The sequence below is a fragment of the Petromyzon marinus genome, chromosome 66 (assembly GCF_048934315.1).
Source record: "Petromyzon marinus isolate PM22_M1 ecotype Great Lakes invasive population chromosome 66, UKy_Petmar_22M1.pri1.0, whole genome shotgun sequence".
In the NCBI taxonomy this organism is placed as follows: domain Eukaryota; kingdom Metazoa; phylum Chordata; class Hyperoartia; order Petromyzontiformes; family Petromyzontidae; genus Petromyzon; species Petromyzon marinus.
In genome coordinates, this window is record NC_133732.1 from 2,664,800 (window position 1) to 2,808,978 (window position 144,179).

At 48.9% G+C, this 144,179-nt stretch overlaps 4 protein-coding genes across 7 annotated transcripts; all 4 read left to right on the forward strand.

Moving 5' to 3' along the window:
• The first annotated feature begins 7,937 nt into the window (after nt 1-7,937).
• LOC116956529 (sulfotransferase 1C1-like) lies at nt 7,938-43,577 on the forward strand. Of its 4 annotated transcripts, none has more exons than XM_076054403.1 (8): nt 11,326-11,420; nt 30,314-30,467; nt 32,372-32,506; nt 36,351-36,448; nt 38,686-38,812; nt 39,644-39,738; nt 40,719-40,899; nt 41,603-43,577. In XM_076054403.1, the coding sequence occupies exons 2-8, from the start codon at nt 30,338-30,340 to the stop codon at nt 41,716-41,718; spliced, it is 882 nt and encodes a 293-aa protein (XP_075910518.1). In that variant the 5' UTR covers nt 11,326-11,420; nt 30,314-30,337; the 3' UTR covers nt 41,719-43,577. The 4 variants fall into 4 exon arrangements, with proteins under 4 accessions (XP_075910519.1, XP_075910518.1, XP_032834102.1 ...); XM_032978211.2 differs by lacking the exon at nt 11,326-11,420 and adding an exon at nt 26,928-27,136; XM_076054402.1 differs by lacking the exon at nt 11,326-11,420 and adding an exon at nt 27,200-27,523.
• Nucleotides 17,864-25,196, forward strand: LOC116956530 (sulfotransferase 1C1-like). The gene is made up of 4 exons (XM_076054406.1): nt 17,864-18,581; nt 19,109-19,203; nt 21,121-21,301; nt 21,962-25,196. Exons 1-4 carry the CDS (start codon nt 18,407-18,409, stop codon nt 22,075-22,077), a joined length of 567 nt encoding a protein of 188 aa, XP_075910521.1. The 5' UTR covers nt 17,864-18,406; the 3' UTR covers nt 22,078-25,196.
• Nucleotides 43,578-56,785: 13,208 nt separating the features above from the next.
• Nucleotides 56,786-82,347, forward strand: LOC116956528 (sulfotransferase 1 family member D1-like). The gene is made up of 8 exons (XM_032978210.2): nt 56,786-57,096; nt 63,978-64,131; nt 66,594-66,728; nt 68,209-68,306; nt 74,223-74,349; nt 75,543-75,637; nt 79,982-80,162; nt 80,870-82,347. The coding sequence occupies exons 2-8, from the start codon at nt 64,002-64,004 to the stop codon at nt 80,983-80,985; spliced, it is 882 nt and encodes a 293-aa protein (XP_032834101.1). The 5' UTR covers nt 56,786-57,096; nt 63,978-64,001; the 3' UTR covers nt 80,986-82,347.
• Nucleotides 82,348-93,382: 11,035 nt separating this feature from the next.
• Nucleotides 93,383-109,102, forward strand: LOC116956552 (sulfotransferase 1 family member D1-like). The gene is made up of 8 exons (XM_032978246.2): nt 93,383-93,589; nt 96,425-96,578; nt 97,759-97,893; nt 100,667-100,764; nt 103,658-103,784; nt 105,438-105,532; nt 107,347-107,527; nt 108,213-109,102. Exons 2-8 carry the CDS (start codon nt 96,449-96,451, stop codon nt 108,326-108,328), a joined length of 882 nt encoding a protein of 293 aa, XP_032834137.1. The 5' UTR covers nt 93,383-93,589; nt 96,425-96,448; the 3' UTR covers nt 108,329-109,102.
• Nucleotides 109,103-144,179: the final 35,077 nt, after the last annotated feature.

The window sequence follows — 144,179 nt, forward strand, 5'->3', positions numbered from 1 at the left end:
CCCACAGACTCAACACAGAGACCCATAGACTCAATACAGAGACCCATAGACTCACACAGAGACCCACAGACTCAACACAGAGACCCACAGACTCAACACAGAGACCCACAGACTCAACACAGAGATCCATAGACTCACCACAGAGACCCATAGACTCACCACAGAGACCCATAGACTCAACACAGAGACCCATAGACTCACACAGAGACCCATAGACTCACACAGAGACCCATAGACTCAACACAGAGATCCATAGACTCAACACAGAGACCCACAGACTCAACACAGAGACCCATAGACTCAATACAGAGACCCATAGACTCACACAGAGACCCATAAACTCACACAGAGACCCATAGACTCAACACAGAGACCCACAGACTCAGCACAGAGACCCACAGACTCAACACAGAGACCCATAGACTCACCACAGAGACCCATAGACTCACCACAGAGACCCATAGACTCAACACAGAGACCCATAGACTCAACACAGAGACCCATAGACTCACACAGAGACCCATAGACTCAACACAGAGACCCATAGACTCAACACAGAGACCCATAGACTCAACACAGAGACCCATAGACGCACACAGAGACCCATAGACTCACACAGAGACCGATAGACTCACACACAGACCCATAGACTCACACAGAGACCCATAGACTCACACAGAGACCCATAGACTCAACACAGAGACCCACAGACTCAACACAGAGACCCACAGACTCAACACAGAGACCCATAGACTCAATACAGAGACCCATAGACTCACACAGAGACCCATAGACTCACACAGAGACCCATAGACTCAACACAGAGACCCACAGACTCAACACACAGACCCACAGACTCAACACAGAGACCCATAGACTCACCACAGAGACCCATAGACTCACCACAGAGACCCATAGACTCAACACAGAGACCCATAGACTCACACAGAGACCCATAGACTCAACACAGAGACCCACAGACTCAACACAGAGACCCATAGACTCAACACAGAGACTCATAGACTCACCACAGAGACCCATAGACTCACACAGAGACCCATAGACTCAACACAGTGACCCATAGACTCACCACAGTGACCCATAGACTCACCACAGTGACCCATAGACTCACAAAGAGACCCATAGACTCAACACAGAGACCCATAGACTCAACACAGAGACCCATAGACTCACCACAGTGACCCATAGACTCACACAGAGACCCATAGACTCATACAGAGACCCATAGACTCACGACAGAGACCCATAGACTCACCACAGAGACTCATAGACTCACCACAGAGACCCATAGACTCACACAGAGACCCATAGACTCAACACAGTGACCCATAGACTCACCACAGTGACCCATAGACTCACCACAGTGACCCATAGACTCACACAGAGACCCATAGACTCAACACAGAGACCCATAGACTCACACAGAGACCCATAGACTCGCCACAGAGACCCATAGACTCACCACTGAGACCCATAATCTCACACAGAGACCCATAGACTCACACAGAGACCCATAGACTCACACAGAGACCCATAGACTCGCCACAGAGACCCATAGACTCACCACAGAGACCCATAAACTCACACAGAGACCCATAGACTCACACAGAGACCAATAGACTCACACAGAGACCCATAGACTCAACACAGTGACCCATAGACTCACCACAGAGACCCATAGACTCAACACAGAGACCCATAGACTCACCACAGAGACCCATAAACTCACACAGAGACCCATAGACTCACACAGAGACCCATAGACTCACACAGAGACCCATAGACTCACCACAGAGACCCATAGACTCACACAGAGACCCATAGACTCACCACGGAGACCCATAGACTCAACACAGAGACCCATAGACTCAACACAGAGACCCATAGTTTATTTGCATTCCCCCGCACCTCCGATTAGCACGGTTGGCTACGTACGTACGCACGTACAGTGCAACAAAAGTTCAACATACACGCATAGAAAGTGCGTGAGTGTGTCAGCAGTGACTAGTGGGCACGCAGTGGACTGTGCACTGCACTACGAAGCCGGCGACCCGAATTCAATTCTCGCTCCTCAAGGCCACCGACACCAGTGACGATTATTTGCACCGGTCTTGGGCCTCCCCTTTGGTCCCTAATCGGCCTCCAAATGAGTACCTGGTGTAGTGGTGTGTAGTAAAGATCGCCACTGGGGAAACAAAGGCGGGCGGGCGTGGTTCTGGCCACCCACCCCTTCGTGTGCTACAGTGCCGGCCTTCATGGGTGCTTGCTAACAGCACTTACCCAAACAGTTTCTTAAGGTAATATGGTGGTGCCTTTGTCTTTTATTTTGTTTGTTAGCATCGAGTTTTTGAGATTACGCCAAAAACTATTTTTTATTTTACCAGATCAGGCCGCAAAATTATTCAAATATACACCAGGCATCGTCAGGTTCTGGATAGAACCCACGAAATCATGTATACCAGGTGAGGTAGTTAACATTTCCTCGCTACCGTGGCACCCACTGTGTATAAGTCAGTGCGCTGAGATCCTGTGTTCAAAGTAGGGTGGTTCAAATCGATAACTCCCTCCCCCCACCTCTATCCCCCGAGCAATGGGAATGAGTTCATCACAGTTGAGTCTGTGATCAGCAGACCATCTGGTTGTGGTGGTGTGGTAAAGTGTGGATATGCCCACCTCTTCCAACGTTATTAAATTGTTAAGCCAGCTGGCTGAGATTGGGAAACACTTAGCAAACGATAACCCAGGTTACTGGAGAAGACAGAATTATGTATTTTTTTCGCACAGTACGTAGCCAACCTTGGTCATCGGAGGCGAGGTGGAAGGACGACAAACTGTGAGTCTCTATACGAGTTTACGGGTTTGTGTATGAGGAATCTTAGGGTTTCTGTATGATGAGTATAACAGTATTCTTTGGGTCTTTCGGTAAAGTCTCGTAGATAGGTTCAAAGAAAATAACAAAAAAATACAAAAAACTACGCCGTTTCTATCGCAACACAAGCGTTCGTCATCAGGAAGAGGGGGTTAGCTTTTAAAGGGTTAGCTTCTAAAGGTGAACTGTTTCTAAAGATTTGAAATGAGCGTAGCCCAAATGTCAGCAACCAATGTTAATGTAAGTGGTAGGAAGCGACTGCGACGGTGGTGGGTTTTTCCACAAATCAAAGGGCAGCCCTACAAGTTTGTCCAAGTCTTTCCCGAAGCTCGAAGACATACTGGCAAATAGCTTTTTGGCTATCTTTCAGTATCCTCTTTGGTCCACAGCTCTGTCAGGATTGACAGTGGACCTTGGACCGAATGTCCATAAAGCAGTGTTTCTGTATATACATAAAGAGCAGCTCAGGCTAATACTGTATCTGTACCAGCTACGTGGTTGTTCACTTGTCATTCGTCTCAGCATAGTCGTTTGTGTCCCATTGAATCGCTCTACCAACACGTTAAATTTGGGGTTGTATGGGGTGGTATGGAATTGTTTTATAGACAAAAGTCTGCAAACCTCCGGCATCATATCAGCTGTGAACTGCGATCCCCTGTCACTCAAGATCTCCTTGGGTACACCAACCCGAGAAAAAATATCGACCAGGGCTTCTGGTACTTCCAATGTGTCAATACCTTTACGAGAACGTGTCTCTGGATATCGTGTCGCATAGTCCACTGCAGATAGGATTTATCAGTATATGTTCATAGACATTGGTAAGGGCTCCACCAAATCAACAGCGACCCTCTGCAAAGGTGTGCTAATTAGCGGCATCTGACCCAGAAGCACTTCAGACACCTAACGCTTCACAATCGTGCACTGACATATGTCACACGATGAGCAAAATCCTTACACATCACGATTAACGCCTGCCCAATAAAAGCTTGCCAACACCCTGTGTTGAGTTCGCTTTACTCCCATGTGACCGGTCATCAAGGAATGATGTGCTAAAGACAACACTTGCTCACGCAATTTGTCTGGGGCCATTAATTGTCGGAACTTTCGACCCTTTTCTGCATTGGGATTCTGGAATTCTCTGTGTAGCAAACCCTGGTGAATAATCGTTCTGCCGGTGGTTCCGATGCCAGAATTCCATACCTTGCCTTCCTTGGTGTACCTCCAGAGATCATTTAGATTTGGCTCCTCCCTCTGTAATTTTATCAACCTTTCCCGAGGTGATCTCTGCCTCTATGCCTGTGGGAACCTTAAAGAGTTTGGTCCACGTCTTCTCCCTCTTAGCTTGTCCTCGGGTAACCACTCCTTGAGCAAACTCTCTAGAGGGTGTTACACTTCACTGTTGACCATGGCAGGTGGAATCCGGTGTTTGTGGATCCATCGCCCCTTGGACATTACCAATCACCACCTCAAATAGTGGGTGATCCATACAGGCAGATTTTACCTTCCGTTGTATGTATGGAGTGACCAATTCAATATTGGCTAGTCATGCAGTCTCATCCATTAAGATGTACAGACTTTCCTCACCATGTGCTTATCTACTATAATCCCACTGCAACCTCTATCATGGTAGACTGTTACACGATGTTCTATATCTCTAGATTTTAGGATTCCAGGTTGGATTTGATATAGCCTCCGATCCGCCCATATCCCCAATCATAGTGTATGTGAACCATTATCGAAAACTGTGACCTGTCCCTTCCCTGATGTTACAGTGAGCGGTTTTCCCATTACTCCTGTACGGACCCTAGCGTCTATAGTCGCTGGGACACTCCTTTTCCGCTGGCCACATTCACGAGCTATACGTGCAGACTTGCCACATACATAGCAATTAACTGTCTGCTGAGAATTTGCACGCCCAGGCCCCCACTCTCATTATTCACAGATTTTTGACTCGTGACTACACATGGCTGTGATTCACTACTTATCTGATAATTCTGTCCCTGGTACCACTATGATATGTCCTATTACAGCCTGCAAGGCACTGCTCAGCCAGTGTTACCACTGTCTTAATACTTGCGGGAACATATTCCCGCAGAAACACTGCTAAGTCTATTGGACTTGCACGAAGTGCTTGCTCCCTTAGCAGTAAATCTCGAAGACTTTCAAACGTTTGAGCCACTCCACCAAGTTCAACGCACCGATCAAAATAATGTTGTAGGCGCACAATGAACTGCTCAAAGCTCTCATCCTTTTCGGGTCTACCCAATCGGAATTTGTTTCGAAACCCTTCCCGTTCAACTCATACCGCTTCAGTAGTGCAACTTTGAGCTTATCGCAGTCTGCTGCATCATCATACTATAGGTGATTGAAGTCTGGGACAACCTTCCCAGTTAACAGCACCGTGGCCATTCATAGCATTCGGCGTACCACTCGAAACGCTGTAACAAAAACGCATCCATCTGATCATGGGCCTCATCGAACTTTGGAAGTTTGGGTATCGTTGCTTTTCCCCACACGAGCTCCCAAGGTGGTACTTCCCCAGCTGCTCCCATCTGTTGTAACAAAGCTTCCTCCAATCTTAATTTTTCCAGCTGGAGGACCCAGTTTCTTTCAAACGTCAACCACTCCGAACTCTCTTTCCTTATTGTCCCGTTATAAAGGGTCTTGCCGCTCGAAATGAGCTTCCCTCTCATAATCACGTGTCTCATTCTCTACAGCTAACAGCAGTGGTTCCCTTTCCATTGAAAGTTACCTTCTAGGCGGAGCCTCTCAATCTGCAGTGCTTTCTCTGTTTCTATCTTGGCTGTCTCGACAGCTCGCCTCTCCGCTCTTTGTTCTCTGAGAAAGGTCTCGGTGCTAAGTATACGGTTCTCAATGTGAGGCCATGGGTGTCTGTGTGAGTCTTTGTGTCTCTGCGTGATCAGTATACGGGTCTCTGAGTAAGTCTATGGGTCTTTGTGTGATGAGTCTGAGGGTTGCTGTGTGATCAGTATGCGGGTCTCTGTGTGATGAGTATATGGGCCTCTCTGTGATGAGTCTATGCGTCTCTGTGTGAAAAGTATACGGGTCTGTGTGTGAGTGTATGGGACTCTGTGTGAGTCTATGTATCTCTGTGTGTCTACAAGTCTATGTGTGAGTCTACTTGTCTCCGTGTGATGAGTCTGTGGGTCTCTGCGCGATGAGTGTACGGGTCTCTGTGCGATGAGTATACGGGTCTCTGTTTTGAGTATATGGGTCTCGGTGCTGAGTATATGGTTCTCTGGGTGAGGCTATCGGTCTCTGTGTAAGTATATAGGTCTCAGTGTGATGAGTCTGTGGGTCTTTGTGAGATGAGTCTGTGGGTTTTCATGTCATGAGTCTGCGGGTCTCCGTGTGAGGAGTCTGCGGGTCTCTGTGTGATGAGTGTACTAGTCTCTGTGTGAGTATATGGGTCTATGCGTGATGCATATGTAGTGACATTGCGGGATGTCACTGTGCAGTGCCGGCCCTAGAGAGGCACAGGGTGCGGTGTAACGACATCGCGGATACCACAATGGTGTGGGTGTAGTACCGGCCCTAGAGGTGGCTCGGTGAGCACTGATCGATAGCGCTGGATGGCACCACGCTTGGCGTGCAGTGCCAGCCCCTACAGGACAGGGTGTGGGAGTGCCGTCCGTAGGTAAGGGGTTACTAAAGGCCATGGCTCTCTGGTTGACCCGGGGCCCCAAGTGGGGGATAGGGGTGGTCACGTGGTTAGCATCTAGAGCCTTCCCGAGGATTCTGGAAGGTTGTCGCAGCCAAGGGTGGAGCCAGCCACGCCACAGAGAATATAAGCCAGGTCCACAGAGGGACCGGCGTAGTTGTTTTGTTCATCCTGAAGAAACCTTCGTCTACGTTCTACGTTCTCCGTTCAACGAGTCTCCAACACGTGGACCTGGACCCGAGCTGTGGTCCCGGTTACGTTGTAATCAGTGTAGTAACTAGTGTAGTAACTAGTGTAGTAACTAGTGTAATAACTAGTGTAGTTAGCCTGGTGGTCACCACCATAGGTTGTTATTCTGTTAAGGGTAAGTTACCCCGTGCGTTAGAGCAAAATAAATGAATTGCCTCCAAGCATACGTCTGCGACTCAGTTTAACTCAATACACATATACGGGTCTCTCTGTGATGAGTATATGGGTCTCTGCATGATGAGTATATGGATCACTGTGTGATGATTCTAAGGGTCTCTGTGCGAGTCTACGGGTCTCTGTGCGAGTCTACAGGTCTCTGTGTGAAGAGTCTACATATGTGTACGTCATCGGAACCAGAGATAGTTAATTTGGCTAAATATACGGTGTGGACTGCCAGGCAACAAACGTTTCTCCCACGTGGCCGAGTGGGTGGGAATGTGCTTGCATCTATTATTGGCTTGAAAAAGCGATATTACCCACACTACAAATATAAAGAACCCCCTGCAGCTGCAACAAACTGTTTGGCCCAGTGCGGTTAGCGAGTAGCAGCACCTATGAAGGCCGGAATGGCACGCAAAAGGGTGGGTGCCCAGCACCACGCACGGCCGCTTTTGTCTCCACAGCGGCGATGTTTTTACACACCGCACCAGGTAATCATTTGAGACTGAGTCGACCTAGGGGACAAGGCGCCAGGACTGGTTCAGATGCCCGTCAGTGGTGTTGATCTGAGTGGAAATTTAACTCGGGTCACCGGGTTCGTAGCGCAAAGCATTAACTGCTCCCCCACACACACTCACCTTCACAGAAACACACAAGTATGCGGACAAGCACTCCCAGTTTGCAACTGCGAATTTGCGATTTAAATTAATGTAAAACATATATTGAATGGTTCGCAAGTGCAGGTGTTCGTAAGTTGGGTGTTCATAATTCGAGGCCTGCCTGTAGCACAAGGGGCTTCCATTGGCAGTGTGTAGCTCAGTACGAGATCACCAATGAGCACCAATCTATATGAAACCCTGACTCGAACCCAGGTCTCCTGTGCTTACCAACGAAGTCCTCGGGATCAATACCAGGGCAGACGACTCAACCAACGGCTTTCCTTGGACCTCCCCTGCTCCCAACTCTCCCAGCATCCTACTTGCTGAGCTGCTGGTATGGAGAGGCCCAAACTGGAGCCAGTGCATGGAGTCTCCATGCTGGACTTCATAGCGAGGGACTGCAGCCTGGTGGAGTCGTTTAAAGCCAGGCCCGGAGACCTCCTCATAGCGACTTACCCCAAGGCGGGTGAGTATTAACAGCAGTAGCATCAGCATCATTACCATCATCTTCATTATCACATTCACCACCCTCATAATCATCACCACAATCGCGATGACCATCATAATCATCGTCATCATCATCATCACCAGAATTAGCACGATCATCATTATTACAATCACCACCACCCCCACTATCTCAAAACGGATCTCATTATAATCGCCACCACCTTCATAATCACCACCACTGCCACCGCCACCACAATCACCACCTTCATAATCATCCAGTTCCAGTTCCATTTATTTGGTATAGCCCTGTGAGCCATTCGGCTCTTGAATCGGGTGCAACCGCAACAAACAAAAAACAAAAACATGAACAAGAAAACGTCTTAAAGTGACTATGCGACTGTGCAAACAAAATCCAGGAAAAAACATCAAACTATTCCTGAAAAAGCACCGTACACCAACGCTGGGTGCAAAAATCATCTCCATCATCAAATCATCTCCATCATCTAGCTTAATGCGGTACCGTGTAATAAAAACAAATATTTTTTTTGTTCCTGGGTAGCAAGTGTTATTTTCCAATTGCTTATGCCTCAAAAGTACAGAAAATGGCTATTATTCCCCACAAACTTTGATTTTGTGACCAGGACACTGATATTTTGAAATTTACCTATTTTCAATTAGAAAACGTGTGAATTTGTGTCATTCCTTCACATGCAGTCCTGGTCACAAAAGCAACGTTTGTGGGGAATAATATCCATTTTCTGTACTAATTGAGGCAATTAGAAAATAACACTTACTACCCAGGAACAAAAAACGTGTTACTAGTGAAATATCATCGCCACCACATTCATGATCATCATCACCATTACCATCTTTATAGCCACCATTATCTTCAAGATTATCTTTATCACCACCATTATCATCATAACCACCATCATCACCACCATCACCTTCATCACAACTACCATCTTCATCACGATCACTGCTACCACCATCAACATCACCACCATTTGGGCATTTATAATTATCATAACCACCACCATCACCTTCATCACGACCACTGTTATCACCATCATCACCATCACAAATACCACATTCATAATTATCATCATCATCACCACCACCACCGTCATCACCACCACTGCTACCACATTCAAAATCATCATAACCACCACCATTAACACTACTACCACCTTCACACTACCACCACCACCTTCATCACCACCACATCTATGATCATTAACAACACCAACCGCCATTCGCAACTAAGTGGTGGTGACGTCACCACGGCGCTTGTGGGAGGCTGTGTGCACTTTACGGCCACGTGAAGTGTAGAACGCCCGCTGGCAGGTCACGAGACAGACCGAACAGGTGCCATGGGTTAACTGACTTAGATGAGTGGCCGCTGCACCAACTGTGTCTCCTACTTTGCCAATAACAGGTCCCTGCAGGGTGGGCTGGTAGGAACATTGGAATTTTGCGCAATTTTATTACACCCAACAGCACGAGATTTCACTTCGTTAAAGTATTGAAAGGGGACGGACGGACGGACACATTAATCTATTGCAGGCTGGTACACTCAGTTTACAACTTCGTTCCTACCAGTATAACCGGCTCTCCCTATTCCTCTCCTCCCGTGACCATAACGAGGGGGCATGCCGGTTAATTAGGACAACAATAAGACGAGTTTGAAGGCGATAAATGGATACTCTGCGTTGTGTTCTGCCCTCCTCTTGAGGATCAAGTGACTCCACCACCGAGGTACACCATAGGGTTGTGGAATGGCAACTCTTTATTTTAAAGTGTTCTGAGGAGCATTCGTGCATCTGTAATTATGACCACATGCATGTACGTCAATCGACCCAACGTTACGCAACACTTCACTGCTCAATCCCGGTACAGCATCCATCCAAATCTGAATAAATGCCCTGTACCTTGAATTAATTACTCCAATGGTGGGTGTGATCTACCGTGCAGTCACACGAGTCTATGGTTCCAAAAGATGGTCATCATTAGCTCCATTGATAATTATACGTGTGATGCATTACATTAAGCCCATACCGGCTACACCCCAATTTGCTGTGTTTTATCTGCCCGGTGCCCCACTTGTAGTGAGCGTCGCTCCTCTGCCCTCCGTTGTTGGAGAGCGACTGCCTCCAACTGCCCAGTAGTGTCCTCCACAGAGGTCGGTCTTGACACCACTGGTGCCAGTCACAGTTTTGCCCCCTCTCTCCGGCCGAACAAAAGGTGTTTAGGCATGTGGTGGCTGGGCCTGTGGGCTACATGACCCAGCCAACACAGCCTTCCCTGCCAGAGAAGCTCACCGATGGGACTTTGTCCAGATCTTTCAAGGATTTGTGAGCTCCTGACTGTGGCCAAGAAGACCAAAACCTTCGCGTGAAGCAACAGACCAGGTAGCTTCCATACAGCGTTACGCAGCCAATCAAAATATAATGCCGCTAAACTGATTCAGAGTGAGACCTCTGCTGTCATACCGGAGCTGGTAATCAGCAGACTGGCCAGGTTTGGGAACTGTCCCATCATCAATTTGGTGAGGGGAAGGATTGTTTGATGGCACAAAATACCGAGGTAGGTGCTTAGTTTTGGTGGGGCTAATGGTAAGGCCCCACTTCTTAGTGGCTCATTCCAGGTCAAAGAGCAGAGCCTCCAACTCCTCTTAGTGAGCCACAATCACCAGATTATCAGCTTACATAATATGATTGACCAATAGGGAGCAATCGATTGACCACCACTACTACCATATTCATCATCACCACCATTACCACCTTCATCACGACCACTGCACACCGCCATCATCACCATCACCACTACTACAACATTCATAATTGTCATAACCACCACCATTATCACCAACACCTTCACCACTACCACCATAACCACCTTCATGATCATCACGACCACCTGCTACTACCATCATCACTACCATTATCACCACCACTGCTACCATATTCATAATTATCATAACCACCACCACCATCATCATCACCACCACCACCACCAACACTGCTACCATCATCATCAACAGCACTACCATCACATTCATAATTATTATGACCACCATGTTCATTACCGCCACCTTCATTACCATCACTGCTACCATCATGCTCAACTTCACGACTACCACATTCAAAATCATCACCACCTTCATCTTGGCCACCCCCCCCCCCCCTACCTCTCTAAGGCACCACGTGGACCCAGGAGATCGTGGTACTAATTCAGAGTGGAGTGGACGTGGAGTACTGCAAACGCAGCCCTGTGTATGAGAGGATCATCTTCATGGAGTGGACGGGCAAAAATTACATGACGTCTCGCAAAGGTGACAGCAGCAGTGAACTAAACTCAATTATTTATGTTTTACTTTTACCAGGAATAAGTTTTCAATTGAGCTACGTAGCTCATATTCAGACCTGGTCCACAGACACTCATACCTCAGACACCCACAGAGACCCATACTCATAGAGGCCCACCGAAACCAACTCATAGAGACCCACAGAGACCCACTCATGGAGACCCGTACTAAAACTAAACAATTCTGTTTATTTTATTTTACCAGGTAAGGCCCCACTGAGCGATGTAGCTCTTTTTCACAAGTGGCCTGGCCATCACGAATGATAGCTCAACGAAGTGGCATCAAAAAAACTACTACTACTACATCATCACCACGTGGCATATGATTGCAGCCAAAAGAAAGTAGAATTGCTAATTCATAATAATGGTGCTTTTGGGTTAGATCACGTACATGTGTCGTTATTGCTGATTAATTGTTTTAGGCACAAGGTGGCTAGGAGATGTTAACTTCCTCACCTAGTATACAGGAGGCGGTGGGTTCGATCCCGACCCTGACGAAACCCTGCGATATATTTGGAGGTTTTATGTTCCCACATAAACTACTTTGTTGAGCTATCATTTGCGATGACCAGGTCGCTTTTGAAAAAAAAGAAAAAGCTACTAGATTCGAAGCTCAATACCTGGTAAAATAAAATAAAAGTTTAGTTTAAATATTCTGATTCTGATTGTGATGTTCCTGGTCGCGTGGCTACAGGAGTGGAGGTGCTGAATGATTTGCCGTCTCCTTGTACGCTTAAGACTTATGATGATTGCTTGTGTTGCAATCGACACGTCGTGATTTCATTTATTTTATTTTATACCTACGTGACTTTACCGAAAGAACCAAAGAGTATGTCACTATTGTACTTTTGTTCAGCCAGGTCACACCCGTGTATGTTATGGGCTCGAGCCTATCGAGAGAAATCGAGACCATTCACTTGAGAGCGATACAATAGGGTTGGTCTGGTTTTAATTTTTAGACAAGCCACCCTGCCAGTTTCCAAGCAGTAGTCCATCTCGAGAACATCTCGGTGGTGCACTTACAATGTGTTACAGGATGACCCCTTCGTCAGAACCCTCACACCTAAGCCTTCGTGTTCCAGAACACATTCATACACCCTTAAGGCACTTCAAGCCTTAGATGACCACCCGCTTTGGGCTGCATTCACAAGCAACCTGAATCCAGGGTGAAGCTCGAACCCGCGGGACGAGGGCCACCTCCGGCCGGACACCGTCGCCAGAGCAGAGGAAGCGAGCCAGGTTCCTGCACGCTCCTTCCCACCATAGGGTGGCGGTAGTGGCGGCCTCCTTGTGCTCCTCTCCCCACCCCTTCTGTTGAATGTTCTTGCATGTCTCTGCTCCCCCACTGGGTATTCACTTAAATTCACACAAGGAATGCTAATAAAGACCATGGTACATACAGCCTGAAGCTTGTATGTTTCTTCGGACCGCTCCTGTTTGCTGGAGCCCGAGAGCAGAGATACCTGTGGCTGGGGTCATCCTACATTCACCATGCATCTCTTTGTGTGGTAGGGCCTGGGAGGGGGGGGGGGGTCTCTATTAAAGGGCGCTGGGCTAGGTTGGGTCGCTCAATTGTGATTGACACCTCGATGGAATCTGGTATTCCACCTGTTCCAAACACAATAGCCCAACTTGCTGCACGCCTTTATACTTTTCAATTACTCCGTGCAAGTGGTTCCATCTCTCCTCCTTGCCTCCCAAAAACCTGCTTTTTCACAACCCCCTTCCCCTATACAGTTGGACCACAGCCTCCCTATTGCATTGCCCTTGGGAGTGATTTGTACCACGTGACAACCACCATCATCTCCACCATGAACACCATCATCACCACCAGCATCATCATAACCATGATCACGACCATCATCACCACAATCACCACCACCACTACCATCATCATGACCACCAGCATCACAACCATCACCACCATCACCAACACCATCACCACCATCAGCACCATAATCATCACCAATACCAATATCCTCCATTCGCCACGAAGTGGCGGTGACGTCACCACGCCGTCTGTGCCAGGCCAGGTGCACTGTGTGGCCACGTGAAGTGTCGACGGCTCGCTGACAGGACTAAGATGACTGGCAGAAGCACCACCAGCTGTGTCTCCTACTGTGCCACGACCACCATCACCACCCACATCACCATCGCCACCACCATCACCACCACCATCACCCAGGAGCGTAACGAGTGTGGGGGGGGAGCCTAAGCTACGAGTTTGGAGGGGTCCACCCTTGACAACCACCCACCATGATATTTAGTTTTCAACAACAGCAACCGTGTGTTCAAAAAGAACCCCAACTACTTATTTACAAACTTTCTTTTTTAACGAAAACTCATTTATTTTAAGGTTGCACTTTTTTGTCGTGTTATTTTAATCTTAATTAGAGCAGGAACCACGTAGCGAAGTGGTACTACTATGGACGTGTAGTGGCTGAATTTTGCGACGATGGGAGGAGCGGTCACACCCTCCTTACAGCGTGAAATATTCCAGACCGTGACGAGAGTAACGACGACGTGATTTTCGATTAGGATGATTCCGATGAGCTATGAAAATATTTTCGTCACAGATGTCTAGTTAAGGGCACGGGGTCAGAACGTTACAACAACAACAAACACAATACAAAGTTCAAGAAAGGTAAACAAATCACCCTAAACACATACAAACACAAACTAAACCATTCCCTATATATAATATAGAGTCTCTAGGGTGTGAAGAGACAAATCACAAGATTGGGGTGGACCCTAATCTGAACCGATTAGTGCAACACCTCCTGAGATGATGATCGTTAACTACGTTCGACTGACAATGGGAACGAGATGTTAACTACCTCGCCTAGTATGCACGAGGTCGTGGGTTCGATCCCGACCCTGATGCCTGGATATGTGGAGTTTGCGTGTTTCTCTAGGCTCTCCGGTTTTTCCCTCCACATTTAGAATCAATGTCGCGCGTTCAGAGTATCTGGCTGCTATAAATGTCCTACTTGATTATCCATGTTCGTTTACATATCAATTGTGGATAGATAGTACCTCAGTGGGCCTTAACTGACAAAATAAAAAAAGTTGTTAAGTTCTAGTTTAGTGTCTCCCACATCCCGCCCACCTCTCCCTTCCCTGCGCCATGATGGCTCGGAGATGTTAACGCCTTCACTTTGGATGCAAGAGTTGGTGGGTTTGATCCCGACACTGGCACCTGCTGTGTATTTGGAGTTTGCGTGTCTCTCTCCCCGTTTGCGTGTCTCTCTCTCTGGGTCCTCTGCTTTTCCCCTCCACATTTAAAATTAACATCACGGCGTTTAGAGTATTTGCCTGCTATAAACATGATTATGAGCCACTTCATTGAGCTATTCATTGTGGCCAGGTCGCGTCTGGAAGAAAAAAAAGCTATACCACTAAGTGGGGCCTTGCCTGTTCGTTCGTTTCTCAATCTGCTTGTCCTGCTGAGGGTCATGAAGGATGCATTTTGAGTAGGGCCGTTCAGATCTACCGTTCCCTGGTGACAGACTTTAGCTCTTCGTGGGGAATTCCCAAACGTTCCAAGGCCAGCCAAGGGACATAGTCCAGCCAGGATGTCCTGGGCTGTCCCTGGAGTCGTCCCCCAGAGGGACATTCTCGGTAAATTTCCAGGTAGAATGTACTGGGGAGCATCCTTACCAGGTGCCCGAATCACCTTAGCTATCTCCTCTCGATTTGGAGGAGCAGCAGCTCAACTCTGAGGCTCTTCCGGATTACCGAGCTCCTCGGCCGATCATGGAGAGTAAGCCTGGCAACCCTGTGGAGAAACCTCAATTCAGCCTCTTGTACCCACGATATTATCCTTTCGGTCATTACCCGAAGCTCATGACCATAGGTGAAGGTGGGAATGTAGAACAACCTATAAACTGAGGGTTTTGTTCGAGAACTCAGCACCCGCTTCACGACCACGGAATGGTACAGCACCCCCAACACTGCTGACGCTACACCAATCTCACGCTCCTACTTACATTCACTCATGAAAGAGACCCGAGGTAGTTAAACTCCTCCACTAAGGGCAGTTGTTCCCCCCTCATCTGGAGAGCACAAACTACTGTCTCCCAGAAGTAAACCATGAGCTTATATTTGAGGTGCTGATCCTCATCCCAGCCGCTTAACACTCAGCATCAAACCATTCAAATGCACACTGGAGATCACAGCCATCTGAAAAATCAGCAATGCCACCTCCATGCTCCAGTAATAGATACTCTCCATACCTCGGCTGCACCTTGATATCCTGTCCATGAAAATCGCATACAGGAGTGGAGACAATACACACTCGTGGCAGAGTCCAACACCCACAGCGTCTGACTTTTATTTGAGACCAAAAATACGGACACAGCTCTCACTCCAGGAAACAGAGAGACTGGATAGCACACAAAGCGACACTGGTACATCATACTCTTGCAGCACCTCCCACAAGGCATTGAGAGGAACATGGTCACATGCCTTCTCTAAGGCTAGAAAGCAGAGGTAGACTGGAGAAGTATATTCGTGTGAAGACCGAAACACAACAGATTACTTATCTCACATAGTCTGTATGCTGTGTGTGCAAACACGGGCAGTCAGAAAGTGAAACAAGGCCTTGGATTGGTGCCCCTAATATAGGAGAGACCACGTGGGATGGATGACGGAGAAAGGGGAGGGCATGTCCTCCAGGTTGAGGAGTTCCTCAAAGTGTTCCTTTCACCTCTCGACTATCTCCTTAGTTGAGTTCTATGTTACACACCCTTACTGAGAACAGCCTGGGCCACGTCCCATCGAGCCCTCCTAAGGCATCAGACGGTTTACCAGAACATCTTTGAGGCTGCCCAGTAGTCTCTTTCCATGGCCTGTTCAAACTCCTCATTTCAGCAACTGCTCCTCATTTCAGCAAATGCTGGCATTTGGGCTACGCCCATTTCAGACCCTTCTAAACAATTTGCCTTTAGAAGCTAACCCCCTTTTCCTGATGACGACTGCTTGTGTTGCGATCGAAACGTCGTAGTTTTAGTTTTTTTATTTGTCTTTAAAACCTATCTACGTAACTTTACCGAATGACCCAAAGAATATGTACTCCCCTGAAGTGTAAAAAAGAGTTTTCCCGGAGATGGACGTTGAAATCTTTCTGCACTGGGTCTTACGCCAGACGTTCCCAGAAAAGCTGCACAATTCGTTTGGGCATTCCATGTCTAACTGGTCGGTGCCCCAAGCATCGGATCTAACTTACCAACAGGTGGTTATTAGCTGACAGCGCTGCCCCTCTCTTCACCCGAGTGTCTAGAACTTACGGCCTTACGTCTGATGATAACTATAGATTAAATCAATATCCTTTGGCCCAAGGAGCTCTGGTAGCAAGAACACTTATGAACATCTCTGTGTTCGAACATGGTGTTTGTTATTGATATTCCATGACTAGCACATAATTAAAATAACATCTCACCGTTCGGGTTGAGGCGGGGCCATTCTTCCCAATCATGTCTCTCCAGGTATTCCCATTGTTTCTTACGTGAGCATTGAAGTCGCCCAGTAAGATTATGGAGTCGGTAGGTGGCACTCTGCACCCACCATCTCCAAGAAGGCCGAATACTCTCAAATGCCATTTGGTGCATAAGTTACAGACAAGTCAGAGTTTTCCTTTCTTAGACCCAAAGTCCCATTGAGGCAACCCTCTCATCCACTGGGACAAACTCCAACTGAATAGCACCCTGCTGGGGGCTTGTGAGTATCCCCATACCCGTCCGGGGCCTCTCACCAGAGGTTACTCCAGAAAAGGGTTACATGGGTCACCCAGCTACCAGGCACTTAGTGGTAAGCACCACCCCCAGGCCTGGTTTGAGGGGAATGTTCATGTATACCTTGTCTGGCGAGGTTCTCCAATTTTTATATTTCTGAACCATTCAAAAGGGGTTTTTTTCGGACCGATATTTGTTTGTAACCTCCCCCCAGATCTGTTCGCCAAGGGAAACTCTACCAAGAGTACACGACTCCAGGCGACATCGCTCTGAGGGTCATTGGAACACACAAACGCCACCACCAGTATGAGGTCACGATCCTTCGGTGGGGGCGGGGGGAGGCCTTGGCTGGAAAAAAATAAAATGCAGTTTTAGTTTAGTGTCTCACTGTGCCACTCTCCCCCTACATTTGCTATCTCCTCCCCAGGTGATCTACGTCGCATGTAACGCCAAGGACAACGCTGTATCCGCCTTCCACTTTGAAAATATGAACCAGCACCAGCCAGGGCCTGGCACTTGGGAGGAATACCTGCATCGCTTCATGACCGGCAATGGTGGAGGAACCTGGGTTATTGCAGCCACAGTCGCTATTGGTCCCCCTCCCCCCCACACTACTATACTAGTAGTGGGGAACCGAATTCATTTCACATGGCCCAGAACTTAATTTAATCATGAACACAAACACAGATATAGGTACACAAAGACCCCCTGTTTAGCCTTAATCAACTGTTAGGGCAAGTACTGTTATCAAGCAGCACCTATAAAGGCCGGCACGGCACACCAGGGGCAGGTGGCCAGCAGAACGCCCAATCGCCTTTGTTTCCCTAGTGGGGATGCTTATATGAAGCATCAGGTACTCATTTGAGTCTGAGTCCACCTAGGGGAGGCCCAAAACTGGTTCAAACAATCGTCACTGGTGTTGGCCGTGAGGGGAAATAGAAACATTGCTATCACGATTAATGCGCTTATACTGTAAGTAGAAAAATAAGTAAATAATCACTGAGTCTGCAAGAGAGCTCTTTCCACTTCCAAAACAGAAAACATAATGTAGATGTAATGAGAGAACGCCATATAAGGGACGACGAGGGGTAATTGCATGGTCACTGCTGGGTAACTAATATCCAATGAGAAGGAAGGGTTCCATCTGGGCCAAAGCTAACGGCAGGAGCTCGTGGGAATGTACGGGAACCATCGGGAAGGTTCCACGAGGGGGCGTGGCTAGATGCGGAAGCTTAGCTCCACCGAGGGCAAAATAAAGAGAGGCAATGAGAGGACTGGGTCGGTGTGGGGAGCAATGGAGTCCGGACTGCGTCATCGCCTCCCTCTACTCGCCACCGGCCACGTGGCGGCCTATGCCAACGACGCCTTCTCTCCCTCCAGCGCGCCGCCAGCCAGCGGTGAGCGTGGAGAGAGAGAGACGCGCCGCGATGGTGGTAGAGGAAGTGCGCGCGTTACGGCAACAGAGAGAGAGATAGAGGGAAGCCATCCGGATGGAGAGAGCGGAGCTCTGAAAGCCGTTGTTAACATTCGTCGTGGAAGTGCTTTATTACATAAACAAAGCCCAGTGGAGGTCTAAACTTTTACCGAATAGAACCAAAGAGTATGAGGTCTAAAATCTCATAAATGGGTGTTGTTGTTTGGCTACGCGCATGACTCAGCCCCCACGTACGAGTGCTCAGATGGGCTGAAATTGGCAACCGCTTGCATAACGTAAACACATATACCATTACATCAACATTTTAGCATTAGTTGACACCATAGTGAGTCCTATGGGGGATGAAACGTTAATCTCAAAAACCATTAATGGTAGTCATACCGAAGGACTACTGGACAAGTCACCTGACCTCAAGGGATGCAATTTATTGCATCCTGACGTGAGTTTTTAACGTGCCAACACGGTCGCTCCACATCCTCCTTCCCACAGTGTGCTGGGGCTCGTGGTATGATCATGTGACCGGGTGGTGGAATGTGAGGGAGCGGCACCGGATTCTCTACCTCTTCTTCGAGGACATGAAGGAAGTAAAAGGCCGCAGAACATTCTGGGACATTGCATAGATACACATGTGTCATTAAACTCGCCACCATCTGACGCATCCAATTAATAAGGTTCGTCACTCTGAACAAAACATGACAATTAGTGACTAGTTCAGCACACCGGTGTGCTGGAGAGTAAACCACAACATTTACAATATTGATGTTAGGTAGATTTGGCCCAAGTCAGATAAAAGGTAAAGTGGTCATCTCAGCCAATGCCACCACATCTCACTGTTTTAATTATTATCATCCAACAAACACATTCAGAGGTCTAGGTTCTGTGGGCTGAACTTGGTTGACATCACAAGCATGAGTTGATGCTAGTGTAGGGGACTGTACAGAGAAAGTGCTAGAAGGCATGTTTTGAAATAATTAGGAACAGATGGCCAGAAGGCACTAAACTCCCTATTCAATAAAGATCACACCTATGATAAGAGAGTGGGGAGGGGGGGGCACTGTCCAATAGGGGCGGGGCCAAGCGAGTATATGAGGGGAAGCAAGGCCCGCAGTCGAAGCGCTTGCCCCAGGACTAATGGACGATAAAGGTGGACGACATCGGGGCCAACTTTTTTTGAACAACTTGGTGGAAACTATCAGGACTGAAGAGAGTCGTAGTAATTACAGGTGTGGTGGTTGTTATACTCGGAACTGTAAATACATTATGATAGAAATAAAGTTTCTACTTCTACAAAATGGACTTTTCCAAGAAGCTTCTTTACACCTGTGTAGTGACTAACTCTGGAGACGAATAAGAGTTGTAGGCACTTTCTTTATTAACCAGCACCGTCAGGGTTAACACTTTCTAATAAGTTCATCTGTGATCAGCAACGTTACTTAGTCAGGACAGTTGGTAGGCTGCCTGACTGGTGGCGTTCCGAGATGGTGAAGACGGAGATGACGAGTCGAAGGATGGTGAAGACTTCAGCAGCGCGATGGAGATCCCACTCGAAATGAAAGCCCTGAGGTGCCGCACAGGGGCCCTTCTTATTCTGTCAGCGTGGCCTGACTTTGCCCCCAGCCACGCCCCGTTTCAAGAAACTTGATGTGCCCCCTCTTTGACCTTTCCCGTAGATCTCCCTCTGGTGTAAAACCTGGCCTGCTGGCGTCAGAGCTGCTGTAAGCCACAGATCCCCTTCCCTGCCAGCAGCCAGCGCTATGCTGCTACATTACTGATTCTATCCCACTACATTATCCCCCCCCCCCCCCGTAAAAAAAACCAGCCGTCCCGGCTGACATCAATCACCTATGTAGAGGGGAACTGCAGAAATGTGCTAATGCAACAAGCTAACATGGAAAAATAACGGATTCTAGGCGAAGCCTCTCAACAATGAAGCCGAACCGCAAGGAAGCGAATGATAGAAAAGGGCGGGTTATCTGAACAAAATACTTTTCGAGCGGGTCCTCGCCGCCAGACCTCCAGCTGGGATGAGAATTGGCATGCTAGGGACCCTCGGGGAGACAAAGGCGTCCGGGTGTGATGCTAGCCTTCATAGGTGTTATTCGCTAACAGTCGATTGCCCCAATATTCTGTTAAGACTATATGGGGGATCTTTGTTTTTGTATTGTCAGCAGGCCTGGACTGGCGATAGGGCAGGAGTCCATAGGGCAAACGTCCCTCTAATGTGTACATTTGATTGATTATTTACACTCTCGATTGGCTAAGTCTCCAGTAGTATTAGGAAGCCCCCAATTACTTTTCCTCACCGGCGGCATCACCCATTCGGTTTTTTTTTATCCATTCCCAAATGGTACCAATGAGGATCACCACGGACAATTTGGGGCCGGGTGTGTGTCTTTCTAAAACGACTGGGGACCCGCTTTGTTTAGTCCCACAGCCTCGTTACTTACTGATTGTAAGCATAAAGCTCCCCCACCCCTTCTTCCCCCCTTGTGCGTGCTGAGGACCCCATGCGTGAGGTGTCCCGCATCGCTCGCTTCCTGGAGCGGCCGCTGTCCGAGCAGCAGCTGCGTGAGGTGGTGAAGCTCACCTCCTTTCCCGTGATGCGCGACAACCCCATGACGAATTACAGCACCGTGCCCACGGACTTCATGGACCACTCCGTGTCGCCCTTCATGCGCAAGGGTAAAGATCTCAACGTTTTTGGAGGCTCAGTCGGGACACACGGTGCTAATGATGATGGTGGTGGTAGTAGTGATGGGGATGATCTTAATTCCAGCGGTTTTGAGCAGGAGGCTCGTGAAAGACGCTGCTACTGGGCAGTTGGAGGCAGTCGCCCTCCAGCAACAATGGAGGGCAAAGGACCGACGCTCACAACAATGAGCGGAACACCAGGGAAGCTAAAACACAGAAAGTTGGCAGAGTAGGGGGCACAGGTGGTGCATCTGCCAGTCATTTTAATCAGTCAACCTATGGCACATGGGTCTGTCCCATGACCTCCTGCCAGCGGGCGTTCGACACTTCACGTGGCCTTAAAGTGCACATAGCATCGCACAATCAATGACGATCTCACTTCGTGGAGAATGGCAGTTGTTGATGGTGATGATATTGAGACAACCCCATGAAGAATTACAGCACCGTGCCCCGGCGACCCAAGTTCCATTCCGGCTAACGGCCAACATTGGTGATGATAATCTAAACTGACCCTGGGCCTCCCCTAGGTCGACAAAGGCGGGCGGGCGTGGTGCTTGGCACCCATGTCCTCGTGTGTCTTCATAGGTGCTCGCTAAGAACACTTACCCCAACAGTTTGTTAAGGCTATATGGGGCATCTTTGTCTTTGCAGGGGAGGTGGGTGACTGGAGGAATGACTTCTCTGCTGCTCAGTTGGAGGCTTTTGAGCAGCACTACAAAGATAAAATGGCTGCCACTGACCTGTGCCTGAGAGACTGTCTGCCCTGAAGGCAGGCGTCTTTCCCACTGCTCCTGACTGTATCCATGATCTTATTTGGCTATAAGTAATGATACTTATACTAATTTCACATTATATATAGCGTCATTCATGCTGATTGTATCCCACAACGCTGTACAATAAATATGTACATAATCACATTTAGGGGTGAATCCTATTTAAACCAATTATGAAGTAAAGGGAAACTCTCAGGAAATAAATAAGTAAGGTTGCTATACTCGTGAGTTACGAAAAAATCGGGACACATGAGGAAGAATAAGGCAATCTCACCATTTCAAAAGAGGTAAAAGATTCATGTAAATACCTTCTTTGAGCAGCGTAATATTATTAATTTGAAATTGACTCAATACATTTGATTTTGATTTGAGGAATCCATACTCTTTGGTTCTTTCGGTAAAAGTCACATAGATAGAAAATTAATAAATTACGATGTTTGGATCGCAACACGAGCGACCGTCTTCAGGTGAGAGAGCGAAAGCTACTGAAACAAGGTCTTATATAGGCCTGAGATGGGTGCAGCCTCAGGGTAAGAGTGCGTGGCTAGAGATGGTCTCCCTGAGGCTGTGGAAGTGGCTATTGAATTGTGAGAGATTAGCATGTCAGTGCACGAGCTTAGAATGTCGCAGCATCAATAACTTGCCTAGTATGTCACAGCATCGGTGACTGAGCGAGAAGGATATCCAGCCCGTCAATACAAAGACATCCAACCTAATAATGCAACTCAGAGAGTCAGCTAAAATCGCAGGAAGGATGGGAACATCACAGCAGGTTACGACTTTACCTGGATTATCACGTCCTTGCAATGATTGCTCAATCTGTACCCATCTTCTCGGATGAAGTTGTGTCTGTGTTTCTTTATCTGGATGGCTTCATGAACAAATCTCTGATGATAGCCCGATGGTTTTGCAGAGCACCTTCGTCTCGGAAAAAGCAATATCATGTGTGCCCACAGCGTTAAAACAATGATCAGCAACGGCAGAGATATTGGTCCTACCGTGCTTCAGATCCGCTTTGTGTTCACGAACCCGGTCTGAGACACGTCACTTCATTTAACCCATGTAACTGCTGCCGCAGACACAACTTAGCTTATAGACACCAGGACATTGCATGTCAGGAATCACATCCTTCACCGATGGGATCAAATCACGGATTTTGTGTACTGTATTGAAACGAACTTGGAGCTTGTGTTTGTTCAAGATTTTGGAAGAAAAAAAATCGGTAACTCCTGTTATGTATGGCAAGGTGATGGTTTTTATTGGGTCCTCAGATGGTTGCCTCCCAATAGCTGGGGAGACAGCTTTGCGGATTGTGCGGTCAGAATATCCATTCATCCTGAGAACCTGCATACGTGCTCAAGCTCACGGGCTAGGTAGAGCTGGTCGGAAATGCAATGAGTTTCAGACCGGGTTCGCGGTAGCGGATCATTGTTTCAACGCTGTGGACACACGTGACATTGTTTTTTTCGAGATTAAGGTGCTCTGCAAAACCCTATTTTCAGCCAAGCCAGTTGCGTTAGAACAGACACCTTCCCTCTTGTCACTGGCGGTGACATGTGGAATGATCACACTCGCTTTAGAACTGGTGTGTTTGGTTAAACCACTGGCGTTAGAACTACCCTGTATAGCCAAACCATTGGTGTTAGAACTCCCCCTGTGTAGTCAACGCACTGGTGTTATAACTCCCCTGTGTAGTCAATCCACCAGTGTTAGACATTTCTTTTGTAGTAGATCTATTGGCGTTATAACTCTCCTGTGTAGGCAATTCATCGACTTTAGAATTTCACTTTGTAGCTAATCCACCGGTGTTAGAACTACCCTTTGTAGCCAATCCACCAGTGTTAGAACTCCCCTTCATCGTCAGTCCTTTGGTGGTAAACCTCCACTTTTGCAGGCAATCCTTTGGAGTTATGAATGCCCCCAGTTCTGCGGCTCCGCGCTCTGAATGCTCCTAGTGTTGGAACGAAGAGCAGCAGCAGGAAGAGTTGGAGGAGGAGCTGGTGGAGGTGAGACATGCTCTCTAGAGAGAGAGGGTGGAGAGAGAGAGGGGATAGTAAGATGGTGGAGAACAGGGGAGGGTGGAGAGAGAGGGTGTAGAGAGGGGGAATAGAGAAATGATGGATAGAGGGGGACAGTGGAGAGCGTGGGTGGAGAGAAAGAGATGGTGTAGAGAGGGGGCAGACAGAGAGAGGATGGAGATGGAGGTGGAGAGGAACGAAGAGGGGGAGAGGGGTAGTGGATAAAGAAGGAAAGAGAGAGGGAAGAGAGAGGAGAGAGAGGGAGAAATAGAGGAGGGGAGAGAGAGAGTGGAGAAAGACAGAGTGCAAATAGTGGAGGGGGACAGAGGGGTCGAGATGAAAGGGTGTAGAGATAGAGGGGGATGGAGAGAGAAAAAGGGGGGGTAGAGTGAAGAGAGAAGGAGCGAGAGGGAGAGAGAGGGTGGCATTACTGTCCAGCACCACCGCGGAGATAGGGGGTTGTTTTTGCCAGAAAATAAAAATATACATAGCTGTAATGACAGTAGAATCTACATGCGGTGTGAGTGTACTAGTGGCCACGGGAGGCAATGACAGGGGAATCAGCCTACAGTGCGGATACACTAGTGGCCACGGGAGGTAATGACCAGGGGTGTCAGCTGTGAGTGCGAAGGGACTGGTGGCTCCGGGAATAATCGAGAAGGGAGCGAGGTTCAGGGGATGGAAGAGGACGGTCGAATTTGCTGGTGGAGCGAGGGTCCAGAGTCGGCGAGAAGGTTCGGGGAGGGGAGCCATGGCTTCGGTCCGTGTATAAGGGAGATGTGCGGGAGACTCGAGGCTGTTGCAGTGGGGTCTCCGCCTGTGTAAAGTGAACATGTCTTCAATAAAGTGCCGTCTCAAGAGAAGTGTGTAAAGTCGTCTTTACATACATACACACATACAACAACAACCGCCATTCGCCACTAAGTGGCGGTGACGTCACCAAGACGCTTGTGCCAGGCCATGTGCACCTTGAGGCCACGTGAAGTGTCGAACGCCCGCTGGCAGGAGGCCACAGGGCAGACCCAGGTGCCACGGGTCGACTGACTGAGATGACTGGCTGATGCACCACCTGTGCCCCCTACTGTGCCAGCTGCTGTGCTTTAGCCACCCGGCGCTCCGCTCGTTGGTGTGAGCGTCGCTCCTCCACCCTCCGTTGTTGTTGGAGGGCGACTGCCTCCTCCACAGAGGCCGATCTTGACACCGCTGGTACCAGTCATCGGCAAGTCCACTCAGCTCCACGTCCTCCTGTACCACATCACTCCATCTCTTCTCTAGCCCGTGCCGCGCCCGTTTAGCCCCCTCGATCCGGCCGAACAAAAGCTGTGTCGGCATGCGGTGGCTGGGCATGCGGGCTACGTCACCCAGCCAACGCAGCCTTACCTGCTGGAGGAGCTCACCGATGGGACCCTGCCCAGATCTCTCAAGGATTTGTGAGCTCCTCACACAATCCAGCCTGGTTAAACCCAGGATGGATCGTAGGCAGGCCAGCTTAAATGTTTCCAACCGAGGAAGATGTTCCATTAGGGGGGTCCACACATACACACACATACACACACGCACACACTTCAACCCTCCCTACGTTTTACACAGCTCCCCAGCCCACTCTGATTATTTTAAAGCAATTTAACGGGAGTTCACTATTAACTAAATTATTTTAATTTTAGCAGGTATGGCTCCACTGAGCTCTATAGGAGCTCTTTTTTCAGAAGCTACCTGGCCATCACATGATGATGATAAGCCAACGACGTTGGCTTATCATCATCATCTTATCACGTGGAATTTTAAAGCAGCCAAATCCTCTGAACGCCGTGATGTTCATTCTGAATGTGGAGGGGAAAAAAACGCAGGACCAGAAAAAAATCCACCCGCCCACGTGGAAAGAGAGAGAAAGAGAGAAGCAAACTCCAAATATTCTGCAGACATCGACAGGATTGGGATCGAACTCAGGACTCCCTGTATACCAGGTGAGGGAAGTTAAAGTCTGCTAGCCACTGCGTCGTCAGGGTCAAGATCGAACCCACGACCCCCTGTATACCAGATGTGGTATTTAACATCTCCTAGCCACCGTTGTGTTAGGATTGTGATCGAACCCACGACCTCCTGTATATATCAGGCGAGGTAATTGACATCTCCTAACAACCATGGCACCCACTGTGTAAGTCAGAGTGCTGAGATCATGGGTTCAAAGTACGTTGGTTGAAATCCAGAATTCCCTCTCCCAACCCCTATACCCAAGGCAATGTGAATGGGTTCATCCCAGTTGAGTCTCTGAATAGCAGGTCACGTGACGCTGGTGGCGAAAAGTGTAAAAAAGGGGAATGGTGGTGCAGCGGTTAGCGCTACACTACGCTACAAACCCGGCAACAACCCGAGTTTGATTCCCACTCACGGCCAATAACACCAGTAACAATTATCTCTAACCGGTCCTGGGCCTCCTCCCCCAGGTATACTCAGCCTAAAATGAGTACCTTGCACGTTGTGTAGTAAACATCACCACTGGGGAGACAAAGGTGGCCAGGCGTGGTTGCTGACCACCCACCCCCTCGTGTGCCACAATGCTGACCTTCATAGGTGCTGCTTCTCGTTACTATATGGGAACCTTCGCTTTTGTGTGTCAGTATAGGTGCTCCTCGCTAACAGCACTTACCCCAACGGCCTGTTACAGGCTATACGGGGAATCTTTGCCTTTGTGTGTGAGTGGGTCAGGGTGGGTCAGAGTTGGGGGACGCAGTGGACTCTGCACTGCGCTACAAACCCGGCGATGCCACAGCTCCACCCCCCACCTCCACCCCCTACACTCCCCACTCTGATTCTTAACAGCAACGCAACGGGAGTTCACCCCCACCCCCGCCCAACCCCTTAGCTGTGAGGCACCGTGGCCTGTGTCGCGTAGGCGAGGTCCCCATCCCCTCTGGGCTCTCAGTTTGCCGGCGTCGGTGGGGGGGGGAGTTTGGCATCGCGTCGAGCACCGTTGAGCCGCAAAGTCGGAGGCTGTGGGATCTCAAGCGTCGGCTTGGTTCGTCGTCTGCGTTAAGGTGGTTCATTCTTGTTCAGATGTTTCATCCGTGTCGGGTGTTCATTATTGTTCGTTTGTTCAACCGTGTTCAGGTGGTTCTTCCATGTCAATTGTTCATCCGTGTCAGGTGTTCATCTGTGTGAGGTGTTCATCCGCGTTAAGATTGTTCATCCGCGTTAAGGTGGTTCAGGTGTGTTTAGGTGTTCTTCCGTGTTAGGTGTTCATCTGCGGTCTGGTGTTCATCCGTGTCAGATATTCATCCACGCCCAGCTGTTTATCCACTTCCAGGTTCAACCGCGCCCCGGTGTGTTGAGCAGAACGGGTCACTTGCTTGACATACAGGAGAACAACTTCTCTCTGTGTGTCCGTGTGAGTGCATTTGTTCGTGTGTGTGTGGGTGTATCAGGTGAGTGACACGGTTTGCTATGTACGGTGCTAAAGAAGTTCAAAATAAATGCATAGATAGACTCACACAGAGACCCACAGACTCACATAGAGAACCACAAACTCACACATAGACGCAAAGGCTTCCACAGAGACCCACAGACTAACAGAAATCCGCACACCCACACAGAAACCGACAGACTCACACAGAGACCCCACAGACTCACACAGAGACTCACAGACTCACACAGAGACCCCACAGACTCACACAGAGACTCACAGACTCACACAGAGACCCCACAGACTCACATAGAGACTCACAGTTTGTTGTGCTTCCCCCGCAGCTTTGATCATAAGCACGGTTGGCTACGTACGGTGCGTAAGAAGTTCAAAATGCATGCATGGAATATGCGTGAGTGTGTCAAGAGTGCCTAGTGGGCACGCATTGGACTGTGCACTGCACTACGAACCCGGCTACCCGAGTTAAATTAAATTCCCACTCACGGCCACCGACGCCAGTGACGATTATCTGCACCGGTCTGGGGCCTCTCCCTACGTAGGTCCACTCTGACACAAAACGAGAACCTGGTGCGGTGGTGTGTAGCAAAGATCGCCACTGGGGAAAGAAAGGCGGCCGGGCGTGGTGATGGCCACCCACCCCTTCGTGTGCCACAGTTCCGACCATCACAGGTGCTCGCAAACAGCACTTGCCCCAACAGTTTGTGAAGGCAATATGGCGGTGCGTTTGTCTTTTCTTTTGTTCGTTTTGCATTGAGTTGTTGAGATAAAGTGAGAGCTATTTGTATTTTACCACATCAGACCCCACCGAGATGTATAGCAGCAGCCAAGTAATTCTAAACACGTGCCATTGATTCTAAATGCGGAGGAAAACCGGAGGATCCGGAGGAAAATCAACGCGCTCACGGAGACAGAGACACCTCAAAATAATCCAAATATGCAGAAGGCGTCGTCAGGATCGGGATCAAACTCACGATCTCCTGTATACCAGGCGAGGTATTTAACATCTCCTAGCCACCGCCGTGCCCACTGTGCATACGTTAGAGCGCTGAGATCCTGGGTTCAAAGTAGGGTGGTTAAAATCGATAACTCCCTCCCCCACCCCTATCCCCTGAGCAATGTGAATGGGTTCATCCCATTGAGTCTGTGATCAGCTGATCATCTGGTGGTGGTGGGGTAAAATGTGGATTTGCCGACCTCTTCCAACATTATTGGCTTTAGTCAGCTTAGCAAATGATTCACCTGAGCTACTGGAGAGGATAGACCGATGTTTGTAGGCAACTGTGCTCATCGGAGGTGCTGTGGAAGGATGATAAGCTATGGGTCTCTATGTGAGTCTATGGGTCTCTGTGTGATGAGTCTACAGGTCGGTATGATGAGTCTACGGGTCTCTGCGTGATGAGTCTACGGGTCGGTGTGATGAGTCTATGGGTCTCTGTGTGAGTCTATGGTTCTCTGTCCGAGTCTATATGAACTTAATGTTGAACTTCTTTCACACTGTACGTAGCAAACCGTACTAATCGGAGGTAAGGGGGAAGTACAACAAACTATAGGTGTCTGTGTGAGTCTATGGGTCACTGTGTGATGAGTCTATGGGTCTCTGTGTGATGAGTCTACGGATCTCTGTGTGGTGAGTCTACGGGTCTCTGCGTGATGAGTCTATGGATCTCTGTGCGAGTCTATGATGGGCTCCCGTTCACCGCCGAAACTCGGTATACACGTGGGTGGCTCAGCATTAATTTTATTTACAGAAAGGCGTACTCACAGTTGCGCCGATGATTTTTTATAAAGACGTCGTAAGTCACGGCAGAGAACCGTAGTGACATGACCGCAACAACTGTGCCACAGAAGCATGGCATTGTGGGAGCCTAGGTACTGGGAGATATTTCATTTTAGTTTCGTTTCCCGTTCTGTATGTGGTACACACGTACCACATATGTCATCGCAACGTATGAGCGTCATCAGAATGTACCATGTGCATCGTCGGAACGGAATCAGAAGAAAAACTGATGACGTACACGTAATTGGAACAGGAAGATTTTTAGTTGGCTAATAACAGTTTTGACTGCCAGGTAACAAAGGTTTAGCTCACGTGGCCGAGTGGGTGAGAATGTGCTGCCCCCTATTGTGAGCTTGAAGAAACGATATAACCCACACTTCAAAGATTAAGATCCCCCATATAGCCTTAACAGACTGCTCGGCCAAGTGCTGTTAGCGAGTAGCAGCACCAATGAAGGCGGGAATAGCACGCGAGGGGGTTGGTGGTCAGAACCACGCACGGCCGCTTTTGTCTCCCCAGTTGCAATGTTTTTACACACTGAGCCATTTCATCATTTGAGGCTTAGTGGACCTAGTGGAGCAGGTACCAGGACCAGTTCAGATGACCGTAATTGGTTTTGACAATGAGCGGAAATGTAACCTGGGTTCGTAGCGCCACGCATTAACCGCTATACTACCGCTCTCCCACGCACAAACACACAAGTGTGTGGGCAAGTTTGCAACTGCGAGTTCGCGTTTTAAGTTAATGTAAGAAATATATTTCACAGATGCTGGTTCGTAAGTGCGGGTGTTCATACATTGGATATTCGTAAGTCGAGGACTGTCTGTCGCACAAGGTATTCAATTAGCAGTGTGTAACTCTGCAGAATATCACTGATGAGCTCCAATGTATACGAAACTCTGACTCGAACCCAGGTCTCCTGTGCTTACCAACGAAGTCCTCGGGATCAATAAACTGGGCAGACGACTCAACCAACGGTTTTCTTTCCTCCTCACCTGCTTCCAACTCTCCTAGCATCCTACTTGCTGAGCTGCTGGTATGGAGAGGCCCAAACTGGAGCCGGTGCATGGAGTCCCCATGCTGGACTTCATAGCGAGGGACTGGAGCCTGGTGGAGTCGTTTAAAGCCAGGCCCGGAGACCTCCTCATAGCGACTTACCCCAAGGCGGGTGAGTATTAACAGAAGCAGCAGCATCATCATCAGAATCACCACCACCTTCATTATTATCATCACGACCACTGCTAGAACCATCATCACCATCATCACCACTGCTTCGACACTCAAAATTATGATAACCAACATCATCATCACCGCCACCTCCATCACCAACACCACCACCACCTTCATCACCACTTCTACCATCTTCAACAACACCAACCGCCATTCGCCACAAAGTGGAGGTGACGTCACCACGACGCTCGTGCCAGGCTATGTGCACGTTAAGGCCATGTGAAGTGTCGAATGCCCACTGGCAGGAGGTCACAGGACAGACCCAGCAGGTGTCGTGGGTCTGCTGACTGTGATGACTGGCCAATGCACCACCTGTGCCCCCTACTGTGCCAACTTGCTGGTTTTAGCGGCCCGGCACTCCGCTCGTTGTTGTGAGCATCACTCCTCTGCCCTCCGTTGTTGCTGGAGGACGACTTTCTCCAATTACCCAGTAGCGTCCTTCACGAGCTTCCTCTACAGACGCCGAACTTGACATCGTTGGTACCAATCATTGGCAAGTCCACTCAGATCTACAAACTCTTGTATCACATCACTCCATCTCGTCTCTAGCCCGTGCCATGCCCATTTAGCCCACTTTATCCGGCCGGACAAAATATGTTTAGGCATGCGGTGACTGGGCATGCAGGCTTAATGATCCAGCAAACGCAGCAATGCCTGCCAGAGGAGCTCACTGATAAGACTTTGTCCAGATCTATCAAGGATTTGTGAGCTCTTCACATAATCCAGCCTTGTTACACCCAGGATGGCTCATAGACAAACCAAGCTATAGTAAATGTTTATAACCAGCAAAGATGTCCCAGTAGGGGGGTCCACGTTTCGCAAACGTAGAGAAGGAAGTACATGACCATGGCCTAGAAGACCTAAACCATCACGTGGGTGACAGACCAGGTAGCTTCCACGCAGCATTACACATCCGATGAAAAGATAATCCCACTTGACTGATTCGGAGTGAGACCTCTGCTGTCATCTCGAGCTGGCCATAAGCACACCATCCAGGTATGGAAAATATCTACACTCTCTCCACAACTGCTCCATCACCAAACGGGAGCTGATGGGGTGTAGTGTTTGCTGGCACAAAACACCCAGGTAGGTGCTTACTTTTGTTAGAGCTGATGGTAAGGTCCTACTTCTTAGGGGCACGCTACAATTCGAACAGCAGCATCTTAAACTCCTTCTCTTGGTGAGCCGAAATCACCAGATCATCGGCATACTTAACATGCTTGATCAATAGGGAGCTATTCATTGAACACCACGACTACCACATTCATCATCATAACTACCACCCTCACAACCACCACCTTAAATCACCACCACTGCTACCACCGTCATCAATATCATCACTACTGCTGCGACAATGATAATCATCAAAACCACCACCATCATCACCACCACCACCTTCATCACCAACATTGCGACCATGATCATCAACAGCACTATAACCAAATTCATAATTATTATGACCACCATCTTCATTACCACCATCTTCATTACCATCACGACTCCCACATTCATAACACTATGTAACACAAATTTTTATTTCTGGGTAGTAAGTGTTATTTCGTATTTGCGCCTGTCTAAAAAGTATAGGAAATGGCTATTATTCCCCACAAACTTTTCTTTTGTGACCAGGACATTGATATTTTGGAATTTACTTATTTTCTATGAGAAAACGGGCAAATTTGTGTATTTTCGTTCAAATAAAGTCAGAAAAAATATGAGTCAAAATTTACTTGTATTTATACTAAAGTAATAAAAAAATTACTACAAAATATTTAGACACCAAGGCGCACTACCACAAGCGGGACTGGTCACAGCGGACCCCCACCCCTCTAACTCTCTTAGGCACCACATGGACCCAGGAGATCGTGGATCTGATACTGAGCGGAGTGGACGTGGAGTACTGCAAACGCAGCCCTATGTACGAGAGGATCATCTTCATGGAGTGGACGGGCATAAATTTCGTGATGCATCGCAAAGGTGATGGCAGGAGTGGACTAAAGTCAACTATTGAATTTCGATTTAAAGCTTTCGTGACTGCAGGGATTCATCTTCTTGGTTCTTTTGGTAAAGTCACGTAGAATGGAAATAATAAAATAATAATAAAAATTACATTATAAAATAAAATTCTCACGACGTTTCGCCCACAATGCAAGTAGCCTTCCTCAGGTGAAGAAACATAACTGTCTTTCCGACAGAAACAGAACTGTCTTTCCGACAGTTCTGTTTCTTCACCTGAGGAAGGCTACTTGTGTTGTGGCCGAAACGTCGTGAGAATTTTATCATTTTTTATTTTTATTATTTTATTATTTCCCTTTACGTGACTTTACCAAAAGAACCAAGAAGATCAACTATTGAATGTTTTACTTTTACCCGGTGTAAGTCCCCAATTGAGCTACATAGCTCTTTTTTAGTTGCGACCTGGCCCACAGAGACCCATACTCATAGAGACCCACAGAGACCCATACTCATAGAGACCCACAGAGACCCATACTCATAGAGACCCACAGAGACCCATACTCGTAGAGACCCACAGAGACCCATACTCATAGAGACCCACAGAGACCCATACTCATAGAAAACCCGTACTCGGAGATTCACAGAGGCTCAGAGACTAATCCGCATAGACCCAATCTCATAGAGAGACACTCAGACACCCACAGACCCGTACTGAGAGGCACCCATACTCCGAGACCCATACTCATAGAGACCCACAGCGAACCACAGAAACCCATACTCATAGAGACCCACAGTGACCCATAATCATAGAGACCCACAGAGACCCATACGCATAAAGACCCACAGAGACCCATACGCATAGAGACCCAGAGAGACCCATACTCATAGAGACCCACAGGCACCCATACTCATAGAGACCCACAGAGACCTATACTCATAGAGACCCATACTCATAGAGACCCACAGCGACCCATACTCATATAAAACCGGACTTATAAACTCGCAGGGGCTCAGAGACTCATCCGCAAAGACCCACTGTCAAACCAAAACACTCAGATACCCACAGTCCCATACTGAGAGAACCATACTGCGAGACCCATACTCACAGAGACCCACAGCGACTCACAGAAACCCATACTCATAGAGACCCACAGAGACCCATAATCATAGAGACCCATACTAAAACTAAACTATTTTTTTATTTTACTGGGTAAGGGTCCACTGACCTACGTAGCTATTTTTAATCAATTTCTTCAAAATAAACTACTACTACATCATCACCACGTGAGAATTGATTGCAGCCAAAATAAAGATAATTGCTGATTCATAATAATGGTACTTTTTGGCTAGATTACGTAAATGTGTCATTATTGATAATGCGTGGTCATGGGCGGCGCGGTGGTTAGGGGAAGTTAATTACCTCGCCTGGTATACAGTAGCTGGTGGGTTCGATCCCGACCCTGACAATGCCCTGCTCTATATTTGCAGTTTTTATTTTCCCATATAAAGCACTTCGTTGAGCTAACAATAATGACAGCCGTGTCGCTTTAAAAAAATAACAATATACAGCTCAGTGGGGCTTACCTGGTAATATTAAAAACAAGTTTAGCTTAGAATGACCTATATATATGGGTCTCTGTGCGAGTTTTCGGTAAGATGAAAAAGACTTAGTTTGTATTTGTACAATTTTTAAGTGATTTGTTTAGCTTTCCTAAACATTACGCTCATGTAGTGTTTGTGGATTGTGTTTATTCTTGTGACGTTTTAAACCCGTGCCCATACTCGACATCTGTGAAAAAGAGCTTTAGAACTCATCGGATTCCTCCAGAATGAATAAATATTCCGTGGCGAAGTTCATCGGCAAGTTGGCTAGGAGATTAAACCTTCCTCGACTGGTACAGTGAGGGAAAAAAGTATTTTATCCCCTGCTGATTTTGTACGTTTGCCCACTGACAAAAAAATTATCAGTCTATAATTTTAATGGTAGGTTTATTTGAACAGTGAGAGACAGAATAACAACAACAAAATCCAGAAAAACTCATGTCAAAAATGTTATTTGCATTTTAATGAAGGAAATAAGTATTTGACCCCTCTGCAAAACATGACTTAGTACTTGGTGGCAAAATCCTTGTTGGCAATCACAGAGGTCAGACGTTTCTTGTAGTTGGCCACCAGGTTTGCACACATCTCAGGAGGGTTTTTGTCCCACTCCTCTTTGCAGATCTTCTCCAAGTCATTAAGGTTTCGAGGTTGACGTTTGGCAACTAGAACCTTCAGCTCCCTCCACAGATTTTCAATGGAATTAAGGTCTGGAGACTGGCTAGGCCACTCCAGGACCTTAATGTGCTTCTTCTTGAGCCACTCCTTTGTTGCCTTGGCCATGTGTTTTGGGTCATTGTCATGCTGGAATACCCATCCATGACCCTTTTTCAATGCCCTGGCTGAGGGAAGGAGGTTCTCACCCAAGATTTGACGGTACATGGCCCCGTCCATCGTCCCTTCGATGCGGTGAAGTTGTCCTGTCCCCTTAGCAGAAAGACACCCCAAAAGCATAATCTTTCCACCTCCATATTTGACGGTGGGGATGGTGTTCTTGGGGTCATAGGCAGTATTCCTCTTCCTCCAAACACGGCGAGTTGAGTTGATGCCAAAGAGCTCCATTTTGGTCTCATCTGACCACAACACTTTCACCCAGTTGTCCTCTGAATCATTCAGATGTTCATTGGCAAACTTCAGACGGACATGTATATGTGCTTTCTTGAGCAGGGGGACCTTGCAGGCGCTGCGGGATTTCAGTTCTTCACGGCATAGTGTGTTGCCAATTGTTTTCTTGGTAACTATGGTCTCAGCTGCCTTGAGATCATTGACGAGATCCTCCTGTGTAGTCCTGGGCTGATTCATCACCGTTCTCATGATCATTGCAACTCCGCGAGGTGAGATCTTGCATGGAGCCCCAGGCCGAGGGAGATTGACAGTTCTTTTGTGTTTCTTCCATTTGCGAATAATCGCACCAACTGTTGTCACCTTCTCACCAAGCTGCTTGGCAATGGTCTTGTAGCCCATTCCAGCCTTGTGTAGGTCTACAATCTTGTCCCTGACATCCTTGGAGAGCTCTTTGGTCTTGGCCATGGTGGAGAGTTTGGATCTGATTGATTGATTGCTTCTGTGAACAGGTGCCTTTTATACAGGTAACAAGCTGAGATTAGGAGCACTTCCTTTAAGAGTGCGCTTCTAATCTCAGCTCGTTACCTGTATAAAAGACACCTGGGAGCCAGAAATCTTTCTGATTGAGAGGGGGTTAAATACTTATTTCCCTCATTAAAATGCAAATCAATTTATAACATTTTTGACATGCGTTTTTATGGATTTTTTTGTTGTTATTCAGCCTCTCACTGTTCTAATAAAACTACCATTACAATTATAGACTGATCATTTCTTTGTCAGTGGGCAAACGTACAAAATCAGCAGGGGATCAAATACTTTTTCTTCACTGTATACAGGAAGTCGTAGGTTCGACAGCAGGCCTGATGTCTGCTGTATATTTGAAGTCTGCGTCACTTTCTCTCTCTCCCCGTAGTCGCGTGGATTTCTCTGGGGGTCCTCCGGTTTTTCCCCTATACATTAAGAAGGAACATCACGCGTTTAGAGTTATTTGGCTACTGCTATAAACTTCCACGTGATGATGATGATGATGATAATCCACCATTTTGTTGAGCTATCATTTGTGATGACCAGGTCGCTTTTGCAAAGAAAGTGCCGCTATATCGCAGCTCAGTGGGGGGCCTTATACCTGGTAAAGTAAAAATAAAAGTTTAGTTTAAATATTCTGATTGTGATTGTGATGTCTCTGGTCGCGTGGCTCCAGGAGTGGAGGTGCTGAATGACTTGCCGTCTCCGCGCACGATTAAGACTCACCTGCCCTACCAGCTGGTGCCTTCCTCATTTTGGGACAACGATTGCAAGGTGGACCACCATCATCACCATCACCACCACGCTTAGTCTCTTGCTTGATTTTCCAGGCTCCCCTTCATTGGTGTCACTATAATATTATTTTGCCATGTCACTTCCGTGTATATTGTGTAGGTTCGAGTCTATCGAGAGAAATCGAGATCATTCACGTGAGGCGATACAATAGGGTTGGTCTGGATTTAACGTTTAGACAAGCCACCCTGCCAGTTTCCAAGCAGTAGTGCATCTCGAGAACATCTCGGTGGTGCACTTACAATATGTTACAGGAGGACCCCTTCGTCAGAACACTCACACCTACGCCTACGTGTTCCAGAACACATTCATACACCCTTAAGGCACTTCAAGCCTTAGATGACCACCCGCTTTGGGCTGCATTCACAAGCAACCTGAACTCTTTGGTTCTATTCGGTAAAGTCACGTAGGTAAAAAATAAAACAACAAAAATCACGACATTTCGGCCACAACACGAGTGTGTTGTAGCCCCTGCCTGGGTATTTGGGGGCATCTCTCTATGCATTCATAGAGAGATTCCCCCATAGTTGTTACACAAGGGCATCCATCCAATCCTGCAGAACCTGTCCTGTGGTCTACACAGTTGTGATGGTGTTATGTAGGGCAGTCTGCACAAAAAATGGCACCTTCCCTTAGCATTTTTCTTGGGAGATCATCGCTGCACGACGCGTTTCCTGGTATCAGACTTCGTATGTCCTCTCGCACTTCCTCCACAGATGGCACCTCAGCCAACCATTCAGAAGGGGTGGCTACATCTGCCAAAATTTGAGGCACGGCAACCCTAGCCGGGTCGTCCCCACCTGGCCCAACGATGTTGTCTGGGCTGAGGGGGGAATTACTCTCCACCAAGACCTCACAAAATTTATATGCAAGCCTGCAGACCTGTATATGGGGGTCATAGATGAGATCACAGTTCTTTCCCTTAAACATGGTCATAGATGTTGTGCTGCAAGTTAATTTATTGATGTAATAAAATAGCGATTTGTGATTACGGGCTACTGAGGCAGATTCAATCTCCTCAGCAACCCACACCCACTATTAATATTTGCAATGCTGCACAGCTCTCCAAACCTTCAATCCAAGGCCGTTGTAAGCCTCCTCATTCTCCAATGTTGGATGTTGTAGACGATGGTCAATGAGGTCCTGGTGTCAAGGACATGGGCCTGCATCTGCTGATCTATAATTATATATTCCAGCAGATGTACTTGCTTGGACTTGGCGTGCATTCATAATGTTGCGTGGTTATGCCGATGCCGGAACAGCGTGTTCATAATTACAAGCCCATGGGATGCACAAAAGTCTAGTAGCCTCCTACCGTTATTATTGAGCTGATCTGGCCCATGACTTCCAATCACTTCAACCCAGGTGTCTGCGTCATGACCCACTCGGGCATTAAAGTCGGCAAATAGGATGACTCTATCCCTAGGGGCCAATTTAGCTAGTACCTGGTACAGGAGGTTATAGAAGGCGTTTGACTCATCGGCCTTGTCTGCATCCCTCCACTGAAATCTAATAACATCTCACCATTCGGGTTCAGATCAGGGGGGAGCATTCCTCCCAATCACGCCTCTCCACGTATCTCCATCGTTTCTAACGTGGGGATTGAAGTCGTCCAGTAGGACTATGGAGTCGGTAGGTGTCACTCTGTCGAGCACTGCACTCACCATCTCCAAGAAGGCCGAATACTCTGAACTGCTGTTTGGTGCATAATCACAGACAACAGTCAAAGTTTTCCTTTCTTAGACCCGAAGTCCCATTGAGGCGACCCTCTCATCCACTGGGACAAACTCCAACTGAATAGCACCCAGCCGGGGTTACCCCGGAAAAGGGTTACGTGGGTCACCCAGCCACCAGGCGCTTGCTGGTGAGCACCACCCCCAGGCCTGGTTTTAGGGGAATGTTCATGTATACCTTGTCCGACGAGGTTCTCCAATTTTTATATTTCTGAACCATTCAAAAGAGGTTTTTTTGGACCGATATTTGTCTGAAACCTCCCCCAAGATCTGTTCGCCAAGGGAAACTCTACCAAGAGTACACGACTCCAGGCGACATCGCTCTGAGGGTCATTGGAACACACAAACGCCACCACCAGTATGAGGTCACGATCCTTCGGTGGGGGCGGGGGGAGGCCTTGCCTGGAAAAAAATAAAATGCAGTTTTAGTTTAGTGTCTCCTTGTGCCACTCTCCCCAACCCCTACATCTGCTATCTCCTCCCCAGGTGATCTACGTCGCACGTAATGCCAAGGACAACGCTGTATCCGCCTTTCACTTTAACCGAATGAACAAGTTGCATCCGGAGCCCGGCACCTGGGAGGAATACCTGCATCGTTTCATAACCGGCAATGGTGAAGGCACCTAGGTTATTGCAGCCACTTCTATACCGGTAGTGAGGAACCGAATTAATTTCACGTGGCCCGCAACTTAATTTAAACATGAACACACATACAAAGACAAAGATTCCCTGTTTATCCTTAACAGACCGTTAGGGCAAGTGCTGTTAGTGAGCAGCACCTATAAAGGCCGGCACAACACTGAAATCGGTGGGTGGCCAGCACCATGCCCGACTGCCTTTATTTCCATAGTGACAAAGTTTACACACCGCACCAGGTACTCATTTGAGGCTGAGTTGGCCAAGGAGAGGCACAATGCTGGTTCAGATAATCGTCACTGGTGTTGGCCGTGAGGGGGAGTAGAAACATTTCAATCACGAATAATTTGCTTATAAGTTGAAAACTCAGTAGAAAAGATCACTTAGTCTGCAAGAGAGCTGTTTCCACTGCTAATGCAGAAAACATAATGGAAACAAAGCCCAGTGGAGGTCTAAACGCTCATAAATAGGCATCAATCATTGGCGGCAGGCATGGCTCAGCCCCCACTTACGAGCACTTGGATTGGCCGAAATTGGCGCCCGCTTGCATTACCGCATAACGTAAACACATATACCATTACATCAACATTTTAACGTTGGTAGAAACCATGGGGGGTTCTATTGGAGGGCAAAACATTAATCTCAAAAACCGTTATCCGATGTCACACTGTTAACCCAGGGACTACTGGACAAGTCAAATACTTTAGAGTCCTGACCAGCCACCTGACCTGGGGGGATGCAATTTATTTCACCCTGACGTGAATTTTTAACGTGCCAACATGGTCACTCCACCTCCTCCTACCCACAGTGTGCTGGGGCTCGTGGCATGATCACGTGACCGGGTGGTGGAACGTGAGGGAGCGGCACCGGATTCTCTACCTCTTCTTCGAGGACATGATGGAAGTAAGGTCACAAAGCAGTCTAGGACATAAGTAGCACGGCTCTAAGACCTAAAAACTACTTTTAGAAATATTGATTCTTATCCAAATAAATCATTCAGAGCTCTGAGCGGGAGGGAATTGTTGTGTGGGCTGAACTTGGTTGACATCACAAGCATGAGCTGATGCATGTGTGGGGGACTGTACAGAGAAAGTGCTAGAAGGCACGTGTTATAGTAGAGTTCGGGGGGGGGGGGGGACTATCCGATAAGGGCTGGGCCAAGCGAGTATATGAGGGGGAGCCAGGCCCGCAGTCGGATAGCTTAATCCAAGGACTAATCGACTACCAAGGTGGAAACCATCGGGGCTGAAAATAGCCATTGTAATTACGGGCGTAAGTGGTTGTTACCCTTGAAATTGTAAATACATTATGATAGAAATTAAGTTTCTAATTCTACAAAATGGACTTCTCCAATAAGCTTTTTAACTCTGCCAGGAGAAGTGGGATTCAATTTTGATTTAAAGCTTTCGTGACTGCAGTAATTCATATTCTTAGCTTTTTCGGTAAAGTCACGTTGAAGGGAAACAATAAAATAATAAAATAAAAGCTAAGAATATGAATTACTGCAGTCACGAAAGCTTTAAATCAAAATTGAATCCCACTTCTGGCAGAGTTAAAAAGCTTATTGGAGAAGTCCATTTTTATATATTTTATTATTTTATTGTTTCCCTTCAACGTGACTTTACCGAAAGAGCTAAGAATAAGTGGGATTCAGTTTACGGTATCCCATAAGAAGACCCAGGGAGGAGCTCTATTGGAAGAAAAGGCGTTGTCCCTAAGTGCCCTAGGTCCCCGAGACCCAGAACCCAGCCATGGACAATTTGGGGCCTGTTGTGTTTCTTAATAAAACTCCTGGGGATCTGATTTATTTAGTCCCACAGCTTCGTTACTGATTGTGAGCATGAAGCTCCCCCACCCCTTCTTCCCCCCTTGTGCGTGCTGAGGACCCCATGCGTGAGGTGTCCCGCATCGCCCAATTCCTGGAGCGGCCGCTGTCCGAGCAGCAGCTGCGTGAGGTGGTGAAGCTCACCTCCTTCCCCGTGATGCGCGACAACCCCATGACGAATTACAGCACCTTGCCCACCGACTTCTTGGACCACTCCGTGTCGCCCTTCATGCGCAAGGGTAAAGATCTCAACGTTTTTGGATGCTCAGTTGGGACACACGGTGATTATGATGAAGGTGGTGGTAGGATGGGGATGATCTTCAAACTAGCGGTGTCAAGATTGGCCTCTGTGGAGCAGGAGGATCGTGAAGGCCACTCCTAGGTTGTTGTCGGCAGTCGCCCTCCAGCAACAATGGAGGGGAGAGTAGCAAGGCTCATTGCAAGGAGTGGAGCGCCGGGGGGCTTAAACACAGTAAATTGGCATAGTAGGGGGCACAGGTGGTGCATCTGCCAGTCATTTTAGTCAGTAAACTTACGGCACCTGGGTCTGTCCCGTGACCTCTTCCAAGCTGAGATTCAACACTGCACATAGCCTGACACAACCACCATTTAGGGGCAATGGTGGTTGTTGTTGATGATTGTGATATTAAGACAACCCCCACTAAAAATTACAGCAACATACCTTGGCCAACCGAGTTCGATTCCCACTCACGGCCAACACCGGTGATAATTCTCCGTACCGGCCCAGGGGCTCCCCCAGGTTGACTAAGCCTTGACGTACCGAGTGCGGTGTAAATCGCCACTGGGGAGGTAAAGGCAGTCGAGCATGGTGTTGACCACCCAGGCCCTCGTGCGCCTTCATAGGTGCTCGTTAACAGAACTTTTCCCTGACATTTTATGAAATCTATATGGGGGATCTTTGTTTTTGTTTTGTCTTTGCAGGAGAGGTGGGTGACTGGAGGAATCACTTCTCTGCGGCTCAGCTGGAGGCCTTTGAGCAGCACTACAAAGAGAAAATGGCCACCACTGACCTGTGCCTGAGGGACAGCCTGCCCTGAAGGCCCGCATCTCTCCCTCTGCTCCTGCCTGTATCATTTGTCTTATTTGGCTTTAAGTAATGATAATAATACAAATTTATTGTAATATATAGCATCGTTCATGTTTATTTCATCCCACAACGCTGTAAAATAATAATATTCATAATCGCATTTAGGGCTAAATCCTATTTAAACCAATTATTAAGTAAAGTAAAAAGGCTCATGAAATATATAAGTAAGGTTGCCGATCTCTGAGTCATGAACAAAATCAGGACACGTCATGGGGAAGAAGAAGGCAATCTCACAATTCCAAAAGAGGTGAGAAATGCAAGTAAATACCTTTTTTGAGCAGTGTAATATTATTAATATTCCATTGACTCACAATATATTTGATTACCGATTATCCGGCTTACAACAGCATGTCATGCAAGAATGTGCAAAAATTCGCTATTTTAAATAATGATTAGTAGTGATTATCCGGCTTTTTTTTTATCCGGCGCCCCCTTCCCCCCAAGCTGCCGGATAATTGATGGTTTACTGTACGTGACCTTTAACTTCCCTGGGAAGAATTACAGATTTCCTTGGACAGATACCTCAACAAGAAGACGATCTTGGCAAAGGCAGGACAGGTGGCAACTCTAGTTGTTAAATGGACAATCTGAAATTTGATCCAATTGGGTTATACGTTTACATTTTTATATCGATTTGATTTTCTTTGATTTGGTTCGTACCTGGTTTAATCTGTGATAGTTTCAGCTGGCTTTTTTCATCTACTCTTGATTCATCTGGGTATTATCTAGACTTTGTTCATTTGTATCTGGCATGGTTATGTCTGATACATCTCGGACAACACAGAGATTCAATTAATGTGGCTTCACACCACTCACTGGTCTAGCGTTCATAGTCAGCATAGCACGAGTTCACTATCTGGTGGTGAAGCATAAAAGCTGATTGAGTGAAAAGTCATCGCCTGGTGATGTCAAATTCAGTCACAAAATATGAAAACATCTGATAAGAAGATTTATTAGTAATAATCGGATCACCAGATTGCAACGTACAAATCATATAAATTTGTAAACGTGATAATCGCTATCAAGTAGTGCGTGACTACAAAAAGTTGTGTTTTAAGTTTTAATAAATATGTGCCACTAACCGCGAAATTAGTGATACAAATATTCAAATAAGTAGTGTTTTTATTCAAAAAGACTGAGAGAGACGCAAATCATCGTGATGATGACTACGAGTACTGCCCACAAAGACAAAAATCTCCCATATAACCTTGACAGACTGTTGGGGCAAGAGCTATTAGCGAGTAGCACTTGTGAAGGCCGGAACGGCACACGAGGGGGTGGGTGGTAAGCACCACGCCCGGCCGCTTTTGTCTCCACAGTGGCGATGTTTACACACCGCACCAGGTACTCATTTGAGGCTGAGTCGACATAAGGAAGGCCCAGGACCAGTTCAGATAACGGTCACTGTTGTTGGCCATGAGCTGGAATTGAACTCGGTTCGCCGGGTTCGTAGTGCAGCATACTAACCGCTGCACTTCCGCTTCCCACTACTACTGCTCAAAACCATCATCATCAACACATTGTAACCACTACAACATCACCACCACTCCCACCATCATCATATTTACTATCACTAACATTAACACTACCATCATCAACATACTTTCCATGGATGTACTGGTGGAATTTCCACCTGGTACAGATACAATGGGAGGCTGATGGATCCCTCTGCATGAGTATATGGGTTTCTGTGTGAGTCTATGCGTCTGTGAAAGTTCAACTTTTGTTGCACCGTGCGTATAAACTGTGCTTATCGGAGGTGCGGGGCAAATGACCACAAATTAAAGAAGAAAATAAGTTCTAAAGAAATGAGTTTGTCAATCTAGATCATTTAAAGTGCATAGCTCAAATGGCTTCCTAATATCGGAAGGAATAGGGTTCCAGACGGTCACAGGAGTGCAACTGAAAGCGCGCAGTGCAGTGACCACGTTTGTTCGATAGCCAGCCAAAAGCCGCTGCTCTTTGACGAAATCAGCAAGGTGTTATGGTTTATTTGTGGCAAGTACTTTGTGCGTGTGTGATAAGTGTGACCTTCAACAACAACAATCGCCATTTTCCACTAAGTGCCTGGCTATGTACACGTTAAGGCCACGTGAAGTGCCGACGGCCTGCCAACAGGAGGTCACTGGATAGACCCAGGTTCCATGGATTGACTGAGTGAGATGAAAGGCCGCTGCACCACCTGTGCCCCCCACTGTGCGAACTTAGCTATGTTTTAGCTACCCGGCGCTCCGCTTGTTGTGAGCATCGCTCCTCTGCCCTTCGTTTTTGCTGGAGTGCGACTGCCTCCAACTGCCCATTCGAGGCCTTCCCGAACCTCCCCCACAGAGGCTGATCTTGACACTGCTGGTACCAGTAATCGGGAAGTCCACTCAGCTCAACATCCTCCTGTACCACATCACTCCATCTCTTCTCTAGCCCGTGCTGCGCCCGCTCTATCTGGCCAAACAAAAGCTGTTTCGCCATGCAGTGGCTGGGCATGCGGGATACATGACCCTGCCAACGCAGCCTTCGCTGCCGGAGTTCACCAATGGAACTTTGTCCAGATTTTTCAAGGATTCTTGAGCTCCTCATACAAGCCAGCCTGGTTAAACACAGGATGAATCATAGGCAGGCCAGCGTAAATGTTTCTGACTGGCGAACAGGTAGTTTCCACACAGTGTTACTCAGCGATGAAAAGATTATGTCAACTCTGTTGTTAAACCAGAGCTGGTCATGCCCACACGGCGCAGGTAGAGAAAACTCTCAATCCTCTCCACAACTGCCCCATCACCAATGGGGAGTTGAGCGGGTGGAGTGTGTGATGGCAAAGATTACCCAGAAATGTGCTTAGTTTTGGTGGGTTCAGCAACAACACCTCCAACTTCTCCTCTGATTGAGCATCAATCACCAATTCATTAACATACGTTACATGGTCGATGAATAGGGAGCCATCCCTTGACAAAACATAGGCATCGGTCATCCTCTAATTTTATCTGTACCAGATGGAGATTCCTCCGGTACAGCCAAACAAGGCTTTACGAACTACGTGGTCGCAAAATATGTTAAATAATGCGGGAGCTAGAGGACATCATTGTCGCACCCCAAGGTGAACAGGGAATGGTTCCAACTCCTGACTACGCAGTTTTACCCGAGGCTGCTCACTTTCATAAAGGTCCTTAATGAGCGTGAGCAGAGAGTTAGGGACACCAAAAGCACGAAGAATAACCCAGAGACCAGGCCTACTGATGGTATCATAGACCTTGACCAGGCAAATAAAGCAGAGATAAAGGTCTTGTTGGAATTCCCTACACTACTGCTGTCAGTGAGGGACAGAAAATATGGCGTCTGTGCAGGACCGCCCTGGCCTGAAACCGCATTGGGGCTCTGCAAGCCTCTCCTCAGTGTGCCTGGCAAAGTCGATGTTGATTAAAATAATCCTTGCCAGGACCTTTTACGGCACACTGAGGAGGGAGATGCTCCTGTAGTTGTCACAGTCTGTATACTTCCAATCCTGTGGAACCTGTGAAGTGGTCCAGACTGTTGTTATGATGTCATATATGTCAGTCTGCGCACACACAGCCTACCCTCCCTCACCATTTCGCTTGGGAGATCATCTCTGTCCATCGCTTTTCCTGAATAATGAAACACCTTCCGTACTTCCTCACCAGAATACACTTCAGCCAGCCACTCACAGGCGGTGACAATTTATTCCAATATTTGAATCACCACAGCCTCAGCAGGGTCATCCCCGTTTTACCCCGTGATGTTTTTTTTCTGGCTGAGGGATTTCTCCTCCCCCAAAACTTCATGAAAATGCTCAGCAAATCTGCAACTCTGTTTCTGGGGGTCGGAGATCGAACCACCTTTCTTTCCCCTCATGATGGTGATAGGTGTGGAGCTGCAAGTTACTTTTTTGTATGGAGTTAGAGTAGTTTATGATCGCAGACAGACTATGTCCTCAGCAACCTGCGACCACCACCCATCCTTGCAGCATTGCACGGCTCTCCAAACCTCCCAGCGGAGGCAATGGTAAGCCTCCTCATTCCCTGACGTGGGATGTCGTAGACGGTCGGGGTGGGCCTGCCGCTTTTTCTCAGCCAGCCTGAACACCTCCACTGTCAGCCAGGGTCTCTGGGGAGGTTTGGACTGTGTACCCAAAGTAGCCATTGCAGTTGCATGAGCCACAGTCCTAAACCTCACCCATTTCCCCTAGACATCAGGATAAGTGGGGGACGATGCCAACCCAATTCGCAAACGATGATGAAATTCTCCCGTGTAACTTTCATCAGCTAGCTGAAACCAGGCTTGTTGGTAATTACAATTCCATGGGCTGCTAAGAAGTCTGGCAGCCTCCTACCATTGTTTTTGAACTGATCTCGCCCATGCCATCCATATCACTCTAATCCAGGTGCCAGCATCATGACCCACTCGGGTATGAAAGTCGCCCAACAGGATGACTCTATCACGAGGGACCACTTTAGCTAGCACCTGTGACAGAAGGCAATAAAAGGCACCCGACTCATCTGTCTTGCCTGCATCCCTCCACTGGTACTCATCATTAGTGAGGGCATAAATAACCACCACCACTCCTCGCCTCTGGTTGATGGGAAGGTGAGCCCACAGTAGCCTGGGGATTAAAGCTTCCCACACCTCACCGCCACGCTCCCATGTCCCCGTCATTTTTTTTCATTCACAAGAGTAGCCACTCAACTGCTGTAGAGGACTGTCCACCCCTCACTCATGGTGGCTGGAGCCAGCGCCAGTCCACCGGATCTCCTGAATATCGCAGAGGTCCAGGCGGTAACGGTCCGGCTTCCAACAGAGGAGTGGCAGCCTCTCCTCTGCAGTGTTTGAACATTCCACGTGGCCACCCTCAGTGATTTTTTGTTGTTTCTGGAGGAACCCGAGGGTTAAGGCTTCAGTCTCCACCAACTGGGTTTACATAGGAGACGTCATAGACGCCTTTCCCCACCGGAGCCTCAGCTTAATTAGATATTTTTCACGTGGTTTTGTGGTAATTAAATTTAACATGGAGCGGTTACCAGCCCAATGCACCCGTCCAGGGCCCCAATTTCGCTGCTTTAATGGCTACAAGCGTCATGAGCCGATTTTGGAACTGGCCTTCCCTCCATGGCATTGCTAACATGCACCACAGCGTTACCGTCCATCACCACCGAGGAGGTAGGGGTTTTTATTTTTTTTATTTTTCTGGACACTCTCTCAACCACTCACCCACCTACTCACCCATTAACTCACTCCCCTCTATCCTCCAAGACATTCCCCTTACCATCCTCCACCGCTGGAACGCCAGCACCGGGACCCCGGCCGCCATCCATCACCTGTGTGCTAGAACGGTGTTGTTAACGAGTTCGGGTCGAGCCGTTGATGCTAGAATGGATGTAGAACTGCTCCTCGGAGCTGAGTCGGTGGTGTTAGAGCTGCTCTGTGGAGCAGAGGCATTGGAATTAGAACTCCAATTGACGTTGAGCCAGTGTGATTTCTTACAGCCACCGAGACATGGCGAGTGTTAGAACTTCTCTTGGTAGTCGAGCCAATAGCGCTAGAATGGATGCGTTCCATTATGTCATCGGCGGTAGAATTGCCCAGTGGAGTTTCATCACTGGTGTTAGAACTGCGATGTGGCGTTGCATTATGGGTGTTAGAACTGGTCTGTTTGGGTCACTTGGGTTAGAACGGATGTCTTTCATTTCCACGTGAGTGTTATAACCGGCGTATGTAGTTAAACCACTGGCCTTAAGAATTCGACCATTTATTCAAGTTAATTTCGTTAGAATAAGGGTGTTCTAACACCCTTATTTTATGGGTGTTAGAACTGCCCTGTGTTACGTTGTGATCGTCATAATGGATGCCACTGGCGTTAGAATTCCCACGTGCAGTTACACTGATGGCATTCATATGCAAGCCTTTTATCCCCAGGGCGTTAGAACTTCCCTGCACAACATAATAATTGGCGTTAGAACTCCGCTGTTCAGCGGAGTCGGTGGCGTTAGAACCCAGATCGCTGGTGAGATCGCTTATGGCCACTCAGACAAGGTGAGCGTTAGAACCGCTCTTTTCTGCCGAGTCCATTGCGTTAGAACGGATGCCTTCCATCTTATCACTGGTAGTGACATGTAGAATGATCACACTCGCGTTAGACCTGGTGTGTTTGGTTAAACCACTGGTGTTATAGCTACCCTGTGTAGGCAATTCACCGGCGTTAGAATTTCCCTCTGTAGCCAGTCCACCGGTGTTAGAACTCCCCTTTGTCGTCAGTCCTTTGGCGTTAGAACTCCCCTTTTGCAAGAAATCCTTTGCTATTCTGAATGCCCATCGCTCTGCGGCTACCGCTCCAAGTGGTGGAACGAGGAGCAGCAGAAGGAGGTGGTGGAGGTTGAGAAAGAGAGGGTGGAGACTTTGGCTTTTAAACAACTGTTATTGCCGCCAGCAGCAACAGCACTGGAGGTGATTTCGATACGAAATAGTCACCAGAAACAAATACACAAACGCTGGTACAGAAGGCTTTCCAGACCCTCGGCGTTCGAAGAAGACACGCTTGTCACAAGCGTGTGTGCTATGCGTGCTCCAGCCGGTGCCACGCCTTGAGCAGGCCCCTGAACACTGGAAGCATAGAGCAGCCGTCAGTGTCACCTTGCAGCATCTTTTTCCTCGTCCTGTACACCTCCATCGTTGCTTGAGCGCAGACGAAATTGGCGAGGTCATGGTGCTTGTTAGCCAGGTATGGCACCTCGTATACGTAGCTGTTCTTATAGAAGGGCACCCCCAGATGCTGAAGATGTTCCCCAAAAGCCGGAACATTGGGTTGAGCCGCTGTCAGCGTAAGTACTGATGGGGCAGATCCTCCCTGGCACTGCAGAAAATGCACAAGTCTGTTACACGGCCGATGGCAACGTCCAGTGTGCCAATCTCCACTGGAGGTCACCGCAGCCTTTGACTACGGGAGACTTTGTACATTTCTTTCCACTGGGGGGCGGCCACAATGAGGGGAGAGGAATGGTCTATCCATTTTGTGTCCGGTAGATCGGCCAGGTCCCGGGAATGCAGCTCCTTGACACAGCACGTGTAGAGTGCTGTGTTGGGGGCGCTCTTCAGGGGCACATTCCTGCAGCCTCGGAGCTTCAGTCGCTGTGGTCAGGGGGCTGCGTGCAGGGGAAGCACAACTCCAGGAAGGAGGAGGAGGGGGGAGAGGAGAGAGAGAGAGGGAGGAGAGGGAAAGTGAGGGATAGAGGGGAGAAAGGAGATAGAAAGAGGGAGGAGAGAGGGGGAGAAATAGAGGAAGGGAGAGAGAGGGGGGAGAGATGAGAGGGTGTATATAATTATAATATTACAAATATTACATAGAAAACATAGGGGGAACATAGACATGGCGTAGGGAGAGAGGGGGTAGAGAGAGAGGGGGGGGGGGTAGAGAGAGGGGGTAGAGAGAGAAGAGGGGTAGAGAGAGGGGGTAGAGAGAGGAGGTAGAGAGAGAGAGGGGGGTGGAGAGAGGGGATAGAGAGAGAGAGGGGGGTGGAGAGAGGGGATAGAGAGAGAGGGGGGGTAGAGAGAGGGGGTAGAGAGAGAGGGGGGTAGAGAGAGGGGGTAGAGAGAGAGAGGGGGGTAGAGAGAGGGGGTAGAGAGAGAGGGGGGTAGAGAGAGGGGGTAGAGAGAGAGAGGGGGGGTAGAAAGAGGGGGTAGAGAGAGGGGGGGTAGAGAGAGGGGGGTAGAGAGAGGGGATAGAGAGAGAGGGGGGTAGAGAGAGAGGGTAGAGAGAGAGAGGGGGGTAGAGAGAAAGGGTAGAGAGAAGGGGGTAGAGAGAGAGGGGGGGGGGTAGAGAGAGGGGGTAGAGAGAGAGGGGGTTAGAGAGAGGGGGTAGAGAGAGGGGGGGTAGAGAGAGGGGGTAGAGAGAGAGGGGGGGTAGAGAGAGAGGGGGTAGAGAGAGAGGGAGGGTAGAGAGAGGCGGTAGAGAGAAAGGAAGGGATAAGGAGAGCAGAGCGTGAAGTCCATTGTGAAATCTTTCATTTAAAAGGGGGGGGGGGTTACATAAAACAAAGCAAAAAAACTAAAAAAACTGAAATTATGAACGAAGCAAATTGCCGGCTACACCGAGAATCTTCTTGTTTCCTCTGATCGTAAAAAAAGAGAGAGGGTGGAGAGGGGGAGGGGGGCGGAGAGAGAGAGCGAAGGCGAGGAAGGTAGCCCTGGAGGGGCAACGTCCAGCCAGCAGCCTGGGCATCTTCCGCGCTCTGGTCGGAGCCAGGGTGTGGGCTGGAGTTCCGCCACGCGCGGCTGACCCACGCCGTGCCGGCCTTCAAGGAGCAGTGGGCGCTGGAGGAGGCCGTGTGCTCGGTGGCAGATGACGGTAGAGAGCTCTGCATGCAGATCTAAGCTACCCGTCGGAGGCCGTAGGACTGTGGGAAGGGCTGCGTGCAGATGCAGCACTTGTCGTAGTTATAAAGAAAAAAGAGAGAGAGCGAGAGAGAGCCAAATGGAGTAGGAAGAGAGGGGGCAGAGAGAGAGGGGGGCAGAGAGGGGGTAAAGAGAGAGGAGAGGCAGAGAGGGGGGTAGAGAGAGAGGGAAGGGGAAAGGAGGGGGGGAAAATTGTTGGGTCTTTCATTTAAAGGGGGGGGGGGTTAGATGAAGCAAAGCATTAAAAAAACGAAATGATGAACGGAGCAAAGTGCCGACTACACCGAGCATCTTCTTGTTTCTTCTGATCGTAAAAAAACTAAAAAAAGAGAGAGGGTGGAGAGGGAAGAGAGAGAGAGAAGGGAGAGGGAAGGGAGAGGGAAATGGAATCGGGAAACAGTGACGGAGCAGAAATCACAATATGGAGGAAGCGAAGGTCTAAAAATAAATAAATGAATCGGGGAGGGAAAAGAGACACGTGGAATCTAATTTTTTTTCGGAAAACCTTGCGACAGAAGCGCCGATTTCTCGGTACGCGCGCAGGAAGTTACCCAAGAACCCTGGGGGTGGGGGGGTGAGAGTCGGGTGGGTGAGGGGGAGCGCCGGGCCGCGAGATCGGAGCGACGCGCGAACACGCGGCCCTTTCTTAACGACGCGCTGCGTCGCCAAGGCCAAGAGCGAGGCCCCCCACCCCAACCACCCCACTCGCCAAACGCCCCCACCTCTGCGCACCCCCCCCCCCCCTTCGCCGGAGGGGGGTCACGACACGGGGAGTGAATGCGGCCCCCCGCACATGACAGAAGGAGTGAGATACCGGGTCTGTGCACGGGCTTTTATGTTGCTGTGTATATTGTGTTTTGCAACAGCAACAACAAAGTCAGAGTGAGTCGCTGCTCAAATGAGCATTGAGGGGTGGTGCTCAGCGCATGTTTACAGCCCTGAGTCGGGGGTGGGTCATCCATCGAAAAACTGCTGTCGACTACCTATTTTATCGACCTCACAGGGAGGGATGATGGACTGAGCCAACCTCCCACAGTCAGGATTAAACCCGCGACCTTCCCATTGCGAGGAGACGCTCTGCCACTGAACCATCACCAGGCTGGTTTCTTTTCTACAAAGGCCCCGCTTTGTGCAATGACACAGTTTTTTCTTACATCATGAACTTTTACAAAAGCGATCTCCATAACGTGGTGGGGTTTTTTTTTACTAAATTGGGCAACATTCAAACTTTGATGAATGAAAATTCAATATATTTTTTATTTGAAAAAAAAGTAAGGAAGGGGGAGAGGGAAGGAGCGAGAGGGAGTGAGAGGGTGGAGAGTGAGAGGGGGAGGGGGAGAGAGAAGGAGCGAGAGGGAGAGAGAGAGAGGGTGGCGTTACAGTTCAGCACCACCGAGGGGGTCAAGGGTTGTTTTTGCTGGAAAATGCACACACACATACAACACAACAACAACAACAACCGCCATTCGCCACTAAGTGGCGGTGACGTCACCACGACGCTTGTGCCAGGCTATGTGCACCCTGAGGCCACGTGAAGTGTCGAACGCCCGCTGGCAGGAGGTCACGGGGCAGACCCAGGTGCCACGGGTCGACTGACTGAGATGACTGGCTGATGCACCACCTGTGCCCCCTACTGTGCCAACCTGCTGTGCTTTAGCCACCCGGCGCTCCGCTCGCTGTTGTGAGCGTCGCTCCTCCACCCTCCGTTGTTGTTGGAGGGCGACTGCCTCCAACTGCCCAGTAGCATCCTTCACGAGCCTCCTCCACAGAGGCCGATCTTGACACCGCTGGTACCAGTCATCGGCAAGTCCACTCAGCTCCACGTCCTCCTGTACCACATCACTCCATCTCTTCTCTAGCCCGTGCCGCGCCCGCTTAGCCCCCTCAATCCGGCCAAACAAAAGCTGTTTCGGCATGCGGTGGCTGGGCATGCGGGCTACATGACCCAGCCATCGCAGCCTTGCCTGCCGGAGGAGCTCACCGATGGGACCCTGCCCAGATCTTTCAAGGATTTGTGAGCTCCTCACACAATCCAGTCTGGTTAAACCCAGGATGGATCGTAGGCAGGTCAGCCTAAATGTTTCTAACCGGCGAAGATGTTCCATTAGGGGGGTCCACGTTTCGCAAGCGTAGAGAAGGGAGGGAATGACCGTGGCCGAGAAGACCTGAAGCTTAGTGCGGAGCGACAGACCAGGTAGCTTCCACACAGCGTTACGCAACCGATGAAAAGATATTGCCGCTCGACTGATTCGGAGTGAGACCTCTGCTGTTAAACTGGAGCCAGTCATAAGCACACTGCCCAGGTATGGGAAACTCTCCACTCTCTCCACAACTGCCCCATCACCGATTGGGAGTTGTGGGGGTGTAGTGTCCGACGGTACAAAATACCCAGGCAGGTGCTTAGTTTTGGTGGGGCTGATGGTAAGGCCCCACCTCTTAGTGGCACGCTCCAGTCTCAGCAGCAGCGTCTCCAACTCCTCCTCTGACTGAGCAGCTATTACCAAGTCATCAGCATACATAACGTGGTTGAGCAATAGGGAGCCATCCCTTGACCGCACCCGGGCATCGATTAGCCTCCCATTATATCTGTACCATATGGAGATTCCCCCGGTACAGCTATTGAAGGCTTCACGAACTACGTGGTCAAAATAGATGTTAAATAATGTGGGAGCCAGAGGACATCCCTGTCGCACCCCAAGGTGTACAGGGAATGGCTCTGACTCCCGGCCACGTAGTTTTACCCGGGCCCGCTCACCATCATGAAGGTCCTTAATGATCGTGAGCAGAGGGTCAGGTACTCCAAAAGCACGAAGAACGACCCAGAGCCCAGGCCTACTGATGGTATCATAGGCCTTGACCAGGTCAATAAAGCAGAGATGTAGGTCTTGTTGGAATTCCCTACACCTCTGCTGTAGCAGACGGACAGAAAATATGGCATCTGTGCAGGACCGCCCTTTCCTGAAACCGCATTGGGGCTCCGCAAGCCTCTCCTCAGCGTGCCTGGCAAGGCGATGCTGAATAATCCTTGCCAGGACCTTTCCCGGCACACTGAGGAGTGAGATGCCCCTGTAGTTGTTACAGTCTGTGCGGTCCCCCTTCTTAAAAAGGGGGACCACCAGGGCATCCTTCCAATCCTGCGGAACCCGTCCAGTGGTCCAGACTGTTGTTATGATGTCATATAGGGCAGTCTGTGCACAAACGCCACCCTCCCTCAGCATTTCGCTTGGGAGATCATCTCTGCCCGCTGCCTTTCCTGGTCTCAGACTCCGGATCGCCTTCAATACTTCCTCAGCAGATGGCACCTCAGCCAGCCACTCACAGGGGGTGACTTCATCCAATATTTGAGGCACCGCAGCCTCAGCAGGGTCATCCTCACTTTGTGCCACGATGTTTTCCTGGCTGTGGGATTTTCCCTCCCCCAGGACCTCACAGAAATGCTCAGCAAATCTGCGAACCTGTTCCTGGGGGTCGGAAATTGGATCACCGTTTTTTCCCCTAATGATGGTAATAGGTGTGGCGCTGCAGGTTACTTTTTTGATGGAGTTAAATAGCGATTTGTGATCACGGGCCACTGAGGCAGACTCCATCTCCTCAGCAACCCGCGACCACCACCCATCCTTGCAGCGCCTCACGGCTCTCCGAACCTCCGAGCGAAGGCTGCGGTAAGCCTCCTCATTCTCTGACGTGGGATTCTGTAGCCGATGACAGTGGGCCTGTCGCTTTTTCTCAACCATCCTGAACAACTCCTCTGTCATCCAGGGTGTCTGGGGAGGTCTGGACCGCGTACCCAAAGCAGCCATTGCAGCTGCATGAGTCACAGTCCTAAACCTCGCCCATTTACCCTCGACATCAGGAGGAGTCGGGGACGATGCCAATCCCAGCCGCAAGCGATGATGAAATTCTCGCTTGCAACTTTCATCAGATAACTGAGACCAGGCCACTTTAGGTTGGAATGGGGTCCTGGGTGTACACCCACCACCGGAGTGGAAGAATGGCAGGCGCATCTTACAGATGACTAGTCGATGGTCAGAGGGCAGATCAGCTCCACGGTAGGTCCTGGTGTCAAGGACATGGGCTCGCATTCGCTGGTCCGTCACTATGTAGTCCAGCAGATGTTCTTGCTTGGACCCGGCATGCATCCATGATGTTGTGTGGATGCGCCGATGCCGGAACAGCGTGTTGGTAATTACAAGCCCATGGGCTGCACAAAAATCTAGCAGCCTCCTACCGTTGTTATTGAGCTGATCTGGCCCATGCCCTCCAATCACTCCAGACCAGGTGCCAGTATCATGACCAACTCGGGCATTGAAGTCACCCAACATGATGACTCTATCCCGAGGGGCCACTTTAGCCAGCACCTGTGACAGGAGGTCATAGAAGGCATCTGACTCATCGGCTTTGCCTGCATCCCTCCACGGATGTTCATCTTCGGTGGGGGCATAAGTAACCACGACCACCATTCCTCGCCTCCGGTTGATGGGAAGGCGAGCCCAAAGTAGCCTGGGGCTTACAGCTTCCCACACCTCACCGCCACGCTCCCACGCCCCCTTCATTCTTTTGTTCAAAAGAAGACCCACACCCTGTTGTTTGGCAGTCTGCTGCCCCGAGTAGAGGACTGTCCACCCCTCATGGTGGCAGGAGCCAGAGCCGGTCCACCGGACCTCCTGAATGCCGCATAGATCCAGGCGGTACCGGTCCAGCTCCCGACAGAGGAGTGGCAGCCTCTCCTCTGCAGTGAGCGTTCGAACATTCCACGTGGCCACCCGTAGTGGCTTTTCGTTGTTTCTGGAGTAGCCCCGAGGGTAGGTATTCAATCTCCTGGCTCCGCCAATTGGGGTTTGGCCAGGAGACGTCATAGACGCCTGGCCCCCCGGGGCCTCCGGCACAAGCTTAGTTGTTACATATTTCACTTTAATTCGTGGTTTTGTGGTAATTAATTGAAGGTGGAGGGGTTACCAGCCCCTCGCACCCGTCCAGAGCCCCCGTTTAGCCCCTGTGGTGGACACATATGCCATGAGGGGAGGAGCCAATCAAAATTGGAACTCCCCCCACAGCACTGTCCACGACAGAGTTGCCCGTCCGGCACCGCGAGGAGATACACACATACATACACACATACAAAGACACACACACACATACCTATACATACACACACATAACAGCAACAACAACCGCCATTCGCCAATAAGTGGTGGTGACGTCACCACGACGCTTGTGCCAGGCCATGTGCACCTTGAGGCCACGTGAAGTGTCGAACGCCCGCGGGCAGGAGGTCACGGGGCAGACCCAGGTGCCACGGGTCGACTGACTGAGATGACTGGCTGATGCACCACCTGTGCCCCCTACTGTGCCAAGTTGCTGTGCTTTAGCCACCGTTGTTCTTGGAGGGCGACTGCCTCCAACTGCCCAGTAGCAGCGTCCTTCACGAGCCTCCTCCACAGAGGCCGATCTTGACACCGCTGGTACCAGTCATCGGCAAGTCTACTCAGCTCCACGTCCTCCTGTACCACACATACACACACACATACTTACACACACATACACACACACTTTAACCCTCCTACCTGTACTCAGCTTCTCCACCACACTCTCAATCTTAAAAACAAATTACTAAAATAATTATTTAATTTTTCCAGTGATGTAGTAACTCATTGTTTTCAGAAGTGGCCTGGCCAACGACGTGGGCTTATCGCCGTCGTCGCCTGGAATTTTAAAGCAGCCAAATACTCTAAACGCCGTGATGTTCGTTCTGAATGTGGAGTGAAAAACTGCAGGACCATGAAAAAAAATCCACGGGGAAAGAGAAAGAGAGAGAAACGCAAACTCCAAATATTCAGCAGGTGTCCACATGATCGAGATCGAACTCAAGACTCCCTGTTTAGCAGGCGAGGGTTGTTAACGTCTCCCAGGTACTGCGTCGTCAGGGTCAGGATCGAAGCCACGACCTCCTGCATACCAGGTGAAGTAGTCAACATCTCCTAGCCACCGCGATATCAAGGTCGTGATTGAAACCCACAACTTCCTGTAAACCAGGCGAGGTAGTTAACATCTCCTAGCCACCGGGTCACCGACTGAGGATGTCAAAGCGCTGAGATTCTGGGTTCAATCTAGGGTGGTGAAAATCGATAATTCCTCACCCCCCTCTATACCCCTAGCAATGTGAATGGGTTCATCCAAGTTGAGTCTCTGAATAGCAGGTCACGTGATGGTGGTGTTGAAAAGTGTGGAAATGGGGAGCGGTGGTGCAGCGGTTAGCACTACGAACCCGGCTACTCCCGAGTTCGACTCCCGCTCAGGGCCACTGACACCAGTGACGATTATCTCAAACTGGTCCTGGGCCTCCTCCAATAGGTCTACTTAGCCTCAAATTAGTAACTGGCGTGTTGCGTAGTAAACATCACCACTGGGGAGACAAAGGCGGCCGGGTGTGGTTGCTGACCATCCACCCCCTCGTGTGCCACAGCGCCGACCTTCTTGGGTGCTGCTACTCGTTACTAACATCACTTGCCACAACTGTGTATCAGTAAAGGTGATCCTCGCTAACAGCGCTTACCCCAACGGCCTGTTACAGGCTATACGGGGGATCTTTGCCTTTGTGTGTGAGTGGGTCAGAGTGGGTCTGAGTGGGGACGCAGTGTACTCAGTTAGCACAGCGCGACGAATCCGGCGACGCCAGATCCCCACCCCACACCCCCTCCACCTTCCAATGCGTTTCTTAAACAGCAACGCAACGGGACTTCACCCACAGCCTCGCCCAACCCCTTAGCTGTGAGGCACCGTGGCCTGTGTCGCGTAGGCGAGGTCCACATCCCCTCTGGGCTCTCAGTTTGCCGGCGTTGGGGGGGGGGGAGTTTGGCATCGCGTCGAGCACCGTTGAGCCGCAAAGTCGGAGGCTGTGGGATCTCAAGCGTCGGCTTGGTTCGTCGTCTGCGTTAAGGTGGTTCATTCTTGTTCAGATGTTTCATCCGTGTCGGGTGTTCACCATCGTTCGTTTCTTTAACCGTCTTCAGGTTTGTCCATCCGTGTCAGGTGTTCATCCATGTCAATTGTTCGTCCGCGTTTAGGTGGTTCATGCGTGTCCAGGTGTTCATCCGTATCAGGTGTTCATCCTCGTTCGAATGCTCAACAGTGTTCATGTGTATTCTTAGTTTTTTCGGTAAAGTCACGTTGAAGAGAAACAACAAAATAACAAAATATATATAAAACAATAAAAAATTCTCACGACGTTTCGACCATAACTCAAACGGTCATCATCAGGTGTGTTGAGTTATGGTCGAAACGTCGTGAGAATTTTTTTATTGTTTTATATATATTTTGTTATTTTGTTGTTTCTCTTCAACGTGACTTTACCGAAAAAAACTAAGAATATGAATTACTGCAGTCACGAAAGCTTTAAATCAAAAGTGTTCATGTGTTCATCAATGTCCGGTGGTTCATACGTTTGGACTCACAGAGAGACACATAGACTCACAGAGACCCATAAACTCACCACAGAGACCCACAGATTCGCAACAAGATCCATAGACTCACCACAGAGACGCATCGACTCACCACAGAGACCCATGACTCTCACATAGCCCCATACATTCACACAGAGACCCACCTACTTGCACAGAGACCCACAGAATCGCACAGAGATCCATAGAGTTTTACACGCATGCTTTCATGATCAATATCATGCTTAATAGAGGGTTTTTGGGGGGGGGTTAAAACCCGTCAACATCCCGACAGCCAACTAAGAAGGGTTGTCAAGTAAACAGAACATGCCAATTCGTCACGAGTACACACACCGGTGTGTTTTTAGAGCCAAGCCACAACATTTACAATCTGAGTACGACGTTTCGCCAGTAATTACAACTGGCTTCATCAGGCAACAGCCAGGTTTGTGGAGAAGTCCACCAGATTCGTTCCTTATATAGAGGCGTAGATGTGGTGGCCACGCTTCTGCACTCTTGCACAAAGTGGAGGTGGGGAGGGGGGGGTTAATGAGTCAACGTAAATTATGCAACGTAAATTATGCGAGCACTTTGATCTTGTCCTTCTCGTCTATTGTGTGTATTAAAAGAGCCGTACCAACGGTAATCCCTATTGAAGTATGGTGGCCTGTATAGGCATGCATTTAAACAACGTATTATTTAATGATTAGCTTCCACACAGCTAACCGAACGGTTAAAATTATTTTTATTTCCTTCAATTGCGATAATTTGTCTAATTATTTTGGCCAGTAGAAGCTAGTTTTGCACGGAATTTTAACGTTATCAAAATCAATTGAGTGTCCTTGTTGGTACGCATGTTCTGCTACTGCTGACAGTTGTTTTTGGGAGTATTTAATATTTATCTGATGTTCTTTTAGTGTCGTGCTGATCATTTGTCCTGTTTGCCCAACATAACATTGCAGTTAATCCTGTACGCACCTTCTGTTCATAGCTTCGCTAATACATCTTTTGTACCAGATCTTAATTTCTGCATTTTATGTACCATGCCAAACTTGACTCGGATGTTTTGTTTTTCTGGCTAGTTTATCAGTTATTCCCGCAATGTACGATATTTTGATCGTCATAATTACTTGGGCAGTTTCAATCCTCGTGTTATTTGATTTGGTTTTGACATTCAATGCCCTGTTGATTTGTGCATCATTGTAACCGTTCATTTGCAGTGCTTCTTTAACATGTTTAATTTCATTTCTCAGACTGTCACCATCTAACACTTTCTTAGCTCGATGAAAGAGCGTCTTGATAAGAGCAGATTTCTGTGCGGGGTGATGGTGTGACTGCATTCAGATAGGCGTCAGTATGCGTTTTCTTTCGGGAAACATTGTGTTATTTTACCATTTCGATCCCGTCCGAGCAGAATATCCATACATGGCAGAGTTCTGTCAGCTTCCACTTCCATGGTGAACTGGATGGATGGGTTTTGCGAGTTGAGATGATTTAAAAATTATTTAAGTGTATCTTTGCCATGTGGCCAGACCACCAATGTGTCATCCACATATCTAAACCAACCAGAGGGTTTTAGTGTGCTTGAAGCTATTGCTTTTGTTTCAAAATCTTCCATGTACAAATTTGCTATCACTGGAGACAATGGAGAGCCCATTGCTGCTCCTTCCTTTTGTTTATCGAAGTCACCTTGCCACAAGAAGTCGGTGTTCTTTAGACAGTGTTCAGCTAGTCTTGGGATATCTCTGGCTAAACCTTTGTTCGCTACCAGAGTGTCGAGTAACTTAAGTGACTCGTTGACCGGAACCCTCGAGAACAGAGAAGTCGCATCAATAGTTAAGAGAATATCATTAGGGTTAAGCTTAATATCTGTAATTATATTCAAGAGATGTTTAGAGTTTTTTTTATTAACTTAGAGATCCTATCGATATAGGGCTGTATTTGGTTCGTTACGTATTGTGCTCATTTCTATGTGGCAGAGCCTATTGTGCTAACTATGGGTCTTAATATGACATCAGGTTTGTGAATTTTTGGTAGCCCATAAAAGTCTTGGTGGTTTTGATGCCCTTGTTTTGATCAGGTATTGCTCTTCCTTGGGAATTGATGACTTGGCAATGATTGCCGTTGTTTTACGTTCCAAGGTGCTGGTTGGGTCTCGTTTAATTTAAGGTCGGTACCTTCATCGAGTAAATCTTTGATTTTATTATCGTAGTTCTCACGGGGCATCACTATAGTTGATCTGCCCTTGGCAGCAATAATTTGGATATCTTTATTTGCTCTCAATTATCTTAAGGCTTTTGCTTCACTGAAGTTAATATTTATTTTTGACAATTTGCTGTTCTCAATCATTTTGGCAACCTCATGCCTAGTCATCTCAGCTTGATTATGGGGGAGATGTCTAACTGCTAATTCCACTTGAGCAATTATCTCATCGACAGAGATTGTTCGTGGGCAACAGCAAGGTGAAGACCTTTAGACGGGACTGAAACCATATCGCTGGATAATTCAACATTAGTCATGTTCATATCAGCTGATTGCTGTGTCATTGTGTCAATTATATTCCATTGATCTGTAGACACTGTTACTAGTTTTTACGTGTAAGGACATTAGTGATTTAGAAATGTGACTCAGTTCACCTCTATGGTGCTGTATTCTCTCTTTTAGCAACAATTCACTAGCTTTATGTAGTATTTTATTATCTTTAAGTGACAATGTTATGAGTGACTTTAACTGCGTGTGGTATTACCTTTGAATCTCTGTATCTTTTGAGGAACATCAGTGAAGACAACAGCTTCATACACTTAATTTGGAGTTTCTCCAATTTTCTGGTTTGAAGAAAAGTATCCTCCCAATAGAGGTTAGTCAGTTTAACATACGTAGGCTTTCGCGACCAATATCATAATTGAAATAAATAAAAATAATTTAAACCATTCGGATAGCTACAGACTCAGTGCTATGTAGAAGCGAATCATCAAATAATACATCGTATAAATGCATGCCTATACAGGCCACCATACTTCAATAGGGATTACCGTTGGTACAGCTATTTGAATACACACAATGCACAGCAAGGACAACATTGGCTCATTAATCCCCCCCCCCCCCCAACTTGCTCAAGAGCGCAGAAGTGTGATCACCACATCTACGCCTCTATATAAGGAACGAATCAGGTGGACTTCTTCACAAATCTGGCTGTCGCCTGATGAAGCCAGTTGTAATTACTGGCGAAAAGTTGTACTCAGATTGTAAATGTTGTGGTTTGGCTCTCCAACACACCAGTGTGCTGTACTAGTGTAGTGAATCATTCCAGAGACACTATTAAGAGGCAACAACGTTTAATCTACACTTTACACCACACCGTAGCATTCGCCATACACAACCGAGTCAGGGCCGACAAAAACGCAAACCAATGCCCCGATGGCAGTTCAACACAACCCTGGTCAATTAGTATTTGAAGAGGCATTTTTTTCGAAAAGATGAGTCCCCAACAGACAAGGCACAGGCAGTGACTTTGAAACCAAAACTGGTCCAGTCAACTCAATATCACCAATCCGGATTGTCGCATATATTTAGCCAACAATACCCAAACTCCCGCCATTCACGGCGACACAAGAACTATCAACAGGTCCCAAACAAGATCAGGGTTGCGGATGCGCCGGTACCTATCAGTTCCCGGACTTCACTCTGCATCGTGCCTACAAAAGTGGACCATCCCGCCGCCACAGCCCGATGCGCCAGCGCTGTCCACTGCCCCCGATGCCACGGCCAACCAGCACCCTCAAAACCCCGCATCTCACGCGCCACGACATCATTATCCCCAGCGACTCGCGAACCAAGACATGGTCTGCGATGGAGATACCCGAGGTGACTGTTGGCCGGGTGTGTGTTGCGCCACGACTCGCCTTTTGAAGTCCGCCCAATCACTCCCAGTGGCCATGAACTCCCTCACGAAGGGCAGCCGCTTCCTCAGGGCGGGCACCTCGGAGCGTGACGTTGGCGGGCTGTCAAATTTGGCGGGAGCGTTTTCCCGCCCCCTAGCCGACAAAATGGCGGCCGCCCGCGGAGGGCTGCGGCTCCATCGCTTCCCGCGCTCGTGAATTGGCGGCGGCGTTGTCTTCACGTCTCTCCTGCCCTGGCGCTTCATCAGGCTCCTCCATTTACATTTTGGCCACGAGCGCTGCCACGGCAGACTGCAGGTCCGTGAGGCATGCGCTCCTGATCCGGTGTCCCCCTCTTGGCGGCCGCGGCAGCCGAGGTACAGTTTGCTTCACGCTGCTCAGCAGGGAGCGTCTCCACGAGGATTGTCTCCGGGCTCCCGGTCCCCGGGGCTGTCTGGGGAATCATCTCCCCGCCGTCTTCATCGTCCGACGTCTTCCTCCGCGTTGACATTGACATATCTGTAGTGGCGTATATTGAGTCACTATGGCGTCTAGCACCAGCTACTGAGGAAAGGGTGGAACTGTACGTTGTCGAGTCTCTCTCTCTCTGGTGACGGTCAGAGAGAGGCCAAGTGAGGACGTGACAGTCTGGGTGAACCTGAGAGGGCACGTGACCAGGTGAGGGTAGCGAGGGGGGGGCAAGGGGTGGAGAGAGGGACATGTGACGTGTGGCCCAGAACCTTCTAGAATAATCCAGAAGGGGGCGTGGCCAGGGGCGGAGCCGGGCTATGCTCAGGGGCATATAAGGGAGGTCCCGAGAGCCGATCCGGGCTGTCTTCAGGAATCAACCCGTGGTGCTCCGTCTCCTCACTCTTCAGTCATCACGTTTGGCATCGTGAGTCAGGGAGGTCTGAGTTAACCGTGGCAGTTACCACCTATATCGTTGTGTTCTGCAGTACCCCGTTGAGGTGTAGTAATAAACGTGTTTCCTCTACGTTCAAGTGTGTGCCTCCGTGGAAACCACTATATCTGGCGTCAGAAGTGAAAAACAAAAGCAAGGTGGTGGCCTTAGCGTGGGTAAAATGTTCACGAGACGAAGGCGACTCACCAGGGCACCTTCTGATGGGGGACGACGAAGGGGTGATTCCTCAGACAGCCCCGGAGATTGCAGCCCCAAGATATTTAGTGCAGGGGAGATCGGCCGGCGGAGCAGCGCGAGGAGCCCGACCTCTCGCCACCGCTATCGTCGGAGATAGCTGTGGCGATCGCGTGGCACCCGTCATGCCAACTTGTTTGCCGCCGCGGCAGCACTGGCTGCTGAGATGGAGCTGGGAGAGCCGGTGACAGAGGTCGGCGTGTTACTGGTGGTAGGAAACGCAGTGGACTGGAAGCCCAACCGGGATTAATTCACAGGAGGCAGGGGATTAATTGTTGTGTTTGTCTGTGGATGTCTGTCCACGTGTATCCGGACACCCGGATAAAATGGGAGGGGTGGGGCTGGGTGGAGAGGGGTGGGTGGGGAGGAGCTTGGTGGGGAGGGGAGGGTGGGGAGGGGCTGGGGAGGGTGGGGAGTGGCTTGGTGGGGAGGGTGGGGAGGAGCTGGGTGGGGAGGGTGGGGCTGGGTGGGGGGTGGGGAGGGTGGGGCTGGGTGGGGGGTGGGAGGGGTGGGGGGTTGGAGGGGTTGGGCTGGGTGGGGAGGGGCTGCTCACCCCGTGGTGCCCTTATAAAACTCAACGTTTAACCTACTCACGCCGGCTTGTGCCCGCCCTCACAGTCGGGCATATTTGCGGAACACACCACGTGGTGGTGCCGCCGTTGTTGACCCTGGCCATTGACCGAGCAACCCGACGTTCCTACGAGCTCCCTCCGCAGGAATGTGTTGGAGCCACGAAGAAACGACCCCACAGCTGCTGATTCCCGCGTGCGGCAAATGGCGGGAATAGCACGTGAGGGGGTTTGTGGCCAGCACCACGTACGGCCGCTGTTGTCTCCCCAGTTGAGATGTTTTTTTTTACCCACCACACCATTTAATAATTTGAGGTGGAGGCACCAGGACCGGTTCAGATGACCGTCATTAGTTTTGACCATGAGCATAAATTTAACCTGGGTTCGTAGTGCGACACATTAACCGCTGCACTACCACTCTCCCACACACTCAGCTTCATACGAAAACACACACAAGTGTGCAGTCAAGCACGCCCAGATTGCAACTGCAAGTGCGCGTTTTAAGTGAATGTAAAAAATATAATAAATGAATGCTTGCACATAAGTGCAAGTGTTCGTAAAGTGGGTGTTCGTAAGTTGAGGACTGTGCGCACCACAAGGGGCTTCCATTGGCAGTATGTAGCTTGGCAGGAGATCACTGATGAGCACCAATGTATACGAAACTCTGACTCGAACCCAGGTCTCCTGTGCTTACCAACGAAGTCCTCGGGATCAATAAACTGGGCAGACGACTCAGCCAACAGCTTTCTTTCCTCCTCACCTGCTTCCAACTCTCCCAGCATCCTACTTGCTGAGCTGCTGGTATGGAGAGGCCCAAACTGGAGCCGGTGCATGGAGTCCCCATGCTGGACTTCATAGCGAGGGACTGGAGCCTGGTGGAGTCGTTTAAAGCCAGGCCCGAAGACCTCCTCATAGCGACTTACCCCAAGGCGGGTGAGTATTAACAGAATCATCACCACAATCGCGATGACAATCATAATCATATAATCATCATGATCATCATCTACATCATCAAAATTACCACGATCATCATTATTATAATCACCATAACCACGATCTTAAAACGATACTCATAATCACCACCACCTTCATCATCATCACCACCACCAACACTGCCACCGCCACCACAATCACCACCATCGTAATCATCACCGAGCCATTCACAATCATCATCTTCATCATCATAAAAATAACCATCATCATTTAATAATCAACACCACTACAACCTTAATACGGTCCTCATTCCAATCGCCACCACCTTCATCATCATCATCAGCACCACCACCAACTTCATCACGACCACCACCATCATCATCATCACAAATACCACATTCTTAACACTTTCAAACAAAAAAATGTTTGTTCCTGGGTAGTAAGTGTTATTTCATAATTGTGTATGCCTCAAAAGTACAGAAAATAGCTATTATTCCGCACAAACTTTTCTTTAGTGACCAGGACAGTGATATTTTGCAAATTACATATTTTCAATGAGTAAACGGGCTAATGTGTCTTTTCGGTTCACATAAAGTCAGAAAAAGCAACAAATGCATCAAAATTAACATGTATTTATACTAAAGTAATGCAAAAATTACTACAAAAATTTAGACACCAAGGCGCACTACCACAGGCGGGACTGGTCACAGCAGGCCGAGTTCTCTGTGGGGAGGAACAATCTCGAAATACTACTCACTTCAATAACTGGTCACAAAAGCGAATTTGTGGGGAATAATATCCATTTTCTATACTTTTTAGGCATAAGCAATTACGAAATAACCCTTACTACCCAGGAACAAAAATTGTGTTACATAGTGTAATCATCATCAACACCACCACTTTCATCACCGCGACCACCTTCATCACGACCACTGCTACCACCATTATCACCACTACGACATTCACAATAATCCTAACCACGACCATCACCAACAACAACAACCGCCATTCGCCACTAAGTGGTGGTGACGTCACCACGACGCTTCTGCCAGGCTATGTGCACGTTGAGGCCACGTGAAGTGTCGAGCGCCCGCTGGCAGGAGGTCACGGGGCAGACCCAGCAGGTGCCTCGGTCGACTGACTGAGATGACCGGCTGATGCACCGCCTGTACCCTTTACTGTGCCAACTTGCTGTGCTTTAGCCACCTGGCACTCCGCTCGTTGTTGTGAGCGTCGCTCTTCCGCCCTCCGTTGTTGTTGGAGGGCGACTGCCTCCAACTGCCCAGTAGCGTCCTTCACGAGCCTCCTCCACAGAGGCCGATCTTGACACCGCTGGTACCAATCATCGGCAAGTCCACTCAGCTCCACATCTTCCTGTACCACATCACTCCATCTCTTCAGTAGCCCGTGCCGCGCCCGTTTAGCCCCCTCTATCCGGCTGAAAAAAGGTTGGTTAGGCTTTCGGTGGCTGGGCATGCGGGCTACATGACCCAGCCAACGCAGCCTTGCCTTCCAGAGGAGCTCACAGATGAGACTTTGTCCCAATCTTTCAAGGATTTGTGAGCGCTTCACACTATGCAGCTTAGTTAAACCCAGGATGGATCGTAGACAGGCCATGCTAAATGTTTATAACCAGCAAAGATGTCCCAATAGGGGGTCCACGTTTCATAAGCATAGAGAAAGGAGCACATGACCATGGCCTAGAAGACCAAAACCTTCATGTGGGTGCCAGACCAGGTAACTTCCACGCAGTTTTACGCAGCCGATGAAAAGATGTCGCTCGACTGATTCAGAGTGAGACCTCTGCATGTAAACTGGAGCTTGTCATAAGCTGGAATGGAAAAATCTCCACTCTCTCCACAAGTGCTCCATCAACAAACGGGAGCTGAAGCGGTCGAGTGTTTGATCACACAACATACCCGCGTAGGTGATCAGTTTCGGTGGGGCTGATAGTAAGATCCTACTTCTTAGTGGCATGCTCCAGTTCGAACAGCAACACCTTAACTCCTTAACTTAGTGAGCTGCAATCATCAGGTCATCGGCATATGGAACATGGTTGACTGATTGGGAGCTATTCATAGAATACCACGACTACCACATTCATCATCATAACCACCTCCATCATTATCATCACCAGCATCTTCTTCATCACCACCACTACCACCAACACAACCACCACCTTCATCACCAACACTCGTTCGATCACCAAAGCACTACTACCACATTCATCATCATCACCACCATGATCAAACATTCATCACGATCACTGCTAGTACCATCATCACTACTACATCATCATCACCACTGCTACCACATTCCTAATTATCATGGCCACCATCTTCATCACCACCACCATTGCCACTACAACTATCATCATGATCAACACCACAACTACCACATTCATAATCATCACCACCTTCATCTTGCCCCCCCCCCTCCGCCCACCCCCCTACCTCTCTTAGGCACCACGTGGACCCAGGAGATCGTGGATCTGATTCAGAGTGGAGTGGACGTGGAGTACTGCAAACGCAGCCCCGTGTACGAGAGGATCGTCTTCATGGAGTGGACAGGCTTGAATTTCATGACGCCTCGCAAGGGTGATGGCAGCAGTGAACTAAACTCAACTATTTATGTTTTACTTTAACCAGGAGTAAGTCCCCCATTGAGCTACGTAGCTCTATTTTAGATGTGACCTGGCCCATAGAGGCCTATATTCGTAGAGACCCATAGAGACCCATACTCATAGAAAACCGTACTCATAGACTCACAGAGGCTCAGAGACTCATCCGCAAAGACCCACTTTCATAAAGACAAAGACAAAGATCCCCCGTATAGCCTTAACAGACTGTAGGGGCAAGTGCTGTTAGCGAGCACCTATCAAGGCCGGAACGGTACACGAGGGGGTGGGTGGCCAGCACCACGCCCGACCGCCTTTGTCTCCCTAGTGGCAATGTTTACACACCGCACCAGGTACTCATTTGAGGCTGAGTCGACCTAGGGGAGGCCCGGGACCGGTTCAGATAATCGTCACTGGTGTTGGCCGTGAGCGGGAATCGAACCCGGGTCGCCAGGTTCATAGCGCAGCGCGCTAACCGCTACACTATCGCTCCACACAAGACTAAGAAATACTCAGATACCCACAGTTCCATACTGAGACCCATACCGCGAGGCCCATACTCATAGAGATCCACAGCGACCCACAGAAACCCATAATCAGAGACCCACAAAGACCCATAACCATAGAGACCCGTAATGAAACGAAATTATTTCCTTTTTTTTATTTTACCAGGTAAGGCCCCACTGAGCAATGCAGCTCTTTTTGAAAAGTGACTTCAAAATAAAGTAATAATACTACATCATCACCACGTGACAAATGATTGCAGCCAAGAGAAATTAGAATTACTGATTCATAATAATGGTGCTTTTAAGCTAGATCACGTAAATGTGTCAGTATTAATAATGCATGGTCTTGGGCGGCACGGTGGTTAGGAGATGTTAACTACCTCGCCTGGTGTACAGGAGCTGGTGGGTTCGATCCCGACCCTGACAATGCCCTGCTCTATATTTGGAGTTTTCATTATCCCATATAAACCAATTCGCTGAAACAGAGCTTTAGAACTCATCGGATTCCTCCAGAATGAATAAATATTCCGTGGCGAAGTACATCGGCAAGTTGGCTAGGAGATTTTACCTACCTCGCCTAGTATAGAGGTCGTAGGTTCGACTCCAAGCCAGACGCCTGCTTTATATTTTGAGTATTCGTCTCTTTCTCTCTCTCTCTCCCCTTGGTCGCGAGGATTTTTTTGCGGTTCCTCCAGTTTTTCCTTTCCACATTTAGAATTAAAATCACGCGTTTAGAGTTATTTGCCTGCAGCTATAAATTTCCACGTGATGATGATGATGATAATAATCCGCCATTTTGTTGAGCTATCATTTGTGATGACCAGGTCGCTTTTGAAAATAAAGTGCCACTATATCGCAGCTCAGTGGGGTGCCTTATACCTGGTAAAGTAAAAATAAAAGTTTAGTTTAAATATTCTGATTGTGATTGTGATGTTCCTGGTCGCGTGGCTCCAGGAGTGGAGGTGCTGAATGACTTGCCGTCTCCTCGCACGATTAAGACTCACCTGCCCTACCAGCTGGTGCCTTCCTCATTTTGGGACAACGATTGCAAGGTGGACCACCATCATCACCATCACCACCACGCTTAGTCTCTTGCCTGCTTTTCCAGGCTCACCTTCATTGGTGTCACTATTGTACTTTTTGTTAGCCAGCTCACCTCCGTGTATATTGTGTGGGTTCGAGTCTATCGAGAGAAATCGAGACCTTTCACTTGAGAGCGATACAATGGGGTTGGTCTGGATTTAATGTTTAGACAAGCCACCCTGACAGTTTTCACGTGGTAGCATATCTAGAGAACACCTCGGTGGTGCACTCACAACGTGTTTCAGGAGGACCCCTTAATCCTGACGCTCACACCTAAGCCTACGCATTCCCAAACTCAGAAACCCTTAAGGCACTTCAAGTCTTAGATGGCGTTTACCCACTTTGGGCTGCATTCACAAGCAACCTCGACTCCTGTTAGGGCTGTGGTGCGCATCGAGGGCCACCACAGGCCTGACACCCTCGTCAGAGGAGAGGAAGCCAGGCACCTGCTCCTCCTTCCCACCATAGGGTAGCGCTCGAGGCAGCCTTCCTGCGCTCATCTTCCCTCCCATTCTGATGAATGTCCTTGCCCGTCTCTGCTCCCCAACGAGCGTCCACTGAAATTCACGCAGGGAATGCTAATAGAGACTATGGTGCATTCTAATAAGACATTTATTTTTATATTCTTAGTTTTTTCGGTAAAGTCACGTTGAAGAGAAACAACAAAATAATTTTGTTGTTTCTCTTCAACGTGACTTTACCGAAAAAACTAAGAATATGAATTACTGCAGTCACGAAAGCTTTAAATCAAAATTTAAGACATTTATTCTCATATCAGCGCTCGAACCGCACAGTCCATAGTACTGCCGAGCTGCTACTGACTGCCTGAAGCTTGGCTGTCTCCTTGGACCGCTCCTCTCTCCACTGCTGGCTGGAGCCCGAGAGCAGAGATGCATGCGTCTGGGGTCATCCTGCATTGACTCTGCACCACTATTGTGTGGTAGGGGCTGGGCTGGTTGGGTCGCTCAATCGTGATTAACACCTGGATGGAATCTGGTCTTCCACCTGTTCCAAACACAATAGCCCATATTTCTGCATATCTTTTTACTTTTGATTAAAAGCTTTCGTGACTGCAGGGATTCATATTGTTTTATATTATTATTTTATTATTTTATTGTTTCCCTTCTACGTGACTTTACCAAAAGAACCAAGAATATCTTTCTACTTTTTAATTACTCCGTGAAAGTGGTTCCATCTCTCCTACCCTTTCTCCTAGAAAACGGATTTTCCACAACCCCCTTCCTCTAGACAAGTGGACCACACCATCCCCATTGTATTTCCATTATTTGTACCACGTGACAACCACCATCATCAATACCAACATCATCACCACCATCATCACCACCATCATCACCACCATCATTACCATTACCATCACCAATACCAATACCTGCCAAACGCCACTAAGTGACGGTGACGTCCCCACGGCGACTGTGCCAGACCTGGTGCACTTTGAGACCACGTGACTTGTCGAAGGCTCGCTGACCGGAGGTGATGGGACAGACCCAGTAGGTGCCATGGGTTTACTGACTGAGATGACTGGCAAATGCCTGTGCCCCGTAACGTGCCAACTTGCAGCGTTTAAGCGGCCTGGTGGTCATCGCTCCGCTGACCTCAGTTGTTGTTGGAGGGCGACTGCATCCAACTACCCAGGAGCATCCTTCACGAATCTGCTCCATAGAGACGGATCTTGACACTGCTGGTACCAGTCTTCTGCAAGTCTACTGAGCTCCACATCGTCTGGTACTGCTGCAGTCCATCTCTTCTCCAGCCCTTGTCATGCCCGTTTAGCCCCCTCTATGCATCCAAACAGAAGCGGCTTGGGTATGCGGTAACAGGCCATGTGAACTACATGACCGAGCCAACCCAGCCTTGCCTGCCAGAAGAGCTCACTGATGGGAATGTTTCCAGATCGTTCAAGGATTTGTAAGCCTGAATGGTTTTAACTGGCACAGATGTTCCATTAGACGGGTCCACGTTTCACATGCATAGAGAAGGGAGGGCATTATTGTGGCCGAGAAGACCTGAAGCTTCGTGTGGAATAACAGACCAGGTAGCTTCCACACAGCATTACACAGCCGATGAAAATATAAAGCTGCCCAACTGATTCAGAGGGAGACCTCTGCTGTCGAACCGGAGCTGGCTTTTAGCACACATTCCCAGATATGGGAAACTCTTAACTCTCTCCACAACTGCTCCATCACCAATGGGGAGATGAGGGGGTGGAGTGTTTGATGGCACAAAATACCCAGACAGGTGCTTAGTTTTGGTGGGGCTGATGGTAAGACCCCATCTTTTAGTGGCACATTCCAGGTTCAGCAGGAGAACCTCCAACTCCTCCTCTGAGTGAACAGCAATCACCAGATCATCAGCATACGTAACATCGTTCACCAATAGGGAGCCATCCCTGGACAGCACGCAGGCATCAAGCAACCTCCAATTCTAACTGTGCCAGATGGAAATTCCTCGAGTATAACCATGGAAATCTTCTCGAACTACGTGGTCAAAGATGATGTTAAATAATATGTGAGTCAGAGGACATCCTTATTGCACCCCAAGGTGAACAGGGAATAGCTCCGACTCATGGCCATGTAGCTTCACTCGTGCCTGCCCACCATTATAAAGACAGTTAATAAATTATGGGCAATCATTAACAGTCCAGAGGACTGTCCTGGTGATGGTATAATCGTCCTTGACTAGGTAAATAAAGCAGAGATGTAGGTCTTGTTGGAATTCCCTACACCTTTGCTGCAGCAGACAGACAGAGAATATGGCATCTGTGCAGGACCTCCCTGGTCTGAAACCACATTTGGGCTCCACAAGCCGCTCCTCAGCGTGCCTAGCAAGGTCATGTTGAATAATCCTTGCCAGGATATTTCCTGCCACACTTAGGGGGATGCCCCTGGAGTTGTTACATCTGTAGTGAGTTCAAATGAGTTGCAGCCGTATACTTGGAAGCAACACATTTAACACCAACACACGGGGTAACTGCCCCTTAACAGAATAACAACCTATGGTGGTGACCACCAGGCTAACTACACTAAGTACAACGTAACAAGCTACTATGGACCGGGACCACAGCTCTGGTCCAGGTCTACGTGTTGGAGACTCGTTGAACGGAGAACGTAGAACATAGACGAAGGTTTATTCAGGATGAACAACAACAACAACCCTGGTCCCTCTCTGGACGTGGCTTTTATTCTCTGTGGCGTGGCTGGCTCCACCCTTGGCAGCGACCACCTTCCAGGATCCTCGGGACGGAACTCGATCCCAACCACGTGACCCCCCTAGCCCCCACTTGGGGCCCCTTTGTGGACTTAACTGGTCACGTGTCCTCTCGGGTCAACCAAAGCACCATGGCCTTTAGTAACCCCTTTCCTACGGACGGCACTCCCACACCCTGTCCTGTAGGGGCTGGCACTGCACGCCAAGCATGGTGCCATCCAGCGCTATGAATCAGCGCTCACGGGGCCCCTCTGGTGCCGGTACTACACCCACACCATTGTGGTATCCGCGATGTCGTTACACCGCACCCTGTGCTTCTCTAGGGCCGGCGCTGCACAGTGACATCCCGCGATGTCATTACACATCTGTTCGGTCCCTCCTCCTTAAGAGGAGAACAACCAGGGCATCTTTCGGATCCTGCAGAAGCCATCCTGTGGTCCAGACAGTTGTGATGACGTCATGTAGGGAAGTCTGCATAGAGATGCCAACCTCCCTCAGCATTTTGCTTGGGACGTGGTCTCTGCCCACTGCTTTTCCTGATCTCAGACTTCGGATCACCCCTCTTAGTTCCTCCACAAATGGCACGTCAGCCTACCAGACAGAAGAGGTGGCTAGTTCTGACAATATTTAAGGCACTGCAGTCATGTCAGAGTCTTCCCCACCTTGCCCCATGATGTTATCTGGTTTGAGGGAATTCCCTTCCCCCAACACCTCACAAAATGCTCTACAAACCTGCAGACCTGTTCCTAAGGGTCGGAGATTGGATTACTGTCCTTTCCCTTACGGATGGTAAATGGTGAGGCACTGCAAGTTACTTTTTTATATAATTAAATAGTGATTTGTGATTGCGGGCTATTGAGGCAGATTTCATCTCCTCAGCAACTCGCGCACAGCCCTCATCTCTGCAGTTTCTCACGACTCTCCGAACCTCCGAGCGAAGGCTGCCGTAAGCCTTCATATTCTCCAATGTTGGATGTTGTAAACGACAGGAGTGGGCCTGTCGTTTTCTCTCAACCAGCCGGATCACCTCCTCCTTCAGCCAGGGAATCTGAGGAAGTCTGGGCTGCATACCAAATGCAGCCATTGCAGCTGCTTGAGCCACAGTCCTGAACCTCAACCATTCCCCCTCAGCAACAGAAGGAGGGGGGACAATGCCAACCATCATAATAAACGTTTTTGGGTTAGATCGCGTTATTTATAAATGTGTCGTAACCCTCCACCACCCGACACGGCCAATCAGCAAAAAATGTGTCACGTTGACAAAAGACAAATAGTTCAATACTTTAGCCCACCGGTGTGTTGAAGAGTGAATCCACAAAATTTACAGTTTGAGTACGACGTTTCGCAGGTATTTACATCCAGCATCATCGGGCAATTTGCCAGAATCGTAAAGCCCTCACTTGCTCCCGGTCTTAAATAGAGCAGCAGGGTGACGTCATAACGCGATCTAACCCAAAACCTTTATTATGAATAATATTGGTCGCGAAAGCCTACGTGTTAAAATGCCAACTTCCTCTGCAAGCAATCTGAAAGTCCTGCTTGGAACTATCCTCAGATAAGCTGCGTCCAGGCCATTGTGGTTATAAATGGGGTCTTTGATGGACACCCACCACCGGAGTGGAAGAATGGCAGATGCATCTTACAGATGACAAGTCGATGGTCGGTGGGCAGATCAGCTCCAAGGTAGGTCCTGGTGTCAAGGACATGGGCTGGCATCTGCTTGTCTCTAATTGTATAGTCCAGCAGATGTTCTTGCTCGGACCCAGCGTGCATCTGTGATATTGTGTGGATGCGCCGATGCCGGAACAGCGTGTTGGTAATTACAAGCCCATGGGCTGCACAAAAGTCGAGCAGCCTCCTATCATTATTATTGAGCTGATCTGGCCCATGCCTTCCGATCATTCCAACCCAGGTGTCTGCGTCATGACCCCCTGGGACATTAAAGTCAGCTAACAGGATGCCTCTCCAGGTATTTCTATTGTTTTTACGTGAGCATTGAAGTCGCCCTGTAAGATTATGGAGTCGGTTGGTGGCACTCTATCGACCACTGCACCAACCGTCTCCAAGAAGGGCGAATACTCTGAACTGCTGTTTGGTGTATGAGCACAGACAACAGTCAGGGTTTTTTTTTGTTAGACCCCAAGTCCCATTGAGGCCACCGTCTCATCCACTGAGACAAACTCCAACTGAATAGAACCCAGCCAGGGGCTTGTGAGTATCCCCATACCCTCCCGGGGCCTCTCAATAGGGTTTACTCCGGATAAATGGTTACGTGGGACATCCAGCCACCGTGCACTTGCTGGCGAGCACCACCCCCAGGCCTGGTTCCAGGGGGTTGTCCATGTATACCTTGTCCAGCGAGGTACTCAAGATTTGTATATTTCTGACCGATTCAAAAGGGGTTTTTTTTCAGACAGCTATTTATCTGCAACCTCCCCCCTGACATGTTCGCCAAGTGAGACACAACCAGGAGTACAAGACTCCAGGCGAAGTAGCTATGAGGGTCATTGGAACACGCAAACGCCACCACCACGATGAGGTTACGATTCTTCGGTGGGGGGGGGGGGGGACCTTGGCTGATAAAACATTTTTTGGAGTTTTAGTCTAGTATCTACCAGTGCCACTCTCCCCAACCCCTACATCTGCTAACTTCTCCCCAGGCCATCTACGTGGCACGTAATGCTAAGGACAACGCCCTATCCTCCTTCCACTTCGGACGAATGAACCAGCACCATCCGGAGCCCGGCACCTGGGAGGAATACCTGCATCGTTTCATGATCGGCAATGGTGAAGGCACCTGGGTTACTGCAACCACAGTCCCTGCTGGTCCCCCACGACTGTACCGGTAGTGAGGAACCGAATAAATGTCACGTGGCCTGCAACTTAATTGCACCATGAACACGCACACCTACACATGTAGGTAAAAAAGATTCCAAATTTAGCCTTAACAGACTGTTGGGGCAAGTGCTGTTAGCGAGCAGCACCTATAAAGGTCGGCGCAGCACACGAATGGGTGGGTGGCCAGGACCACGCGCAACCACCATTGTTTCACTAGTAGCAATGTTTACACACCACACCAGTTACTCATTTGAGGCTGAGTCGACCTAGGAGAGGCCCAAGACTGGTGCAGATAACACTGTGTAACATTTATTTATTTAATGTTCCTGGGTAGTAAGTGTTATTTCCTAATTGCTTATGCCTCAAAAGTACAGAAAATGGCTATTATTCCCCAAAAAACTTTGCTTTCGTGACCAGGACATTGATATTTTGAAATGTATCGATTTTCCAGACAATTTCAGATAGATTCAGTGCTGAGTAAACTTGGAGTATCTTTCTTGATTTGAAGCTTTCGTGACTGCAATAATCCATACTTTTTGGTTCTTTCGGTAAAGTCACGTAGGTGGAAAATAAAATAAATCACGACGTTTCGGGCACAACACAAGCGTCCGTCATCAGGTGGGAAAGCATGGTCTGCTGCTGAGGCAAACTGTTTTAAAAGGTTTGAAATGGGTGTAGCCCTAGGGTCATAAAGAAGTGGCTGGGTCTAGTGATGTTAATGTGAGAAATGAGCATGTAACTGTAAGATAGGAGAGCAGCCTCCTTGACCAGGGCACGGAAGTGGCTATGTTAATGTGAGAGATTAGCGTGATGTTAATGTAAAATCGAAGAGTGATGCAATCCAAAGGCATGAATGCAACCCAAAGGGTGAAATCCAAAGGGCATGTGAGTATGAGAGTGCAATCCAAAAGACATGCGAGCATGTCCTTTGGACTGAAAGCCGAAACCATGGGGGTTCTATGGGAGGGCGAAACATTAACCTCAAAAACCGTTATGTCACACTGTTAACCCAGGGACTACTGAACAAGTCAAATACTTTAGAGACCTGACCAGCCAGCTGACCTCGAGGGATGTAATTTAATTCACCCTGACGTGACTTTTTAACGTGCCAACGCGGTCGCTCCACCTCCTCCTACCCGCAGTGTGCTGGGGCTCGTGGTATGATCACGTGACTGGGTGGTGGAACGTGAGGGAGCGGCACCGGATTCTCTACCTCTTCTTCGAGGACATGAAGGAAGTAAGGTCGCAGAGCAGTCTAGCACATAAGTAGCACGGCTCTCTGGCTTCAAAATGACTTTTAAAAAATATTAATCCATTAGTTTTATTTGGGTTAGATCAGGTAGATATAAATGTGTCATTAAACCCGCCACCACCCGACACAATTAGTAAGGTTTGGCACGTAAACAAAACGTGCCAACTAGTTACTAGCTCAGCACGCCGGTGTGTTGGAGAGTAAACCCATAACATTTACAATATTAAATTTTGATTTAAAGCTTTCGTGACTGCAGTAATCATATTCTTATCTCTTTCGGTAAAGTCACGTTGAAGGGAAACAATAAAATAACAAAAATATATAAAACAATAAAAATTCTCACGACGTTTCGACCATAACACAAATGGTCATCATCAACGTGACTTTACCGAAAGAGCTAAGAATATTTACAATATTCATGTTTGGGGGACATGGCCTGAGTCAGAACCAAGTCAAAGTGGTCATCTTAGCCAATGCCACCATATCTCATTGTTTTTATTATTATTATCTAACATAAACATTCAGAGGTCTGGGGGGGAGGGAATTGTTGCCTGGGCTGAACTTGGTTGACGCCACAAGCATGAGTTGATGCATGTGTACGGGACTGTACAGACAAAGTGCTAGAAGGCATGGGTTGAGATAAATAGGAACAGATAGCCAGAAGACACTCGACTCCCTATTCAATAAAGATCACACCTGTGATAGGAGAGTGGGGGGAGGGGGGGGGCACTGTCCAATAGGGGCGGGGCCAAGCGAGTATATGAGGGGAAGTGAGGCGCGCAGTTGAAGCGCTCGCTCCAGGACTAATTGACGACAAAGGTGGACGACATCGGAGCCGACTGGTCGTGAACAACTTTGGTGGAAACCATCGGGACTGAAGAGAGCCGTAGTAATTACGGGTGTGGCAGTGGTTACACTAAGAACTGTAAATAAGTTATGATAGAAATAAAGATTATACTTCTACAAAATTAACTTTTCCAAAAAGAAGCTTCTTTGCACTGTTGGCAGCATTAGGATTCAGTCTACGGTGTCCCGTAAGAAGACCCGGAGAGGAGCTTCATTGGAGGAAGAGGCATCGTCCCTAAGCATCCCAGGTCCCACTAGACCCAGAACCCAGCGGGAGCAGGACCCCGCTGGCTGCTACATTCCCAAAGGAGGTGGAGGCCCCGCCACAGACCGGGGAACCAGAATCGCTGAGACAGGAGAGCTGGAAACAGATAGCTAAGAGACTGGACCGCCTTACCTATGCAATTGATCAGTTGCTTACGGTGATCATCGAGGAGAGAAACGGTGATTCAGCCGATGATGCTGCGCGGCCTGAGCAGCCGCCGATCCTCGATGTTACCGAGCCGGAGCAGCAGCTAATTCCCATAGAGCGCCGAGTCAACATTGTCGTCCTGGAGATTTAGCCACCGCTTCCCCTTGCCATGTGATGAGCTAAAGCTCCAGGGATGCAGCTGTCGCCTTCCCTTGCAGCACAGCGGACTGAGACAACAGACCTGGAGCTGCCGCACCCCACCTCCCCGCCCCCCTTTGCAGCGCAACAGATGGGAGTCGATCAACCTGTCCGGCCGCTGTCACGAGTTGCATCGCGAACCTCTACCACCTCGCCCACGCTGGAGCGACGTCCAGCGGTGATCCTAGCCAAAGATGAGTCACACGAGCTACCACCACGGACCTCCACTGAAACAACCCGAGATCTGGCAGAGCGCCTATGAAGGATGGGATCCTTGAAATAATTTACGGTTACCGGAGGAGACTGGGCAGCATTTGTTAAAAGATTCAAGGTCACCGTCAAAGTCAGCGGATGGAGCGAGGAGGCCCTTCAAGCACTGCCCATGGTGCTCGATGATGGAGCGATGATGGCCTTCTTCATGATTATAGAGAGTCAGCGTGCCATGCTATGACAGGCCGATGGCATAACGTTACACCTTGTTGGCGTTCACAAATGTGGCATTCCCGTGGATGGACAAGTCAGCCTGGCATGCGCTGGTGGTGGAGCGAATGCAAGGCCTCATCCAAGGGAGTGGCCTTGTGCAACCGATTGTTGCCAGAGAGCGACCAGACTTCGATGTGGTTCGTCAAGTGTCTCCGAGAACACGAAGAAGCAAGAGCGCTATTTCAGGTGGCGACACAGGGGACAGAAACGACGGAGAGCGGAGGAGCCAGAGGACCAAGCGAACCGACAGGAGAAGCGACAACAGCGGCCCCTACCAAGTCTAGTGGTGGGTAATGATCTTCAGGCGACCTTGGAGGAGATGGCAGTGGCCATCCGGGAAATGAACAGCCAAAGGCGTGACCAACAGCAGCAGCCATGGCAGACCGACAAAGGGACCCGGGATCACGCGACGATCAACTGCTACCACTGCAGGAGGCCGGGCCACATCGCAAGAGGATGCTGATAGTGAAGTCGACTCGGAACAGCAAAGCCATCTCCGAGCAACATCGTGGGACTTCACAAGAAAGAATCAGGAACGACCCCAATGAAGATCAGCAGGATGGGGGAGGCCGACGGAGTCATCCAAGAAAGCACCGGGGTGGAGCGTCGCTTGTATGGACGTTTCATTCAACCACACACACACATTGATGGATTGCAATGGACATGAGAGTCGCTTTACCGAAAGACCCAAAGAATAACGAGAGTACCTTTGGTTGGGCATTGCCTTGTGTTGAAATGTCTCTTCTTCACAGAGTTGTTAATGTAAAGGTAAGCTTATTGGACCATACCTTCGGTACGCAGTGGTTATTGTTGATCATAATACCTTCCCCCCCCCCCCCCTTGCTTCAAGGACAAATGTTCTGCTATGACCTCGAAGTTAAATATTCAACATTCCATGTTCCCAGGGAAAATTCCTTCGTGAGATCCCATCATCCACTTGTGTCCAGTCCCCCTATCGTCAAAATTGTCGTTGTAGTGTGAATGGGTATGTTTCTCATTGGGCAGGGGTGATGTAAGGGACTGTACAAAGAAAGTACTACAAGGCCCGCGTTGAGATAACTAGAGACAAATGGCCAGAATGCACAGTAGTAATTATTCAATAAAGAACACGTGTAGTATGGTAGAGCGGGGGGAGGCGACTGTCCGATAGGGGGGGGGAGGGGGGGGGCGAGCGGGTAAAGAAGGGGGAGTGAGGCTCACAGTCAAAGCGCTTGCTCGGGGACTAATCGATGACCGAGGTGGACGACATCGGGGCCGACTGTTTGTGAACAACTTGGTGGAAACTATCGGCGCTGACTGGTCATGAAACAACTTGGTGGAAACCATCGGGACTGAAGAGAGTCGTAGTAATCACGGGTGTGGTGGTTGTTACACTCTACAAATACGGTGCGATAGAAATGAAGTTTCTACTTCAACAAAATGGACGTCTCCAAGGACCTTCTTTACACCTGTATTTATGTAGACTTAAAACTTTCGTGACTGCAGGAATTCATATTCTTGGTTCTTTCGGTAAAGTCACGTAGGTAGAAAACAAAAATAAAAATTAAAAGCAAAAACCCCACGACGTTTCGATCGCAACGCAAGCGATCTTCCTTTTTTTCTCTCCACCTCAAGAAGACCGCTTGTGTTGCGATCGAAACGTCGTGGGGTTTTTGCTTTTAATTTTACTCTTTGTTTTCTATCAACGTGACTTTACCGAAAAAACCAAGAATACCTGTAAATATTAATTATCTATTGTGAGTATTAATTCATTATGCACCGTGGAAGCCGTAGGGCAGTGGTTAGCGCGCTGTGCTCCAAACACAATCCAACTTCGATTCCTGCTCACGGCCAACACAGGTGAAGATTGTCTGAACCGGTCCTGGTCCTCCCCTAGGTCGACTCAACCTCAAAATGTGTACCTGGCACAGTGTGCAGTAAATGTCGCCACTCGGGGAGACAAATCTGTCCAGGCGTGGTGCTGGTCACACACCCCCACGTGAGTCGTACTGACTTTCATAGGTGCTACTCGCTAACAGTCAATTGCCCCAACATTATCTTTAGACTATACGGGGGGAGGATCTTTGTCTTTGTATTTTTTTTGTGAGCAGGCCTGGACCAGGGATAGGGCAGCAGTCCATAGGGTAAATGCCACTCTAATGTGTAAGTTTCATTGCTTATTTATGCTCTCAGTTGGCTATTAAGTCCCCTGTAGTATTCGGAAACCCCCACTCATTAGTTATTTTCGACCCATTCCAATGGTAACAATAATGATCGCCATGGACAATTTGGGGCCGTCTGTGTGTCTTTATAAAATGCCTGGGGACCCGATTTATTTAGTCCCACAGCCTCGTTACTGATTGTGAACATAATTCTCCCCACCCCCCTCTTCTCCCACTGTGTGTGCTGAGGACCCCATGCGTGAGGTGTCCCGCATCGCTCGCTTCCTTCAGCGGCCGCTGTCCGAGCAGCAGCTGCGTGAGGTGGTGAAGCTCACCTCCTTCCCCGTGATGCGCGACAACCCCATGACGAATTACAGCACCGTGCCCACGGACTTCATGGACCACTCCGTGTCGCCCTTCATGCGCAAGGGTAAAGATCCCAACGTTTTTGGAGGCTCAGTCGGGAGACACGGTGATAACAATGAAGGTGGTGGAATCAGTGATGGGGATGATACCAGAGGTGTGGAGCAGGAGGCTCGTGAAGGACGCTGCTACTGGGCAGTTGGAGGCAGTCGCCCTCCAGCAACAACGGAGGGCGGAGGAGCGACGCTCACAGCAACGAGCGAAACACCGGGCAGCTAAAACACAGAAAGTTGGCACAGTAGGTTGCACATGTGGTGCATCTGCCAGTCATCTCAATCAATCAACCGATGGCACATGAGTCTGTCCCATGACCTCCTGCCAGCGGGCATTCAACATTTTACGCGGCCTTAAAGTGCACATAGCCTTGCACAATCACTGGTGACTCCACTTAGTGGCGAATGGCGGTTTTTGATGGTGACGACATTGAGACAACCCCATGACGAATGACAGCACCGTGCCTCGGCGACACGAGTTAAGTTCCGGCTCACGGCCAACATCGGTGATGATTATTTGAACTGGCCCTGGGCCTCCCCTAGGTCGACTTAAATGAGTACCTAGTGCGGTGCGTAAACGTCGGCACTCGGGAGACAAAGGCGGTCGGGCGTGGTGCTGGCCACCCATGCCATTGTGTGTCTTCATAGGTGCCTAACAGCACTTTCCTCACAGTTTGTTAAGGCTATACGGGGCATCTGTGTCTTTGTTTTGTCTTTGCAGGGGAGGTGGGTGACTGGAGGAATCACTTCTCTGCTGCTCAGCTAGAGGCCTTTGAGCAGCACTACAAAGAGAAAATGGCCACCACTGACCTGCGCCTGAGAGACAGCCTGCCCTGAAGGGCAGTGTTCCTCCCGCTGCTCCTGCCTGTATCCATTGAGTGATCTGGGTTAAAGTAATGATATAATAAAACCAATTTCATGTAATAAATATAGAGTAATTCATGCTGATTGCATCCCACAACGCTGTACAATAATTATGTCCACAATCGCATTTAGGGCTGAATCGTATTTTAAACAATTATTAGGCGAAGGAAAACCTCCAGGTAATAGGGTTGTCACTCTCTGAGTTACAAAACAATCGAGACATATCATGGGGAAAAAGAAGGCAATCTCACAATTCCAGAAGAGGCGAGAAATTCACGTAAATGCCTTCTTTTGAACTGCGCAATATTAGTAATATGCAATTGACTCGAAAGTACAGTTGATTATCGATTATCCGGCGCGCGATTATCCGGCGCGCGATTATCCAGTTTCAAACATTATTTGGCGGTCGCGGAACAATACGGCGAAACCGGTAAAAAACTGCTCCAAAGGCTGTACCAGTCAGGCGATCGTCAAACACAAGCATGTTTCATCTTCTTTGGTTCTTTCGGTAAAGTCACGTAGAATGAGAATAAAATAATAAATTGATAAAATAAAATAACATAACACAGCGCTGTCCTACCAGACAGTCTCGTCCCTTCACCTGATGAAGGCCGCTTGTGTTGTGGCTGAAACGTCGTGAGAATATTATTGTGTTATGTTATTTTATTTTATCAATTTATTATTTTATTCTCATTCTACGTGACTTTACCGAAAGAACCAAAGAAGATGAATCATTGCAGTCACGAAAGCTTTAAATCGAAACACAAGCATGTTGTTGAAACAAGAGCAGAGTACTACATACATCTCCCCATGCAGTCTTCGAGATTGGAGTGGTAAGGTACAGTAAATACAGTACATTTTACATGCAAAATAACTAAAAACAGTATGTTACGCAAGAATGTGCATAAATTAGCGATTTTAAATAATGATGTGATTATACAGCGTTGGGAAAATCCGGCGCCACCTTCCACCAAAAAGCTGCTGAATTATTGGTGATCTGCCGTATGTGACTTTGAACTTCCCCGGGGAAGAGTTACGGATTTCCTTGGGCAGATACCTCAGCTAGAAGACGATCCTGGCAAAGTCAGGACAGGTGGCAACTCTAGTTTTTACATGGACAATCTGAATTTGATCCAATTGGATTATACGTTTACATTTTTATATCGATTTAATTTTCTTTGATTTGGTTTGTACCTGGTTTAATCTGTGATTAGTCTGAGTTTGCTTTTTTTAATCCACTCTTGATTCATCTGGGTATGATCTGGACTTTGTACATTTGTATCTGCCATGGTTGTATCTGATACATCAGATTGAAATAAATGTGACTTTACTCAACTCAATAGTGCAGGGTTCACAGTCGGACCACATTCACTTTGGTTGGCACGATACACCAATAGCACGAGCTCACTATCTGGCGGTGCACCGTGAAAGTGGTTTCAGTGACAAGTCATCGCATGGTGATGTAAAATTCATACTCTTTGGTTCTATTCGGTAAAGTCACGTAGGTAAAAAACAAATTAAAAAATAAAAGAAACAATTAAAACACGACGTTTCGGAGGCAACACAAGCTTCCGTCTTCAGGTGGGACCAGTCACAGTCAAAATCACTGCACCAAGTGGAAGGTCAGCGGTCTCGATGAGCTGTGACTTCTTGTCTCGTTGTCTGTTAAAAGCTCTAACAGATAGGTGAAAATCTTCCCCGTAGAAGTTGTTAATTCTAGATTTGAAGCTTTATTTTCATTCGTTTTTTACCTACGTGACTTTACTGAATAGAACCAAAGAGTATGAATTATTGCAGTCACGAAAGCTTCAAATCTAGAATTAACAACTTCTTAGGGGAAGATTTTCACCTATCTGTTAGAGCTTTTAACAGTCAACGAGGCAAGAAGTCACAGCTCATCGAGACGCTGACCTTCCACTTGATGCAGTGATTTTGACTGTGACTGGTCCCACCTGAAGACGGAAGCTTGCGTTGCCTCCGAAACGTTGTGTTTTAATTGTTTCCTTTATTTTTTAATTTGTTTTTTACCTACGTGACTTTACCGAATAGAACCAAAGAGTATGAATTCTTGCAGTCACGAAAGCTTCAAATCTAGATGTAAAATTAAGTCACGAAATCTGAATTCATCGGATAAGAAGCTTTTGTTGGTCATAATTGGATCAGCTGATTGGAACGTACAAGTAATGTCTATAAACGTAATGATCTCTATCAAGTAGTGCAGGGATGATGTCGAGAATTTGATCATTAAACCGCTTCTGCGTGGCTACGAAAAGCTGCATTTTAAATGTTAATTAATATGTATCTCTCATCACGAAATTAGTTATACAAATATTCAACGAAATATTGATTTTAGTCAACGAAGACTGAGTGAGATGCAAATAATCAAACGTGATGATGGCTACGAATACTGCCCACAAAGACAAATACAAAAATCCCCCCATATAGCCTTGATAGAATGTTGGGGCAAGTGCTATGAGCGAGTAGCACTTGTGAAGGCCAGAACGGCACACGAGGGGGTGGGTGGCAAGCACCGTGCCGGGTCGCTTTTGTCTCCCCAGTGGTGATGTTTACACACCGCATCAGGTACTCATTTGAGGCTGAGTCGACATAGGGGAGGCCCAGGACCAGTTCAGATATTGGTGATTGTTGTTGGCCATGAGCGGGAATCGACTTTGGTTTTCCGGGATCGTAGCGCAGTATGCTAACCGCTGCACTTCCGCTCCCCACTACTACTTCCCTTCACCACCATCATCATCAACACTCAACATCGTCACCACTACCACCTTCTAGATTTGAAGTTTTCGTGACTGTAAGGATCCATACTCTTTGGTTCTTTCGGTAAAGTCACATAGATGAAAAATAAAAATAATAATAATGAAAATAACTAAATTAAATCACAACGTTTCGGGCGCAACACAAGCGTCCGTCATCAGGTGGGAAAGCATGGTCTGCTGCTGATGCAGACTGTTTTAAAAGGTTTGATATGAGTGTAGCCCTAGGGTTATAAAGAAGTCGCTGGGTCTAGTGATGTTAAAGTGAGAAATTAGCATGTAACTGGGTACAGAAGTGGCTATGTTAATGTGAGAGATTAGCATGAAATAACAGCTGGCTCTTTGGGACATTCTGTCTACAGAAAGGCCACCCACACAGATTCCTATCTGAAGCCTGATTCCCACCACCATCCGGCACAGAATAATTCCCTCATCAAAACACTACACCATAGGGCCCACTGCATTTCTGACCAACACCACCTGGCCAGTGAATTGGAACATGTTCACCGGGCCCTTAAGATGAATGGATATTCGAACCATATTATCCGAAAAGCTGTCTCTCCAACCATGGATAAACAACCCCCTGAGACTCCGATCAAAACCATCACGTTACCATACATAGCAGGCGTTACCAAAAAGATTGCCAAAATCTTAAACAAACACAAGATCCAGGTCCGATTCAGTACAGTACACTAAATCCGTGATCTGATCCCATCCGTAAAGGATGTCATCCTTGACTTACAGTACCCTGGAGTCTACAAACTGAGTTGCACTTGTGGTGACTGTTACATTGGGGAAACGAAACGTGATATGTCAGAACGTATTCGCGAGCACAAGGCAGATTTGAAACACGGCAGGACGAACTCTTCGGCCGTGGCTGACCACTGCTATAACGCTGTGGGCTCTCATGATATTGTTTTCTCCGACACCAAAGTGCTCTGCAAGACGTCTGGATACCACCAAAGATTTGTCCATGAAGCCATCCAGATATAAAAACATGAACACAACTTCAACCGAGATGATGGGTACAATCTGAGCAATCATTGGAAAGACGTTATTAACCAGGTAAAGTCTTAACTGACTGTGATGTTTCCATCCTACCTGCCTATGTCAGTTGTTATTTCATGCTAATCTCTCACATTAACATAGCCACTTCCGTGCCCAGTTACATGATAATTCCTCACATTAACATCACTAGACCCAGTCACTTCTTTATGACCCGTGGGTTACACCATTTCAAACCTTTTAAAAGTCTGCATCAGCAGCAGATCATGCTTTCCCACCTGATGACAGATGCTTGTGTTGTGCCAAAAACGTCGTGATTTAATTTAGTTATTTTCATTTTATTATTTTCAATTTTATTATTTTTATTTTTCATCTACTTGACTTTACCAAAAGAACCACTACTACCATTATTATAATTTTTACTATCACTAACATTAACACTACCATCATCAACATCATTTCCATGGATGTACTGGTGGAATTTACACCTGGTATAGATATAATGAGAGACTGAAGAATCCCTGAGGGAGCTAAAGGTATCGCTCCTTAATATTATTTGGGTTTTTCGGTAAAATCACGTAGAACAATTTTTGTTTTTCACAAAAAAATATGGGCGTTTGAATTGCTCTGTGTTACGTTGTAACCATCATAACCGATGCCACTGACATTTAAATTTCTGCATGCAGTTATACTTTATGGCGTTCATATACAAGCCTTTTAATCCCCAGGGCGTTAGAACTGCCCTGCGCAACAGAATAATTGGTGTTAGAACTCTGCTGTTCAGCGGAGTCCGTGGCTTTAGAGACCAAATCGCTGGCGAGATCTTCTGGCCACCCAGATACAGTGAGCGTTAGAACCTCTCTTTTCAGCCAGGCCAGTTGCGTTTGAACGGGCGCCTTCCCTCTTGTCACTGGCAGTGACATGTGGAATGATCACACTCGCTTTAGAACTGGTGTGTGTGTGGTTAAACCACTGGCATTAGAACTTCCCTGTGTAGACAATCCACCGGCGTTAGAACTCCCCTTTGTAGCCACTCCACACTCACCAAGGGCGAGGACGAAATGGATGAGAATGAGGAGGAAGGTCCCCGTCCCACTGCTGACCCAAAACTAGTGGAAGAGACACTGGGCCATCCACCCGAAGAGCCTGAGCAGGAGACATCCCAGGCTATCCCTGACACTGGGGGAGAAGACCCCGCTAGGCCATGCGCCAGCCTAGCCGCTGCAGCTCTTCCAGCTGAGCCGGATGGCGGGGAGATCGACTCATATCGGGACGACTGCTTCAGCGTGGAGAGCGAGAGCAGCCAGGGGTCGACACTCTTTGACCCTCAGACTCCCCTGGTCTCCCCGGAAGATCTCTGGCACTTCCACGACGAGACCAACCTGAGGCTGGACAGAGATAACATTGCCTTGGCTCGATGGAAGGACATCAAGGCAATAAAGGCCTCTGTGACTCAAGCCGAGAGACTCCTTGCCAAGCAGGGACTCGAGTCCCGGGGCAAGGAGAGGGCAAAGCTGAGATATTTCCGCAAACAAATTACAAGGTTGGAGGCCACCGAGGCAAGGAACAAGCAATGCCTATGTACATCGGCTCCCTAAACGTGAGCGGGTGCAGGGAGGCAGTGCGGATGTTTACCGCAATGTCTCTTGCGAGGAAACTCGCTGCCTCTGTCTTCTTCATTCAGGAGACGCATCTCACGGTCGAGGACGAGGATGACTGGAGGAAGGAGTGGTGAGGGGCCTCCTTTTACAACCACCTTGACAACACCTCCTGTGGAGTCGCGACCCTGTTTGCTAAATGATTTCATCCCGAGCTCATCACTCGAAGTGGTGAAGGGAAAGCTGCTCGTGGTAATGGTCAGGGTGGGCGATGTCACCACCCACCTGCTGAACGTGTACGCGCTGGTGACCAACAATGAGAAGATCCCGTTTTTGCACCTCCTGAGGAGGCACCTGGCCAGGATCCCGGACGACGAGTGCGTGATTGTGGGTGGCGACCACAACTGCACACTCGGCGCCCTGGATCGTTCGCGGAGGCAGCTGGGAGGAGTTGGGCCAAAGAGGGAAATGCAGGGGCTCCTGGAAGACGCCACCTTGGTGGATGTGCGGCGCAGACATCACCCGGGCCCACGCCAGTTCACGTACACGAGGACGAGGCGCGATGGCTCAGTGACGCAGTCCAGGCTCGACAGATTTTACATCTCAAAGAGCTTTGTGACGTGCGCCATAACGTCTGGCATCAGGGCGGCGCCCTTCACGGACCACAACCTCATCGTGCTCCGTGTCAGGCTGGAGAGAGCCCGTGAGGGCACGTCCCACTGCCATTTTAACAACTCGCTGCTGGAGGATGGCACCTTCATAGAAATTTTCGAGGATTTCTGGGAAGCGTGGCGAAAAACCAAAACGCAGTTCGACTCTCTGGCCCAGTGGTGGGATATGGGCAAAGTGCACACCAGGCTGTTGTGCCAACAATATACCTGGGGGAGCACCAGACAGAAGAACGCAGACATCACCGACATGGAAGCCCGAGTCCTCAATTTGGAAGGTCGCCTCGCCGAGGACAGCGACCCCCGCTCTTCTCCAAGAATACGAGGAGAATAGGGAGTGTCTCAAAGGGCTACAGGAAGAGCAGATGAGGGGGGCATTTGTGCGATCACAGGTGAAGCTCATCACCGACCTCGACACGGGATCCCCGCTTTTCTACTCTCTCGGGAGGCGTAACGGGAGGCGCAAATCCATGGAGTGCCTCTTTGATGGTGACGGTGTCCTGGTGCACAAACTCCAGCAGAAGTCGACCATCATCAGAGACTTCTACGGCAGCCTGTTCTCCCCTGAAGAAACATCGGGAGTGGCCCAGGTGGAGGCATAGAGCGGTCTACTCACCCTGGGGGAAGACGGGAGAGAACTCCTGGAGCAAAAGCTCACCAGGAATGACCTTGACGCAGCTGTAAGAGGACTTACCTCAAATAAATCCACAGGGTTAGACGGGCTAACAGGGGAGTTTAACGCTGTTTTTTGGCCGTCCCTACGGGAGGACTACATAGAGGTGCTGGAGGAAGCCTCTGTGACCGGGGTGATGCCTCAGTCTTGGAGGAGGGCGGTGCTCACTCTGCTTCCCAAGAACGGAGACCTGAGGCACCTACAAAACTGGCGTCCGGTGTCCCTCCTGAACACAGACTACAAAATATTGACGAAGGCTCTCTCCCTGCAACTGAAAGGGATGATTGCACAAGTCATAAATAGGGACCAGTCCTACACATCGCCGGACGAACCATCCACGATGGCATCTTCCTGGTCAGGGACCTCATCGCGGTGTCCCAGAGGTTGGGCATCCCCAGGGGTGGAGCCAGGATTTCAGGACGGGGTGACATTCAATAAATTTGAATTTCAAGAATGATTTAGAGAGTCAGGCTGTTGAACTAGACGCCATCGGTTGGCGACACACTCTGACAATGCAGTTGCACGGAGTCCGCCAGACCGAGTGTCGTACACTTATACGCAGAATGTCACCCCTGTCACCCCCCCCTGGCTCCGCCCCTGGGCATCCCAATCGCGTTTATGGCCCTTGACCAGGTTAAAAGCTTTTGATACAGTGGACCACAAATACCTGCTAGGAACTCTCAAGACCTTTTGTTTTGGGGATGGCTTTGTCCGAACGATCCGCCTACTCTCCACCAAGGTGGAGTGTATGATCAAGGACAACGGCACTCTCACTGCCCCGGTCAAATTAGAGCGAGGAGTGAGACAGGGATGCCCATTGTCGGGCCAACTTCATGCCCTGGCTTTAGAGCCTTTCCTGAGTCTCATAAGGCGGAGACTCAGCGTCCTGGTGCTCAGGGAAGCAAGCGTCAAGTTGGTCCTGACGGCATACGCCGACGACGTCCTCCTCATGCTGCGCTCCCTGGATGATGTCATCCTGCTGCACGAGTGCCAGGAGGTCTTTTCAAAGGCCTCCTCATCAAAAATGAACTGGCAAAAGTGCAGCGGGCTGCTGGTTGGAGCGTGGGACATGACCGAGTGTCCTGAGAAGGCAAAAGCCATAAATTGGAGTACAACATCGCTGCACCACTTGGGGGTGTTCCTGGGACCAGAGGAGGAGCCATCACAGAGGAACTGGGTCGGGCTGGAGGAGAAGGTGAAGGAGCGGCTGGCCACCTGGAGTCGCCTGTGCAAGTTCCGCACCTTCAGGACCAAGACGTTGGTGGTGAACCAGCTGGTGACGTCCATGCTGTCGCACCAACTATTCTCCCTGCACCCCCCCATGAGCTTCGTCAACGCGCTTCAGAAGCGAGTCCTCGACTTCTTCTGGTCGGGCGGAGGACACCGGGTCGCGGCTGGGGTCCTGGCCCTGTCACTGGATGAGGGTGGTCACGGGATGGTGTGTGCGGAGTCAGCTGGCCACCTTCTGACTGCAGGCCGTGCAAAAGTTCCTGCACACCGCCCTTGCACCGGCCTGGAGCGTCACGGCCTCCTTCCTCCTGGAACAGCTGGGGGGTCTGCAGTGCTCCAAACAACTACTCTACATGGACCTGCAAGGCCTCCCACTGGAACAACTGACACCTTTCTACAGGAACGTCCTGCAGACATGGAACTCCCTCGCCGTCAGGAGGCTGAACCAGCCGCGAGCGGCCAAGGATAAGGTCTTTGAACCGATCCTCAGGAACCCACAGACAAAGCTGTCATCCACCACAATCACCTCCGGCATGGAGAGGCGCCTCGCCAATGCACGGCTCACCAGGATGGGAGATCTAGTGGAGTCTGGAACATGGGGCCGGTGGCTCGGACCAGCAGACATGCCCGCAAAGGCAGGGGGGCTGCAGTCACTCCGGGTGGCTGCCCAGATCCTGGCCGAAGCCAAGAGGGCCTTCTCAGCGGCAGCGGGGAGAATGCCCCCCATCGGCATTGGGGATGACGAGGCCCCTATCGATTCCCCTCCACCGGAAATCTCAGTCGTGCCACAGCATCGCCAATGCCTACAAACGAAGGCGGATCACAACCTGTGCCAGCTGGAAGACCTACCTGAGGTGGCCTTCGCAAATGTAAAGAGGAAGGTCCTCTACTCCTACATGGTCCGGTTTCACCAACAGGACACCCTCAAGAGCCACAAGGACCATGCCTGGAGGAAAGTCCTGCCCTGCGTCTCTCCGGAGAGGCCTCTCTGGAGGCAACTCTACTCCAGCCCGACGTACAACCGCATCGGCGACCTCAGCTGGAGCATCGCCCATGGCACCATCACCACCAACGCCTCCCTGGCGTGCTTCACCGACACGTCCCCGGAGTGCCGGTTCAGCGGTAAAGTGGAGACGGCAGTGCACCAATACGTGGAGTGCAAGAGCCTGGACTCGCTGTTCAAGGTCCTGAGAAACATTTTACTAAGGTTCAGCCTCCACTTCTCCCCGACGGTCCTCATCTTTGGATACCCGAAGGGCGACGGATCCCAACATCTTCAGGGGCTGGTCAACGTGCTCGTCGGCTACGCCAAGCTCGCCATATACAAGGCGAGGAAGGTGGCCGTGGAGGTGAAATGTCTGGCCAGCAGCCTGGGCATCTTCCGCGCTCTGGTCGGAGCCATGGTGTGGCTGGAGTTCCGCCATGCGCGGCTAACCCACGCCTTGCCGGCCTTCAAGGAGCAGTGGACGCTGGAGGAGGCCGTGTGCTCGGTGACTGACGGAGAGCTCTGCATGCAGATCTGAGCTACTGTCCGAGGCCGTAGGACTGCGAGAAGGGCTGCGTGCAGATGCAGCACTTGTCGTAGTTATAAAGAAAAAAGAGAGCGAGAGAGAGCCAAATGGAGTAGGAAGAGAGGGGGCAGAGAGAGAGGGGAGGCGGAGAGGGGGTAGAGAGAGAGGAGAGGCAGAGACGGGGGTAGAGAGAGAGGGGGGGGGCAGAGAGGGGGGTAGAGAGAGGGAAGGGGAAAGAAAAAAGAAAACAATTTGGGTCTTTCATTTAAAAGGGGGGGGGGGGGGTTACATAAAGCAAAGCATTAAAAAAACGAAATTATGAACGGAGCAAAGTTCCGACTACACCGAGCATCTTCTTGTTTCTTCTGATCGTAAAAAAAAGGGAGAGAGGGGGGTCGAGAGACGGCGTACAGAGAGAGGGAAGGGGTAAGAAGGAGGAGAGCAGAGCGTAAAATCTTTCGTGAATTTTTTCATTTAAAAGGGGGGGAGGGGGCACATGAAGCAAAGCATTGGAGAAAAAAAACGAAATGATGAACGAAGCAAAGTGCCGACTACATCGAGCATCTTCTTGTTTCCTCTAATCGTAAAAAAGAGAGAGGGTGGAGAGGGAGGGAGGAGATGGAGAGAGAGAGGGTGAGAGGGGAAAAAGAAGGGGATAGAAAGAAGGAAGATACGTACGGTGCGACAGAAGTTCAACATGAATACATCATCACCATCATCAACACTTTCATTATTATTCTTGGTTCTTTCGGTAAAGTCACGTAGAAGGGAAACAAGAAAATAATAAAAATATAAAACAATAAAATTATCACGACGTTTCGACTGCAACACAAGCAAGCATCAGGTGTGAAAACCACTTTTTTCAAATGTTTTTGCTGTGGTTTTCACACCTGATGATGATTGCTTGTGTAGCAGTCGAAACTTCGTGAGAATTTTATTGTTTTATATTTTTATTATTTTCTTGTTTCCCTTCTACGTGACTTTACCGAAAGAACCAAGAATATGAATCCCTGCAGTCACGAAAGCTTTAAATCAAAACTTTCATCATCACCACCATCACAACTGCCATCATCATCATGATGCGTGCAAATGTTATTCAATGGAGAGAGATGGGGGGGGGAGATGGTGTAGCCAGGGGGGAGAGAGAGAGTGCAACCAGAGAAGGGAAGGGAGGGGAGAGATGAGAGGGTGTAGAGAGAGGGGGTGTAGAGAAAGGGGGTGGGGAGAGAGGGGGTGGGGAGAGAGGAGGTGGGGAGATAAAGGAAGGGGGGAAAGAGGAGTGAAAGGGTGGCGTTACAGTTCAGCACACACATACAAAGATCCCCCGTATAGCCTTAACAGACTGTAGGGGCAGGTGCTGTTAGCGAGCACCTATGAAGGCCGAAACGGTGCACGAGGGGGTGGGTGGCCAGCACCACGCCCAACCGCCTTTGTCTCCCCAGTGGCGATGTTTACACACAAACGCACATACACACACGCACTTCAACCCTCCCTACCATTTACACAGCTCCCCAGCCCACTCTCAAGAGCACGTGAGTTCACTACGAACTAAACTATTTTTTTATTCTACCAGGTAAGGCCCCACAAAGCTCTAAAGTAGCTCTTTGTTTTCAGAAGTGACCTGGCCATCACGGGTGATAGCTCAACGACGTGGGCTTATCATCATCATCGTCGTCGCGTGGAATTTTAACGCAGCCAATTACTCTAAAGGCCGTGATGTTCATTCTGAATGTGGAGCGAAAAACCGCAGCGCCATAAAAAAAAATCTACGCGACCCCTGGGGGGTGAGAGAGAGAGAGAGAGCGACATGGAGTAGGAAGGGAGGGGGTAGAGAGAGAGAGAGGGGCAGAGATGGGGGTAGAGAGGGGGGTAGAGAGAGAGCGACATGGAGTAGGAAGAGAGGGGGTAGAGAGAGAAAGAGGGGGTAGAGAGGGGGGTAGAGAGAGAGAGGGGCAGAGAGGGGGGTAGAGAGGGGGGTAGAGAGAGAGCGAGAGAGAGCGACATCGAGTAGGAAGGGAGGGGGTAGAGAGAGAGAGGGGGGGGCAGAGAGGGGGGTAGAGAGAGAGAGAGGGGGCAGAGAGGGGGTTAGAGAGAGAGCGAGAGAGAGCGACATGGGGTAGGAAGAGAGGGGGTAGAGAGAGAGAGGGGGGGCATAGAGGGGGGTAGAGAGAGAGGGAAGGGGTAAGGAGAGCAGAGCGAGAAATATTTTGTTAAATCTTTCATTTAAAAAGGTGGAGGGGGGGTTACATAAAGCAAAGCATTAAAAACGAAATGATGAACGAAGCAAAGTAAAGATAGAACCCACGACTTCCTGTATACCAGGCGAGGTAGTTGACATCTCTTAGCCAGAGATCCTGGGATCAAAGTACGTTGGTTAAAATCGATAACTCCCTCCCGCCCACCTCTCTACCCCGAGCAGTCTGAATGGGTTCATCCGAGTCCATGATCAGCAGGTAACGTGATGGTGGTGGTGGTGAAAGTGTGGAAATGGGGAGTGTTGGTGCAGCGGTTAGCGCTACGCTGGGCTACGAACCCCGCTACATCCCGAGTTCGATTCCCGCTCAGGGCCACTAACACCTCCTCCCCTAGGTCTACTCAGCCTCAAATGAGTAACTGGCGTGTCGTGTAGTAAGCATCACCACTGGGGAGACAAAGGCGGCCGGGCGTGGTTGCTGGCCACACACCCACCCACCGTCGTGTGTGCCACAGCGCCGACCTTCATTGGGCGCTAACAGCACTTGCCACAACTCTCTACCGAAGGCTATACGGGGGACCTTCGCTTTTGTGTGCGAGTGGGTCAAATTGGGCCAGGGTGGGGAGGAACGCAGTGTCCTCGGTCAGCACAGCGCGACTCCCCCCGCACCCCACACCCCCCCATGCACCGCCCACTCTGATTCTTAAGCAGCAACGCAACGGGAGTTCACCCCCAGCCCCGCCCAACCCCTTAGCTGTGAGGCACCGTGGCCTGTGTCGCGTAGGCGAGGTCCCCATCCCCTCTGGGCTCTCAGTTTGCCGGCGTCGGTGGGGGGGGAGAGTTTGGCATCGCGTCGAGCAGCGTTGAGCCGCAAAGTCGGAGGCTGTGGGATCTCAAGCGTCGGCTTGGTTCGTCGTCTGCGTTAAGGTGGTTCATTCTTGTTCAGATGTTTCATCCGTGTCGGGTGTTCACCATCGTTCGTTTGTTCAACCATGTTCAGGTGGTTCTTCCGTATCAAATAATCATTGGTGTCAGATGTTCATCTGTGTAAGGTGTTCGTCCGCGTTTAGATTGTTCATCCGCGTTAAGGTGGTTCATCTGCGGTCTGGTATTCATCCGTGTCAGATATTCATCCACGCACAGCAGTTTATTCACATCCATGTTCAACCGCGCCCCGGTGTGTTGAGCAGAACGGGTCACTTACTTGACACACGGAGGAACAACTTCTCTGTGTGTGTCCGTGTGAGCGTTTTTGTTCCAGTGTGTGCGATTGTATCAGGTGAGTGACACGGTTTGGTTTGTACGGTGCGAAAGTAGTTCAACAGAAATGAATATATAGACTCACACGGTGACCCCACAGACTCACACGGTGACCCCCACAGACTAACACAGAGACACACAGACTCACACAGAGACCCCACAGACTCACACAGAGACCCCATAGACTCACACAGAGACCCCACAGACTCACGCAGAGACCCCACAGACTCACATAGAGACCCACAGACTCACACAGAGACTCACAGACTCACACAGAGACCCCACAGACTCACACAGAGACTCACAGACTCACATAGAGACTCACAGACTCACACAGAGACACCAACAGACTCACACAGAGACCCCACAGACTCACACAGAGACTCACAGACTCACACAGAGACCCCACAGACTCACACAGAGACTCACAGACTTACACAGAGACTCACAGACTCACACAGAGACTCACAGACTTACACAGAGACCCCACAGACTCACACAGAGACTCACAGACTTACACAGAGACTCACAGACTTACACAGAGACTCACACAGAGACTCACAGACTTACACAGAGACTCACAGACTCACACAGAGACTCACAGACTTACACAGAGACCCCACAGACTCACACAGAGACTCACAGACTCACACAGAGACTCACAGACTTACACAGAGACTCACACAGAGACTCACAGTTTGTTGTGCTTCCCCCGCAGCTTTGATTATAAGCACGGTTGGCGACGTACGGTGCGTAAGAAGTTCAAAATAAACGCATGGAATGTGCGTGAGTGTGTCAAGAGTGCCTAGTGGGCACTACGAACCCGGCTACCCGAAGTTCAATTCCCACTCACGGCCACCGATGCCAGTGACGATTATCTGCACCGGTCTGGGGCCTCTCGCTACGTAGGTCCACTCTGACACAAAACGAGAACCTGGTGCAGTGTAGTAAACATCGCCACTGGGGAGACAAAGGCGGCCGGGCGTGGTGCTGGCCACCCACCCCTTCGTGTGCCACAGTGCCCGCCTTCACAAGTGCTCGCACTTGCCCCACATTCTTTGGTGCTTTCGGTAAAGTCACATAGATAGAATAAAAATAATAATTATAAATAAAGCGAATACAATGAAACCCACGACCTCCTGTATACCAGGCGAGGTATTTAGCATCTCCTAGCCACCGTGGCGCTCAATGTGTTTTAGTTAGACAGCTGAGAGCCTGGGTTCAAAGTAGGGTGGATAAAATCGATAACTGCCTCCCCCCACCTCTATCCCCCGAGCAGTGTGAATGGGTTCATCCGAGTTGAGTCTGTGATCAGCTGATCATCTGGTGGTGGTGATGGGGTAAAGTATGGATATGCCCACATCCAACGTCATTAAGTGGTTAAGCCAGCCGGCTGAGATTGGGCAACACTTAGCAAACGATTCACCCAGGCTACTGGAGATGACAGACTGATGATGTACGAAGCCAACCGTGCTAATTGGCGGTGCGATGGAAGGATGACAAACTATGGGTCTATGTGAATCGACGGGTCTCTGCGTGGTGAGTCTACGGGTCTATGCGTGGTGAGTCTACGGGTCTCTGTGTGGTGAGTCTATGGGTCTCTGTCTGATGAGTCTATGGGTCTCTGTGTGATGAGTCTATGATGAGGTCCCTTTCACCGCCGAATCTCGGAACCCACGTGGGCGGCTCAGCATTAACTTTATTTACAGAGAGGCGGCATGGGCTAGGGAAGAGATGGTACAAATGTACCACATAGGTCATCAGAACGTATTAACGTCATCAGAACGTACCATGTACATCATCGGAACGGAACCGGAATAAAAAGTGATGACGTACACATATGCATACTTAATCGGAACAGGAACAGTTTAATTTGGCTAAAAAACGGTTTGGACTGCCAGGCAGCAAACGTTTCTCTCAAGTGGCCGAGTAGGTGGGAATGTGTTGCCCCCTGCTGTGAGCTTTAAGAAACGAAATCACCCACACTACAAAGACAAAGATCCCCCGTGTAGCCTTTACAGACTGTTTCGCCAAGTCCTGTTAGAAATAGCAGCACCAATGAAGGTGGAAACAGCATGCAAGGGGGTTGGTGGCCAGCACCACGCACGGCCGCTTTCGTCTCCCCAGTTGCGATGCTTTTACGCACCGCTCCATTTAATAATTTGAGGCTTAGTGGACCTAATGGAGCGGGCACCAGGACCGGTTCAGATGACCATCATTGGTTTTGACCGTGAGCGTAATTTGAACCTGGGTTTGTAGCTCCACGCGTTAACCGCTGCACGACCGCTCCCCCACACACTCACCTTCACACAAACACACAAGGGGCTTCCATTGGCAGTGTGTAGCTCTGCAGAAGATCACTGATGAGCTCCAATGTATACAAAACTCTGACTCGAACCCAGGTCTCCTGTGCTTACCAACGAAGTCCTTGGGATCAATAAACTGGGCAGACGACTCAACCAACAGCTTTCTTTCCTCCTCACCTGCTTCCAACTCTCCCAGCATCCTACTTGCTGAGCTGCTGGTATGGAGAGGCCCAAACTGGAGCCGGTGCATGGAGTCTCAATGCTGGACTTCATAGCGAGGGACTGGGGCCTGGTGGAGTCGTTTAAAGCCAGGCCCGGAGACCTCCTCATAGCGACTTACCCCAAGGCGGGTGAGTATTAACAGAAGCAGCATCAGCATTACCATCATCTTCATTATCACATTCACCACCCTCATAATCATCACCACAATCGCGATGACCATCATAATCATCATCACCATCATCAGAATTAGCACGATCATCATTATTATAATCACCACTACCTTAATACGGTACCCATTATAATTGCCGCCACCTTCACCACCACCATCACCACGACCACATTCATCACAATCACTGCTACCACCATTATCATAATCACCATTATCACCACTACGATATTTATCAACATCCTAACGACCACCATCATCACCGCCACCTTCATCGCCAACACCACCACCACCACCTTCATCACCACTTCTACCATCTTCAAAAACACCAACCGCCATTCGTCAAGAAGTGGTGGCGGTGTCACCACGGCGCTCGTGCCAGGCTATGTGCACGTTAAGGCCACGTGATGTGTTGAATGCCCACTGGCAGGTCACATGACAGACCGAGCAGGTGCCATGGGTTGAATGAATTATACGACTTTCCGGTGCACCACCTGTGCCCCCTGCTGTATCAACTTGCTGTGTTTTAGCAACCCGGCGCTCCGCTCGTTTTTGTGAGCATTGCTGCTCTGCCCTCCGTTGTTGCTGGAGGGCGACTGCCTCCAACTACCCAGTAGCATCCTTCACGAGCCTCCACAGAGGCCGAACTTGACACAGCTGGTACCAATCATCGGCAAGTCCACTCAGCTCCATATCCTCTTGTAACACATCGCTCCATCTCTTCCCTAGCCCATGCCACGCCCGTTTAGCCCCCTCGATTCGGCCGAACAATAGTTGTTTAGGCAATACGGAGCTATTCATTGAACACCACGACTACCACATTCATCATCATAACCACCATCATGACAACCACCACCTTCATCACCGCCACTGCTACCACCATAATCACCATCATCACCACTATCACGACATTCATAATTATCATAACCACCAACACCATCAACATCGCATTCATCACGACCACTGCTACTACCATCATCACCACTACTACCACATTCATCATTTTCATGACCACCATCTTCATCACCACCACCTTCATTACCACCACTGCTACCATCATGATCAACACCACAACTACCACATTCATAATCATCACCACCTTCATCTTGCCCCCCCTCCGCCCACCCCCCTACCTCTCTTAGGCACCACGTGGATCCAGGAGATCGTGGATCTGATTCAGAGTGGAGTGGACGTGGAGTACTGCAAACGCGGCCCCGTGTACGAGAGGATCATCTTCATGGAGTGGACGGGCAAAAATTACATGACGTCTCGCAAAGGTGACAGCAGCAGCGAACTAAACTCAATTATTTATGTTTTACTTTTACCAGGTGTAAGTCCCTCTACCAGGTGTAAGGCCAGATATGACCTGTCCCACAGAGACCCATACTCATAAACACCCACAGAGACCCGTACTCAGAGAGACCCAAACTCATAGAGACCCACAGAGACCCATACTCATAGAGACCCACAGAGACCCATACTCATAAAGACCCACAGAAACCAACTCAAAGAGACCCAGAGAGACCCATACTCATAGAGACCCACAAAGACCCATACTCATAGAGACCCACAGAGACCCATACTCATACAGACCCACAGAAATCAAATCATAGAGACCCACAGAGACCCATACTCATAGAGACCCACAGAGACCCATACTCATAGAGACCCACAGAGACCCATACTCATAGAGACCCACAGAGACCCATACTCATAAAGACCCATAGAAACCAACTCATAGAGACCCACAGAGACCCATACTCAGAGACCCACAGAGACCCATACTCATAGAGGCCCACAGAGACCCATACTCAGAGACTCACAGAGACCCATACTCATAAAGACCCACAGAGAACCATACTCATAAAGACCCACAGAGACCCATACTCATAGAGATCCACAGAGACCCATACTCATAGAGACCCACAGACACCCATACTCATAAGGACCCACAGAAACCAACTCATAGAGACCCACAGAGACCCATACTCATAGAGACCCACAGAGACCCATACTCATAGAGACCCACAGAGACCCATACTCATAGAGACCCACAGAGACCCATACTCATAAAGACCCACAGAAACCAACTCATAGAGACCCACAGAGACCCATACTCACAGACCCACAGAGACCCATACTCATAGAGGCCCACAGAGACCCATACTCAGAGACCCACAGAGACCCATACTCATAAAGACCCACAGAGAACCATACTCATAAAGACCCACAGAGACCCATACTCATAGAGATCCACAGAGACCCATACTCATAGAAACCCACAGACACCCATACTCATAAAGACCCACAGAAACCAACTCATAGAGACCCACAGAGACCCATACTCATAGAGACCCACAGAGACCCATACTCATAGAGACCCACAGAGACCCATACTCATAAAGACCCACAGAAATCAAATCATAGAGACCCACAGAGACCCATACTCATAGAGACCCACAGAGACCCATACTCATAGAGACCCACAGAGACCCATACTCATAGAGACCCACAGAGACCCATACTCATAAAGACCCATAGAAACCAACTCATAGAGACCCACAGAGACCCATACTCAGAGACCCACAGAGACCCATACTCATAGAGGCCCACAGAGACCCATACTCAGAGACCCACAGAGACCCATCCTCATAAAGACCCACAGAGAACCATACTCATAAAGACCCACAGAGATCCATACTCATAGAGATCCACAGAGACCCATACTCATAGAGACCCACGGACACCCATACTCATAAAGACCCACAGAAACCAACTCATAGAGACCCACAGAGACCCATACTCATGGAGACCCACAGAGACCCATACTCATAGAGACCCACAGAGACCCATACTCATAGAGACCCACAGAGACCCATACTCAGGGAACCACAGAAACCAACTCATAGAGACCCACAGAGACCCATACTCATAGAGATCCGTACTAAAACGAAACTATTTTTTTTTACCAGGTAAGGCCCCACTGAGCGATGTAGCTCTTTTTCAAAAGTGGCCTGGCCATCACGAATGATAGCTCAACGAAGTGGCTTTAAAATAAACTACTACTACATCATCACCACGTGGAATATGATTGCAGCCAAAAGAAAGTCGAATTGCTGATTCATAATAATGGTGCTTTTAGGCTAGATCACGTAAATGTGTCATTATTGATAATGCGTGGTCTTGGGCGGCACGGTGGTTATGAGATGTTAATTACCTCGCCTGGTGTACAGGAGCTGGTGGGTTCGATGCCGACCCTGAGAATGCCCTGCTCTATATTTTCAGTTTGTATTTTCCCATATAAGGCACTTCGTTGAGCAAACATTTGTGATAGCCAGGTTGCTTTTCAAAAATAACAATATACAGCTCAGTGTGGCTTTCCTGGTAAAATATAAATAAAATGTTTAGTGTAGAATGACCCCTATATATGTGCGAGTCTATGGTAAGAACAAAAACATCACTTCGTTTGTTTTGTATAATTTTTAAGTGATTTGTTTACCTTTCCTAAACATTACACTCATGTAGTGTTTGTGGATTGTGTTTATTCTTGTGACGTTTTGAACCCCGTGCCCCTACTCGACATCTGTGAAAAAGAGCTTTAGAACTCATCGGATTCCTCCAGAATGAATAAATATTCTGTGGCGAAGTTCATCAGCAAGTTGGCTAGGAGATTTTACCTACCTCGCCTGGTATACAGGAGGTCGTAGGTTCGACACAAGGCCTGACGCCTGCTGTATATTTGGACTCTTGCGTCACTTTCTCTCTCTCCCCGTGGATTTCTCTGGAGGTCCTCCGGTTTCACCCCTCTACATTTAGAAGGAACATCACGCGTTTAGAGTTATTCGGCTGCTGCTATTAATTTCCACGTGATGATGATGATAATCCGCCATTTTGTTGAGCTATCATTTGTGATGACCAGGTCGCTTTTGCAAAAAAAAGTGCCACTATATCGCAGCTCAGTGGGGGGCCTTATACCTTGCAAAGTAAAAATAAAAGTTTAGTTTAAATATTCTGATTCTGATTGAGATGTTCCTGGTCGCGTGGCTCCAGGACTGGAGGTGCTGAATGACTTGCCGTCTCCGCGCACGATTAAGACTCACCTGCCCTACCAGCTGGTGCCTTCCTCATTTTGGGACAACGATTGCAAGGTGGACCACCATCATCACCACGCTTAGTCTCTTGCTTGATTTTCCAGGCTCCCCTATATTGGTGTCACTATCATATTTTGGTCAGCCAGGTCATGTATTGTGTAAGTTCCAGTCTATCGAGAGAAATCGAGATCATTCACTTGAGAGTGATACAATAGGGTTGGTCTCTCTTTAATTTTTAGACAAGCCACCCTGCAGTAGTGCATCTCGAGAACACCACGGTAGTACACTCACAATGTGTTACAGGAGGATCCCTTTAACCCAACACTCACACCTAACTCGTATCTCCTTATGGCACTTCAAGTCTTAGATGGCGTTTACCACCCGCTTTGGGCTGCATTCACAAGCAACCCGAATTCCAGGGTTAATCTCGAACCCGCGGGTCGTGGGCCACCACCGGCCTAACACCGCCGCCAGAGCAGAGGAAGCGAACCAGGCACCTGCTCCTCCTTCCCACCATAGGGTGGCAGTAGAGGCAACCTCCTTGCGCTCCTCTCCCTCACCATCTGCTGTCCTTGCTCGTCTCTGCTCCCCACCGGGCGTCCACTGAAATTTACGCAGGGAATGCTAATAGAGACTATGGTGCATTTTAAACACATTCCTGCGGAGAGGGCTGGTAGGAATGTTTTTCTACCAGTAATGCCCACTAGGAACGCATTTGTTATATATATCCAGGTGTCCGGATGCACGTGGACAGACATCCACAGACATATACAATTAATCCCCTGCCTCCTGTGAATTAATCCCGGTTGGGCTTCCAGTCCATATAAGGGCACCATGGGGTGACCAGCCCCTCCCCACCCAGCCCCACCCTCCCCACCCAGCCCCTCCCCACCCTCCCCTCCCCACCCAGCCCCTCCCCACCCAGCCCCTCCCTACCCTCTCCACCCAGCCCCACCCCTCCCACGTGGACAGACATCCACAGACATACACAATTAATCCCCTGCCTCCTGTGAATTAATCCCGGTTGGGCTTCCAGTCCACTACGTTTCCTACCAGTATAAGACATTTCTTCTCATATCAGCGCTCGAACCGCACAGTCCATAGTACTGCCGAGCTGCTACTGACTGCCTGAAGCTTGGCTGTCTCCTTGGACCGCTCCTCTCTCCACTGCTGGCTGGAGCCCGAGAGCAGAGATGCATGCGTCTGGGGTCATCCTGCATTGACTCTGCACCACTATTGTGTGGTAGGGGCTGGGGGGGGGGGGTCCCTATTGTTTGGGAGCTAGGCTAGGTTGGGTCACTCAATTGTGATTGACACCTGGATGGAATATATTCTTCCACTTGTTCCAAATATAATAGCCCAACTTGCTGCACACTTTTTTTACTTTTTAATTACGCCGTGCAAGTGGTTCCATCTCTCCTACCCTTTCTCCCAGAAAACGGATTTTCCACAACCCCTTCCTCTATACAGGTGGACCACACCATCCCCATTGTATTTCCCTTATTTGTACCACGTGACAACCACCATCCTCAACACCATCACCATCATTACCACCATCATCACGAACATCACCATCATTACCACCATCACCAGCACCATTACCAACATCATCACCATGATCATTACCATCATCATCACCATCGCCAAAACCAATAACCGCCAAACGCAACTAAGTGACGGTGACATCACCACGGCGACTGTGCCAGGCCTGGCGCACTTTGAGACCACGTGACTTGTCGAAGGCTCGCTGACCGGAGGTCATGGAACAGACCCAGTAGGTGCCATGGTTTAACTGACTGAGATGACTGGGAAATGCACCAGCTGTGCTCCCCACTTTGCAGTGCGTTAGCGCTCCGGTGCTCCGCTTTTTGTTGTGAGCGTCACTTCGATGACCTCAGTTGTTGTTGGAGGGCGACTGAATCCATCTGTCCATTAGCGATCCTTCACGAGCTTACTCCATACAGGCGGATCTTGACACTGCTGGTACCAGTCTTCTGCAAGTCCACTCAGCTCCACATCCTCCCGTTCTGCATCAGTCCATCTCTTCCCCAGCCTGTTTATCCCCCTCTATGCATCCAAACAGAAGCAGCTTGGGCATGCAGTAGCTGGGCATGTGGGCTACGTAATCCAGCAGCATTGCCTGCTGGAGGACCTCACTAATGGGAATGTGTCCAGATCTTTCAAGAATGCGTGAGCTTCTCACACAATCCAGCCTGGTTATTCCGAAGATGGATCGTAGGCAGGCCAGCCTGAATGTTTCTAATCGGCTCAGATGTTCCATTAGAGGGGTCCAGGTTTTACATGCATAGAGAAAGGAGGTTATGACTGTGGCCGAGAAGACCCGAAGCTTCGTGTGGAGTGACAGACCAGGTAGCTTCCATTCAGCGTTACGCAGCCGATGAATATATAATGCCGCCCGACTGATTTGGAGGGAGACCTCTGGTGTCAACCTGAGCTGGCTTTAAGCATACGTTCCAGATATGGGAAACTCTCCTCTCTCTCCACAACTGCTCCATCACCAATGGAGAGCTGAGGGGGTGGAGTGTTTGATGGCACAAAATACCAGGGCAGGTGCTTAGTTTTGGTGGGGCTGATGGAAAAACCCGTTCTCTTAGTGGCACATTCCAGGTTCAGCAGGAGCAGCTCCAACTCCTCCTCTGAGTGAACAACAATCACCAAATCATCAGCATATGTAAAATAGTTCACCAATCGGGAGCCATCCCTCGACCATGCCAGGCATCGATGTGCCTCACATTGTATCTGTGGCAGATGGAAATTCCTGGTGTATAGCCATGTAAAGTTTCTGGAACTACTTTGTTAAAGATGTTAAATAATGTAGGAGCCAGAGGACATCCCTGTCACACCCCAAGGTGAACAGGGAATGCAGTTTTAGTTTAGTGCCTCCCTGTGCCACTCTCTCCAACCCCTACATCTGCTATCTCCTCCCCAGGTGATCTATATCGCACGTAATGCCAAGGACAACGCCGTATCCTCCTACTACTTTGAACGAATGAACAAGTTGCAGCCGGAGCCCGGCACCTGGGAGGAATACCTGCATCGTTTCATGACCGGCAATGGTGAAGGCACCTGGGTTATTGCAGCCACTTCTATACCAGTAGTGAGCAACCGAATTCATTTCACGTGGCCTGCAACTTAGTTTCAACATGAACACACACACATATAGGTACAAAGACAAAAATTATCTGTTTAGCCTTAACAGACCGTTGGGGCAAGTGCTGTTAGCCAGCAGCACCTATTAAGGCGGGCACGGCACACGAATGGGTGAGTGGCCAGCACCACGCCCGACCGCTGTTGTTTCCCTAGTAGCGATGTTTCAACGCCGCACCAGGTACTAATTTTAGGCGACCTAGGAGAAGCCCAGACTGGTTCAGATAATCGCCACTGGTGTTGGCCGTGAGCGGCAATATAAAAATTGCAATCACAATAAATTTGCTTCTAAGTTGAAAAACAAGTTAATAATCACTGAGTCTGCAATAGAGCTGTTTCCACTGCCAAAACATAAAACATAATGTAAACAAATCCCAGTGGAGGTCTAAATGCTCATAAACGGGTGTCGCTGATTGGCTGCGGGCATGGCTCAGCCCCACTTACTAGCCGTTTGATTGGCCGAAAATAGCACGTGCATAATGTAAACACATATACCATTCATAATACAGGTTTTTGGGTTCGATCGCGTAAATATATAAATGTGTTCTTAAAACCCGCCACCGCCAGACACAGCTAACTAGTCAGGGTTGTCACGTAAACAGAACATGCCAATTCGTCACCAGTACAGCACTAACCGATGTGTTGGAGAGCCAAGCCACAACATTTACAATCTGAGTACAACGTTTCGCCAGTAATTACAACTGGCTTCATCAGGCGACAGCCTGACTTGTGGAGAAGTCCACCAGATTCGTTCCTTATATAGAGGCGTAGATGTGGTGACAATACCTGTGCGAGGGGCAATTAATGAGTCAACGTACGTTATGCATACGCATTATGTGAGCCCATTGATCTTTTACTTCCTGTCCATTGTGTGTACACTAAAATATCCGTACCAACGGGAATCCATATTGAAGCATGGCGACCTCTATAGGCATGCATTTAAACTATTTATTGTATGATGATTCGCTTCCACGCAGCACCGAGTCTGTAGCTATCTGAATGGTTAACATTATTTTTTTATTTCGTGTTAAACTGACATGTACCATTACATCAACATTTTAACGTTAGCGGAAACCATGGGGGCTCCTTTTTTGAGGGCAAAACGTTAACCACATAACCCGTTAACGGATGCCACGCTCAGTTTAATACGTAGGCTTTCGCAACCAATATCCACAACAGAGGTTTTTTTGGTTAGATCGCGTAAATATATAAATGTGTCCTTAAAACCCGCTACCACCCGACACAGCCAACTAGTAAGGGTTGTCACGTAAACAGAACGTGGCCAATTTGGCACTAGTACAGCACACTGCTGTGTTGGAGAACCAAGCCACAACATTTACAATCTCAGTATGACGTTTTTAACGACACATTTATATATTTACGCGATCTTACCCAAAACACCTCTTATGGAGGATGTCACACTGTTAATCGAGGGACTACTGGACAAGTCAAATACTTTAGAGTCCTGACTAGCCACCTGACTTCGAGGGATGTAATTGAATTCACCCTGACGTGATTTTTTAACGTGCCAACACGGTTGCTCCACCTCCTCCTTCCCACAGTGTGCTTTGGCCCGTGGTATGATCACGTGACTGGGTGGTGGAACGTGAGGGAGCGGCACCGGATTCTCTACCTCTTCTTCGAGGACATGAAGGAAGTAAGATCGCAGAGCAGTCTAGGACATAAGTAGAACGGCTCTCAGACTTCAAAACGACTTTCAAAATATGGATCAAAAATAGAGGTTTGTCCTTTTTTGGGTTAGATCGCCTACCGTATTTTCCTGCATATAACCCGCGGGGTATACCACTTTTTACAAACAAAACAAGACCCTTCGGGGTTTCAGGAGGTGCGGGCTATCCCAAAAATATTTTCACACTTGTGACATGTCATAACTCGTTACATTTTTTCATGGTAGGACTATCTACTATGCAACACTTACCTTTGACTAAAGCACCGTTGAATAAACCACTCACAAAATCATCCACAACAAATTGCACATGTTATCACGTTTTAAATTATTCGAAATGTTTGTACAATGAAAGGACAATGTTTGAAGTGGGCGCATTTTGTTTACCGGCGACGAGAGAGCTGGGGGGAGGGAGAGGTGGGGGGTTGGGGGCGAGGCAACGGAGTCACCGTAGTGCCGCTATTGTATGCGCAGTGCGCAATCTACCAGTGCTAAAACTGTACTTACTTATCTACCAGTTATGTGTTACTTATTTATTGGAAATTTACTTTTGTTACTTATTTACTGTTTTAAGTTCACTCGTTTCCGGTTAGTTTGTTTTCTTTGTGCACGTTATCATATTAATGTTAACAATTGATAGTGGAATGTATTACAAATGTAAACTTTGTGTTAATATGATGGAATTAAGCTGCAGTAACGACGTTAAAGATATGAATGTATGCAGGGTATATGGAGGTGCGGGCTATCTGAAATTTGCTTTACACAAAACGCTATTTTTGCGGGGTATATGTGTCTGCGGGTTATATGCATATGCGGGCTATATGCGGGAAAATACGGTAGATATAAAATGTGTCAGTAAACTCTCCACCACCCGACACAGCCAACTAGTAAGGTTTGGCACGTAAACACAACGTGCTAACTAGTTACTACTTCGGCACGCCGTTGTGTTGGAGAGTAAACCCACAACATTTACAATATTGATGTTCGATGGATATGGCCCTAGTCAGAACCAAGGACATCTCAGCCAATGCCACCACGTTTCACTGTTTTTATTATTGTGATCCAACGAAAACATTCAGAGGTCTGTGTGGAGGGAATTGTAGTGTGGGCTGAAATTAGTTGACATCACAAGCGTGAGTTGCTGCATGCATACATTAAATATGTATATTTATTACGTACCGTGGGGAGCGGTAGTGCAGCGGTTAGCGCACTACGCTATGAACCCCAGCCGACCGAGTTGGATTCCCGCTCAAGGCCAACACCAGTGGCAATTATTTGAACCAGTCTTGCGCCTCTCCTAGGTCGACTCAGCCTCAAAATGGTTACCTGGTGCGGTGTGTAAACTTCGCCACTTGGGGAGACAATGGCGGACGTGCGTGGTGGCCTCCCACCACCTCGTGAGCTGTGCCAGCCTTCATAGGTGTCACTCGCTAACAGCCACTTACCCCAACAGTTTGTTATATATGGGGGATCTTTCTCTTTGTGGTTTGTACTGTGATGGGGCAGCAGTCCACAGGGCAAATGTCCTGGTGGGGCCGCTCAACTATGATCAGAGTAGTATTCGGTAGCCCCCAAAGATTTTTCCTCACTGGCGGCCCCACCCAATCGTTTTTTTTGGACCCCTTCCCAAATGGGACCAATGAGAATCGCCACAGACAATTTGGGGCCGTCTGTGTGTCTTTATAAAACGCCTGGAGACCCGATTTATTTAGTCCCACAGTCTCGTTACTGATTGTGAGCATAAAGCCCCTGCCACCTCCTCTTTCCCCCTTGTGCGTGCTGAGGACCCCATGCGTGAGGTGTCCCGCATCGCCCAATTCCTGGAGCGGCCGCTGTCCGAGCAGCAACTGCGTGAGGTGGTGAAGCTCAGCACCTTCTCTGTGATGCGCGACAACCCCATGACGAATTACAGCACCGTGCCCACCGACTTCTTGGACCACTCCGTGTCGCCCTTCATGCGCAAGGGTAAAAATTACAACGTTTTTGGAGGCTCAGTCGGGACACATGGTGATAATAATGAAGGTGATGGTAGGATGTGGATGAGCTTCATATCAGCGGTGTCAAGATCGGCCTCAGTTGAGCAGGAGGCTCGTAAATGTCGCTCCTGGGTAGTTGGAGGCAGTCGCCCTCCAGCAACATCGGAGCGCAGAAGAGCGACGCTCACAACAATGAGCGGAGTACCGGGTAGCTAAAACACAGCAAATTTGCACAGTAGAGGGCATAGGTGGTAGATCTACCAATCATCTCAATCGGTCCACCTATGGCACCTAGGTCTGTCGCGTGACCTCTGGTCAGTGGGCATTCAACACTTCACGTGGCCTTAAAAGTGCACATAGCCTGGCACAATTGCCATGGTGATGTCACCACCACTTAGTGAGTGGCAGTTGTTGATAGTGATGATATTGAGACAACTCCATGACGAATTACAGCACCCTGCCCCGGCTACCTGAGTTAGATTCCGGCTCACAGCCAACATTGGTGATGATAATCTGAACTGGCCCTGGGCCTCCCCAAAGTCGACAAAGGCTGTCGAGCGTGGTGATGACCACCCATGCCCTCATGTGTCTTCATAGGTGCTTGCTAAAAGCCCTTACCCCAACAGTTTGTTAAGCCTATATGGGGAATCTATGTCTGTGTTTTGTCTTTGCAGGGGAGGTGGGTGACTGGAGGAATCACTTCTCTGCGGCTCAGCTGGAGGCCTTTGAGCAGCACTACAAAGAGAAAATGTCCACCACTGACCTGCGCCTGAGGGACAGCCTGCCCTGAAGACCGGCGTCTTTCCCACTGCTCCTGATTGTATAATTTGTCTTATTTGGCTTTAAGTAATGATAATACTAATTTCACAATATATAGCTTCTTTCATGCTCATTGCATTCCAAAACGCCGTTCAATGATTATGTCCAGAATGGCATTTAGGGCTGAATCCTCCAGGTAATAATAAAGTAGGGTTACCACTCTCTGAGTTACACAAAAATCGAGACATATCATGGGGAAGAAGGCAATCTCACAATTCCAGAAGCTGGGAGAAATTCACGTATATACCTTTTTTGAGCTGCGCAATATAAGTAATATGAAATAGACTTGAAAGTACAGTTGATAATCGATTATCTGGCGCACGATTATCCGGTTTCCAACATTACCTGGCGGTCTTGGGCCAATACGGCGAAACCGGTAAGACTGCCCCAAAGGCTGTATCAGTCCTGCGATAGTCAAACAAAATCAAATTGTTGTTGTTGTTGAAACAAGAGCGTAGTACTACGTACATCACCCCATGCACAGTCTTCCATGTTGGAGTGGTAAGGTACAGTAAATATAGTACAGTTTACAGTACGATCTTTTGGGTTACACTTAAAAAAAATATTTTCTTTTATTTGGTTTGCATGTTATTTAATCTGAGATTAGTTTGACCTGACTTTTTTTATCCACTTTTGGTTCATCTGGGTATCATCTGGACTTGATTCATTTGTATCTGGCGTGGTTGTATCTGTTATGTTACGGACTTATACACACAGAGATTTAAATAAATGTAACTTCACTCAAGTCCCTGGTGCCGGGTTCATTATCGGACAATAATCGCTGTGGTAGCCACGATACAACAATAGCACGAGTTCACTATAAAGGTAGAAAAGCATAAAAGCGGTTTGAGTGAAATGTCATTGCATGATGATTTCAAATTCAATCACGAAATATGAAGACATCGGATAAGGAGCTTTATTGGTCATGATCTGATCAGCAGATTGACACGTAAAAAATCATATATATTTGTAAACGTGATAATCGCTGTTAAGTAGTGGAGGAATAATGTGGACATTTTTAGTATTCCACTCCTACTGCGAGGCTATGAACACCCAAGTTCTAAGTGTACATTTTTTGTTCGTGAAATTAGCGATGCAAATGTTGCGTAGTAACTCTTGACACCCAGGAGACTTATAGAGCCAGACGGAGACGAGGATTCTTACATATGGCTGCTTGCCGCTTATTCACACTCTTACACACTCTGTTTACAATCTGTTTACAATCTCTACACGCTCTTACACACTCTGTTTACAATCTCTACACTCAACGCAGGCTCTCGTTCCCTCTCTCTCACTCCCCTCTGGCGACCACCTCACTCTCCCCACGGCGACCTCGCCCTAGTCCCGGGGTCCCCCTTAAGTACCCTGCCGCCTCGATGACATGACATCATCACATCACGTCACCCCACTCCTCTACAGATGACATGACGTCATCCCACTACTCCTCTACACAAATATTAAACGAAGTAGTGCTTTTTATCTTCTTTGGTTCTTTCGATAAAGTCACGTAGAATGAGAATAAAATAATAAAATAAAATAAGACAATAACATTCTCACGACGTTTCGGCCACAACACAAGCTGCCTTCCTCAGGTGAAGAAACAGGTCTATCCAGGAGACAGAGCCCGAGTGGATATACCTGTTTCTTCACCTGAGGAAGGCCGCTTGTGTTGTGGCCGAAACGTCGTGAGAATTTTATTGTGTTATTTTATTTAATTATTGTATTCTCGTTCTACGTGACTTTACCGAAAGAACCAAATAAGATTAATCCTTGCAGTCACGAAAGCTTTAAATCGAAATTTAGTGCTTTTTAGTCAACGAAGACTGAGTGAGATACAGATCATCAAACGTTATGATGACTGCGACTACTGCCAAAAAAGGCAAATACAAAGATCCCCCGTGTTGAGGCAAGTGCTGTCAGCGAGCCATAAATCACCAGGCTAGGGGTCCCTGTGTTGGCGACGGAGGGGCAAGCGAAATGTGGGAGACGTTGTTTATGAGTCGCTCTCACTCTCTGTTAATGCTGGGACCACCATTCCACACCACAATAAACAAAGGTTTTTAGGCCAAGTCGCTCCAAGTTGGAGGGCTGACTATGTGTTTTCCTCACGTACGCAGTTCAATGTTGATCAAATATGTGGCGGTACCCAAGCCCGTGGGAATGACCACTTCTCACTGGGAATAACTCAAAAACTGATTGACAGCAGGCCGTTGAGGGAGGCAGGGACGGGTGGAATGGGACCTTCGGAGTCACATGATTGGCACTGGCGAATCCCGTATGACCCCATCACAATCGGTAGTGGATCAGGGATCTAGGGCCCAGAGTGGACATAAACCAGGAAGGGGGATGCAGAGTACATGAGCGGGTCAGTGTGGAGGAGGGCACGCTGGAGAGTGGACGTGGGTGGACGAATTGGGAAGGCGTAACCTTCTGGGTTCTACTGCCACAGCAAAACGAGCTCGAGTCCTCTACACCCAGCCAAACCCGAGGTGAGAGATCACATATTACACAGTGAGTGTCGTCTTGGTACTCTTTGGTCATTTCGGTAAAGTCACGTAAGTATTTTATACCTACGGTAAAGTCACGTAGGTATAAAATACCTACGTGGCTTTGCCGAAAGAACCAAAGAGTATGGATTCCTGTAGTCACGAAAGCTTCAAATCTAGATTGTCGTCCTGGTCTTCATATTGTTGGTGGTCCGTTGTGGGTGTGCAAGTGACTGCTGTTGTTAGGCAGGTAGCGAACTCTATGAGAGAGCTCGCCCCGAACGGGAGATCCTCAGTTTAGAACCGCCTCCCTGAGCCATGGGAACGCCGCTTAACCTCAGGTGGAGGGGGTATTGGGGGGTGTGTGCTTGGGGTGAGGGGCTAACTTTAGGCCGTGCTCACGTCGCCCGCAGAGGGGCCACCGCCGAGTAATTTATATCGTGAGCAAAGCAGTTCCCCCTTTATCAGGCGAGTCCAGGCATGGCCTAATATAACCATGCCCCGCGCCGCCAGACGTTGCGAAATGGTGGAAAAAGTGTAGATTCACCATGAGTGTGGCGTGAGAGGCTGACCTTGAGGTTGTGTTCACACCACCCCTGTAGAGAGATATCCACCTACAAAGAGACACACTAACCAAAGATCGCACAGGTGCCTCCGACTCAACAAAGCGGTGGGTGGAGTATTAACCCTTGGGAGAGGTCGTGAGGTGCAGAGTGATTGCCCACGTAGGGTGTGGAATGACAAACTGGTGGAAGATGGCGGTGCACTCGGAGGAGGAGGGGGGGGGAGTACCCTCCAGGATGGCATTGCTCAGAGTAAGGACTGTCCTATACAGGGGATGATGACACTCAGGAAGAGGTGGAGATCCACCAGAGGCAGTGGGCCTGTCGGGTTCGCAGGGAGGCCCGGCGGCGTGGTAGAGGGTCACACGATACGCCCCTGGAGGAGTTGCAAGCGGAGACAGAGCGATGATGGCACACGAGGGCCTGAAAGAGGCAGGAGCTGCCGTTGGGCTAGCACCTACTGTTTCGGCAAGGCCCCGGGTGCAGTCAGACCACTAATTCCCTCACCCTGATCACGTACACTTCGCATTGCATGACACTCCGATTAGGATAGTAGGTTATGTACAGTGCGACAAAAGCTCAACATAAACTACATAGACTCACACAGAGACCCATGGAGATGGCAACCTTCATGTGCTCTCCACTGTTACGTGCCTGTCACAAACTAATGTTATTATCCGAGTGATCGAATGCCCGAAAAGGGCCTCCGGATCAGGATTGCAACACTAAAGGTCCATTTCAGGGCCAAACTTACCGCAGTGTGGGGCCATCACTACGTTTGTGCCATCTGTAGATCGACCTGTAAACCGCGAGCTATGTTCGAGAACTCAGCTCCCGTTTCACTACCACGGAAGGGTGCAGTGCCCACAACACTGCAGACGAAGCACCAATTTGCCGGCCGATCTCCCGCTCCCACTTACTATCACTCACGAAAGAGACCCCGGGATACTGAAACTCCTCTATCCTTCCCCCCTCACCTGGAGACAACAATTCACCATCTCCTGGGAGTGAACCATGACCTCAGATTTGGAGGTGCTGATCCTTATCCCAGCCAGTTTTACAAGAGGCATCAAACCGACCAAGTGCATGCTAGAGATTACAGACTGATGAGGCGAAAGGACAATATCTTTTACAAAAAGCAGCAATGCCACATCCATGCCCCCATACTGGATACTCTCCATACCTTTAAATTTCGATTTAAAGCTTTCGTGACTGCAATGATTCATCTTCTTTGGTTCTTTCGGTAAAGTCACTGTGTTTTGATATCATGTCCATGAAAATCACAAACAGGAGTTGAGACAAGACATATCCTTGGTTGAGTCTAACACCCACCGTGAACGACTCTGATTGAACACAAAGAACACGGACAAAGCTTTTACTCTGGGAATAGAGGGGACCGGATAGCACACAAAAGCGGCACCAGTACATTATACGCCCACAGCACGGCCCACAAAATATTGCGGGAAACACGGCCATGTGCTTTCTCCAAGTCTAAAAAAGCAGAGGTAGACTGGAGAAGCATACTCCCATGACCCCTAGAATATCTGTGAGAGTGAAAAGAGCTGGACAATTGTTCCATGACCATGACAGAATCCACATTGTTCCTCCTGAATCTGAAACTCGACCACTGGGAGGAGCCTCCTCTCCAGCGCTCTGGCATCGGCTTTACCTGATACGCTGAGGAGTGTGATCCCTGTGTAGTTGGAGCACACCTTCTGGTCCCCTTTTTTAAAAATGGGAACCACGACCCAATTTTTCCAATCCAGAAGTACTGTACCCGCCTTCCATGCAACATTGCAGGGGCCTGCTAATCACCACACTCCTACACCGTACAGCACTTTCAACAACTCTAGGCGCATCTCGTCCACACCAGCAGCATTGCTGCTATGACGGCCCTCGACCACCGCAGCGATTTCAGCAGTCGTGGTGGATCCAACCGTCCCAGCTGGAGGGCATGTCCACCAGGTTGAGGGGCTCCTCTAAGTGATATTTCCACTCTTCGACTATTTCCTTAGTTGGGGTCAATGTTCCATCACCCTTACTGAGAACAGCCTGGGACACGTCCTGTCGACCCCTCCTAAGGAGTCGGATTATTTGCCTGAACATCTTTGAGGCTGTCCAGTATTCCCTCTCCATGGCCTCTTAAAATTCCTCCCACACCCGGGGCTTTCGCTTCAGCGACTGCTGCAGCTGCCGCCCTCTTGGCAAGCCGGTACTTCTCAATCGAGTTGTGAGACCTTTTTCCGAGCAACTTGACAGCTTCCTTCGCCACTGGTGTCCACCAGCGGGTCCTAGGGTTGCCGCCATGACAGGCACTAACTGCCTTCAGCCCACAAATTTTCACAGCTGCATCCACAATCGAGGTCCTGAACATCGTCCACTCGGACTCAATGTCCACGACCTCCCCTGGAGTGCAGGAGAAGTTTTCCCCGAGGTGGATGTTGACATTTTTCTGCACTGGTTCTTCCGCTAGACGTTCAGAAAACCCGCGCAATTATTTTGGGCCTTCCACGTCTATCTGGTCAGTGCCCCAAGCGTTGAATCCAACTCATCACTCGGAGTTTATTCGTTGAGAGCTCTGCCCCCCTCTTCACCCGAGTGTCCAGAACATACGGCCTTAGATCCGATGATACAACTATAAAGTCAATCATTGACCTTTGGCCCAAGGTGCTCTGGTACCAAGTACACTTCATGATTATTAATGAAGGGGGCTGTTCTATGTGGAGTGACGTCACTTACGCATTATTATTAGTGGGGGGGGGAGTACTCCATATTGAGTGATGTCACCTGCTCATGATTATTAATGAAGAGGGGTGGGGGGTGTCCATTTGGAGGATGTTACCTGCTCATGAATATTAATGAGCGGGGCTGATCGATGTGGAGTGACGTCACGAGCGTCAAGGATAGACATTCCTGGGCGATTATAGTAGGTATTTTAATCAAATTATTATTTAATAATTCCACCTTGTCCGGGTAGAATGTACTCCATGCTGGAGCGAACAAAGCGAGTCCCTGCTCCAGGAATTTAAAGTCAGGAAACCAAGAATGTGGAAAGCTCTCCTGGACTCCCTAAATGAATCCACAAAACAAAGGTGGACAGAAGCAATGGAGTCATTAGATTTCACACAGTCAATCCGTAAAGCCGTGCGCCTCCTAGGACACTTAGAAGTACCACTACCAACAAACAAGGTCGCCAACGTGCCCGTCAATGCAATCACTGTGCAAATGCTGCTGAATGGAAAGATCCCTACAGACCGGCACATAAGACAGCGATTGAAGGCACAATTTTACGAATTAATGCCAGAATGTGCACCGACAACAGCCTTGTCATCCCTCTTCACTGAAGAAAAGATCATTGATGCCATAAAAGCCACCAGATTAGGAAAGGCACCAGGATTAGACGGGATTTATTCTGAGTTCTTGAAACACCTTGGTCAAATAGGATGCCGCTGGCTGGCCAGATTGTTTTCAGACAAAACGGCCTCAGGAAAAATTCCTAAAAAAATGCCACAAACGGCAGTTATTGCCATTTCGAAGTCTGGAAGATCAACCACAAAGCCAAATAACTTCCACCCCATGTCCATGCTTAGTACGGTGTACAAACTCCAAGAGAGGATGCTACTGACCTGTATGTTACCGATCTTCGAGGAGGCTATACCCACTGAACAGGCTATTTTCTGCCTCTGCCACAACAGCACGTGCGACCAAGTGCTAGGACTCACCAACCACATTTATGCTGGATACCAGCGCAAGGACATCACTGGAACCTTCTTTCATATTCATATATCAGCGACCTATGACACAGTATGGTGGAAGGGCCTTATGCTAAAGGTGTTAAAGGTCATCAGATGCCAGCAGACCCTCTGACTCCTATCATCGCTACTGTCCAGCCAGCGGTCAGCAGAGCCCGCTTACTTAATTACGGCTTCCCACAAGGATGATTGCTTGGTCCGGCACTTTTTAACATATATGTGACCTATGAGACCTCCTTTGCCAGTAGCAAGATATAGTAATAGGTTTTTACCCTTTTATCTGGCACCAAAACTGACACCTTAATACAAGGGATCATGTTTGCAATAACCACAACACAAGCAGTCAAAATGCAAACAAAAAGAGACAACTCTGATAATGATATGCACTGTCCTTGAAATTGATTGGTCCACAACCGAGCCGGCTTTTCTTAGAGCCTAGTCTCCACTGGTGTTGGACCAGATGACGCCTTTTGGAGACTAGCCTCTAAGAAAAGCCGGCTCGGTTGTGGACCAATCAATTTCAAGGACAGTGCATATCATTATCAGAGTTGTCTCTTTTTGTTTGCATTTTGACTGCTTGTGTTGTGGTATTTGCAAACATGATCCCTTGTATAAAGGTGTCAGTTTTGGTGCCAGATAAAAGGGTAAACACCTATTACTAATATATGTGACCTCCCTGTAACCATCAGCCAAAAATTTGGCTAATGCCAATTATCTGGCACTTTGGCGTCCAAAGAAGGACCCAAACTGAGGTCGAAAACGACCTGTTCATAGACTTCAAGAACCTCGAAATGTACTTCAAGTACCGGAGGCTCCGCCCAAACCAAAGGGCAGCAGCCGTTACACCGTTTCACTTGAATAATACAAACGCCGACGAGAAACTGGCCATCGCTGTCTGCAGCGAAGAGGTCCAGCACGAGAAGCGCCCAAATTACTATCGGTGTAATTCTCGACAGGAGCCTCACTTTCCACAAACACCTTCAGAATGAATTTCGATTTAAAGCTGTCGTGACTGCAGTGATTCATTTTCTTTGTTCTTTCGGTAAAGTCACGAAGAAGGGAAATAATAAAATCATGAAAATAAAGTAATAAAATTATCACGACGTTTCAATAGCAACACAAGCAATCATCATCAGGTGTGAAAAACCACAGCAATAACCAAGAATACCCTCAGAATGCTGCTGTAAAAACTAAATCACGAGTTAATATCGTGCATAAACTGACTGGAACAACATGGGTAGCAAATGAAACGATGCTGTAGATGGCAACCAAAGCGCCCCAGCCTGGAACAAAAGCGTGCACAAGAAACTGGTGGATACACAGCTAAAGTCAACCATGAGGATCATCTCAGAGATGCTGGAATGCACACCGCTGCTGTGACTTCCGGTCCTTAGAAACATCACTCCTTTGCAGCTCTCCCGTAATGCTGCGTGTTTGAGGCATGTACCGCAAGGCCAGCAGATATCCAAACCTCCCGATAAACAAGGACATCTCCATGCCACCACCGCACAGGCTCAAATCTAGAAAAATTTTAAGGTAATATGCAAAGAACCTCCATGATGACGACAATACAACTGAAGCACAATGGAGGGAAGCCTGGGGCAAACATCAACCTGTTGCAGAAATTCATCATCAACGACCCCACAATCCTCCAAAGCGCATCTGAGGAAGATCTGATCCAGCTTGAATTGGATTCGGACACTCCACTGAAGATGTGAACACTTTCTCCATGAATGGAAAATTTACGAGAGTACAGTTTGTGACTGTGGTGCGACATCTCAGAACGTGCAAAATATCGTGAATGACTGCCCAATTGGATCATTCAACGGCGATCTGAAACAACTCCAAGAGGCTACCCCTCAAGCAGTGGAATGGATATTAAATCTCAACATCGATTTGTAATATGTTGCAATCCCCCAAAGTAATCTACTTAAAAAAAGACCTCCAATTAACACGGGTGGCTATATACAGTGCGAAAGAAGTTAATTTGTGGTGGTTAGGGCACTTTGGAAAAATAGCTACATAGCTCAGTGGGGTCTTACCTGGTAAAATAAAAAAATATATATAGTTTAGCTTTAGTTAAATTTAGCTACCGAGATGGTGTTTGTAATCGTGTGCAGGTCAAACACGAGATCAGCGAGGGGGCAGAGTCTCTTTTGCGGGGAGAGACAAAACTTGGTCTCTTGGCGGAAAAGTAAAACAGCGCTTCCGGTGTTAAATAGCGACACTCACACACATTTGTATTTCCCACCTTGGCCTCCCGCAGTGGCGATGTTTATACACTAAACTAGGTACTCATTTTAGGTTCAGTCGACCTAGGAGAGGTCTAGGATCACTTCAGATTATCATCACTGGTGTTGGCCGTGAGCAGGAATCGAACGCTGGTTGCCAGGTTCGAAGCGCAGCTCACTAACCGCTACACTACCACTCCCCACAACAACCGCCATTCGGCATTAAGTGGCAGGGACGTCACCACGGCACGTGTGCCAGGCTAGGTGCACTTTAAGGCAACTTGAAGTGTCAAACGCCTGCTAGCAAGAGGTCACGGGACAGACCCAGCACGTGCCATGGGTTGAGTGACTGAGATGACTGGCCACAGCACCACCTGTGCCCCCGACTGTGCCAACTTGCTGTGTTTTAGCCGCACGGTGCTCCGCTTTTGGTGTGAACATCCCTCCTCTGCCCTACATTGTTGCTGGAGGGTGACTGCCTTTGACCGCCCAGTAGCAGCGTCCTTCACGAACCCCCCTCCACAGAGGCCGATCTTAACACCGCTGGTACCAGTCATTGACAAGTCCACTCAGCTCCACATGCTCCTGCACCGCATCATCCCATCTCTTCTCTAGCCCATGCCGCACCCATTTAGGTATGTCTATTGGCTCGAACAAAAACAGTTTAGGCATGTGGTGGCTGTGCATGCAGGCCACATAACCCACCAGCCTTGCCTACAGGAGGAGCTCACTAATGGGATGTTGTCCAGATCTTTCAAGGGTTTGTGAGCTCATCACGCAATCCAGCCTGATTAAGCCCAGGATGGATCGTAAGCAGGCCAGCCAAAATGTTTCTGATCTGCGAAGATGTTCCAATGGGGAGGTCCACGTTTTGCGAGCATAGGGAAGGGAGGGCATGACCGTGGTCGAGTAGACCTTAAGCTTCGTGTGGAGCGACACACCAGGTTGCTTCCACATAGCGTTACGCAACTGATGAAAAGATAATGCCACTCGACTGATTCAGAGTGAGACCTCTGCTGTCAAACCGGAGGTAGTCATGAGCACACTGCCCAGGTATGGGAAAATCTCAACTCTTTCCACAACTGCCCCATCACCAATTGGGAGGTGAGAGGTGGAGTTTTTGATGGCACAAAATACGAAGGCAGGTGCTTAGTTTTTGTGGGTCTGATGGTAATACCCTACCTATTAGTGGCACAATACAGGTTCAATAACATGGTTGACCATTAGGTAGCCATCAATTTACCGCACACCCGGGGATTGATCACCTATCTATTGTATCTGTAGCAGATGGAGATTCCTCTGGTACGGCCATAGAAGTATTCACGAGCTACGTGATCAAAAAAGATATGAAAGAAATTTGGGAGCCAGAGGATATCCTTGTCGCACCCCAAGGTGAACAGGGAATGACTCCTACTCCTGGCCAAGTAGTTTTACTGGGGCTTGCTCACCATCATGAAGGTCCTTAATGATTATGAGCAAAGAGTCACAGACTCCGAAAGCACAAGGAACAACCCAGAGCCCAGGCTTATTGATGGTATCTTAGGCATTGACCAGATTAATAAAGCAGAGATGTAGGTCTTGTTGGAATTCCATACATGTCTGCTATAGCAGACAGACAGAAAATATGGCATCTGGACGATCGCTCTAGCATGAAATCACATTGGGGCTCCACAAGCCTCTCCTCCATGTGCCTGGCAAGGCGATCTTGAATAATATAATCCTTGCCAGGACCTTGCCCGGCACACTGAGTTATTACAGTCTGTGTCTTCCCTTTCTTAAAGAGGGGAGGACCAGGGTATCTTTCCAATCCTGCGGTACCCATCCAGTGGTCCAGAGTGTTATAAAGATGTCATATAGGGCAGTCTGCACACAAACGCCACTCTCCCTCAGTATTTCCCTTGGGAGATCATCTATCCCCGGCGCTTTTTCTGGTCTCAGACTCTGCATCGCCTTCTGTACTTCCTGAACAGATGGCACTTCAGCTAGCCACTCACAGGGGATAAATATTTCTTCCAAAATTTGAGGCACCGCAGCCTCAGCAGGATCATACCCACGTTGCCACATGATTTTTCCTAAACATCGCTCAATTCCCATCAGCATCAGGAGGGGGGGGACGATGCAAACCCTAGCTCCAACAACAACAACACTCGCCACTAAATGGTGGCGACGTCACCACGGCACCTGTGCCAGGCCATGTGCACTTTAAAGCTACGTGAAGTGTTGAACGCCCGCTGGAAGGAAGTCACGGGAGAGACCCAGGTGCCATGGATCGACTGACTGAGATTAATGGCCGAAGCACCACCTGTGCCCCCTACTGAGCTAACTTTCTGTGTTTTAGCCACACGGCGCTCCGCTCGTTGTTGTGAGCGTCGCTCCTCTGCCTTCCGTTGTTGCTGGAGGGCGACTGCCTCCAACTGCCCAGTAGCAGCATCCTTCATGAGCCTCCTCCACAGAGGCCGATCTTGACACCGCTGGTACCTACCATCGGCACGTCCACTCAGCTCCGCGTGCTCTTGTACCAAATCACATCTCATTTGTAGCCTGTGCTGCGCCCGTTTAGCTCCCTCTATCTGGACGAAGAAAAGCTGCTGTGCATGCGATGCCAGGACATGTGGGCTACATTACCCAGCCAATGCAGCCATGCTTGCCGGAGGAGCTCACTAATGAGATTTTGTCCAAATATTTCAAGGATTTGTGAGCTCCTCAGACAATACAGGAATGATGTTCCATTAGCCACCGTATGTAGACAACCTTGCTAATTATCGGAGGTTTGGTGGAAGGACAACAGACTCCATGTCTCTGTGTGAGTTTATGGGTCTCTGTGTGAGTCTATGGGTTTCTATGGTTGTCTATGGGTCTCTGTGTGAGTCTATGTTTTTACGTTGAACTTCTTTCGCACCGTACTTAGCCAACCGTGCTAATCAGAGGTTCGGGGGAAGAACAATAAACTCTGGATCTCTGTGTGAGTCTATGGGTCTCTGTGTGAGTCTGTGGGTGTCTATAGGAGTATATGGGTCTCTGTGTGAGTCAATGGGTCCCTGTGTGAGTCAATGTATGGTATGTACATTGAACTTCTTTCGCACCGTACGTAGCCAACCGTGCTTGTATATTGTATATGTTTAGTTTTGTCATGCGACCGCAGACCTTTTTCCAACGCCCCTCTTCATTAGACTCCTTCGTAAATAAACGCAGTTGGTAATTGTGTAGGTGTTTGCGCAATTGCCTCCCGTGGCGCACTCAATCTGATTCGGCTAATTGCTCTCATTATCACCCTGAGTGTGAACACTACACCCCCCCCCCACACTCTCCCCCACCCATCCCTTCCCATGGGTGTGTAGGGGCCTCAATTAGAGCCTCGAGTTCTCCAGGGACTAGAACCTGTGTGGGCGCCCATCCCTCGTGGCTGAGTCCGCACGGACTCATACAAGGAGCAGGAGGAGGAGAGGGCGGAGGGACTGTGGGTTTCGGAGGACAAAAAGGGAGATCCGAGGCATGCGACGGATAACAGAGAGGAAGCGGCGGTGGAGAAAGAGGAGGGAACCGACTTCGCAACGCCTGATCGGTGTGGCCCACTCGCTCGAAGCAGGTAAAGGTGCGGCTCCATCTGCAAGCGCCCGCTCATCACACTTCGGGGGTGTATGGCCTCCGACTGCTTTCGCGCTGGCCGTGAATGTTGGTGCCAAGTTCTGTTCGTAGCGAGTAACAGCACCTATGAAGGGTGGCACACTAGGTGGGTGGCCAGCACCACGCCCGGCCGCCTTTGTCTCCCTAATGTGCTTTGTTTACTACGCACGCCACACCAGGTACTCATTTGAGGCCGAGCCGACCTCTGGGAGGAGGCCCAGGACCGGTTCAGAAAATCATCACCGGTGTTGGTGACCATGAGCAGGAATACGAACTCGGGTCCGTGGGTTCATAGAACAGCCCACTAACCACTGAGTCGCTGCTCCCCTTACCACCACCACCACCACGGCCACAAGCGGAGGTGGCTATGCGTGTGACCGTTAGTCCGCCACTGTAGAGGCGAGAGCTGCCGGATCACTGATAGCACAAACGTTGTGAAAGTCCTTTCTTGTGAGCGAGCATTGTTGAGGAGGTTTTGTGTATGTATGTTGAACTTCTTTCGCACTGGACGTAGCCAACCGCGCTAATCGGTAGTGTTGGGGAAGGACAACAAACGAAACGCAAAAATATATCTTCTTTGGTTCTTTCGGTAAAGTCACGTAGAATGAGAATAAAATAATAAATTGATAAAATAAAATAACACAATATTCTCACGACGTTTCGACCAGACAGTCTCGTCCCTTCACCTGATGAAGGCCGCTTGTGTTGTGGCCGAAACGTCGTGAGAATATTATTGTGTTATTTTATTTTATCAATTTATTATTTTATTCTCATTCTACGTGACTTTACCGAAAGAACCAAAGAAGATGAATCATTGCAGTCACGAAAGCTTTAAATCGAAAAGCAAAAATATATTTCAAATAGATTCGTTTTCAATCTAGATTTTAAAATGTATAGCTCCAGTTGCTTCCTGATATCAGAAGGTAGAGCATTTCATATTGCCGTTGAAGCACATCTGTAAACACGCGATGCAGCAATCGTCTTTTGTTCGGTGGTTATGGAAAAGCTGCTGTTGTGAGGATGGCCGGAGTTGTGAGGATGGTCGGAGTTCGCATGATTGCTTATGCTCCTTGACGAGATCAGCAAAGTACAGGGTGTTTTAAAAATATCGACCCGATTTGAAATGGCTATATCTCTGCAACCACGAACCGCCCATGAATGAAACTCTTACCACTTGAAAGGGCGGGGCATAGAGTTTCAAATGATTACCGCTAGATGCCTCTCTCAGCGCACAAACAGCCCCGAACCACAGTTATCCGCAAGATGGTGACCCCGCAACACAAGGGGTTTTGCGTTCTGCAGTTCAGCAAGACTGAATCCGTAGGAAAATGTGAGAAGAGAGGCGTTTGGGACGAATTCAATTATTGTCGCAATGTTGTCCGTACAGTAGGTGGAGGGAACATAGAGCATTTATAAAATGGTTAGTAAAACTTAACAACTCATTAAACCGTTTGTGACTTTTTGTGAAATTGTAACATGTTGCCATAGTGAAATATGCTGCTTTAAAATTGGGTCCATCTTTTTCAAACACCCTGTATTGTGGTTCAGTCGAGGATGGAACCCTGTGGTACGCCAACTAGGCACGGCATTGGCGATGACTGTTCATTACCCAGCTTGACGAACTGTGACCGACCATACCTGTATGACTCAATACACCCCTGTGCTGTATCCGATGCACTGAACCTTGACCTTAGCCACCCGATGAGTATCTCATGGTCGATTATGTTGAAGGCAGCTGAGAGATCGAGGCCGACCAACGCTGCGGCGCACCGGTCATCGGTGATCTTGTAGAGGTCATCCGTGATCTTGTAGAGGTCATCGGTGATCTTATAGAGGTCATCCGTGATCTTGTAGAGGTCATCGGTGATCTTGTAGAGGTCATCCGTGATCTTGTAGAGGTCATCCGTGATCTTGTAGAGGTCATCGGTAACCTTTAGTAAGAGCCATCTCAGTGCTTTGGAACTTCCGGTACGCCGACTGCAACCGGTTTGATCTGCCCATCAAATTGACGTGGGGCTGTAACCGCCTCAGACACACGCAGGTCATAGGACCTTAGGTTTGATATTGGGTGGGCGGTGTGTTATCTGCGTCATTTTGAACCGGTCTGGGAAACAGCCCTCGCTGAATGGAAGATTTGCCAGGTGAACAATTAGCGGCGCAAGCAACGTCCAAGCACAATTTGAGAAATCGACGTGTGGATGTCGTCGAGCGGCGATGTCTTCATTTGGCAGCCATGCATAGAACATGGACACTGCTTGCCACAGTTTCGAGTTAATCATTGGTTCCAGGTTGATCAAACTCAGGTGGCAGAGCGGGAGAATGTGTTGCCTTCAACTTTGAAACTGCGGTCTTGATCGTCACTGTTTTATTGGCGAAGAACGTCGCAAGTGCTGTGCACAGACCCGGGTTGACTAGTAGATGGGTGGTTGTAGTGCAGCAGGACCTTTCACAACGTGCCACAGAGCACGGGGGTTGTGAGCCAACTATTGATGCGTAGAGCATAGAAACGATATTCGAGTAGTCAATCGAGCCTCCTTCACGTCTGATTCACAGCGATCGCCTCTGGTGACAGCCAGTTACTGCGGTGCACTTTCCCCATTATTTTTGTGCCCGTTGTTCGGATGATAGCCACGAGTTGATCAAAAACATGAGTGACGGCATTTTCTAACTTAGCTGCAAATGCATCGGTCCGTTGATGCAAGATCTAGACGTGCCGACGATAATTACCACTGCTTCTTCTGATGGAAAACATCATCGTCCAGTCATTTGCAGTCTCGCATGATATCGCTGTGATGGGTGGGCGAATAATCGTTAATGCCACTTTGCACATCACGAGACTGTGATCTGAAATACCCACGTCTTCGATAACAACATCGGTCACAGTTACAGCATTTGCGGCTGTGAATATGTGATCCGGTGACATTTCCCAAGTGACATGTTGCGCCGCTGACGTGCCGAGCTAAACTGTACCTGTGGATAATGTCGGCATTATCGCTGTTGATTTTACTACAAGAACCGCCTGGTGCGGGACCGTTCAGGTCGCCACAGATGATGTAGCGAGCGCCAAGTGACCCCCACAGAGTCTAGCAGACAGGAAAGCTCGTAAAAGAATTCCAATAGCGGTGAAGATGGCGGTCGGCAGCGATCGTAAGCTCACCCACCCACCCATGCTGTTCGTTATTTCCACAAGCAGCAGCTCCAATGACGGTGATTGTTAATGAGTCACTCAGGGGCTTTGCCAGATGGCTTTACTCTGAATTGGTGCGATCCCTCCACCGTGTGAGCTTCCGGTGCAAAACTTCGCCGCGACGGTGCCGATGTACAAGAGCGTAAATCTTGATTTGAAGCTTTCGTGACTGCAGGAATCCATTCTCTTTGGCTCTTTCGGTGAAGTCATGCAGGTAGAAAAAATAATAATAGATCACGACGTTTCGATCGCCACGCAAGCAACCGACGATTACAACAGCGTATCCGTTAGGTGCAGCCTCCAATCAGGGGCGGAGCCAGGATTTCAGGTCGGGGTGACATTCAACAAATGTTAATCTCAAGAATGATTTAGAGAGAGTCAGGCTGTTGAACCGGACGCCATCGGTTGGTGGACACGCTCTGACAATGCAGTTGCACGGAGTCCGCCAGACCGAGTGTCGTACACTTACACGCAGAATGTCACCACCCCTGTCACCCCCACTGGCTCTGCCCCTGCCTCCAATGCTTAATTACGTCCGGTAAGTCGTTATATACCCAGGTTTCAGTGACGGCCGATATGTCGAGTCCACAGTCATCGATCGGATCGTAGATCAGCGCCACCTTGTTGACTATGGAGCGTGCGTTGACCAATCCAAAGTTGAGGAACCCTGGGTCGAGGGGTTCGGTTCGATGCCCAACATCGGCAGCAGTATGGTGATGAGGGCGCTCCTCTGTGATCGCGTGAATGTAGCGCAAAAGCAGAACTGACCACATCTGCAGCGGAAGCACGAGCGAGGCATTGCAACAAGTGACGAACACGGTCGACACAGGGGGTGGGGGGGGGGGGTCGGCATTTCCACAGCAGATCGTGGCACAGCGGGGGGCACGGAATTTGCGTCGTTTTAACGGGAGAGTCAACCGATCGACACTGCATTCTTCTGCACATTGGATGCTGGGCCGAGTCTGCTGCTAAGTCCCGCCACAGTGTCTGTGACGTTTGGATGATATAGAATGGGTTTGTCGATCCAAGTCAAGATAAGTTCCCGGAATGGACCCCCCCCCCCCGCATTCTCCAGGGGAGAGGCGTTGTTTGGCTCGCTCAGCCGGAGTCCCGCAAGAGCAGGGCCTGGCCGCAAGCAGCCGGGAAGCAGCAGCAGCAGAATCAGAAGTAACAGCGTTGACATCGTAATGATGTTGTTGATAATAACGATACAATTTGAAACGCGCGCAATGTTTTGCGGACCGAAGAGGCAATTCTGAGGCGTGGGGGCGAGCTCATTGTCAGATCGTGTCGCGCGGTCCGGTGAGACTCGGTCTAATGTTGAGTTGAAGAGGCGCGCCTTTAGATGGTGTTTGAACGAGGAACGAAGAAAATAATTGATCGTAAAGGATGTGAAGAGGTGACGGGGGTGGGGGGGGAGCTTTAGAAGCATTACGGTTAAATTTTGACTTAAAACATTCGTGACTGCAGGAATTCATATTCTTGGTTCTTTCGGTAAAGTCACGTAGATGGAAAATAAAAATAATGAAATTTAATTAACAATTTAAAACTGAATTTCGATTTAAAGCTTTCGTGACTGCAAGGATTCATCTTCTTTGGTTCTTTCGGTAAAGTCACGTAGAATGAGATGAAGGCCGCTTGTGTTGTGGCCGAAACGTCGTGAGAATATTATTGTTATTTTATTTTATCAATTTATTATTTTGTTCTCATTCTACGTGACTTTACCGAAAGAACCAAAGAAAATTTAAAACTGAAATAAAAAATAAAAGGAAAAAACCCCACGACGTTTCGATCGTAACGCAAGCGGTCTTCATCGGTCGAATAAAAAAATATTTTTTTCTTTTATTTTATTCTTTTTATTTTCTATCTACGTGACTTTACCGAACGAACCAAGCATAAGCAATACGGTCGCTGTCCTGGTGGTTTCAAGGAGGTTTTGTGTTGCACTGCGAAGGTGTCTCGACAATAGGTTGACGTGGACGGCGTCACCAGAGAACTTGGGTATGGCGGGTAGCCAGGTTTCAGGGTGCGGTAGCAGTCGCTGCTGATGCTGCTGCTTCTGTCTCCTCTGGGGGTCTCCTGGGGGTCTCCTCTGGGAGTCCCCTCTGGGGGTCCCCACTGGGGGTCTCCTCTGGGGGTCTCCACTGGGGGTCCCCACTGGGGGTCTCCTCTGGGGGTCTCCTCTGGGGGTCTCCTCTGGGGGTCCCCACTGGGGGTCTCCACTGGGGATCTCCACTGGGGGTCTCCACTGGGGATCTCCACTGGGGGTCTCCTCTGGGGTCTCCTCTGGGGGTCTCCTCTGGGGGTCCCCTCTGGGGGTCTCCCCTGGGGGTCTCCTCTGGGGGTCCTCTCTGGGGGTCTCCTCTGGGGGTCCCCTCTGGGGGTCTCCTCTGGGGGTCCCCTCTGTGGGTCCCCTCTGGGGGTCTCCTCTGGGGGTCTCCTCTGGGGGTCTCCACTGGGGGTCTCCTCTGGGGGTCTCCTCTGGGGGTCTCCTCTGGGGGTCCCCTCTGTGGGTCTCCACTGGGGGTCCCCTCTGGGGGTCCCCTCTGGGGGTCTCCTCTGGGGGTCTCCACTGTGGGTCCCCTCTGGGGGTCTCCTCTGGGGGTCTCCTCTGGGGGTCCCCTCTTGGGGTCCCCTCTGGGGGTCTCCTCTGGGGGTCTCCTCTGGGGGTCTCCTCTGGGGGTCTCTACTGGGGGTCTCCTCTGGGGGTCCCCACTGGAGGTCCCCACTGGGGGTCTCCTCTGTGGGTCTCCTCTGGGGGTCTCCTCTGGGGGTCCCCTCTGGGGGTCCCCACTGGAGGTCCCCACTGTGGGTCTCCACTGGGGGTCTCCTCTGGTGGTCTCCTCTGGGGGTCTCCTCTGGGGGTCCCCTCTGTGGGTCCCCACTGTGGGTCTGATTATCTGGTTATCTGGTTATTTGGTTATCTGGTTATCTGATTCCGTGCAAGTGAGACTCTCCTGGTCTCATGACTTCTAACCTGGTTCAACAAAATGAACTCAAGTAGCCCCGTGTGTCCGTCCGTCCATATGTCTGCAACATGGAGGCCACGATCAATCGCATTAAAAAAAGAGATTATCCTATTACACATTGTGTCAAGGCCTTTTATTGCCCCCCGCAAAATCATGGAGAGACAAACCACTGCCAAAATAATAATAATAATAATGTCAACTTGTAAACACGCTACACACAGCATTGGCTCACCCCTCGTGGAAGAGAGGGAGAGAGAGAGTGACTCAGAGACGCTCGGAACTACAGACAAGGAGGAAGGCAGCAACGCCGTTTTAGCCGGCGCCAAATATTGCTCAAAGCTCTGCGGTCCTCTACACGCGAAGGTGTCGTCGGCCACGTGATGATTCTCTTTCTCCCAGAGCTGCGTTTGCTGGACAAATACGCTACGAGTTCGAGCCCATTACATGCACACACACACAGAGAGAGGGCTTACCACAAATGAACCACAATACCACCGCATTTATTCTAGATGTGAAGCTTTCGTGACTGCAAGGATTCATACTCTTTGGTTTTTTTCGGTAAAGTCACGTAGGTAAAAAAATATAAATAAATAGAATAAAATAAATGATAACAAATTTTGATTTAAAGCTTTCGTGACTGCAGTAATTCATATAATATATATACAATATATTTTATTATTTTATTGTTTCCCTTCAACGTGACTTTACCGAAAGAGCTAAGAATATGAAAAATGAAAACAACTCAATTTAATCGCCACTTTGTCCCCACCTGAAGAAGGACGCGTGTGTTGCGCCCGAAACGTCGTGATTTAATTTAGTTGTTTTCATTTATTTTATTTTATTTTATATTTTTTTTGTTTTACCTACGTGACTTTACCGAAAAAACTAAATCGTGCAATAACCACCGCGCTGCTACTCTCGTCAGCAAGGAGCTATGAACCATGATCACGAGAACTCCAGTCATCATTCTTGTAGTAGCAGCGGCGGCAGCGGCGAATTTTGGCTTGGCCATCGCACAAAGACGGCCACTGCATCAAGCGGCGCTTTCAGATGAGCTTCTGCGGCAGTCGGGAACACTCCTTCCTTCCCACTTTAGGAAGCCACTACTAGAGTTATGCACTTTTAAATCATCATCTAGATTGACAACCCACTTTTTTAGAACTGCTTTTGTTGTGTTTAGTTTGTTTTCCTTCCACCACACATACCATACATAGACTCGCAAAGAGACCCATAGACTCATACATATATCCAAGGCCTCACACAGAGACCCATAGACTCAAACAGAGATCCATAGACTCACACAGAGACCCATAGACTCACACAGATATCCATAGACTCACACAGAGACTCATAGACTCAAACAGAGACCCATAGACTCACACAGAGACCCATATACTCACACAGAGACCCATAGATTCAAACAGAGATCCATAGACTCACACAGAGACCCATATACTCACACAGATATCCATAGACTCACACAGAGACCCATAGACTCAAACAGAGACCCATAGACTCACACAGAGACCCATAGACTCACACAGATATCCATAGACTCACACAGAGACTCATAGACTCAAACAGAGACCCATAGACTCACACAGATATCCATAGACTCACACAGAGACCCATAGACTCAAACAGAGACCCATAGACTCACACAGAGACCCATATACTCACACAGAGACCCATAGACTCACACAGAAGCCCATAGTTTGTTGTCCTTCCCCTGCACCTACAATTAGCACGGTTGGCTACGTATGGTGAAAAAGAAGTTCTACATGAATACATACATAGACTCGCACAGATTTATACACAGATCCACGAACTCATACAGAGACCCATAGACTCACACAGAGACCCATAGATTTATTCACATACCCACGAACTCATGCAGAGACCCATAGACTCGCACAGAGACCCATAGATTTATACACAGACCCACGAACTCATACAGAGACCCATAGACTCGCACAGAGACCTATATATTTATACACAGACCCACGAACTCATACAGAGACCCATAGACTCACACAGAGACCCATAGATTTATACACACACCCACGAACTCATACAGAGACCCATAGATTCACACAGAGACCCATAGATTTATACACAGACCCACGAACTCATACAGAGACCCATAGACTCACACAGAGAATCCATAGACGCACACGCACCCTGTCCTTTCCCACAGCACCTCCGATCAGCACGGTTAGCTATGTAACGTGCGAAAAAAAGTTCAACGTACGTACGTACACATGCCTGTGGCCGCGTCTGAACACTGGCTTGTGACTTCCGTGGTGTGATGTTAATGTGCGCTTAACCTGTTGTGGAACCTCCCCCCCAAACAGCCATGATCCATCCTCTCAATGCCTCCTCTACACCAAACGCCTCCAACACCTCGACCTCCTCCGCCCTCTGCGTCACCTCTCTCTATGACCTGAGCTGCCCCCCGTCCGACCTGACTCCCGCCGGCTGCTCGGCTCTGCTCTGCACGCTGCTGGGGGCCGTTGTGGTCACGGTGGCCGGTAACCTCTTCATCGTCCTCTCCATCCTCTTCTTCAGGTGTGCCCAACGATCTCCGTTCATTGATCATTCCGCCGGTTTTCATGTTCCTAGTCTACGGGTCTCTGGGTATTTGGGCTTCTGTGTGAGTCTATTGGTGTCTACGGGCCATGAGTCTATGGATATACGTGTGATTCTACGAGTTTCTTTCTGAGTATATTGGATTCTGTGTGAGTCTGTAGGTTTTTACGGAAGTTCTCTATGTGAGTATATAGTTACCTATGTGAGTATATTGGTTTCTAAGAGCGTCTGCGGGTATCCATGTGAGTATATGGGTTTCTACATGAGGTTATATTGTTTTTATGTAAGTCTATAGGCGTATGTGTGAGTCTGTCAGTCTTGTTGTGAGTCTATGGATCTCTGTGTGAGTCGATGGATTTCTATGTGAATCTATGAATCTCTGTGTGAATGTATGATTATCTGTGCCTCTGCTTGAGTCTGTCGTTCTCTGTGTGAGTCTTATCAGTCTCTACCTGAGTATATTGGTTTCTATGTGAGTATATACAGTGTGTGTCTACGTGAGTATATTGGTTTCTACGTGAGTCTATGGATATATGTGTGAGTATGTGGGTACCTATGTTAGTCTACGAGTTTCTTTCTGGGTGAGTCTGTAAGTTTTTTATGTGAGTCTATGGGTTTCTGCGTGAGTCTATTCGTTTATATGTGAGTATATAGGTGCCTATGTGAGTCTATTGGTTTATAAGTGAATCTACGGGTATATATGTGAGTGTATTGGTTTCTATGTGAGTCTACGGGTATATATCTGAGTCTATATGTTTCTATACGAGTCTATGGGTATATGTGTGAGTCTGTCGATCTTGGTGTGAGTCTATGGGTCTCTATGTGAGTTTATGCGTTTCTGAGTATATTGGTTTCTATGTGAGTATATATGTGTCTACGTGAGTCTATGAGTCTCTGTGTGAGTATATTGCTCTCTATGTGAGTCTACAGGTTTCTGTGCGAGTCTATGGGTATATGTGTTAGTCTATGACTACCTATATGAGTCTACGGATCTCTGAGAATATTGGTTTCTTTGTGAATATTTGGGTACCAATATGAGTCCATAGGTCTCTGTGTGAGTATATTGGTTTCTATGTGAGTCTATAGATTTATGTGAGTCTGTATGCCTATTTGTGAGTATATAGGAATCTGTGTGAGTCTATGGGTCCCTGTGTGAGTCTATGGGTCTCTGTGTTAATCTATGCTTCTCTGTGAAAGTCTGTGAATTTCTGTTTGAGTCGGTCGGTCTCTGTGTGAGTCTGTGGGTCTCTATCTGAGTGTTTTGGTTTATTTGTGAGTATATAGGTTTCTATGTGAGTCCGTGCGTCTATTTGTGAGTATATAGGTATCTGTGTGAGTCTATGGATCTCTGTGGGAGTCTATGGGTCTTGTGGCCTCTACAGCGGCCAATGGGGCCTCTGGGCAGGTTCGAGGGGCTGGTAATCCCTCCATCTTACATTTAACTACCATGAAAACACGTGGAAAATATCGAACTAAGCTTGTGCCGGAGGCTCTGGGGCAACGGGCTTCTGTGATGTTTCCTGGCCAAACCTGATTTGGCGGAGCCAGGAGGCTGAACCCATACCCTCGGGGTTGCTCGAAAAAACGCCAAAAGTCACTGCGAGTGGCCACGTAAAATTTTCGAATGCTCAGTGTGGAGGAGAGGCTGCCACTCTGTCGGGAGCTGGACCCCGTACCGCCTGGATCTCTGCAGTATTTAGCATGTCTGGTGGACTTGTTCTGGCTCCAGTCACCATGAGGAGTGGAGAGTCCTCTATTAGGTCCACGAGACTGTAAAAACAACAAAGAGTGACTCTTCTTCTGAACAAAATAACTAAGGGGGCGTGGGAGTGTGGCGGTGAGGTGTGGGAAGCTGTAAACTACAGACTACTGTGGTTTAAGGCCAGGGCAATCCTGCACAGATGCTATATTTTTCTGTTTGTCTGCTATAGCAGACCTACATCTCTGCTTTATTGACCTGGTCAAGGCCTATGATACGATCAAAAGGCCTGGGCTCTGGGTTTTCGTCGTGCTTTTGGAGTCCCTGACTCTCCACTCACAATAATTAAGGACCTTCATGATGGTGGGAAGGCCGGGATTCAGAGCTGTTCTCTGTTCACTTTGGCGTGTGACGGGGATGTTCTCTGGCTCCCCACATTATTGAACCTTTTTCTTTCAACCACGTAGTTCGAGAAGCTTTCCATGGCTGCACCGGCAGAATCTCCATGTGGTACAGATGCAATGGGAGGCTGATCAATAACCGCGTGTGGTTTTAGAGATGGTTCCCTATTGGTCAATTATGTTACGTATGCGGATAATCTGGTGATTACTGCTCACTCAGAGAAAGAGTTGGAGGCATTTCTGCTTGACCTGGAGCATGCTACTAAGAGGTGGTACCGTACCATCAGCCCCTGCAAAACCAAGCAGCTGCCAGGGTGTTTTGTATCATCAAACACTCCACCCCCTCAACTCCCTATTGATGGGGTAGTTCTGTAGAGAACACAGAAGTTTCCATACATGGGCAGTGTGCTCATGACCAGCTCCAGTTTGACAGCAAAAGTCTCATTCCGAATCAGTCGAGCGGCATCATCTTTTCATCTTCTCTGTAATGATGTATGGATGCTACCTGGTCTGTCGCTCCACAAGAAGCTTCAGGTCTCTTAGACCATGGTCATGCCCTCACTTCTCTATGTTTGCGAAACGTGGAGCCCCCTAATAGAACATTGTTGCCGGTTAGAAACATTTAGGCTGGTGTGCCCACGATCCATCCTGAATTGTGTGAGGAGCTCACACATCCTTGAATATCTGGAGACAGTCCAATCGGTGAGTTCCTCTGACAGTCAAGGCTGCGTTGGCTGGGTTATGTGGCCTACATGCCCAGCTATCACATACCTCCACAAATCACCCCCATGCACCTTGGCCTATGGAACTCACGCTCCGTTTGCAATACGCCTGCATCCACCCTCGATTATTTCCTTTGAAAAAACCTCGACGCCCTAGCATTAACGGAAACCTGGATCTCTCCACTGAACACCCCTACCCCGCCGCGTTATCCACCCCCGTGATCCAATTGCTCCATTTACCACATCCCTCTGGCAACTCTGCTGGGGGCGTTAGGCTGCTCATCTTCTCGATCCTATCTGAATCCCTCCCCACCTTTTCCTCTTTAGAATTTCACTGTTCCTCTTTCCCTTTACCCCACTCAATTTCCACCCTCATCATTTACGATCCTCCTGGTCCCTGCTCCTCTTTCTTCACTGATCTCAGGCTGTCTCCTATAAACTCTCTTTACAACCTCCTCTCCATTTATCCGACTGAGTGACTTTAACCTGCATCTAACATCCCTATCCACCTCTACTGCTGTGCTGTCTCTTACTGGCTCCTTCCACCTGCAGCTGATCCCCTCTCCCCCTACTCATTTCTCGGGTAGCACACTAGATTTAATCTTCATTTCCGGTTGTTCAGCCTCCAATCCTTTAGTTGACCCTCGCCCTCCATTCGATCGTGACACTCCTCGTTCTGTCCCCTCCACCATCCCTCGCCTTCCCCCGCACCCCCACACCTCCGCCGCAACTTACGCTACCTTGACCACTGCGCATTTCTTTCCTTGGTTTCCTCATCGCTTCCACCAATCTCTGATTTATCCTCCATGCACCCCGACACCGCTTCATCTGTCCTAAATGCAGTACTATCGTCCTTTTTTGGGCGCTCTTGTACGTACCTCTGCTCCCCTTACACCCTCGGCAACGCCCCCCCCCCGCCATGTCCTTGGTTATCATCAACGCTCAAGTCACAGCGCCGGCTCGTGCACAAAGCAGAGCACATCTGGAGAACTTCACCCAACCCATGACTCACGTTCCTCATATAATTCCTTCCATTCAAATAACACTTCAGCCCTGGAGGCTTCTCGACAATCACATCTTCCTTCCCTCATTTCCTCCTTATCTTCACACCCTGCTCTACTCTTCAATTCCCCTAATCTCTTTGCTCCATCCATCTTCTACTGCACCTGCAGCTTCTGTCCCCACTCCTGTGGTCCTCTCAGACTACTTCATGACCAAGATCGCCCACATCCGCTCCTCCATGATCAATGCGAAACCTTCTAATATCCCTGCACCTAATGACCCCTCCACCGTACTATTTATTCCTTAAATGCTTTCTCCACCGTTTCCGTTCTGGAGCTGTCTACCATCGTCTCCGAAACCCGCCCCATCTTTTCCTTCCTCGATCCCCTTCCTCCTTCCCTTCTTCCGTCCATTCTCCCCAAGATTATTCCATTTCTCGTGACTCTCTTTAACTCTTCCCTCTCCTCTGGCATCTTTCCCAACTCTTGTAAAAGCGCGATCAAAAAAACGTCTATTTGATCATTCTCTCCATGCACACTTTTGCCCTATTTCCTTGCTTTCTTATTTCTCCAAACTCCTTGAACGCTTAGTCCACTCCCGCCTCTCATCCTACATCTCTTCCCAATCGATCTATCCCCTACACAAGTCTGGGTTCCGCCTTCTCCATCCCACTGAAACCGCCCTCCTGCAACATCCACAACCACCTGGCCAATTCGCGTCACTCCGGTCTATCCTTCGTCCTCATCTCTCTCGGTCCGGCTTCTGCCTACAATACCCTCGACCACTCCATCCTCCGACCCACTCCCTCCAAACTCGGCATCTCTGATGCCCCGCTTTCTTGGATCCGTTCCTACCTAACTTCCCGTTCATCGACTGTCTCTTTCAACCATCGACTCTCTTCCTCCACCACCCCCCTCACGGTCGGTGTTCCCCAAGGCTCAGTACTTGGTCCCCTTCTGTTCTCCGTACACACATCTCCCCTGGAGTCTCTTCTTTCTTCCTTCGATATCTCCCATCACCTATTTTTGCCTTTGACCCTCACATTTTCTTCTCCTTTGACACATTCACCCCCGATCTTTCCCTCCGCGTCTCATCCAGCCTGAGAGCCACACAAGCCTGGATGACTAAAAACTTCCTTTGCCCTAAATCCATCCAAAAACCTCGGTGCTTTTCTTTCCATCCTCTCACTCACCTCGCCCTGCACTCTTCATAACTTCTTCCCCCCCCCGCCCCCCCCCCCCCCACCCTTAGCCTCTTCCAAAACTCTACCACCCTAACTCTCAGTATTACCTTCGATTCCACTCTCTCTTTCACTTCCAACATTGCCAACACGACTCGTGCATGTCGTTACCATTTGTACAACATCATGAAAATCTGTCCACTCGTCACTACCACTGCTGCCAAACTCCTCGTACGCTCCCTTGTCTTCATTCGTCTGGATTACTGCAACTCACTCAATGGTCGGTCTCTTTGCTTACGCCTTTATCCCTCTCCGACGCATCCAAAGCGCAGCTGCACAGACTGGACTCAAACCTTACATACACATCTCACTGCTCTCCTCTCCTTCAACAACTTCTCTGGCTTTCTATCTATCACTACCATCTTTTAAAATTCCTCACCCTCGTATTCAAAGCTTTGCACAGTCTTGCCCCGCCATAACTCTCTTCTCTCATCTCTTTATATGTCCCTTCACGTTCTCTTAGATCTCAATATTCACGTTTTCTCACTGTTCCACCACCTCCTCGTGCCCAGTCTCGCTTTCGTTATTTCTCTCTTCTCGCCCCGTTGCGCTGGAACAAACCCCCACCCCACATCAGTCTCACCCTCACTTTCCACCTGTCGCTCAGCCCTCAGGTCCTTTCTCTTCTCAATTTATTTTTCTCTTCCGCTGCGTCCACTCCGACCGGTTGCTTCACCCGCCTCACAGCCCCCAGTCATCTTCCTTCCGGCGACCTTGATTCCTGACTGGGATCCGACGTCTCGCTTTCTGTGTGTACCTAAACACATCTCTCCGCCAGCCCTACACTGTGCTCCTCCATCGGCTCAACTATCCGGCCACCAGACCTCTGCCGCTACCACCCTTCACCTACCCTCACCAATGCCAATTTCACCACTTCATGCATGTGCCCCATACCCCACTGCCTCTCATCCACGCTGAACTTATCAGACACCCTCACTCACCATCACGTTCCACCTTATTCTGCCTTACCTACCCCAGCAACATCAGCTCCATTCCCAGCCCCCTGTCCCTCCAACCATTCTGTCACTTCCCTCACTGAATGCTGTCGACTTGTATTTTAAAGCGCCCTGGAAAGGGTGCTTTATACATTAGAAATATAATACCCAAACAGATTCTCTTCAGCTGGACAGAGTGGGCTAAACGGACGTGGCAAGGGACAGTGAAGAGATGGAAGTATATGGCACGAGAGAATGTGGAGCTGAGTGGACTTGCCAATGATTGATACCAGCAGTGTCAAGATCACCCACTGTGGAGGAGGCTACTGGGCAGTTGGAGGAAGTCGCCCTCAAAAACAATTAAGGACAGAGGAGCTACACTGACAACAACGAGCAGAGCGCTGGGCGGCTAAAACACAGCAAATTGGAACAATAGGTGGCAAAGGTTTAGCATTGGCAAGTTATCTTAGTCAGTCAACCCATCGCACCTGGGACTGTACCTTAACCTCCTGCCAGCTGGTGTTCGATATTGCACATAGCCTCAAAGTGCACATAGCCTGGCACAAGTGTCATGGTGATGTCACCACCACTGAGTGGCAATTGGCAGTTGTTGTTGTTGTTATATATATTCTTGGTTCTTTCGGTAAAGTCACCTTGAGAATGTATTGTTTTATATATATTTTATTATTTTATTGTTTCCCTTCAACGTGACTTTACCGAAAGAACCAAGAATATGAATCACTGCAGTCACGAAAACTTTAAATCAAAAGTTGTTGTTGTTATTGTGTGAGTTTATCGGTCTCTGTGCGAGTCTAGGCAGCTCCAATCTCGCTCCAATGTCCTGGTGGCGTCCCTAGCAGTCGCCGACCTCCTGGTCGGCCTGCTGATCATGCCCTTCAGCGCCGCACGCACCGCCTACAACTGCTGGTTCTACGGCGACCTCTTCTGCCACCTTCACACGTGGCTCGACTTCTCCACCTGCACCTCCTCCATCGCCAACCTAGCGTGCATCTCCCTCGAAAGGTACGCGTCCATCGCCGAGCCCCTCCGCTACCGTCAGATGGTGACGCCACGTGTCCTGGCCGCCATGCTGCTCCTCTCATGGTCCGGCCTCCCCCTGTACGGCGCCACCTTCATGCTGGGCTGGAACCTCGTGGGCATCAAGCGCCAGGTGGCCGAGTCGAGCTGCCGGCACGACTGTCGCGTCTACATGAACCCGGCGTCGACCGCCACAAACGTCCTGGTGGCCTACGTGACGCCGATGCTGCTGATGATCATGGCGAACGCGAAGATTCACCGGCTCGCCCGGGCCCAGGTGAGAAGGATCGAGGGTTCGGCGATGGTCTCGGGGCGGGACGACCGTGCCTCGACGAAGCGGGAACACAATGCGACCCAGACACTCGGCATCATCACGGGTACGTTCATTCTGCTCTGGATGCCCTACTTCATCTTGGTGGCGAGCGAGCCACTGCTGGGCTACGGGACGAGCCGAGCTGCCTGGGAGGTGGTGTGCTGGCTTCCTTACCTCAACTCGGCCGTCAACCCGGTCCTGCTGATGGTCTTCAACCGCTCGTTCAATGGAGCCTTCAGGTTGGTGCTGAAGGGCGGGGTCTTAAAGTCCAGGTGCAGAGGAATCGACCTGTTTAATTTCAGGGATGGGAATATGTGAGGGGTAGGGGGAAGGGAAAGAAAGGGGGAGGGGGGAGGAGGAGGGAAGAGGGGGGATGAGTTTAGGGAATGGCCCGTGGAAGTGTATATCACAGAGCGACCTCCGAAATCACCCCGTAGAGAACATCACTTTCCCACAAACCTCTGAAAGTAGTTTAAAAAACAGAGATCATCATTGTCACTCAGTCTTGCCTAGACCACTGATGCAACACAAGCAATCATTTTGAACCGGTTTAAAATGTCGGTGTCTCATCAGCAGTCTGGCTCGCTTGACCCAAAAATGTTATGTAGTGACTTAGTGAAAGTTTACTGGAGGCTGCAAAAGTTCTTCTCGGGTATTCTACGTGAAGGAAATCGATGGCGAATGCATTCGACTTAGTGAGATACAATTTTAGTCCAAAATAAATATAATAAAAATCCTATTGTAGGGGACTCTACAGATAAAGTGCTAGAAGGCACGCATTGAGATCATTAGGAACAGGTGGCCAGAAGGCACTGTACTCATAATTCAATAAATAACACACGTGTTATAGTATAGTAGGGGGCCACTCTCCGAAAGGGGCGGGGCCGAGCGAATATATAAGGGGGAGCGAGGCTCGTGGTCGGAGCTCTTCCTCAGGGACTAATCGATGACCAAGGTGGACGACATCGGGCCTGACTGGTCGTGAACAATGTTGGTGGAAACAAACGGGACTGACTGTTAATGAAACGAACTTGGTGGAAACCATCGGGGCTGAAGATAGCCGTAGGAATTACAGGTGTGGCGGTTGTTACGCTTGGAACTGTAAATACGTTATGATATCAATCAAGTTTCTACTTCTACAAAATGGACGTCTCCAAGGAGCTTCTTTACACTGGTGGCAGCGGTGTGATTCAGTCTACGGTATCCTGTAAGAAGACCCAGAGAGAAGCTCTATTGGAGGAAGAGGCGATGTCCCAAAGTACCCTGGGTCCCCGAGACCTGGAAACCCCACTGGCAGCTACGTTCCCGTAGGAGGTGGAGGCCCCACCACGGACCAGGGAATCAGAATCGCCGAGACAGGAGAGCTGCAAAAAGAGAGCTGAGAGACTGGACCGCCTTACCTCTGCAATTGATCGGTTGCTGACGGCGATCTTCGAGGAAAGAGATGGGGAAAGAGCCGATGCTGCACAGCCTGAACAGCCGCCAGTCCCCGCAGTCCGAGGAGCCGATGCTGACAAATCTGAGCAGCAGATAATTCCCGCAGAGCGCCGAGTCAACATTGTCGGCCTGGAGACGGCGCCGCCGCTTCCCCTTGCCACGCAACGAGCTGGGATTCCAGAGAGGAAGTGGCCATCTCCACCTGCCACGTGGCGAGTTAAAGATCCGGGGATTTCAGCCACCGCCTCCAGCGGACTGAGACAACAGACCTGGAGCAGCCGCCCCCCCTCGCAGCGCAGCAGGTGGGAGCCGATCAACCTGTCTGGCTGCTGTCACGAGTTGCATCGTGGACCTCAACCACCTCGCCCACGCAGGAGCTATGTCTAGCGGTGATCCCAACCGAAGATGAGTCGCGAGAGCTACCACCATGGACCTCCACTGAAACAACCCTTAGGTCCGGTGGAGCGCCTACCAAGGATGGGACCCTTTAAATAATTCACGGCTACCGGAGGTGACTGGGCAGTGTTTGTTAAAAGATTTAAGACCACCGTCAAAGACAGAAGATGGAGCGAGGAGGAGGCCCTTCGAGCGCTGTCCACAGTGCTCGACAACGGCGTGCTATTCGCCTTCTACACGATTTCAGAGAGGCAGCGTGCCATGCTATGACAGGCCTACGAAGAGATGGCAGAGATGTTCTGCCCTCCGTTTAGCGCCAGGCAGCGTTATTCATCCCGACGACAGGAAGATAACGAGCTGCCGATGACATCCTGTAGTGCCTTGTTGGCGCTCGCAAATGTGGTGTTCCAGTGGATGAACAAGGCAGCCCGGCATGCGTTGGTGGCGGAGCGGATGCAAGGCCTCATCCAAGGTAGTGGCATTGTGCTAACGATTGTGCCAGAGAGCGACCACATTTCGATGTGGTTCGCGAAGCGCCTTCCGAGAACACGAAGAAGCAAGAGCGCTATTTCAGGTGGCGACACAGGTGACAGAAACGACGGAGAGCGGAGGAGCCAGAGGACCAACGGAACCGACAGGAGCAGCGACAACAGCGGCCCCCACCAGGTCTAGTGGTGGGTAATGATCTTCACGCGACCTTGGAGGAGATGGCAGCTGCCATCCGGGAATTCAACAGCCCAAGGCGAAATCGACAGCAACAGCCGTGGCAGACCCACAGAGGTACCCAGAATCGTGCGAAGACCAACTGCTACCACTGCAGGAGGCCGGGCCACATGGCAAGAGGATGCTGGGGTGTAGTCGGCACGAGACAACCAAGTCATCTCCAAGCAACACCCTGGACAACAGGCCAGACGATACACATACTTTTGACTTAAAACTTTCGTGACTGCAAGAATTCATGTTCTTTGGTTCTTTCGGGTAAAGTCACGTAGATAGAAAATAAAATAAAAAAACAAAAACTCACGACGCTTTGATCGCAACACAAGTGGTCGTCATCAGGCGTCAACACAAGCGGTCGTCATCTCCGCCTGATGACGACCGCTTGTGTTGCGATCGAAAAGTTTTTGGTTTTGATATCTTAATTTTTAATGTAATTTTATTTTTATTCATTTTATTTTTTAAATTTCTATCTACGTGACTGTACTGAAGGAACCAAAGAATACATACACATACCTCATCATCAAACCCCTCATCACCATTATCACTGGCACACCACTCGATCGCGGTGACCCAGGGTGACATGGCAGGGAAAATTTGGCCAAAATATAAATCAAAATGGAAACAAACTTGTGAGACAAGCTGTAGCAGCAGCCACGGGGACATCAGTTCTAGCAGGAGTGATTCGGGGGATATTCCATTAGGGTGTTGATTTGACACGGGAGCATCAGTCACCATCAATTCTGTGCTCGTGTTTGATATGTTACCTACAGGTAAACGCCACCTAGAACCAGTTTGTAATAAGTTTGTCGCGGAAAACGACAATAGCTTTGGAATTGTCAGTAAAGTAAAGACGTAAATCTGCTTAAGAGAAATGTGTATATTCTTGGTTCTTTCGGTAAAGTCACGTAGAAGGGAAACAATAAAATAATAAAAATATAAAGCAATAAAATTCTCACGAGGTTTCGACTGCAACACAAGCAATCATCATCACACCTGATGATGATTGCTTGTGTTGCAGTCGAAACGGCGTGATAATTTTGTTTTATATTTTTATTATTTTATTGTTTCCCCTTCTACGTGAATTTACAAAAGAACCAAGAATATTAATCCCTGCAGTCACGAAAGCTTTAAATCAAGAAATGTGTATATCGGGCCCGGTTTTAGTCTAATAGTCTATTCATCCCTGGCAGTACCATGCTTATTGGGAACCGATTATTTAAGTCGGCTACCCATTAAAATGCGAATGGACCAGGGCTGTATAGAGACACTGTCGGGGAGACGGATGTATTTATTTTTTTGGCCTGGCACGGAAACAGGGAAGGCTGCCAGAGTCCACGCACTTGTGGCAAAATCGATGACGCTTCCACCACTAGCACTGGTGTTGGTCCCTTTGCGATATCGCCAAACATTAATGACCTGACAAGTGTATGCGCCAATTGTAGTGCCACCACTGGGGCCAACGATCAATGGGCATTCGTTAGCGGTCGTTGTACACCGTTTTAAGGTGGAACGAATGGTTGTGAATGCAAGTTTTGAACACATCAGAGCGGGCAATTGCACTGCGAGGAGGGTACGGTCATAGCCCAGATTTCCCCAGCAGGTGAAATTCAAGAAGATGAAGTATTGGTGGGGAGAGAGGAAGTGAAGGATAGGGTAGGGTCACACCTGGGTGGAGGAAATCTTTCAGCGGAACCCTGAGTTGACCCAAGGTCTAAGAGACCAACTTAAAAGTCTCCACGAATTTGACACTATTTTCAGTAAGGACCTCGCATGATCCAGGGTGCACTGACTTGATGCAGCACCACATTGAAACGGGGAGTGCTCAACCCTTGAGACAAAACTCATAAAGAGTTGGACCAGCAGAAAAGGAGCAGATCCGTCGAACTACAGACGAGATGTTAAGAGCAGAGATAATGTATCCATTGACTAGCCACTGGGGAGCACCAGTAGTGCTGGTTAAAAAGCCCGATGGCTCCATGAGGTTTTACGTTGATTCTCGGCGACTAAATAAAGTTACGATAGCGGACGCGTGTCCCCTGCCGCGTATTGATGACTCATTGGACGCATTAGCGGGAGCTGAATATTTTACTACGTTGGATCTGTCTTCAGCATTTTGGCAGCGCCCCCCTGGATGACGAATCAAAGTTAAAGACTGCATTTCGCAGTGGTTGTTTCACATTAATCGCCTCCCAATGGGATTGCTCACTGCACCGGCAACCTTCCAACGCCTTATGGAGCTAGTTGCTGTCGGGCCTAAAATAGGAGATGTTTCATCTATTTAGACGACGTCATTGTATTTAGTAGGTCGTTTGAGGAACATCTGGTGAGGTTGCAACAAGTTTTCTTAAAGGTGCGAGCCGCTAAACTGAAAACTTAAACCATAAAATTTTTATTTGGTACAGGGTGTGAGTCATGTGGTCAGCGGGTAGCAACAACCCCTGAGGAAACGCCTGCAGTACAGAATTGTCTGACACCCAATTCGGTACGGGAAGTGTGGCGATTCCTAGGATTTGTTTCCTACTGTCGTAGATTTGTACCTTGCATGCCCTCACACCAAAAGGGGTGCGATTCCGGTGGGTGGGAGGAAGAAGAAGCAGCATGTCAAGCGTTTCGTTTGAGGTTGGCTGATGCTCCCCAACTAGCATATCTGGATTTTTCACTACCGGATTTTTCGTCCTAGATACTGATGCTAGTGATGTCGGTATAGGTGCTGTTTTTGTAACAAATACAAGGAAACATGGAAGTGGTAATTCCGTACGGGAGTCGCGTGCTTTCCACCGCAGAACAACGCTCCTGTGTGACTCATAGGGAACGCCTGGAAGTGGAAACATTTTGTCACGTTGTTTGGGCCCTGCCTATGCAGTCGCTGGTTTACCATGCAGACCGATCATGCGGCATTGCAATCATTGTTAAAAATGGATCAACCTTCGGGACAGATGGCGAGGTGGATTAAATGGACAAGCAGGGGCACCATTTGTGAAATGGCGAGGGCTTTTGATGAAGTGGGACGCTAGGATGCAGCGTCGTTGCCTGGTGGTACCGAGCCCCATATGACAACAGTTGTTATTTGAAGTGCACGCCGAACAACTTACACACTTGTGCCACCATAAAACATTGCTCATGCTACTATCTCAATATTATTAGCTGGGGATGTCAAAGGATGTGCGAGAGTGCGTAAATCGTTGTCAAGATTGTGCTAAAAGGAACCCTCCTTCCCAACCCATACAGACTCCCCTGTAGTCGATCGCAGTATCATGGGTGAACGAGCTGGTGGTATTGGATATACTGGGTCCATTTCCAAACACATCAAGGGGAAATAAATATTTGCTTGTTGTGACGGAGTATTGCACTCGTTCTCCTCACTCCAGCGCTGTCCTCTAGACAGTCTGGTCCCTTCACCTGATGAAGGCCACTTGTGTTGTGGCCGAAACATCGTGATTTTTGTTGTTTTATTTTTTACCTACGTGACTTTACCGAATAGAACCAAAGAGTATGGATCCTTGCAGTCACGAAAGCTTTAAATCTAGAACTCATTGTCCTGTCACATGGCCACGATCAGATCAGATGGCTACGACTATAGCAGAGGCCTTTCTCCACGGGTATGTATTGGACAAAGGCACACCCTGAGAAACTGCTCACAGACCAGGGTCGACATTTTTCTTGCTAAACTGTTGCGTGATGTCTGTGACATCATGGGCACTAAGAAAATTCGAACTTTGCCGTACCACCCTCAGTGTGACGGACAGGTGGAAAGGCTTAACCGCACAAAGTTTAGCAATGTTGTGCAATGCTGTCACGGATGATCAGACAGACTGGAACTTACACACCTCAGGAGTCATAGAGGCATACCGTAGGGCACCACACACATCGACGGGGTTCTCCCCCTTATTTTTGATGTACGAGAGGGACCCGCAGCCGCCTATTGAAGACCAGCTCGTGGTTCTCCCTCCTAAATCGGTTCGGTGGCCAGCCTCCCACAGTCTGCCAATAGAAATGTTGTGAGAAGCTCGCAAAGCAGCAATAGCTAAGTCTGGCAGATCGTAATCAGCGAACGAACGCTTGCGGAAAAAAATACAAACGCCCAGTGACCTTTCGAGTAGGGGGATCGGGCCTGGTTACACTGTCCCTAGGTCCGGGCGGGCACGTCAGCTAAGCTGCACCGTCCCTGCAGGGTCCTGTAGAGATTGTCCAAGTTCTCCGCCCGCAGAGTATACGCATCCAGAGGGGACGCCGGCGATGGGTGTTCCAGCCGAGACGTTTAATAAGGAACCACCGACACAAGGGATCATTCAGGTCCAGAAAGGCCGGGTCCTGGGGTGTCGTGACGAAAGCCAGGGACAAAAGCATCCTCTTCTGGAAAGTACTGCTCCCGCACTCTCTTCCCCTCTTCTCAGGAACGAGCCCAATGAAGATCAGCAGGATGGGGGAAGCCGACGGAGCCATCCAAGAAAGCGCGAGGGAGGGTCGCAGGGACGCACGTGTCATTCAACCACACACACACACACACTGGATTGCAGG

What these genes read in the sequence shown, in the direction of transcription:
- LOC116956552 (XM_032978246.2), top strand. Translation starts at nt 96,449, where the DNA reads ATGGAGAGGCCCAAACTGGAGCCGGTGCATGGAGTCTCAATGCTGGAC. An exon ending in TTTGGGACAACGATTGCAAG is followed by an intron (nt 100,765 to 103,657) that starts GTGGACCACCAT and finishes TCTCCTCCCCAG; the next exon opens with GTGATCTATATCGCACGTAA. An exon ending in TCTTCGAGGACATGAAGGAA is followed by an intron (nt 105,533 to 107,346) that starts GTAAGATCGCAG and finishes GTGCGTGCTGAG; the next exon opens with GACCCCATGCGTGAGGTGTC.
- LOC116956529 (XM_076054404.1), top strand. Translation starts at nt 7,976, where the DNA reads ATGGAGAGGCCCAAACTGGAGCCAGTGCATGGAGTCTCCATGCTGGAC. An exon ending in TTTGGGACAACGATTGCAAG is followed by an intron (nt 36,449 to 38,685) that starts GTGGACCACCAT and finishes TCTCCTCCCCAG; the next exon opens with GTGATCTACGTCGCACGTAA. An exon ending in TCGTTTCATAACCGGCAATG is followed by an intron (nt 38,813 to 39,643) that starts GTGAAGGCACCT and finishes TCCTACCCACAG; the next exon opens with TGTGCTGGGGCTCGTGGCAT.
- LOC116956528 (XM_032978210.2), top strand. Translation starts at nt 64,002, where the DNA reads ATGGAGAGGCCCAAACTGGAGCCGGTGCATGGAGTCCCCATGCTGGAC. An exon ending in TTTCATGACGCCTCGCAAGG is followed by an intron (nt 66,729 to 68,208) that starts GTGATGGCAGCA and finishes GCGTGGCTCCAG; the next exon opens with GAGTGGAGGTGCTGAATGAC. An exon ending in TCGTTTCATGATCGGCAATG is followed by an intron (nt 74,350 to 75,542) that starts GTGAAGGCACCT and finishes TCCTACCCGCAG; the next exon opens with TGTGCTGGGGCTCGTGGTAT.
- LOC116956530 (XM_076054406.1), top strand. Translation starts at nt 18,407, where the DNA reads ATGCGGAAGCTTAGCTCCACCGAGGGCAAAATAAAGAGAGGCAATGAG. An exon ending in CAGCGCGCCGCCAGCCAGCG is followed by an intron (nt 18,582 to 19,108) that starts GTGAGCGTGGAG and finishes TCCTTCCCACAG; the next exon opens with TGTGCTGGGGCTCGTGGTAT. An exon ending in TCTTCGAGGACATGAAGGAA is followed by an intron (nt 19,204 to 21,120) that starts GTAAAAGGCCGC and finishes GTGCGTGCTGAG; the next exon opens with GACCCCATGCGTGAGGTGTC.